The sequence below is a fragment of the Xiphophorus hellerii genome, chromosome 15 (genome assembly GCF_003331165.1).
Source record: "Xiphophorus hellerii strain 12219 chromosome 15, Xiphophorus_hellerii-4.1, whole genome shotgun sequence".
NCBI classification, from domain to species: Eukaryota; Metazoa; Chordata; class Actinopteri; order Cyprinodontiformes; family Poeciliidae; genus Xiphophorus; species Xiphophorus hellerii.
The window spans coordinates 1,351,587-1,474,025 of NC_045686.1; the positions used below are offsets into that span (position 1 = coordinate 1,351,587).

At 35.8% G+C, this 122,439-nt stretch overlaps 3 protein-coding genes across 15 annotated transcripts; 2 read left to right on the top strand and 1 right to left on the bottom strand.

Moving 5' to 3' along the window:
- Positions 1–9,541: 9,541 nt before the first annotated feature.
- Positions 9,542–12,409, bottom strand: LOC116734202 (toll-like receptor 5). Its single transcript, XM_032585438.1, has 2 exons — positions 12,232–12,409; positions 9,542–11,398 (listed from the first exon to the last, which is right to left on the bottom strand). Exons 1-2 carry the CDS (start codon positions 12,283–12,285, stop codon positions 9,617–9,619), a joined length of 1,836 nt encoding a protein of 611 aa, XP_032441329.1. The 5' UTR covers positions 12,286–12,409; the 3' UTR covers positions 9,542–9,616.
- Positions 12,410–15,803: 3,394 nt separating this feature from the next.
- Positions 15,804–51,173, top strand: LOC116734201 (dystrobrevin beta-like). 6 transcript variants are annotated; one of them, XM_032585434.1, is made up of 23 exons: positions 15,804–16,041; positions 23,689–23,749; positions 24,424–24,566; positions 29,131–29,198; positions 29,323–29,403; positions 29,518–29,731; positions 29,980–30,065; positions 31,193–31,347; positions 31,476–31,575; positions 32,472–32,638; positions 33,483–33,607; positions 35,061–35,132; positions 35,978–36,055; positions 38,004–38,091; positions 38,185–38,264; positions 41,583–41,696; positions 43,157–43,253; positions 43,482–43,502; positions 44,496–44,649; positions 44,848–44,937; positions 45,059–45,106; positions 47,033–47,060; positions 47,454–51,173. In XM_032585434.1, exons 4-22 carry the CDS (start codon positions 29,132–29,134, stop codon positions 47,038–47,040), a joined length of 1,845 nt encoding a protein of 614 aa, XP_032441325.1. In that variant the 5' UTR covers positions 15,804–16,041; positions 23,689–23,749; positions 24,424–24,566; position 29,131; the 3' UTR covers positions 47,041–47,060; positions 47,454–51,173. The 6 variants fall into 6 exon arrangements, with proteins under 6 accessions (XP_032441325.1, XP_032441322.1, XP_032441327.1 ...); XM_032585435.1 differs by lacking the exon at positions 15,804–16,041 and adding an exon at positions 20,517–20,643; XM_032585431.1 differs by lacking the exon at positions 24,424–24,566.
- A 4,088-nt stretch (positions 51,174–55,261) lies between these two features.
- Positions 55,262–121,448, top strand: LOC116733992 (DNA (cytosine-5)-methyltransferase 3A-like). 8 transcript variants are annotated; one of them, XM_032585048.1, is made up of 24 exons: positions 55,262–57,739; positions 63,660–63,878; positions 70,735–70,842; positions 81,099–81,222; positions 82,741–82,778; positions 82,875–82,991; positions 96,048–96,251; positions 103,341–103,499; positions 103,598–103,705; positions 104,747–104,894; positions 105,506–105,649; positions 105,786–105,830; positions 106,107–106,186; positions 107,701–107,813; positions 109,246–109,429; positions 110,901–110,985; positions 111,818–111,963; positions 113,098–113,188; positions 113,261–113,409; positions 113,863–113,948; positions 114,049–114,121; positions 114,287–114,405; positions 115,301–115,369; positions 116,972–121,448. In XM_032585048.1, exons 2-24 carry the CDS (start codon positions 63,810–63,812, stop codon positions 117,111–117,113), a joined length of 2,601 nt encoding a protein of 866 aa, XP_032440939.1. In that variant the 5' UTR covers positions 55,262–57,739; positions 63,660–63,809; the 3' UTR covers positions 117,114–121,448. The 8 variants fall into 8 exon arrangements, with proteins under 8 accessions (XP_032440939.1, XP_032440941.1, XP_032440945.1 ...); XM_032585050.1 differs by having other exon boundaries at positions 114,052–114,121; XM_032585049.1 differs by lacking the exon at positions 55,262–57,739 and adding an exon at positions 57,746–58,391.
- The last annotated feature ends 991 nt before the right edge of the window (positions 121,449–122,439 follow it).

Genomic DNA, 122,439 nt, shown 5'->3' on the forward strand with positions numbered 1-122,439 from the left:
TACCAAGATATAAGAAATGTCATTCAAACTTGCCTTGTTTTACTTTTTACTTGTACTTTTCATTACATTACTTGAGTACATCCATTTTTACAGTAATTTCCATACTTAAGTACAAGAAGTTTCAGATACTTTAAGACTTTTACTCAAGTAACATTTCAGTCAGTGACTTCGACTTTTACCAAAGTCGTATTTTGGAGAGGTACTTGTACTTTTACTTGACTCTGAGATTCCAGTACTTTATACAACACTGGTCTTTGGACTAAACTGTTACTCGTGTTAGCCACGTTAGCACCAAGTACAGCTAGTCAGTCAACCATCGCTGTGTTCAGGGAAGCGCTGATTAATAATCGAGAAATAAATATCAAGCCTGGAAACTTGATATCGTAACAGACTGAATGTTATGTTTTTAACTAATCTTTGCTCGTCTTGCGGTGCGCAGGCGGTTGCCACGGTAACAGGTGTGCTTAAACTACAGAGAGAGAGAGTAAAAAGGTAGGAGTGGTTTTGAGTTGATCACCTGTTCGGGTTATTTTACCTTTGTTTACCTTTGCTGTGGCTCATTACAGCCGCTGTAGTTTCTAAACGTTGGACTAATTACCTCGTTCATTTGTGAGTTTACGTCATTCACAACAAACATCAAATAGAACAAATATATTTCATAAAATTTTAACAAACAAATGGCTTCTACCGCGGTAATTATGTGAAATTAAATTAATTATGTCCCAGCTTCAGAAGATTTGCCTTTACCTTTACAGAGCTCTTTGGTTCCTCCTATCAGTCTGTAGCTTCTCATATTGAGGTCAAAGTTCAGATCTACCATAACTGACTGACACCTGCTGGCCTCAGGTTTGCAACCAGCTTGTGACTGAGAAACCAGTAACCTCCTCCCAGATGATGACATGAACTTGTTAGTTCCTCTGTCCATGTAGCAGCTGATATATTGTGAAAATCCGGTAGAAATGATGCACTAATCGAGTCATGTTTACATAGAAACAACGGTGCTGGAGGCTTTGTTTGTGAGACTTGCGGTCACGTGGGTCGGTTGTGGGCGGAGCTTGGTAAGGTCCATTGGTTTTAGCTGTTAAGTTGTCAACATAATGCGCTAAATCCTAAAAGTAGGCATGATCTAACAATAATTAATAATTAAAACAATAATTACTTGCAGCCAGCCCCGGCCCCAGACGACTTTAACATGGGGATGGGGATGGGGAGGGGGGGCAAAATGAATCTACATAGCAATAATAATATTACTCAAGTAAAAGAAAAAGGTACAGTGGAGTACTACAATGGAGGAGTGGAGGTACATTTCTGACACGACTGCAAGGTGGGCAAGTAACTTCTTATAAAATGATGCCAAAACTGTTCTGCAATCATCTGACTGCGCTTCCAGTGTTTACTGGTTAACAGCAGCCGTTGGGTTGCGTTCTTGTCCAGTTACGTCACACGAACCGCCGTCTTTTCTAGTAGAGTATTTTTGGTTGATTTAACACTTTAAAATATTCAATAGCTAAGTAGAGACCAAATAGAGTAAGCACATTTACAGTTTGACCTCAGAAAATATTTTTTCTACCATTTAAAAGAACCTTAAAGATACACTTTAAATATTTTTAAAAATATATAATAGCTAAAACCCCTCCCGACCCCACAAAGGACAAGGGTGTTAGAAAATGGATGGATCTATGGATAATAGCTAAATTTAGCAAAAGGGATAGTATAATCACCCTCAGCACTGGCTTGCCACAGGGCCGCGTGCTATTATATATATATATATATATATATATATATATATATATATATATACAGTATATGCTGTGTATATATATATATATATATATATATATATATATATATATATATATATATATATATATATATATATATATACAGTACAGACCAAAAGTTTGGACACACAGGTGTGTCCAAACTTTTGGTCTGTACTGTATATAATACTGCCCCTTTCTAAGGGGCTTAGTTGTGTTCAGAAGTTTTATCTTCTCAAGTGTTTAGACTGATCATCTGCTTACATGGTAAGGAATAAGGAATAATTTGAAGAAGAAGCTGGCTGGTAGTGCTGCACGGGTTTGTTTATTGTAGTGTTTTTAATTTCTCCATTTCGTGGGATTAAATACACAAGGGGTAATCAGGGAACAAGACACAGCTGGGAGGAATCAAGGGCAGACGAGACAACATAGGAACTAAGTTGACACAGAAAACCAAACCCTCACACAATAGGAATAATTTGAAGAAGAAGCTGGCTGGTAGTGCTGCACAGGTTTGTTTATTATCTTTTTATTGCCTCCATTTCATGCTCCTCCTTCTTCACGCGGTAAACCATCAAGTTCCTTACAACAAGCTGCATCCACAAGGGGATCTCATCCAGCACGCGATAGGAAAAAGTGTTAAACTGAAATCCTGACATTTGAGCACGTGCTTCCTAGACAGAGGAGAAAAACAAAGCATCACATGTGTCAGTAGGGAGAGACAGTGCAAGGGAATCATTCTGTGTTTGGGGAATACTTTAAAAAATACTAAATTTTACCCTGTTATGAATTCAGGTAACATAAGCTGTGGGTTATGTCAACACACTGTAGATTCAGCTGTGAAGATGTCACGTTTTTTTTAAACAAATCATATCAGAATATAATAGTTACAGTGAAGTAAATATGATTATTAGTAATCAATGAAGAGACAAATTGCAAAAGTTTTATATTCATAAATGAAGTAAAATCCTATGATTTAACAGCTTGTAAAACTTTTGTCAGCAGCACTAACTTGAAGACTTTCTGTATAACTTGCAGTCTCAGATCATTGTAGAGGAATCCAGTTTATCTTTCCAGCATGGATTCAGTTCATTAACATTAGCAATCATAACTCTTAACAGAGGTCTTGTAATTCAGCCATTTTGTTGCAAATTTCATGGGGTCTCATGTATAAAGTGTGCATATGCACAAATAATGTGCGGCACCATATTATACGCACAAGTCAGCATGTATAAAAATTAATTGGAGTGAATGTTTGCATAAATATACGCAAACTTTTACCTGCCGTGAATATATTAAAGACTCCAAAAAGCTGTGTCTTTTGACAAAAAACTAATAATAAGAAATCCTGCGATTTCAACAGGCTTCGCTGCTCGGTCCTAAGTAGGATGGATGCTTTTGGAGACTGTCTGTGACCTGATTTCGATCACACTTGGTTTCACCGGTGAAGGAAAGCGGCAAGCTTGAGGTACACTGGTTAATTTCAATTATAGACCTGCTGAAGATCCCTGATGAAGAAATGTACCCAGTCATCTGCTTTAGTCCCCTCCATACATCGATACCATTTGTTTAAAAAAGACAAATATAAAGGGATGGTGTCAAAATAAGAGGAATATCTGGCAAGTGTATTGAATTCCAATTAGGATTGTACTGTTTATACTTTACCGAAGTACATTGCTCATGTGGATGTGGAGTCGTGTCCAGATGTGACCCAGGGCCGGCCAACAAGTCTTTGATGTCATAGATCAATTGCTCCATTTGTACTCGGACAAATGATCTGCTCACGCCAATTAAATCTGTCCTCTTGCCATGATCATGCTCATCCTTCTCGATGTAACAGATGAGCAGCCCCAGACAGTGTCGCAAAGCCGTGTGCATCTGTTTCAGGTGATCCTCAACATTCTCTGCAGTGGCAACGGCTCGCACGGATATATCCATAGGCACCAGGGAAGTCTCCTCTAAAGGATTTTCATGCAGAGTTGGATTCTCTTTAATCTAATGAAAAAAAAAAAAAAACAGACATTAGCCGTGTCCAAATTCAAGGTCTGCATCCTTCGAAGAACCAAATCTACGTAGGACGGGTCTTTCAAAGGCTGTGCATAAACTACGATTGGACGAGAAAAGCTGTGAATAGCATAACTCATGTTGTCTACGGCGTGAAGCAAGGAGCAGCAAAGGAAAAAAACAGAGATGAAGTTTGTTTTTTAGCCATGTATTACTAATGATTTCTGTATTATTCTTCACCTTTGTATAAAGGCTGTTTTCCATAGTAAAAATGAAATCTGTTAGTTTAACTCTAAGATGTTCAAACATGTACAGCACATTTCATTTACAGATTGAATACTCTCCAGCTGTCAGAAAAGACATTACAGTTAAATAAAACTATTATGTTTTAAGGCTTAACTTTAATCAGTCAAACCGATTTGCTCATAAATAAATTACTTTGGTAAACCAACCACTAATTATACTGCTAGACTGACTAAATAATATCGATGTTTAACTTCCACTTATTGGAGAAAGCTAGTTTCCGGGAAAGCAGGAGTTTTTAAAACGATTTGCCGGGAGACAGGCGGTAACCGAACCAGGAGCGCATGACCGGCTGGAGGTCTGGCTGTTAATGCAGCGGGAGGAGACAGCTCCGAAAATATCGGAGGAATATTGCAATTACGTGATGTATTGATGAACCGAGCAAATATGTCTATTGACCCACTATTCATATTTGGGGAAAAGAAGGACGCATTTGGAGGACCCTTCAAATGCTTGTCGCCTTGTCGCCGCGCTATGACGTAACCAGACGACAAATCCGGCTGGTTAGGAAGGACGCTGCCCCTGAATCTGGACGCGGCTATTGTCTTCATTTCCATGATAAATGTATTATTTAAAACATATAATTGTTTTGTTTTAAATAATGTAATATTTTGTATACTGTATATATGTATAATTATATAGTTTTAAATGATGTATTATTTTGGTTTAACTGTAAACACAATGTGGAAATAAAGCTGACGGTATTGCCTGATTGATCAAAAGGATTTCTGGTAATGAATGAACCCCCCCCTCCCCAAATGCAGGAAAATTGTTTCAGGTCAGGGACAAACCGCATATAACGTTATATGTTATAAATAACAATTAGCTAACTGTGCTATAACTGATAATTAACCCATTAGCCAGATATCTATAATACCAATGAAAAACCATGAGAGAGAGAAGGAGAGAGCGGCGGAAACTCACGAATTCCGTTTTCAATATGTAGCTTTGTCTTAGCACTATCTTGGCCACATATAACGCTTTCCCGATCTTTTCCGTAAATTCGAAAAATTTGCCTTGTTCTTCGACGTTCAAAGCCATTATTTGCACTCAGTCCCGGTGGATAAAGCCAGCGATGAAAACAGAGCAAAGGAGGAACGAAGTCGATCACGAAAGAAAAAAACTACCGAAAAAACCAAAAAACAAACACACATACAGAATGTGCGCTGTTGAACCTGAGCGAAAGGAACAGCTTATGTAACGGGGAGTTACTTACCGTTTGTTTCTTATTGCCATGGCAACCCAGAAGTTGGAAAGCCGCGGTTTTCTTGTGACCCTACGCGCGTAAGGTCCTGCCCCCTGCTGGCTGACTGGCATTGTTTTTAGCTGTTAACGTAACGCGCTAAATCTTAAATGTGCGCCTGATATAATAATAATAATAATAATAATAATAATAATAATAATAATAATAATAATAATAATAATAATAATCATTACTTGCAGCTCTACAGTAATGCAACTATTACATAAAATAAGAAAAAGGAAGTGCTATCCAGCTCTGTGGAGTCCTTGTTCATCTCTTCAATATGAGCCTGCACCTCCAGAGGGTAACTGTAATGTGGAAAGCATGCTGCGTTGTTCCGGTGCCGAAGACGTAGCGTCCTGTGGCTCCAAGGTCTACAGGCCTGTGGAGCTGAGCTCCCACATCATGAAGTCCCTGGAGAGACTTGTCCTGGAACATCGCTGGCCCCTGGTCCAACCACAATTGAACCCTTTACAGTTTGCCTACCAGCCCAAACTTGGAGTTGAGGATATCTTCCTGCTCAACCGTGTCTACGCTCACCTGGACCAGCTGGCGAGCTCTGTGAGAAGAATGATATGTTTTGAGCTTTCCAGTGCATTCAACACCATCTGCCCGGCTCTACTGGGTGAGAAACTGACGGCGATGCAAGTGGATCCCCTCTTTGTGTCCTGGATAGTGGACTATCTAACTGGCAGATCGCAGTTCGTGCTCCTGCGTCACTGTGTGTCAGACTGTTGTCAGCAACACTAGGGCTCCACAAGAAACTGTCAGAGAGAAGGATCCTGTCCATGAAGCAGGACATCTTGGACAACAAGTCTGATTCACTTCATGAAGTGCTGGCCGGATACAGGAGCACCTTCAGCCAGAGACTCGTTGGACCAAAGTCCACCTCAGAAAATCATTTCTGCCTGTAGCTATTAGACTTTACAATGCCCAAGTATGAGTAAATTAAATCTAATTTCCTCTGCACTCCTTTATAGATTAGTTATAGATTAACATATTTGCATGTCCTTCCTTTTTATTTATATTCAGTCATATTGAATTACTTACATCACCCTTGGGTATGTAAGTACTAATAATGTATGTAATGTACTAATCAACTAATAAGCAATTTCCCCTTGGGGTTCAATAAAGTCTATTCTATTTTGAATCACTCAAGCATAAAAGTGCTCCCAATTTTTTTGGAAAGCTGTTTAACCCACATGCAGAATTGAACCAAGACCACAGGATAAAGGTAATGAGTTTATTGCTGAAAGTACAAGAAGGAAAATGTTGGAATTCAGGAAACATGGATGGGAACTGGATCAGTGGCTTCTGGAAGGAAGACAGTCTAAGATTTGAAGATCTTCATTTAAGTTTTTTTGAATGTTTTTTAAATGATTAATCTTACGTTCTGCTGAAGAAGTAGGAATCTTCAAAGGAGGCGGCAGGTTCTGCTGATTGGTTGGATTGATTGTTGATGAGGTGAGACAGAAGATCTGTAAATTTAAATAAAACATCCAAGGGTAGGTGGTCTGAAGCAATTCTAGTGGCTCATTTAGTGATTTCTGTTTGAATTTCAACCTTCCCTGTAATGCAGCAACATTACTCATTTGTATTCCCTCTACATATCCATAAATTATGAGATGAATTTTAGACCAGCCTGCAGTGTAAGGAGGACTGGGCTTGTTTTGCACAGTCAGAAATCAATGAAAACAAAACAAAACATATTTTCAACACATAAACACCACCTCAATCTGCTCCACTTCATGGTGATTGTTGGGGAAATGTTCCTCAAACGTGTTTTTAGGTTGTGGGGGAGCAGAGGAGGACGGCGATGGAGGATGGAGAGGGGGATGGACAGATGTGGGGATTCGAAGACAATCAGGAAGTGAGGGACTAACGGCGCAGGAGGTGGAGACTGAGCCTGTTTCCATGGTAACCGGCTGGTGCAGGGTGCTGGAACGTGGATGGGGATGATGTGGGGGTTTTGTGTGTCAATATATATGTGGTTCACTGGTGCTCACGTTTTCCCGGCAGATCATTTTATTTCAGCTTACTGTGGGTTTGGTTGCTCTTTTTCATGTGTTATAAGCAAAACAATTTAAATCCATCTTCTAGGATCCACTTATGAACACTTAAACTGAAGTTTAAGCATTAACTAAGGGATAAAAGCAGCAAAAAATGCAACAAAAATATTAGACTGAAGCATTGCTCCTGCAGGGAATTAATTAAACCTAAAAGTTTGATGTTTTCCTGAATTTGTTAGGTTCTTTTTGCTTTAAGCACAAAAATATATAAAGTTAAATGATTTTTCTATGGTGGAAGTTTGTTTAATTTCTTATTTCCTTTTTTGTTTTGGATTAATTTCATCTTTATTTTAATCTGTAATTATTTTAATCTTACTTTATATATATCTGCACGTGCTGGCATGTATTTTAAAGATTCAGAAGAAGTAAAAGAAATATTTTAGGTTTTAAAATAATTTAATTAGTAAATGTCTTATACTTTTACAGAACTTATACATATAGAAAGCATGTAACCTACATAATTCAATCTAATAATAAAAAAAACTGAAGACTAATTCTAGTTGGATAAATTATTTTAAAATGTTTTCATCTGTTTAATATGGATTCACAAATTCTAAATAAAATAATGCGTTTTCTTCACTTAAGGCTGTTTATTTAAAAGGATAAAATACAAAATTGCCATAAATACAGTTTGTCTTCTTGGAAATCTGATAACTCATATTTCTCTTCATAATGATTTTTTCCCTCTTTTTAAAGGTGTATTAAACATTTTCTTACATGAAAAGTTTATTTTAGTTAATACTGACTGAAACAAATTCTATCAAAGGTAAGAAAATAACTGGGCCTCTCGCTCCCCCTACTGGCCATATCGTGTAAATACATATAAACATTTCCTGGTTCACACATTTTAGCCAGAACTAAAATAATTTTGCTCCATTTTAAATTCCAGAACTCCAACGATACTTAAAACAGACTGTTTTAAGTATTTACCTGCTGACATATTTCTTCTGTTTTTCGTTATTTTGCGGCCCTTACATGATTCAGATTAGCATAGCAGAAGTGTGGGGGGAAACCAGAGAAGTTAAGTATTGTATGTAAAATACATTTTTGCACAGTAAAAGGGGGTGAGAGTATTCCTTCAACATGTTTTTACTTTTGAGGAGCATCCGGGGAGTAATGTAGATATCCAACAGTCTGCAGAGCAGATTTTACAATTCTCTAAAGTGAACGCCTGTTTGCAGCAGTGCAGCTGGAAAATTAGAGAAAGCAGTGTTTAAAGAAGAGCAGTTTTATATATGAAATAGCAAAATACTATATAGAAAAATGTATCAATATTCTTTCTGTAAATGTTTATGTTTTTCTTTGTTTTAAAACCTAAGAACAGAAATAAATTGGGGATGTTTTTAAAATCCTTAAGCCGCCTTTTCACAAAAGATTAAATATATGAGGCTGAAAAGGGCTTTTTGGGTTGTAAAGGTTGCACACGGACCCCAGAAAATAAATAATTAAACATCATCCTCCTGGACTTAGGGATCATGTTTAATTAATCAACTTACGATTAATTGTTGAATAATAATTTATTGGATTCAAATCTGTTCCAATCGTTTAACTATTAACGTTCGCTTGGAAAGCGAAAAGAAGACCAAAAGAAGACCCTCTTTTGGTGTTGCAGTTTGTCCTCCATCTTGCAGAGGGCGCTGCTGGTCATCCTTGATACCAGCGGCATTGATACAAAAACAAAGATGGCGGAGTGACAGCAGAAAGGAAAAGAGGAAGAGTTGAAACAGAGTTCGGTGTTGGAAGAAAAATGCACTTTATGCGGTTCTGTTTTGAAATATAAACACTGAACAAGCTACTGTACAAAAGGTGAGGTTGTGATGAAATGAAAAATTGTTACATGATAGAGAAAAAACATACAATAAACAAGGTTGATTTTGATGACTGATGGAGCGAATTTTTAACCGTCCTTCAAAAGCAACTATAGTCAGTACTTTTGTATAAATGTATCTGTTCATGGGTCATTAAGTGTTTCACATTTTATTCTTTTCAACTTTTATTTTTCTATTCAGCAACCTAAGAGGTTCCTGTTTGTTACATTTGAAGAATAATAACGTGAGACCCACACTTTTCTGTTTATTCAGACAATATTTAATACAGCTGACACAAATTAATGTTAAAATGTAATTTGTTGTTTTTTTAATTCAGCATTTGATTAATTTTTTCCCTTTATGTTATGGAAAAACAGTCGTCCCTCTTCATAAAAGAGAAAACTAATTTTTAAGAAAATGAAATAATCGTTAAATATGTCGATTTTGGATTAATTCATTCATTATCTTTTTGGTAGCTCTCAATGCCAGCTGACCATTGTAATCTAACAGCGGTATGTTATAGAAACCAGCCGGAAATTCACACCTGAACTCCTCTATTGGGCTCAAAAACGTTATGTTTGTCTGTTTCATCCACATCAAGAAGCTCTGCAGATCATTATTGCAGTAAAATCTGTTCTTGGACAGGTCTAGGAAGCTGAGGGAGCTGAAAGCGATTGGATCTGGGGAGGCAATAAAGTTGTCGGAGAGATAGAGGGATTTCAGACTTTTAGGTAGAACATCAGATTGGAGATATGTGAGGGTGTTGGATGAGAGGTCCATCGTTACAACTGAGGCAAGGCCCTTAAAGATGCCTTGAGGAAGAGATCGCAGACCGTTGGAGCTCAAGTTGAGACTGGTCACATTTTGAAATTTGTCGAACAGATCTAGGCATTTGCCCTGACTCCAGATAGACTGCAAAGAGCTGCTGTGCAGATCCAGAACTTTAACGTTAAATGGAGCGACGCGCCTGCTGAGGATGCACCACTTAATTGTGTTGCCCCCATAAAGAAGCAGTTTGAGGCATTTCATCTGATCCAGAAATGAATAAATCTGCGTTATTCTGTTGTTCTGAATGCTTAGAGAGGAAACGTTATGGGCAAACCGAGTGATGGTGTTCACCGATGAGGATGTCAGCTTATTGCTGTTCAGATTAAGGTTTTCTAAATTTGGTAAAGCTGCAGTAAAACCTAATTCCTGCAAGGAATTATCTGTTAAATTTAGGAATCTCAGGTTTGGAAGTTCGCTAAATGAGCCGTAACCCAAAACGCCGATGTGATTGTGAGATAAATCTAAAATTTCCAGATTAGTCAGAGAGGCAAAGGTGTGAGAAAAGATTTCCCCAAGCAGATTGTGTGACAAGTTGAGCATTTTTAAATTACCCTGAAGGCCTTCAAAGGCCATTCTGTGTATCTGATTCACTTTGTTTTGAGAAAGATCAATACTATTGACTTCTGTGAGTGGAGTGAAAACTCTCTGACGCAATGAAAATATTCTGTTCTTGGACAAATCCAGAAAGCGGACTGAGCTGTTTTTCAAGCCTTCAAAAAAGTCAAGGTCTGGATCTGGGAGATTATCGAAAGAGAATCCTTTTCCTATGTGTCCAGAGACTTTAAGTTGGGATATGTTTGTTCCACTAATGGCTCTGAAAAATAGACTTAATTTATCCACGCTGAGTCCACTGTAGGACAAATCGAGAGTCTGGAAAGATACTCCACTGAACGGATTCCCACATTTCTGCCAGTCGAAACTCTTATTCAACATGTTCCTCAGGTAGACACTTAGTCTCTTAATATGGTTCCCGTAGAGATTTAGAGTCTGCAAAGATGACAGTGGTGCTAGATAATTTCCTGTCAGAATGGAATCGTTTAGCGAACAGTAATCCAACTGGAGCTTCTGGAGATTGGACAAACCAGCAAAGGCCAGCGGTTCCAGTTGAAGACGAGGGTTTAACCCGAGCACCAGCCTCCGAAGGCGACTCTGCTTGAGGAAGGCATTGCTCCGGATGACAAGCGGCACTTTCTGGTTCCCAAGGTCCAGTTCCTGCAGGTTCTCCAAGCCGGACATTGAGGTGGCGTTGATTTCACCGATCCGATTGTTCTCCAGGAACAAGTGGGTGATGTGAGGTGGAAGAGGAGGAACCGAGTGGAGGTTTTTAAACCCACAGAGGGCAACCGAGCCTTTAATGAGGCATGATGGGAAGCAACCTGGCATCTGCAAGTAAATATTCAGAAAACAAATTACATTGTGAATCTCTGGTACTATTAAGATATATATATATATATGTATCTCAAAGGTGACCTATTAGGCTTCCTTGAAGAAGTTAGGATACAAAACATGTTCATGACAGTTTTTTGGACAAAATTATTCTTCCATAATGAGTTCTGCCCATTTTGAGCTTCTTTCACAATGAGTTGTGTTGTCACTCTAAATTCCAATAAGCCACTACTGGCCACAACGTCCTTCTCAATGTTCACACTCACACGTGAAAATGGCTGCAAACAGATGCACAGTTATGCAAGAAGTAGAACCTCCTGTATAATCAACGAGAATGCATCAAGTGGTTTCTGGATGGTAAGCCAACAACAAAACACGTGTCTTTTCCAGCAGCCATTGTAGAATGAATACATTTGTAAAACCAGCTGATAAAATGTGCTGGAGTTCAGTTTGGTTGCTAGGTAACGGCAGAGTCCATTGATTGGCTCAGCGACTCGTTTTCCAGAACCCCCAAAAATGTAACTTATTTCCAAAAAATGACAATAGGTCAATGCCTGGTTGTTTTTTTAAAAGTGTTTGCACTGTTTTTAGAAGCAGTTGAGATCCAAATTAAAGTATAAAAATGTGCAAAATGTGAATTTTGCGTAATAGATCCCCGTTAATAGTTCTAACTCATTCTTAATCCACTTTAAAAATTGTGTAAGAAGAAAAGACACAGATTAATATATGAGGAACATGAAAGACAGTATACTTTATCATAAAGATTTTAAACATACTAAAGAAAATGCAAGATCTATGAAACTTAAATTCTTCAGTACAGATGTCCATACCTGTAGGAAAACACCAACCACAACCAGCTGAAGACCAAGTGTCCACATCATCATACTGCTTCTTCTTCTCCCAGACTTAAAAATAACCTCATCAAAGTGGTGCTCTGTGTTTGATGCAGAGCCTCCAGTGGGCAGGCTTTTTATTTGTGATTGTTTACGTCAGAGTTCCTGTTGAGCAGGATTTCCCCCTTTTTCAGTGTCCAGGTTTACAAGAGGCAGGGAAGTACCTTTGCATGTTTACAGCTCTCTGCTGGTTTGCACTGTCAGGGTTAGGGTGACATGCTGCATTGCACAATTGTTTGCGAAAGTCTTAGTTGCGTAAAATAAATTTTTGATAGTGCATCATGTCCTATCTGTTTTTAAGACCAGATGATATGACTCTAAATCAAACTGTTTGGTATCGAAATGTTTAAAGAGGAAATATGTAGTGGAGAAAAAGAGAATAGTTTATATTAACTAAAAGGGAAGCTCAATTTTATTCCCTGATGAATAACATGCATGCAGGGACACATTACAAACATTGAGGAGTCCAATTACAGAGAGGAGGTGGAACACCTGGTGCAGTGGTGCAGAGAAAATAACCTCTGCACCAACGTGAGGAAGACAAAGGGAATTTCAAAAAGGACAAGGATCCTCTTCATCCCCTGTACATCGGAAGAGCAGCTGTGGAGGTGGTCTCCAGCTACAGGTATCTGGCTGTGCAGAAATCCAGTGAGCTCACCTGGAGTGCCAACACCTTGCATCTGGTCAGGAAGGCCCACCAGCGTCTCTACTTCCTCAGGAAGCTGGGGAGAACTGGACTTGGGACCTCAGTCCCGAGGAGCTTCTGTCGCCGTGTGGTGGAGAGCATTCTCTGCACCTGCATCACCATGTGGCACGGGAGCTGCACTGCTGCTGAGAGGACGGCTCTGCACAGAGGACTGTGGGGAGCAGCCTTTCTTCCACCTTGAACCTCTACACAGCACGATGCAGGAGGAGGGTGCTCCTCATCATGAAGGACTCCACCCATCCTGCACACAGACTGTTCCAGCCGCTCCCCTCAGGCAGGAGGCTTAGGAGCATATACGTATATATAGCATATATATACATAGGAGCTGTTTTAAATCAGTATTTCCTTAATATTGGTGAAAAAGTATTTGTTCCACCACTAGATTATTTTATAACAAGACATTTTTGTCATGTTATATTAAAACAAGCTCCTATTTCTTGCTGAAAAATCAACGGTAAGTTACCCTAGTTTTGCCTTATTTCAAGTTTACTAAGATATTTGCGCTAGAAACTAAAAAAAAATACTTAAGTAAGATATTATGTTTTTGAAGTGTACACATGTTCAAGGTCTTGATGTAACCCAAGATGAAAATGAGCTTTAGACCTTTGAATTCAGCAATAATGAGGAACACAGACATAAATAACAAAGAAGTGGTCACAGCACAAACGGAAATGAAACCCCAGGATTGTCACATATATTACGTAATTTTCTGATCCATGTTCAGTTATTAGAAATGTAGGAAATACACTAGGCTTTTCCAAAATAGTTGGCAAATAATTTACAGGAAAATAAATAAATCAGTCAGGGATTACCTAACCAATTAATGTTAAAGGCAGCCAGTGAAATAGCCTTTATTAACTTTCTATTGTAAGTACAAAAGTATCCAGGTAATTGGGACTAAATATATTTCCTTCTGAATGTTTAAGAGTATGTTTTTGTGAGTTTTTTAAAAGTTTTTTTTACCACCGACATGCTAAATTTCACAACTTCCAGGAAACAAACAGAGAGAGAAAGAAAAAACCTGATAAATGCTGCATGACTTTTCTGCCTGCGGCCATGTTTCATGGTAATAATTTAATGCTGCTGCTGTAATTTAACAATATTGCACCACTTTAACTGTTTGCAAAGAAATCTTAACAAATGGGTGATTATGTTTTATAAGTGCAACAAATTAAATGTTGGTCTTTCCGTCCCTCTACGGAGTCTGTGGAGGTACTTCAGACATGTCTGCTAGAGCAAATGATAACTCTGGGGAAAAAACACAATCGCCGCCGCAGTTTATTTTATTGCCAATTTAGGAAATTAATTGTTGCCCCTCTTGTTAACTATTACAAAGCAGTATGAAACATTTAGGAAAACCATTGAAGTCTCTGTTTTTCTAATATAAATCACTTTTCTGGCTCAACCAAAGAATTTCAGCTGTTACTAAAATGTGTTATGATATGAAACATAACTTAAAAGAAATTTGACTTCACAATTTGACTTTTTGAATTTGGCTTCTGTCTCTTTAAGACGCTTCTGCTCTTTCCAACACTCTGCCTTCAATATGTCATCCCAACAATTCTGCTCATTATGTGAAGTAGTTTCTAGAAGTTTATGAGTTCCACCAGGTTTTTGCTAATTGCTGCTGCCACTAGTCTAGAGGAACTGCGAGGGGATGGGCAGAAAATGATAGCGCTCCTGCATTAGCTGCTTTGCAAACACCCTTTGATCGCAGGTCAAGTAGCATTGCCTCTAGGTATTTCTGCTTCTCAAGCTATATTTTCTTTCTGTAATTTAGAAATGATCTTGTATTTCTCAAATAGTTCCACAGAAAACATATAGGTGGGTGTACACTATAAAAAAATATGTAAATTTTTGTTGTTTATGTAACTTTTTTTCCAGATAAATATAAAAATCAAAATCAACATGTGACAATTTCTTAATAAAGAACTTTACATGTAAAGTTGCAGTATGTAACTTTTATTTAAATTTTTTTTACACATTTGTCAAAACTGTCACTATGTTGTGACAGTATAGCACAAAATAGATAATTTGCTTAAAAAATTGCCACCTTGCTCTCTGCTCTCTTTTCCCCACCAGCAAAGCCTGTTGTGAATGCGATGGCTAGTAGCATAGCCACTGGTGAAAGTGAATAAACAGCTTTCCTGTAATTGTAAGTTGTTTCTCCACTATTAGCAGATTTAGTAGCAAGTACATGAGCATGACTGATAGTGCTGAGGCCCTCCTCCTGCCTCTGATTGCTTTGGTTGGCAGGTGCATTTCTTCAGACTGCAATAGTAGCTCAGGGAGGAGGTGGAGGATCTCGATCTTTTCACAGATTATCTGTCTCATAATATACTTTCATGTCAAAGCTAACTCTTTTAACAAATATAATATTTTTAAAATAAAACTTATACAGAAAAATATAAGTGGGGTTCCACTTTATTGAAGAAATTTTTTTAATTTTTATTGTTTAACTGCAATTATATAACTTTCTTTCCCCGATACAATATAAACGAGATCCAACATCAACATGTGACATTTTCTTTATATTTAATGAGGTGTACGAATTTTTTACAACCAATTTTGGGTCCTGCAAACAAATTCAGCTTGGGGCCCCAGAAAACTTTGGACCGGCCCTGCATTTAGTTCATCTTCTTGATTTGAAGTAAAAACAGACATAATACGTTTATCTTTTTTCCCCAAATGAAACTGGCACTTGTAATTTTAGCCGTGTGGGTTGGTTTTGAGCGAATGAGTCGTGTAAAAAAAGGGGGAGGAAGCAGGACGAACCAGAGAGGAGTGACTTTCTTTCAAAAATAGTTCACTTCATCGCAGCAGCAGCAGCAGCAACCGGTGAAGTAGCTGCTGCGGGCGGGTGTGCAGGGTGACAAACATGGCTCTTTCCGGAAATAAATAACGGGACTGGTGAAAGATAACATCCTAACTCAGGTGGAGGTCACAAAAAAGCGAAGGGGGAGTGAAGAAACTTGAAGTCGGTGTCACACGGGTTTCTGTGTTGATGTATTTGGACGGAATACCTGCCGAAAATAGTCCCGGTGAGTAAATCTCGTCTTATGTAGCATACTGAAAACACACAACGTGGTTTAGAAATTCAACTGGACGTTTTAGTTACGTGAAAGGTTTCTTTATAAATGCTAAAAAGTACAAAAGTTTAGGAGTGAGAGGCTCCTAAAAGCGCATTCATTCGGGGGAACAAGGTGAACAGGGAGTTAAACTTTCCTGCAATATGGCCGCTCATATGTCACAAAGCTGCCCCGAAAGTTGGCAGAACTTAAGAGAAATTCAGGATCATTTATATTTTATAATGATTGTTGTTGTTGGAAGCGATGATGGACACTTAAAAACCGTTAGATGAGATTTTTTTTAATAGAAAGGGCTGTCTTTCCCTGCCATGACTAAGACATGCCCACTTTTCAAATCAAAACGGCAATTGGTGTTCAGTTCCTCATCGGTGGGAGGAACATTACTCCATTCAAAAATCTGGTAATTGCTCGTTTTCCTACCTTTTCTTCAAAACATGCTAACTCCGGGCCTCAACTTTAAGGGTTATTAAAGTCATCAGTGTTCAATATTAAATTCGGCTTACCAATTTATGTGTATAAGTGTTAGCCTTTTTTTCTGAACAGAAGCATTTACAGTAGCTGTGCCCAAAGTAGGTGTCGAGGGTCAAAAAGCAACCACCTCTTCAGGAATCAAATAAATAAACAGGAGAATTGTGAAAATATGAAAACACTTTTGTAGGTACACTTTATGGAATTAGATTGTGACCTTAAAAACTAAATTTATTCCTTAGGATATTTTAGTCAACATAGGTAGAATAGATTAATTCTCATGTTAACACAAACTTTGGACTTTACTATATATAATCTGCAACTGAAATCAAGACCAGTGGTCAGTGAATGCAGATGCTATAAATACATTGTTCCAATAGATTTATTCATTCATTTTCTTATTTTATTAATTTACATAAGAGCCAAAAGTAAACTCAGTCGGGGCAAATTATAAAGGAAGAAAGCAAAAAGATTTAAAAGGATACAAAAGGTTAATTTAAAATTTGGCTGTTTCACTCCGACTTCATTGCTTATCACATTAGCCTTGTAATTTGCTTATTGTTTGTATTTTTTCCTTTTAGTTTTGATCTACCTGTAAAACAATTATGATTACAAAAACGTGAAGGCAGCCTTTTTATGAACTGGAAATTGGAGATTTGTGGTGGGTGGTAAAAAAAAAAAAGTGCTTGAAAATTTAAATAAAAATGTAAATGTTCTGATTTAAAAAAGCATCAACTATTAAGCAGAATAACAGCTTTCACCAAGTTATAACAATGGAAAGCACAGATTAGTTTACAAGAACTGATAAAATTGGGACCTTTTTTGCCTACTGGGGACATATTTTGTGCTTCAGGCGAGGGAAGGTATGTTTACACTTAAAACAGGGAGAAATGAAAAGGCAAACAAGAATTAGCCATCTGCCATTTTTTCTAGCATCCACCACCCTTCACCTAATAAGCGGGTAGATCTGCAAAAGAATCTGGTATGTCTTTTCAAAAGCTTTTTCCTTATAACCTTTTCTTTAAACCCATATGGAAAGACTTGTTGTTGGTTTACTGCACGGCTGAACTGTGCGACTATCTTCGCTGTGGGTGGGGAGATAATAGCAGAGAGGATGAAACCTATGATTAGTCTGGTTTATATAATTCCCCAGGAATCAGATTATAGTGAAATTAAAGCGTTCTTCGTTTTGTATGTAGGAGTAATTGCTGTAAAGTTCACAGAGCTCTTCAACCAATTGCTGTTTAACACGAGCGGATCTGAGTTAATACACAACGTAGCTCGCAGTATTGCCGCGACGTAGAGAAGAATGACTTGTTCCTTGTTCATTCACCGATGCTTGGGAGAATATTTGCATAACAGCTTGTTTGAATTCCTGTCCAGGTGATTCTGAGGTCATTGACACTGCGGTATGTTTGCACAAAAAGTCAAGTGAATTTGTACATGCTGTGCCAAAATAAAAAATGCACTGCAGTTTTCTATGCAACACAAGACACAACTTTCACTTCCTATCTTTTGTCTCTTGCATGCTCATCCTGTTTCTCGCGCTTATGCTTCCTTCCGGTTTCTTTAATTCACCACAGTTTCTGTTACATCTTATCCTGCAGAGTTTCTTTGTGTGCATCCTTGCGATTATTGTTCCTGTAAATAAATTTAAAAGTTGCTTTGTCAATTTAGATATCTGAAAATGTAAATGTACAAACGCAGAGCCTAATAATAGGATATGCATGCTATAATTAAATGTAGCATTGAATGTCCTAGCTCAAAATGGCAAACAATGCGAAGGCCTGTGTTGGTGGGGCAAGTTGGTTCTGGTACAAGTGAGACAATGAAATATGATCTATGAAAGGCTCCCAGTCAGCTTAAACTGGTCTTAATGTCAGATTAAACTCAGTAAACATAATATAATTTGATAATAATAAACCTTTTGTGATGTGGAGATTGTGTTTGAACCATCATCATCTTGGAGTTGTTCATCAAGATAACCGTTTGTTTTAGCCAAATCCAAATCCACATTAGATTACCATGATGAAATTTGTTAATTTGATCCTCAATGAGTTTTTTTGGTGGAACTGTCTCTCTGTATATTCAGTCTTTTTAGAGCTATTAAATTATCTGCTACATAATGTTTGCCAGAAATTGGTAAGCAAATGTGAAAACCTTCTCTCAGCTGTAAAAAAATAAAAAAAGTAAAAAATTAAATTAAAAAATCAGTTAAATGTTGTTGAAGCCTTCAATAATTACCTTTTCACAATAATTCATTTATTTATTTTAATATTTGGATTTTCTAAAGCTATTCCAGTTTGATAATAAATAGGACTATCCAAAAAGTAAATTATTTTAATTAATAAAATTTTCTGTTTTGTTTTTTTTTAAAGTATTTTTCTTTTCTTTATTCTGTTTTTTTGTATTGGCAACATGTTACTAACCCCAAAAAATAACCTCTGCTTTCAGTAAATAAATAAATGTTAATAGAGTTGCAATAATCCAGGATTTAAGAAAGTAGGAACCTTAATTTGGAAATAACAAAAATTAATGGAGAATTTACAGGAATTTATTGAAATTAATGGAAACTTATTTGAATATTTTTAAAATGTTGATGATTGGCCAATAATTTTAATAATCCACCATTAATGTGTTTTCCAGTGTTTTTGCAAATTAAATGTGCTCCCCTAAAGCAAACTCATATTAATTCCAAAAGATGAACCTCAAACCTTTTCTATTTGTCTTAAATGTGACATTATGTGTCCTTGAACCGGTTAGGATACAGAACATGTTCATTACATTTTTTGTGTAAAATCATTCTTACATGATGAGATTTTAGTCTGGTCTGGTTTTGAGCACCTTTCTGAATGAAATGTTTTAGGGCTCTTGTCACTTTAAATCATAATGAGCTGCTGCAGCTCATTAGGATCCCAACATTGAGTTGGGATGCCCCCCCAACTCAATGTTCACACTCGCACGTTAAAATGGCTGCAAAGACATGTGCAATTATACAGCTGTATATCTTTGAAAAGCATTAGTACAGCCGCCTGCACAACCAACAAGAATGCAACGAGTGGTTTCTGGATAATAAGTCAGCAAGAAAACACTTGTCCTTTCCAGCAGCCATTGTACAGCACATACAGCAGCGAGACCAGCTGGCCAGATATGCTGGAGTTCGGCTTGGGTTGCTAGGTAACAGCACAGTGTTTGTTGATTGGCTCAGCGGTTTGTTTTCCAGATACCAAAAAGCATTAACTTATTGCCTAAAAATACCTGGGTTGTTGTTTTTTAAAGTGCTTGGGCTGTTGAAACGCAACTGGAAGTATAAAAATATGTAAAATCTGACTTTTGCATAATAATTTTTCTATTATGCAAAATAAGCCAGCTGACCAAACGTGTTGGAGCTCGTCTTGGGTTGCTAGGTGACGGGCTGGGCCGGGCTGGGGTTGTTTGGTAACGGTTGCTGCCTGCTGATTTGTGGCATTGCATTTGGAAGGTTTTTGAACCGCTCATTTTCCAGACACTAAAAAATATGAACTTATTGGCAACAAAACAGCATGTTTTTATTGTTTTTGGGGGTTTTTTAAGTGTTGACCTGATTTAGAAGCTGTAGAGACCCAAATGGAAGTACAAAAACATGCTAAAAGTGAAGTCAGCATAACAGGCCCTTTTTAACTCTTGTCTCCCAGCACCCTGTAGTAAAACCACCATTGATTCAGTCAGCACCTCTTCCCCATTTCCTGAAATCGTAACCTTTTTAAACGTTAATGTAGAAAATTGTTGCAAGCTTTCCAGAGGTCTTTGCGGTTGTTCGGAGGGTAAATGGTGCTCAGAGGTGCTTTAGAAATGCTGTCGTCTACAGTTGCTGCACAGAGTAATGTAAATTTAAAACACACTCGCTCAGTGCTCGGGGTCCTGTCAGTGCAGAGACAACGATGGACAGCTGCGAGGGGTAATTTGGTCATGTGGTCTTCAAGTTGTGTATAGTAAACACCCTCTTACCCCTCTTTAGTTCCCCTTCGTCTGATAGACGCCCTTTTCCCTGCCTTATTGCTGCTTCTTTACTTCGACAAATTAAGTTTTAAGCTGTTTCTGAACACGGTAAGTCCAGTTTTGCTGGGTTTTTGGTTTTTTTTTTGCTTGCAGTCAAAGCTGTAGTGTGTTTGTTTTTAGCTTGAGAGTAGCTGGGATTTAACAGCTGCTCTACTTGTTAGCAAAAACAGAGAGAAAACCTTTGGTAAGTATAGTTTGTGTTTGTTTTCAGGTCCATTTGTCTTGTGCAGGTGTGCAGGTTTGCATATACAACCACTGGGGAGAGTGTGTGTGGTGGCTGTTATTAAACAGGTGCACTGGTTGGGTGGTCTCCTCTGATATGATGCTCACTGTTTTAAATATGTTTTTATATATATATGCCACTATTATATGCTTTTATTGTTGAATATTTGCTTTTATTTGATACACAATAAATGATGCTTTTATTTGATTTATTTGATTCTGGTGTATCAAAATGTTCTTTTTACATTTTAAAATTTGTAAAAAGAACAAATTTTAAAATGTAAACTGTGCATTTAAAGAGCCCTAGGCAGGAAAACAAACACATTCACAATCATTTATTTTAGTTGTGTAACTCACAGCTGGAGCTCTTGGGCGTACTTAAAATATTGAATTATGACAATTAAAGCAGTTCTGAAAAGAGTTCAATCAGTTCATTGTTGTTGCTTGATTGTAGCTGTACAGTACACAGGGCTTCATGACTGCTGTTGTTTTTAAATAGTTTAATGAGTTGAAGTTAACATAGTAAAAATAATTTGCACAACTTAACTTTTGGGACTTTTGGAGTTTTTGATGAAAAAGTATTTGACCGCTTATAGATTACCTTTATTTTTGCTTTTTAGTCGGATTACTACTTCGGATCAGCAAATATATTTTAATATTAGACAGATATAACTTGAGAAAACACAAAAAACTGTTTGCAATTAAATCCCAACTCGCACCTAAGCACTGCTACATTACAGCAGCGCCCCCACAGGATAGGAGGGGAAGCGATTTTCCATAGGGTTTGGTTCGTTTGACATGTTGCAGTGTGAAAGCGAACCACACCAGCTGAAAATGTAACAAATGTTACAATTTTAATCCCCAGTTGAACCAAGTGAACCGGGCTTTCAGGTGTGAAAACACCCTAAATGTTCTGTTGTGCTTGCTTAATAAGCTTTATAGGTTTTTTGGCAGGAATGTGATGCCAAAGCTCTAGACTTAAATGCAATTGAGATGTACTGTGACTTTGAACACACCATTAATGCTTGATAATTCTCTTGTGTGGGTCAATTCTGCTTAGAAAATGTATCCAAAGTGATATAAAAGATGCTTCATGTATTTGTTGCAAGAGAGGAACGATGAGTTATTAGATTTAGGGTGTTAAGTTTTCACATAAGTCTGGTCCTTCCTTTTAAAATCTGAAAAACTCAGAGAAAACAGTACATTTGTGTCACTCTCCACTCAAATTATGTACAGTACGCAGTACAAAATAGCAAAAATAAGCATGGCTCTTACCCCTGGAGATGTTTACACTTCAGTTCAGTGTCGACATTATCATCATCTGCGGCTGTTGAGGTTCGGATGCCGACAGGAACATAATTTCTAGAAGCTAGCAAACCATTTTTTATTCACTTTCATCTGTTCAAACTTCCAATCCCCATTGTTGTCTGATACAAGATGTATTGGAGGGTTTGTGTTTCTGTGAGAAGTTTTTTTTCTTGTTGGTGTTTGGCAACTGCTCTATATTTACTTCCTTTTCTTATTTCCTACCGACGTCTCAGTAGGTAAAACAAAACCACTTGGCAGTTTCTATTGTTTTGAACATAAAAAAGCATTTACCATCAATGCAAATTGCACATGCCTTCCTTGCTAAATCTTCTATTTATTTGAAGCTAATGACTGCACAGGATATCCACACAACCTTAAAAAGTCTTAATTTGATGCATTTCAAATTAAGGCCTTAAAATGTCTTACTCTTTAAATGAAATTAAGTGGGACTTAAATGCGTTCATAACAAGTCTTGAATTTTGTCGTGGCAGGACTCCCTAATCTTGTATATTAGTAGTTTTATACTTTATCCTAGCTATACCTTAGCTATATCCTCGCTATACCCTTGGTACATAGCAAGGGCAAAGATATCCATCTATCAAGCTAGCTAGCTATCTAGCAGACTAGCTGGCATAGTGTAGTTAGCTGGCAAAGGGCAAGCTAACTACCCAAACGCAGCTACGTAGTTAGCTTTAGCCTTGCTAGCTGCCTAGCATGAATTGGAAAGGGTTACTACCTACTCTTACTAGCTTTGGATATGGTATCCAGTTAGCCAGGATTGCTGGCTAGCTGGTAGTTAGCCAGCAATCCTGCGGTAGCTGGCTAACTACCTAACCAGGAACATAATTGTTAGATGCTAGCAAACAATTTTTTATAAATTTTTGTTTGTTAAAACTTGAAATCCCCCTTGTGGCCTGATAGAAGATGTATTGGAGTTACCATAGGCTAACTTTTCATAGGTACCCTATGGTAGTTAGCCAGCTCCCATAGGATAGCTAGCTTGCTTTACCCTTGCTAACTACCTAGCAAGTATAAAGCTAGCTAGCTATTGGCTCACTTCTATTGCCAACCCATGAGATATATTTATTTGTGATTATCTTTTGTACATTTGTTGCAATGCAAGTCTTAAATTTCATTCATAATGGTCTTAAAAAGTTTTAAATTTGAGTTAATAGAACCTGCAGAAACCCTGCTGTAAATAATCCCACATTTACTGTGACTCCAGAGAAATAAAAAGTCTTTTCAGAGTGTATTTGGAGTAAATTCTGTTCCAACATGAGGATTCAATCAAATTTTATTACCAACCACAAAAGAAATTCTAACATTTTTTTGGGTCAGTGTTGGGGAGATGAATTTTAGAAAGTCAGCAGAGATTAAATGTCCAAAATGTTAATACCCCCTTAAAGTATTCTTTTTAACTCCAAGTGATGATGATGAGGAGGTTCTGCTCTAACAATCTGAAGTGTATTTCCTGTCAGCTGTGTTTGTCTGTGTCCCCGAATGACCTTTGACATTACTATCCACATGCTAAGAAGACATTTTTCTTCCCTCTGTGTCTACTAGACGTCCTGCATTGAAGACCCCCCTCTCCCTCTGGTCCTGTTTGACCTCCTGACACTGAGAGGTATGACCACACGCACAAATTTAGTGCAAAATTTAACCAATGTTGAACTGTTCTCGTGTTTTTAAAATCAGCAAATGTCGGCCATGTTAAAACACCGCTGTGCAATGCAGGTGTGAGTCACCGTCTACACAAGCTCTGAAAGGCAACACATGCAGTCTGCAGAGAGGGTTCATACAGGTCCTTGAAATCCTTGGAAATGTACTTGTATTAAATGCTTTCAAGGTTTGGAAAGTGCTTGATTTCTGTATAAATTCTTTGAAAGTTTTTAATATTCAAACTGCATAGTTTAGTGATAAAGTTAAATCGAGCATCTAATTAAAATCTTAAATTTGGAAAACATTTGAAACCAGATATTTTCATACTCTTATTCTTTTTCTTTCTGATGTTATATCAGACAAAATTTTCTTATTTTAGGTTAGTTAGAATTTCAAAAATTATTTCTATTTGCTAAATGCCAGAAAATGTGGTAAGAAAATTGCAGCTCTTTATGTCTGGTGAAGATCTGTTTGAGATTCGCCAAGGATCCGATTCCAGTATTGATTGGAAAAATGGTCGCCAAGCCGTTTCCATTCCTCTGATGTAGTTGTGAGAGAGTAATTGTATCTTCAGTGATTTAAAGCTTCACAGCTAAAACAGGAAACTGATCTCACAGACCAAATGTTCTCCCATGTCAGCTTTACTCACCCTCAGACAGACATGGACAGGCAGACTGGGAGTAGTTATCACCAAGATGGAAATAACAACTTGCACATCGTGGGAGACCAGTGCGGTAACTGGTGAGCTGCTGGGAGAAGTCACTGCCCTATTTTTAACTCCAGTAAGAAAAGATTATGAATGAGATCATGAAGCATGTTTCTCATGTTCATTCACCTATTTAATTGACTTTTGGATTATGAAATGTTAGAAGATATTTGTAGCTTGAATTGAAAAATTGTATAGAAAACAACTAAAATATATTTTTAATGGATACTTAAGTTAAAATTTGAAAAGGACGACAATGTAACCTTCAAAAAGCAGCCATGTTCTTTGAGTCACATGTTTTATATTAGGGTGTCCAAACTAAATAAAAAGAAAACTAAAATCAAGCAATTAGTTGTATAATGTTTTAGTTTATTGTTTGTTTTTTATAAGGAAAGGATGTTATTCATCATAAATCCAAAACGTAAGAAGGATTAAAAGAAAGGCAACGAATTTATTCTCGGTTATAAGAACAAGATTTGGGTTTCTCTCTTTCAAAATGCTTTAGGAAATTAAATAAAAGCTTAGTCAGCTTTTCAGTAAAAGTCTCTGAATAGTTGAAAAATACATTGTTTTCTACTTGACTTATTTTACATTGTGAGAAAATTATGTTTATTTAAACATTTTCATATTTATATAAAAAGTCTCTATTTGCATTAACCACCTGAGCTGGACAGGATAAATTTGTATCATTCTTGAATTTGCACAAACTCAGTCTGAGGGCCACTAATGGCAAAAGTAAACTGTTTGTGTCCAGTATGTGTGGGATCTGCAAAGATGTTACCTGCACTGTTTTTAGGCATTTGATATTCTTTGTAATTGTTTAGTGAATTGTAAAGAATTTACATAATTCCTCACCGTGCTGAATAAACTTTAAAAACCAGATAGTAGGGCTGAAATGATTAATCGTGATTAATCAATTGTTGACATAATTGTCAACTAATTTAGTTATTGATTAATTGTTTACCAGAGTATACACACTTAAAAAAGGCTATTTGCAGCAAGAACAACATGTTCAGAGGAGTAATTGACCCAAAACTGTACAGAAATATACAACTAGCATCTAAGATCAAATAAAAAATAAAAACTTTGCGCATATATTCTGTACAAAACTCAAGTGGCATAGTTTTTATTTTTGTTTAAATTCTGTTAAGCAAAACATATTCAACAGATTAGTATTCTATTGATCTTAAGTCAATCAGAAGAGGATGAGCTTTAAACATGTTGATGTTGGAATAATTTTTTTTTTTTGCTGCAGACGCATCTTTTGCTACAAATGACCAAACTGAAGGAATTGCTTGAATATTGCATTTAGGCAATAAATTATTTATTTTTTTATATAAAAAGGGAATAGAATTGTTTATTTGCATTTTGAAAAATCTAGACACTGCCTATTTTTTATGCAATTAATCATCAAAAATAATTGATTAATGAATAACTAAAATAATAATATGTGCAGCTCTGTTTTAGAAGATTAAATTCTACAATTTACAAGTAAATTTGAGTATTTTATCTGTTGTATTGCAACTGCTTTCTGATCAGAACAGCTTGTTCCAGCTGCTCAGAACTGGAGAAGCTGAAGGTTTCATTTTCCAAAATGCTTTCCAAAGCCACTGACTCCTCTTTGGCATCCCACATTCTACAAATGTGTTTCATATGTATCTGTTTTATTTCCACAGTGTAATTGAGCAGAGAAAAACAATGTTTGGTTCAACTTAGCTACATTTACTGTCTTGTCAGGAGACTTCACATAGTTATAATGTTACAGGGAGAAGCCTAACGGTTGTTGATGGCACAAAGCCACTGGTATTTAGTGGGAAACCTCACCAGAAACATGCTCAGACACAGCAGTTGTTTTCTTTCCAAAGTGTTTATGTTCCTTTCTGTTCAAAATTTCAACCATTAGAACTTATTTCTAATCTGTATGCATTGCAATGACACACCTAATGTCCCAAACAAAACCTTACCAAAACTGAATGATCTGCTACTTTTAGCTCTGTTGGCTAAACTAGCGCAACATGTGTTTGAAAATCCGGCTGATAATATCTTGTTTTGAGTGAAATTTTCTTATCCTTTCACATCCTGTCTGGCTTTAAGACAAATAGAAAAAGTTTCATGCAAAAAAAATACTTTTTTTTTTTAATGGCATATTTATAGGGCAAAAACAAAAATCTCTTTCTAAAACTCCATAAACGACCAGTTTTTAAGAATATCTGTACAGTAAGTTACTGTGAGTGTAAATACCTTCAGAGTAAGTTTTCTTTTGCTTTATTTTGTTTATTAATTGACAAAAACCTCTCTAATTCAACCTGTGCAAAAAACACCATCAACAGTCGCTCTTGTGATGCCATCTATAGCAATTAATCGGTTATTCTGCCAATTAATCAGTTTAAAAATGTTTAATAAATTCTGCAAATTTTTCATTTAACAACTTGAGCTTATTTTATAACATATTAGAAATACAGAAAAATACAAATAAATGATTCAAATCCTTTTGAATCATTTCAAAAGGATTTGAAATGATTCAGATATTAGCATTAATATTATTAAAATGTTTAATTAGAAAATAAACATTTTATTTTCTAAAATCCATAATAAAGCTTTCCTTTAGTGAACGCTTGATCACTTCGGCTTGACTGAACGTCAGTACAGTGTAGGATTGATTTGTTGATTACTTTTTGGATTAACCAATTAATAACTGGATATCGAAAGGTGCTTGATATGAGATTTTATTTTCAGAATTTGAACTGGCTGAAGTTAAAACTGTGCCACTTGAGGGTAAAACATATTTACAGACAAATGTTTTTTTATGTCTTAAATGCAAAATCTATCTGTATTTTTGAACAGTTTTGGCTTGTTTTTTCAGCAAATGACTTTTTAAAAAAGTCTATATATGCTTATTAGCGACTAATCGATTACTAAATTACTTGACTATTATTTCAATAATCAATTAATCGTGATTAATTGCTACAGTTTCAGCCATTTTATTACAATATGCGAATAGATAGCGTTGTTTAGATTTTTTAGAATTTGTAGTTATTGTTACTTCTAAAACCTCTTAGTTGTTGTTGATTCATTTTTAATGTTTGTAAGGCTATTTTTAAAAAACATTTTAATAATTTAAGTTAAAAAATGTGAATTTCTTCTGTTGGTGCAGAACTGTTGTCAGGGATTAATCTAGATCTTCATAAATTACTGTAGTAAATAAAACCTGGACCTTTTGTGAGCGTTTACTAATTTTGGAAATCTGTTATCATGTAGATTAGAGTTGCTTAGTTTGTCACTGTTTAAATGAATAAATGGCTTATTCTTGACTAAACTTGACAATATTTTTAGTAACTGTTAAAAAAGTGATTTGTAACTGTGAGGAAGGGAAACGAGGAGTCTTTATTTTGTGTGGATGAAGGACAAAGTCTCCTGGGAAGCCTTCAAATCCTCTCAGGAATGTGTGTGAATGAGCTGGGGGGTTGACTTGTCACCACATTGTACAAAGAATGCAGATATTTGTCTGCAACTGTGTCGTCTTAGTTACATGTTGAGCTTTTTCTTTCCTCAATTTAGCATTTTTTATCGTTTTCTCTCTGCTTTCCTCGTTTTTCCTTCTTCTATCAGAACAGCAAACTAGTTTTCTTCTTCTGTTCTTGTTAATGTGTTTATTTACTCAGCACTTTGCTTTTTTTAATTGTTTCTCTTAAAATGAAAAAAATATTTACAGTGAAAGTTTTTCTTGTATTCTTCTATTATTTTTATTTGTTTAAACGAATCCATCCTCTTCAGTTTAAGAAGAAAACTATGTTGATGCAATCCTCTAACCAGTCTGCCCCAGTTAGACTGGTTATACTGGGGTAGCGCTGCCTGTACCAGTGTTTCCACTCAGTCCGGAAAAGTTTATAAAGTTGCAGTTTATAAATATTTAATTAAAATAATTTGAAGGGCTGGATAAGAATCGGACATTTAGTGCATATCTCATCCATCCATTTATTTATTCATTCATGTATTTATCATTTCATCTGTGCTTTTATTCATCCACATATTTTTTCTTCTGTTTATTCTTTCATTCATGTAGGCATTTATTCATTTATTAACCTAAGCATTCATTCATTCATTCATTCATTCATTCATTCATCAATTTATTCACCGGTATATGCATATGTTAATATATTTATTCAATTCTTCATGTATTTATCATCTGTGCATTCATTCATTTATGGATTAATTAATTAATTCATTCATTCATTCATTCATTCATTCATCTATGGATTTATTCATTCACCTATGTATTCACTTTTTCATTCACTTATTCATTCATTTGTCTATGTATTTATTTAATCATTCATCTATTCATTCCTTCATGTATTTATCAATTCATCTATATATTCATTCATCTATGAATTCATTAATTCACCTATTATTAATTTATTCATTAATGCATTTATTCATTCTTTAGTTTATTCATTCACTCAACTGTTTCATTCATCAATCGATATGTTCGTTCATTCATTCAGACATATCCTTCACCCTTTACGAACTGATTTTAAACATCTTAGTGTAAAACTAAAGGAGTTTGGCCTTCAGATTCTCCTCTGATGTGTGGAAGGTGATTGTTTTCTTTACTTTTCTGAACTGTTTTCCTGTTTCTGCAGGATGGTGATGGCGGAAGGAGGGAGAGCTGCTCCTAGAACAGAGGGGAGGCAGATATTAGTGGAGCTCGGTGAGAATAATTATCTGTATTACTTCTATTTCTATCTGTATTATTTCTATTTCTCCTTTGAAGGATGTTACGAAATAATTTTTGCCAGATGAATTAAAGGTTTTTGTTTCTGACTTTTCCGCAGGGGAACAGAACTTTGATTCCATTTGTCTCTCTACATATCGCACCGCCTGCAAGCTCAGATTTATTCAGAAAAGATGCAACTGTGAGCATCATCATGGCTGACAAGCCCTCAGTTACATTTTAAGACTTTCTTACAATCTAACACGTTTTAGAAGAGGAGAGGAAGCTAACTGATGTTGTGTCTTCCTCCTTCCAGTGCATCTGATCGACATTTACAACGTGATCGAGGCGGTGCGGGACGCTGGGCTCAACGCCGTAGAGCTCAACGCCGGGATCTCCGTTACCAGACTGGAGAACCTGGTTTCCTCCCTGTTCAACCAGCTCAGCAAACGCCTTCCCACCACGCACATCATCAACCCGCAGGAGAGCACCATCCTCCTCGTCGAATTCATACTGGCCGCCGTTGACTGGTAACCTGTTCACATACAGCAGCGTATTACTGGTACAATATTTACCAGTAATATGCTCAAAAATTCATATTTCCCATCAGCCACTTGAATTTCAACATTTTTTGTTCTTCTTCAAAAATGAAACACCTGGAAATATCTGTGCCACGTTAGGCTCTTGTGTCCACATGTGGGATATTTTGCTGAAATATTCATTTATCTGCTGCACTAATTTGCGAACGCTAAGTGTAAATGTGTTTTCATCGTTCTAGTGATCCAGAAAGCCGTCTGACAGTTCTCTCTGTTAAAGCGATGCTCTCTATTCTTTGTGGAGGGAAACTGGTGGACAAACTGCGATGTGAGTAGAAATTATTGTTTACTTTCTGCCCAAAGGGTTCAAATAACACTTAAAAATATTTTTTAATATACATTTTTGATTCTGTGTGTGACAATTTTCAGACATAATCACCCCATAGTTTTACTAATAAACTCATTTTACAGTGGTGGCGGTTTGGAGAAACCTAAATACACAAAAGGCAAATGTCTTTGATACTTGACAGCTGCAGTTCTTTCTCTCACTGTGTTTTTTTTAAACATCCAAAGCCTTAGAAATGCAATTATTTTTCATCTGTCTTTGAATTCTTTTAAATTGACATGATTTATTTTTTATTAATTTATTTTTTTGCTTTGAGCTATCTTTTTTCTACTTTAAACTGACAGATGGGTTCTAATTAAGTTATTTTTTAAATAAATAAGTCTGCCAGTAATTAAACTTGGGTGTAGCGAGTTGTTAATCTCAGTTAATTCATGACTTAAGGAGGGGGTTAAATAATTCTTTCTGGTTTTGATGTTTATTAACTCAAATCAGTTTAATCTGGAAGGCTTAAACGTGACAAAAATGATAATGCATGACTGACAGACATACAGAAGAGCATTAGGACCACTGGAAAAAAAAGAAATCAGACCTTTAATGTCAGAATTCGGACATTTATTTTAGAATTTAAATTTAATCTCAGAATTTAAACTTTAGTCTCAGAAATTGGATTTTAATCTCAGAATTTAGATTTTTTTTTAATTGTGGCATTTTTTCTTAGAATTTGAGATTAATCTCAGAATTCTGACTTTTATTCTCAGAATTAGAACTTTAATCTCTGAATTCAAGCTTTAATCTCTGAATTCAAGCTTTAATCTCTGAAGTAGGACTTTAACCTCAGAATTCAGACTTTTTTCCTCTGAATTCAAACTGTAATCTATGAATTCGTACTGTAATCTTTGAATTTGAACTGTAATCTCAGAATTCAGACATTAATCTCTGAATTCTGACATTTTTTTCTACAATGTTGCGTTTGATCTTCTGTTGTCAAACTCATTCTCTTACTTTAATTCTTAGGAAACAGGTCATAATCAGTTTTTTCCAGTGCCCCTAGTCCTCCATACAGACATCTGTAATTTTCGTAATAATATTCATCATGTTTCTGTCTGTAGATGTGTTTTCTCAGGTTTCTGACTCCAAGGGAGTCATGGTTCTGTCCAAGTTTGACAGTTTTCTAAGAGAGGCTCTCAAGCTGCCCACTGCTCTGCATGAAGGACCGTCCTTCGGATACACACACACTGTGGCTCGCTCCTGTTTCCCACAGCAGGTACACACACTTCACTCATCTGGGTTTTGTTACTCAGAGATTAGTTGGAGTTCCTAACAAAGAAAACAGAAACATGGAACAATGTTTGGTCATAAAATGTCTCAGCAGTTTTTCTTTTTTTTTTGTAGAAACGGGTGATGCTCAACATGTTCCTGGACATCGTAGCTGAGCCCCCGGAGTGTCTGGTCTGGCTGCCGCTGATGCACCGCATGGCCAACGTGGAGCACGGTACACACACCCTACACACACTTACTCAAAATCCTAGGATTAAATTGCAGGAATATTCATAGGATAGATTTTTACAAAAACACTCAAATAACCATATTGGCCCAACTATGGAGAGCTGCTTCATTCAAGATTAAATTGATAATTACTACATCAAATAAATAATTGTGCCACTAAAATAAAAACTAAATATTGAAAACATATTTTTTTAATGGGGAGCTGACTTTGTCAATCAGTTTAAATTTTTTATATATCTTTATTTCAAAATGTATTCATTTCAGGATTTATTTGTCTTTATTTATAACTTCATGTATTTGAACTTAAATAAATGTCATAAAAAGAGCCGGAAATGATCAACAGAGTAACCCTACAATGTATTGATGTTAAGTTAAGCAGAAATGACTGAGCTTTTCTCATTTTAATGTTGGAAGTATTTATTTTTTTATGCAGATCCTTTGTTACAAATGATCAGGTGTATATGTTATTGTATTTTAGGCAATAAAACGCTTATTTTCTTATCTCAAATAGGAATTTAATTGTTTATTTGCATTTCTTAATGTATTTTTAATATTGTATACAAAAGAGTTAAGTGGAAAACCTGAATGTGCCAATTGTTCGATTAATCATCAAATTAATCACTAAATTAATTGATAATAGCCCAATTTTTTGTGTGTGTGACTAAATAGGAAAAAATGTCAACTTAGCAGTTTATTGAATTTAAGGCATTTTGAACAAAGCCTTTCTATTGCTTAATTGTTTTTTTTATCTGAAATATTGTGCATATTAATCTTTAGAAAAATATACAGAATTTCATTAATTATTTTAGTTTTTTATCATATTTATTTTGGTTATGTTTGCTATAATTCTAAAAATAAGTGTTTGTTTTGTTTGTTTTTCAGTCTATCATCCGGTTTCCTGCTCCTATTGCCGTAGCAACGGGATCACTGGCTTCCGTTACCGCTGCCTCCGTTGCCGCGGTTACCAGCTGTGCCAGAACTGCTTCTGGCGTGGAAATGCCAGCGGCTCTCACAGCAACCAGCACCAGATGAAGGAGCACTCCTCCTGGGTGAGTCCTGCTGCGATTTCTTACGTGTGACACCAGGGGGCGCTCTCTGGAGAAAAACAACGCAGATTATTTAATTTCACTTCTTAAAAAAAGGCCGATTCAACTTTGAAATATTAAATGGTTGAAAGCAGGTCATCACCGGATGTGTTTATTTCCACTTTTTGTTGTTTTTTCCAGTTTATCCTGGAGATCCAGCAGATTGGAGAGTAAAATAATTTCAGCAGAGAAATAATGAATTTAAAGACACAGAAATGGGAGTTAAATTATTCATAACAAAGTCCTGACACATCGCATTAATGCCTCGGTTTCAGGGATAAACGTCTCAGCAGAGCAGCTTCCTGCCTGCAAACACTTTCTGCTAGTTATCCTCAGCAGATTTATGTTTAGTTTTCAGCCTGAATGAGGTTTTAGTTTATTTTATTATTTTTACCTCCTCCGTGTTTTTATTCTTTTTCTGTTTGATGTTCATGAAATAATTTCTTGCCTTTCAAATTCAGAAAAGTCGTATTAGAAGTTTTAGTAATCTAGAAATGAATGGAATCTGATTTAAACTATCCAGTATATCCATCCATCCATCCATCCATCCATCCATCCATCCATCCATCCATCCATCCATCCATCCATCCATCCATCCATCCATCCATCCATCCATCCATCCATCCATCCATCCACAGAATAAATGTGTTTTTAACATAAATTAGAAAATGCATAGACGTCTTTATTTTTGTTATAGTTCTACTAAATATGATATATCTAGAAATTTTCTAACTGATTGTGATAATTTTCAAAGGAAAGATGGCGGTGACATGTACCAAACAGTTTTTTCTTTCCGTTTTTTTTGCAGAAATCTCCTGCGAAGAAGTTTGGTCGCGCCCTGAGTCGGACGCTGGGCTGCGTGTCGTCAAGGGAACCGCCCCATCCGATTTACCCCGAGGAGCCTGAGCGGACCCTTAACCTCACCAACATCGTGTACGACCTCACAGCAGCGCCACACATCTCTATCGTAGACGCTAAGCAACAAGTGTTAAAAACTGCATTTACGTTGTGTTGCACTTAAAAGTTAGGAGCAGATCGTCTCTGTTTTGCAACAGTTGGACGACTGAAAAAGTGCAGTTATGGTGAACTTACTGAACACTAGCGCTGAGACAATTAATCAGGTTGGATCGTGATGGATCGATTATTGAAAAAATTGTCAACTAATTTGGTAATCAATTAATCGTTAAGTGAAGTATGCAGACTCAAGAAAAGGCCATTTGCTGAAAGAATGACATAGACAGAGCAGTTATTAAGCTAAAACTGGAAAAACAAATTTATACAGTCTTCATTTAAGATGAAATTTAAAACAACTTTGTCGATATGTTCTACCCAAAAGTAAAGTAGCATCGTTTTAGCTTCATCTGATTCAAATTCTGTGACAAAAATGTTCTATTAATAATTTTTTCATATCCAATTATTAATTGGTTTCTCAAGAAAAGTCAACAGATCGCCCCTGCACTGCATTGCACTTCAGATGCATCCTTTGCTACAAATCATCAAACATTCACTAAGGGAAAGCCATGATACTGCATTTTAGGCAATAAAATATTTATTTAAATAAAAAGTGTAAAAGAAATCTGAAGAATTTGCCAATTTTTTATCCAATTAATTATCAAATTGATAAAGTTATTGTTACTTGCAGCCCTTGTGAGCACATTATCCTCTCTTAGCATAATTATATTGAGTGCAGTTGGGCTTTTTCAAAATATTATTCATGTTATTTAAAAAGGTGTTGAATTTCTACGAACATTTTTCATTTTAGCTACATTTGATGTTGCTACGTTTACTTTTTGCAGAAGCCAGTAAAGCAGAGGGGTGACATTAGAAAATATTGGAGGAGTTATTTTATTTAAGAACAAAATAATTTGCTTTCTGGTTAATTTGTAGACTCCTGAGAAACATAAAACATATTGATATGCTAATAGGACATTTAGATAGTACTGAGAATCGCAGACCCTCCTCTCTGAGCAAAATGCTCTGGTCGCTCCGCCCTCTTGGTGGATCTTTGCTGTTTGATTGTCCAAACGGCTGCAGACTGGGTCGTTACCGACCTGCAGGCGTTATACTCAGGGAGCCATATATGTGAGTATAATAATTTTTGTGAAGTCTTACTTTTTTTATTGGTTTCTGCACAGATAATTTCCAACTTTGTGTGCATTTCCTTCCCCTCTTCCTTTCAGTTTTCTCTCCCTCTGTCGATCTTTGGCCTGTCTGTGTTTGCTCAGACTATATAACGATTCGCTGTTGCATGAATGCACTCAAAACCACGTGACTTTCAGTGTGGGTATGAGGGGGTGAGAGAATGTGTGTGTTTTCTGATAGGGAGGTCTATGCTTTTAAACTGCTGATGTCGAGGCCTTTATGGTTGTGCATGTTTGTTACTCAGCCCCTCCAGACCGATTGGGAACACCAATGAGGCCATGTTGCTGTCTTCAGCCGTACCAGAGTCGTCCAAAAGGTAAAGAGTGACACAAGAGTAGAGAAATATTAACTTCACTGTTTACTTTCTGTTTGGCTGTCATGGTTAAAACAGTCAAGCTTATATAGAAAAAAAATCCTTCATAATTCCTTTCATGTAGCTGCTTTTATTCAGTAACTGTTTTTTGTCTGTACCTGATAATCAATTCTTAAAATTAAATAATATTGGACATGTTTTGAAACTGATCAGTCCCTCCAGGAGTTGATCTTTTTCACTGATCAAAATCACTGATTTGTCGAGCTAATTTAGAAATTTCTGCATAGTATTTTGTAATATTTACACATATGTATGATGGTAAATGGGACTTTTTGTTTGATAACGGATTATTACTTGACACCAAGTAAAGCAGAGGAACCAGTGAAGTAGAAGTAAGTAATACTGCCACCAGCAGGTGGGAGTTAGCATCACATAAACACAATGTCTGACCATTTTGGTGGAAAATTTGCGGTAAACTCGCAATTTAAGCATTATCGTAAAAAGATGTGGGGATCTGTTGATGTTCCATAAACATGGAAAAAACAATATTATTATATATATAATAATATATATATAATATTATTTAAGTACACAACTGTTACTTTAAAGGTTTTATTTATGCATTCTTCTGGAGTCTAAAGGGCCACATAAGTTGCTATGGCGGGCCAGAAAATATTAGAAATGTTCTTTTAAAGAAAGTATTTAGAAAAAGTTCTATTTAACATGACGTAATCCATCTAATCTCTTAATTTTAATCTGTCATTCTTAGAATAAGAAGATCAAATCACTTAAAACTGTAAATGAACCAACTGGAGGGATTGTGACCGTCTGTTTCTCTTTCCACCCAGCTTGGCAGCAGCTCAGAGGATGAACGAGGAACACGCTCTGATTGCAGCGTATGTCAATCGACTGCAGAGCGGCCCCTGGTGAGAGAAGCACAAACACACCAGCGAGGGTTGGGACAGGAGTTTACCAGTAATCAATAACTGAAGTAAACGTTAGTTGCAGCCCTATTTATGTGTAACTTTTCAGCAACATGTAGGAGCTTGTTTTAAGTCAGTATTATTATTAATATTGATTTAAAAAGTTCTAGTTACAGCAGCAGATCATTTCACTTTTAACAAGACATTTGTCCCATCTTATAAGTGAAATAATCTCAGTGGAACTGGTATTATTTGCTCTAGAAACTAGATGTTTTTGCAGTGTGCAAATGATTATTCAGTGATATACAGCGATGGGTGAATTTTTCAGAAAGAAAATTATGAGTAAAAATGAGAATAAAATAATTTATATCCAACCTCTTTTACACTTACACCTCTATATAGCAGTCTTTCTGAAACTGCGGTCCTCGGCCGCCCCCTGGTGGTCAGCAAGGTACTGCATGTAAACGACCGTTTGTTTGCCGTGACGTCAGCTCAAAGTGCGACGCTACAGCTAGCTTACCGAAGGATTGTGTTTAAAAATAATAATGGATAAATGGTTTAAAATCAGATCACCCAGAAGAAAAGCTGAAGATACCGGTGGAAAGAAAACAACGTCAGGATTACAGAGGAAGCTAAGTTATAGCTGCTGAGAGTTTTGATGAGTCATTCACCAACGATTCGATTCTTTTGAACGGTCTCCAGTCTCAGTTAACGAGAACTGTTCTTTGATTTTACGACTTTGCTGGCGTATTGTGCTCTGCTCACACGTCGACAGCAGAAGATTTGTTTCTGACGAAGCAACTAAAGTTGAGTTTTATTGTGCTTGTAAAGTTACAAATGGCCCTGACATGTCATTAATGCACACAATAATTGGTCGTATACAACAATTTCTTTTTTTATTTCCACGTGTTTAACTCAAAACGCCCCGAGTCGACTTGTTTATGGCATTGTTGTGGCCAGCCTCAATTACAAAACAGCACAACCTTTCTTAAGGTGAACAGAGGACAACAATAAGTGAGCTAACAGACTTCAGCTCAACCACTTGCCTTCAATAGCCATTGTCATGCAGGTTTTAGATGTTTAATGATTGCATCGATTCATTTCAGTCAGGTGTGAAACAGCAGGAAATCACCTTAGGAACAGCTGCTATAGATGATCAAAACAGGCTAATGAAGCCTCAATATGAACGTCTTCATTTAGGCTAAATTTGGAATCGACAAATGGGCCTGAAAATATTCAAATCAGTTTTCTGGGTTAAACAGGGACAATGATTAAGTGCCCAAAAGTGTCAGGAAGTACTTCACCTACTTCCAAAGGGCAGGAAGAGGGATCAAAATTCAGAAACACGTTTATTTACCAACCAAAAAATTATTATTTTAACAATCGATTATTCGATTGATTGTTCCAACGATTAATCAGTAAAAAGGACCATTCTGCAAATTTTTCCATTTAGCCACTTACATTTTTTAAATACAATATGTGAAATACATTAACAAATGCAAAACAACATTTAATAATTCAATTCCTCTTTTAAATAAGATAATGCATAAATAATATATTATCTGCATCTGCAGGTAAAAATAATTCTGCTCTTTCTGCTTGTCCTAGCATCAATACAGAAGGGCTAATCTGCTGACATATTTTTCATTAACCAGTTTTAGTGAAAGGCACTTAATAGGATAACATTATTTGTGCAGAATTTGAATAGAGTGACGTTAAAACTGTGACACTTGAGGAGTTCTAGGTGGAAAATATTTACAGAAAAAATGTGTACAATTTAGGCTGAACCGTTTCTCTGATTGTGTTGTTCTTTCATCAGTTAGCCTTTTTTTTAGTCTCCAGTTAACAGTTAATTAATTACTAAATTAGTTGACGATTATGTCAATAATCGGTTCATTGTGATTAATCAGATTAATTGTTTGAGCCTAAGCCAAATGTTTGTGTGTTTCAGTGGCGTCGACAGTCCAGGCAGGCAGGATGAGGAGCACAAACTTATCGCTCGCTACACGTCTCGACTGGCAGAGACAGAAAGCACAGGAGTGAGTGAGAAATAACCGAATAACTAAAGCGGATCAATATAAAGTTTTAGTTTCTTTTTTATTAATGAGGAAAGTGATGTGTGTGTGTTTCAGATGATTCCGACAAGGAGCATCAACTTTGATGTGAACAAACAGAAGAGGGAGCTCATCGCTCAACTGGAGTGCAAAAACAGGTACAGACGGCATTACAGTTAAACTTTTGTCCCATTACAACCACAAAAACATCTACATCTAGTTCTGGTGTTATGTTAAAGCATATATTGTAAAGTGGAATTAAAAAGTTTAAAATTATATTACAAATAAAAGCCTAAAGTCTGGAATGCATTCAGTTACAGCCAAAATTATAAACACCTCTGTGCATGTAAATAGATTTTTATTCAGCTAATAGAATAGAATACAGTGATCCCTCGTTTATCGCGGGGGTTACGTTCCGAAAATGACCCGCGATAAGTGAAATCCGCGAAATAGAAAACTTTTTTTTTTTTTTTTTTTTTTTTACAATTAGCAACTATTACATGTATACAAATACAGTGACTCACGTGTAGGCCGTTTCACTGCTCTTCAGACTGGGGCGCTGCATCCTGACTGCGCTCTGCAGTGTTCTCTTCTTCTGAAGCCCGCGGTGCAGGTGTGTTTGTTCGGGAGAAGAACATAGTGATAGGCAGCTGTTGTCGCTCTTTTTTCTTCTTTGCAAAAAGATCCTTGTAGACCGACATGCCACCATCGATTATGTTGGAGAACTGTAATGAACGGCTCATCAAAGGGTCCCATTCCTCAGCTACTCGCTTAAGTTCAGTGGCCATTCGCACCATGGTTGCTAAGCGACCAAGCGTTAGTCCTTCCTCCTCATCTCTCGTGTCCTCTTCTCCCTCTTCTCTTTCATCGTCGCTTTGTGGCTTTGTCATTTCTGCCAGCTCTGCATCGGTCAGCGGCTGTGCGTCTCCATCAATCAGGGCGTTTATGTCATCCGGACTCATGTCATTAAAGCCGTCTCCTCCAATCTGTTTAGCCAGATTCACAGCTGTTTCTACGGCAGATTGGTGGACCTCGTCAAGCGAGCCTCCGGTTGCGTTTTGCACTGCCTCTAGCCATAGTTTTTTCCAGCAGGCCTTCAGAGTTTCCGTTTTCATTTCCTGAATGGCCCTCTGAATGTTTTGGAGACACAATGCGATGGTGTATCCACGCCAGTAGTCCTTCAGTGAGAAATCTTGATCCGAGTCCATAGCGTCAACAAGATGTTGCAGGGTGTTGCGCGTATAGAGAGCCTTGAAAGCACGGATGACTCCTTGGTCCATGGGCTGAATCAGGGATGTAGTGTTTGGCGGCAGAAATTCGATTTGCACACCATCATATGCCAAATCATTACCGTGACCTCCGGCGTTGTCAAGGAGCAGAAGCACTTTAAAGTCCAGTCCCTTTCCTCTCAAATAACACTTGACCTCCGGGATGAAACAGTTTTTGAACCAATCCAGATTGAGCGCTTTTGTCATCCAAGCCTTTGCATTGTACATCCAGTAAACAGGCAAATCATCCTTATTTTTGTTTTTCAGCGCCCTGGGATTTTTAGACCTGTAAATCAGCCCCGGTTTAATCATGAAACCTGCGGCATTTCCGCACATAGCCAGGGTCAAACGGTCTTTGTGAACTTTAAATCCTGGGGCTTTGGCTTCTTCCTGCATGATGAAGGTGCGGGAGGGCATTCGTTTCCAAAATAAGGCAGTCTCATCCATGTTAAAAACTTGTTCGGGCTTATATCCCCCCTCCTCAATGATCGCCTTGAATTTATTGTTCACGAAGGCTTCTGCCTCAGCGGTATCCGCAGACGCCATCTCACCGTGCAGACAAACATTTTTAAGTCCAAAGCGTTTCTTAAACTTTTCAAACCAGCCCTTGCTTGCATTAAATGCGCTTGGCACTTTGTCAGCAGCACTTGCTGAGGGCCCGGCATCCTCTCCCTCTTCCCCGTCACTGACAGCAAAGTTTTCATACAGCATTCTCGCTTTTGTGCAGATAACGTTTGTATCCAGGGTTATGTTTTTTTTCCTGCAGTCATTAATCCACAGAGCTAATGCCGTCTCCATCCGTACCATGGTCTTGTTGCGGACAGTTACAACCCTTTTTGCATTCGTATTAAAATTGACTGCTGCTGTCGTCCTTATGTTTTTTTCATCCTTCTTTATGTAACGAACGGAAGATTCATTGATTCCGTAATGGCGAGCAACGGCTGCATAGCTTTTACCTTCCCTTAGCATGTCCAGAAGTTTAACTTTATCTGAGATAGGTAGCATCTTCCGCCGTTTGGTCCCATCCGCAGGTGCTTTTGTCGGTCCAGGCCGTTTCGTCGACATTATGGGTTTAGGAGATGTTCGAAATTACAAGATAATTTTAACTTTGCCAAGCTGTTTTACGTACGTACACAACTGCACGAGACGACAAAATGATAGCACAATTCGTAGCATGTTTTGATACAAGAAGCGGGAGTGAGTTTTTAGCGAATCAGAATGCAGAGCACAATGCAAAAAAAAAAAAAAAAAAAAAATGCATTATGAAAATCCGCGAAATAGCGAATCCGCGATAAGTGAACCGCGAAGTGGCGAGGGATCACTGTATACTTTATTCATCCCCAGGCGGAAATTTATTAGCTGACAAGCTAATTCATAAAAAAAACAAGAAAAAAACCCCCAAATATAACCATAAGAGATTAAATTTATAAAATATACATATACCTAAGAGTGATTTAAGTAATTCAATATGACCGAATATAAATAAATAAAGTAAAATAACAAGATTGCACATGCAAAGATGTTATGAAATGAGTGCAGAAAAAATTAGATTAAGTTTCTCAGAGTTAAAAAGTTTGTTTCTGATGTAAAATGGATTATCACTTTGAGAAAATATAATTTAATTTCATGTGTACTGAGATATTTTCACTAGAAACTTTAAAAATCTGTTTTTGCAGTGCGCAGATACTCTTTCACATTTTATTGCATCCAGTCAGAAGAAACATGTTGATAAACGTAAAGAATTACTTTCAATCTGCCAGTTTTTGAGAAAAATAAAGCAACATTGTTTTGGTCTGAAAAGTATTATCTACCTATTATTACACTGCAAAAACACAAAATCTTACCAAATATTTTTGATCTAGTTTGTAGTGTAAATGTCTTTGCACACTTGAAATTAAACAAAACTAACTTACAAGTAACTTTTCATCAAGATCTAGAAGCTTGATTTAAGTAAATGATTTCATAATATTGAGGACAATGTACAAGCCATTTTTTCTATATTATAAAAGTAAGATTTTGTGATTTGCAGTGTATCATTCCCTCAAATGGGGATTTTTAATGTCTGGTCTGAAAAGTAAGCTCCCATACTTACAGAGTGTTTTAGTTTCTTAACGTTTTAAGTGGAATCTGTAAAAGTGGAGGAAACTGTGGAGGTGTGTGTTTGTGAAGCTGCCCGGTGCTGACCAGCGTGGTTTTCTCTTTTCCCAGAGAGATCTTGGCAGAAATCAAACGTCTCCGTGCCGAGCATGACGCAGCGTGTCAGCCGAGCCCAGAGCGGTGCAGCACCAACCCGGCTCTCCTCGCCGAGCTGCGGCAGCTCCGGTAACAAAAACGCACAAGCTTTTATTCATAAAACATTTGTTTTTTTTATTTTATCTGAACGTTTGGCTGAGATGTTTCCAAATCACCAAATTACAATTTTAATTTTGAGAATGACTTTTTTGATCAGATTTGGCAAATGTTTTGTTTATTTTTGTAGCCCAGAGGGAGAGTAGGTTGGGGCAGATGGCAAGGGCAGATGGTGGATTTTCCTAAAAAAGCACAAACAAAAAAACATGTTTCTACTTTTTGGTTAAAAAATAAATTAAGAAAGAAAAAATGCTGCTTGGTGGGTATTATTTTGGTAAATAAATTATAGTTAGCATCAGATAGAGGTACTTTAGCTTTTAAAATTAGCTTTTTTTTAAAATAAGTTTTTAAATTAGTAGTTTTTGCTAAAATGTGCTGTAAAGCTGCCACTAGGAGGCGCCAAATCCAAGTTTTAGTTTTTTTAAGTTGATATAAATTTTTTAAAGTTAGGATTGATACAATTGCATTATTTATATGTTATTTATAATTTTGTCCATTTTACTGTTCATTCTTTCACCAGGTTTTTAAAATACACTGAATACACTTTTTACTTTTCTACTTTTTGACTCAGATTAACGCTGCAGCTAATGATTATTTTAGTAATCGAATATTCTATTGATTATTCTGAAGAAAGGCTGATTTTTCATTTAAACCCCTATGTTTTTTAGGGGTTTAAATGAAAATATTGTATTTGTAATACAATATTACAAATACATTAAAATATGTAAATAAACATAAGAAACACATTTTATTGCCTAAAATGCAATAACATACCATTCTTTTAGAGAATTTGAACAGATGGAGCTAAAACTATGCGACTCGAGGAGTTTTGGGTAAAACCTATTTACAGACAAAGATGGGGTTTTTTTTTATCTTTAATGCAAAATTTATATATTTTTGTACCGTTGTGGCTTAATTACAGCATCAAATATGATTTTATTTTCAGCAAATGGCTTGTATACTCCAGTAAATGATTAATCAATTGCCTAAATTTGTTGTTGAATATTTCATTAACAGATTAATTGTTAAACCTGTTGCTCAGATTCTTGTTTTATTTTCTTTATTCATTCATTTACTCTTATTACTATAGGATTAAAAGCTAAGAAAGTTTTAAAAATGTGATTCTGCTGCTTAATTGTGGAAAAGTCTCTGCTTTGGCCTCCTAATTTTATTTTATTTTTTCGTGAAATACAGACAAATTTCATCTTCCAAAAGGTGTTTTTTAAAAAAAAAATTTATTCTTGTGACTTTTCTTGGTTTGCATCCATTAATTGATTTCATTAGACACTGAATTCTCATGTTGTAAGAATATTATGTTGAAAGGTGCAGCTTGTTTACTGTCTGTGTTTGGGTTTTTCCGGCCCTCAGTGACTCTTTGTGCTGGGATTATTTACTCCTGTGACAGTAATGAGCTGTTGCTTTGTGTGTCCCAGACAGAGGAAAGACGAACTGGAGCAGAGGATGTCGTCTCTGCAAGAGAGCAGGAGGGAGCTGATGGTGCAGCTGGAGGGGCTGATGAAGCTGCTCAAGGTGACACACAGTCTAAATAAAGACCTCATGATGCCTCCGCCATGTTGTAGAGGACAAAGTTTCCCTACTTCCTCGTAGTTCCTCATTCCTCCTTGGTGTAACACATTCCTAGCTTCTTTTTCCTCCTTTATAATTTCACTTTTTTGAGCTCTTGATTGTCTGACCTTTTCTTTTTCCGTCCCTTTTTCCTTCTATCTGTTTCTGGCGGCCATTGTTGTGGCCCTGTAGGATGAGGAACAGCGACAGGCAGTAAGTTTATGCCCTTTTGTGTGACAAACACTGAAGTAAAACTGGGATTCGCATCAGATAAATTCAAATAAGCTGTCTTTTTTGAGAAATACAGCTGCATCCCATCTTGGGTTGAAATGATTAATCATGATTAATCGATTATTAAAATAATCTTCAAACTAATTTTGTAATTGATTAATCATTAACTGGAGTTTACAGACTCGAAAAATGCAATTATCAAGCTAAAATTGTACAAAAAATACATACATACTGCATTTAAGATAAAAAAAACCTTTGGTCTTTCTTTGTGAAAAAGATCCATTAAACATATTTTCCTACGCAATTATTTTTGAAAAAAATATTTAGTTACTAATCGCTTATTTGAAAAGAAAAGCTGCTGGATTAGTTGCTCATTGCTTTTTTTGAAAAAATAAAAATTAACGTCTTTAGATTTATTGCTATTTGCTTTTTTGAAAAACCTAAAGTCACTAGATTTGTGTCTATTTAAAAAAAATATAAATAACAAATGTTGCTAGAGTTGTTACTAGTTTCTTATTGGAAAAAAAGCAGGTTTGTTGCTAGTGACTTTTAAAAAAAATGTTGCTCGATTTGTGTCTAGTTATTTTTTTTAATAATAAAAGAAAAGTTGTTAGATTTGTTGCCAGTTATTTTTTTGAGAAGAAAAAAAAGATGCCTTTATCCGGTGAAAATAGTTCAAATAGTTAGGATGTATTTTTTTCTTTCTTACCTTCTTATGGAAAGTTTCTGTTTATATCTGAAAAGAGATGGAAAGCCCATGTTTGGCCTCTTTTGCTTTTGCACAGGTTTGTGAAGCATTTTTGTTCTGTAGAAAAATACATAAAACTTCAGATGTCTCACAAACAAGATATTAAGATACATGAAAAAAAACTTATGAAAACCTGATATCATGATCATCCTCCATGTCCCTTATGGAGCTCCGTAGTTTTAAATGCAAAGTGTTGAGTGTTTTTTTGGATTGTTGATGTTTCGCAGGCGCAGGCGGCCGGTTCTTCTCACGCCTCGCCGTCTCGACCCAGCCCGTCCGCCATCCGCCCGGTCGGCGCTCCGTCTCCTCACGCTCACATGTACCTCCCTCAAGACTCCCTCGCCGGGGTCGGAGGTGACGTACAGGAGGCCTTTGCTCAAGGTGAGACTGGACTTTTTTACCAGAAAGTGAAATAAACTCCAAGAATTGTGCTTTACAACACGGTTTTTTTCTTTTTGTAAATAATAATATTAAGGAATTATTCATGTATCTATATCTTGCTGAAAAGTTACTTTTAAGTTAATTTTGTCTTATTTCCAGTGTGTGTATTTAGATGAATGAACATTTTGATGCTTTTAGGGCCGAGGAGGAACCTGAGGAACGACCTGCTGGTCGCCGCCGACTCCATCACCAACACCGTGTCGTCGCTGGTCAGAGAGCTGCACTCTGGTCCGTTACTCCGTTTATTCTGACTAAAACAACTGAACATTTAGTTTAGTTTTACACCAGTATGTCATAAAACCTTTTTCAGTTTCTCAGGTTTAACATCTGAACATTTTTCTCCAAACAGATGAAGGCCGAGAGGAAGAGGAGCGGTTGCTGAATGGGAAAGACAGAGGTAAGTTAATTATTTTAGTTATTTTTGTGTTTTCTTCTAAGGAAGACTGGAAAAAATATATATATTCGTACAGTATATATATTTTTATCTTTTTCTTAATTTTTTTCCTTCTTTAGTTCTTTTTCTTTTGCTACTATTTTCTTTTCTTGTGTTCTTTTTGTCTTCTGTTTTTCTTCCTTTTCTCTTTCTCTTTTGCTTTCTTTCTTCCCTTTTCCTTGTTTCTTCTTTATTTGTTTTGTTCTTTCCTTCCTTCTTTCTTTTCATTCTTTGACTTTTTTGTTTTTTTCCTTTTTATTCTTTTTCCTTTAATTTCTTGTTTTCTCTTTTTCTCTTCTTTTCATTCATCCATTCTTTTTCACCTTCCTACCTGAGTAGTTTAATTATATAGAAATTTAAGTGGTTCATTCTAAAAAGCTGTTATTTTTAGGTTTTTATAGCATCCAATCTGTCAGGAATCTTTTCGTATTTTATTTTTAGTAATTATTAGTTACTTTGGGGGGATTTTGAGTTCAGTAGCTCGTTGCAGAACTCCACTTTTATTATCCACCTCATTAAAAACACCTGTCTGGACGGGAACGACTTTGACATGATTATTCTCCAGACGCTCCAACAAGCTGAAGTCAACGGTTGCTTGTAAAAAATGATCAGGTTTATGTTTCTGAATCTAGCTGAAAGGAGGTAAATAGTTAATCTTGCAATGGGGGTAGACCAGTGAGACTTGAAGATCAAATTTCTCCGGCTCTGTTTTGCATATTTAAAACTGGTTTGTCTGCAGCTTCTCTGTGTGTAATGAGCTTCGTTAACATGCCTTCTCATTAGCCGACCCCCTGCAGAGAAGTGCCAGATCCGCTTCCTCGTCTGCTCTCTCGCCGTTCATCATGATGCTAACCTTTAGTTAGCGACCACAACCTGACTGCATGCTACAGGCATGCCTCAAACTGTTTTCATCCATTATTTTAGGACAAAAAAGATTAAAAAATAAATTAAAAAAACGATCCAAAACAACCAGAATAGCTGCTTCCTAAACACAATGACTGCAGAATTATTTTAATTCAGCCACATTGGAGGGTTTCCACATGTTCAACACTCTTCAGTTTGTAACGTAAACAGCCGAAGGAGAAGAAAGTCCGAAAATTATGAGGAAAAAAAGAAATTAAAACTTTATCCAGATATGATGTGACCAACTGAGTCGGTGATTCAAAAGATTTCCATATTTGTAAAGCCGATACCGGAGAATAACTTCATAAAATGCTCAATGTTGTACATTTTATTTAGTTTTTCTTAGAGAAATTCTCATAAAATCACTTAATTCCTTCTCTTAAAATTACGACTTTATTCTAATTTTATAAAAACTTTATTCTCATATCAACTTTATTATTGCACAATTTTATTCTCATATTATTTTGACTATTTTGCTAAAAAAAATTTATTTTTGTAATGTGACTTTATTCTCAGATTTTTCTTGACTTCATTCTTGTACAATTTTATTCTCATTAGTTTTTACATATTATGACTATTCTTGCATTTTTACAATTTTATTATAATCTTATTATAACTTTATCCTCGTAATATTATGACTTTATTATTGTATCAACTTTATTCTCATAATATTTCAACTTTATTTTTGTAATATTTTGACTTTATTCTGACATTATTACAACTTTTTTTATTTATTTTTTCCTTACTCTGATATTATGCCTTTAACCTCATATAATTTAAACTTTATTCTTGTACCACTTTATTCTCGTATTAGTTAAACTTTATTATTTAAAAGTTTTTCTTCTTAGTCTTTCTGTAATTCGCTGTCGATTTGGACACATCTCTTGGGGGCAAAATACGTTTTAATTTCTCTTATTGTTACAGTTTCTGTTGCTTTTTATTTCCAGGTTGCTCTGCTCTTTATTGAAAGTTTTATTTTCTGTTTAGCAGGTTAAAAAGCTGGCAGGGGGGAACAGTAAGTAAACTCACACAATCTTCTTTTTTTTAGACAATAAGTCTTAACCTCTTTCCAGAAAATACAAGTAATTTTAGCTCATTTTAGTTGTTTGACATGTTTTTGCACATTGTAAAGTTATAAGTTGAAACAATTTGAAGGTATTATTATTTAACTTCGCGGTTTTAATTAGAAAAAGCAGGAACAAAGTGAATTATTGGATGTTTTTCCTGATCCTGTGCAGGCCTTTCCAACCAGCTACTCTGGTTTTTACTGAGGGAAAAATTGAGAAAACAAAGAACAGAAATCTTTAAAAAACAAACTGATTATCTTTTATGGTTTGTAAACATTTAAAGTGCAATTTTGCATTTTTAAAGTTCGATTTTGTGTAACCTAGTGATAATTTCTCCTCAGACGAACCGGTGTTTCATTACGGCCAAAGACGACGTTAAAGGTCAGCAGTGGGAGGAGTCGATCTTCTACGGCAATCAACCAATCACGATGCTGGACACCAAACGACCGCCGCGGGTCTCTACTGATGTATAGTTGTGATTTTTGTGTGTTTTTGATTTGATCTCGCTTGATCCAATGGGGAATCTGAAACCTACTGATGAGTACTGTAGCATGTTTATTTGGAGGAGGAAGAAGGTGGAGGAAGTGAGACGGAGGATGCATCTGGGAAGGATTTTATTATAGATTAGAGAGTTGATGATGAAGAAAACTGGAGGAAAAAATGAAAGTTGAAGAAGTGAAAGGTGAGCTGATAAAGTTTGAGCACTGTGTGCTTCGTATTTATTGCTTTGATTTGTTTTTTTGCCTTGTATTCATTCAGTTTGAGAGCTTTATGTGTATATGAGAGTAGTCAGATCCTGCTGAGACGTTTAAGCTTTAGGGGACTAAATCCCACCAAGTTCCCACATATTGTTGAGATAAATGTACAAATATGTAGACGATGCAACTCTTCCCCAAACTGTCTGGGCAGAAACCAAATATTAGTGGTTCTAGCACTGTAAAAGTGAACTTTAAAGGTGACCTATTATGCTTCTTTGAACATGTCCATTTCATTTTTTTGCACAAAATTATTCTTAGATAATTTGTCTTGGTCAGCTCAGACTATTTTGAGCTCCTGTTTTAGGGCCTCCTGTTACTTTAAATCCAAATAAGCTGCTGCTGGCCACGCCCCCCAACTCAACGTTTACACTCGCACTTGAAAATGGCTGCAAACAGATGTGCAATTATACAATCATACATATTTGAACAGCAGACGTGGAGCCTTCTGCACAACCAACAAGAATGCAGCAAGTGATTTCTGTATGTCAAGTCAACAACAAAACACTTCCAGCAGCCGTTGTACAGCGCATGCAGCGGTAAAACCAGTTGGGTTGCTAGGTAACGGCGCAGTGTGACTCAGTAATCAGGATATTTTTGAAACGGCTCATTTTCCTGACACCAAAAAACATGAACTTATTTCCAAACAAACAGCTGGATGTTTTCTTTAAAACTCTTGTTGTTTTTAGAAGCAGTTCAGACCCAAATGGAAGAAAAAATGTGTATTTTGCGTAATAAGTCCCCTTTAATAAATCATGGCTGGTGATGTTTTCCACTTTTTAATGATTTTTGTCTGAAATAAATTGGGCTGGGCGATAAATCGATTGAGTTTTTGATTTTTGAAGATTTAATTTTAGACAAAAAATACATTTCACCTGTGCACTCGTTGGGTTTCCATATTTCAGAGTGATGTCATCACGCCCAGGGCGGCCATCTTGTTTGACAAGCTTGTTCTGCAGCTTGTATTTATTCTGATTTTGAATTCAGGACAACTCCACAATGGATTATTTAAGCCAGGCTAAGACTTTTTAAAAAAAATTAAATAATAAATTCGGAATTTTACCAGAACTGCAACCAAAAAAAAAAAAAAATTAAAGTATTTAAGTTTTTCTAACATTTTTGAGCGCTCAGTGTCAAATTATAAGCGATTGTGCAAACAACTGAGTCTATTTCAAAAACAACAACTGATAACTTAGCTCTTTTTCTCATTGAATCAATGTTTTTTTGCAGTTTTAAAATATTTTTTCTGGTAAAATTGCATATTTTTCCGGTAACATAACTACAAATTCTCATTTTCTGACCCTAATTCTCTATTGTATAACTCAGAGATCGTAGGACTGAATTAAAGCCACTTTTTGTAAATATTCAAAATCAAATCTGGTATGAAAAATTCAGAGATTTTATTCTTAATCCATATCGCCCAGTCCTAGAATCCATGTTTCAGATGGAGCCATGAGTGCAGCTTTACTGTGTATTCTGGTACTGCAGTCAAAGAGGAGCTATCTGATTACTGTGGTGTGTGGGTGTGTGTGGAGGTGTGTGTGTGTGTTTTATGTACATTATGTGTGTTTGTTTCCTCAACCGCCACATTCTGTAAAAGCAGCAAAATCTTTACCTTCTTAACTTGAAGAGTTGCAAAAGTATTCACACCTCTTAAACCTTAATCTGTAAGTCAGTTCGGATGGAAACTGTATTGACTTTGACTAGACCATTTTAGCACATACATTTGGTTCCAACCCATCCTATTGAGATTGGTTGTGTTTTTAGTATCGTTGTGCTGCAGTGACCTCTCCCTCAATCTCGTGTGTTTTACAGATTCATGATGCTGCCACCACCGTATTTCTGTCTGCACTGCAAAAACACAAAATCCTACCAAGTACTTTTGGTCTAGTTTCAACTCCAAATATCTTAGTAGACTTCAAATAAGACAAAACTAACTTACAAGGAACTTTTCAGCAAGATAAAGGAGCTTGTTTAAATAAATAATTCCTTAATATTGATGAAAACGTTCTAGTTTCAACGGGAAATTATTTAACTTGTAACATGTGGAAACTGGAACTAACACTTTTTCACCAATATGAAGGAATTATTTACTTAAAACAAGCTTATGTATCTTGTTGAAAAGTTACTTGTAAGTTAGTTTGTCTTATTTAAAGTGAACTAAGATATTTACACTAAATCTAGACCAAAAATACTTGGTAGGATTTTGTGTTTTTGCAGTGTGTTTTGATTTGTTTGTCTCAAACGGTTCGGTTTCAGTCAGAAACGTTTGAAGGAGTTTGGATACTTTTGTAAAACACTGTAATTATCTGGATTAGATGACTTCATCTTAATTAGGTTAGGACCCAAATTAAATCTAACAATCCCTCAAAATCACAATAATTTTATCCATTTCTGTTTTTCTTCTTGAATCAAGTCTTTTTGTAACTCTGAACTAATTCATTACACGGTCGACTGTATGTGAAGGGATTCTCTGATCTACAGCCAAAGCTTTTCTATTATTTGTTTTTGCATTAATTGTTCAGGTTTTGAAGCTTTCTCTGAATTCACACACATACCCTGATATAAAGAATATTAATTTATTACTGTTTCTTTTCATTTGACAGCAAGTCATTTTGGTTACATTGTAAATGCAATCTCAGCTCTTGTATTTGTACTTTAAGGGTTTGCTAAAACAAACATGAAGAATTATCATTTATTGAACAAATCTTAAATTATTTAGAAGTTGTAGTTAGGTGCGTTTAAATTTTTTATGACTAAAGCAGCAGTCTGACATCCTGTACTTGGTATCAATTCTGTAATTAATGTCTTTTAGCGTCTAGAAGCTACCTGGCTAAGCCAACTCCTTATGTTGCTGTCTTTGTTTTGCTTTATGTAAAATATAAATGACCGTTTTTATGAGTTTCAGCTCTGGCAATGAAGAACTACACCCATAATACCAAAAGTCAGCATGCAAAAAAAAAAAAAGCCAAAGATGTTTTGTTTCATTTCATTCAACACGTTTCAGAGCTTTAGAAGGTGAAATCCCAACAGCTTAAATTTCTGCATCGGTTTTTCGTCGGTTTTCACCGGCTGTTTTTGGTGCTTGCAACCTGGATCGCAGCGATTGACCGACTGTAGTATAAATGATTCTGCTGACGAACAAGCCCGTGTTTCTGCATGCATGTCCAACAGTGCCTGAGAGTCTGAGGACTGAGGCTTGCCCTGACATGAAACCGTAAACACCTCCAGCTCTGAACCTGCTGGAGCAGAGGAGATGAGTGTGCATCTGTGTTTCATCTGCAATAAATAATATTTATCGACAAACTTTGTGACTTGTGGTTTTGATTCAAGGCTGCGCAGCAACATGAAAACATCGGGTTTGTCATGAATCTCTTGTTTGGCAAAATACACGGCAATCAAGTTTTGGATTTTTGTTTTATTTTGTTGTGACTGAAGTTAAATAAAACATAACTTTTCTTGTTTTAGGTTGTTTAGAGTAACCAAAATTATTTCTATTTCTATTGCAGAAAACGTAATTTTTTGTTACTTACTTTGTATATTTAACAATTAATTTCAGCTTTAACATGATTTGTTTGTATTGTTTCAATGTATTAAATATTTATTATGAGTTATTGATCTGGGTAATAACTCATAAGTTGCTTATATTTTAAATGTTAAGCAACTTCACTGAAATTTGACCCTTTTTTTGGTTTAAATTATTTTGTGTTTCGACCAGTCATGCGCTCCAAAAACATAAAATCTTACCAAATTTTTTTGGTCTAGTTTTTAGTGCAAATATCTTAGTACACTTAAAATAAGACAAAACTAACTTACAAGTTACTTTTCAGCAAGATAGAGGAGCTTGTTTCAGGTCAATAATTTAATATTGATGAAAAAGTTCTGGTTCCATTGGCAGATTATTTCACTTGTATCAAGACATTTTTCCCATATTATATGTGGAACTAGTACTTTTTACCAATTTTCAAGAATTATCCACTCTAAACAAGCTCCTATATCTTGCTAAAATGTTATTTATAAGTTAGTTTTGTCTTAAGGTGTAGTAAGATATTTGCACTAGAAACTAGACCAAAAATACTTGGTAAGATTTTGTGTTTTTGCAGTGGCTGTACAGTGATTGTTCAGAGACATTTCAAAACAAAAATGTTTATATATTTTAATTTCCCTGCTCCTGCTGTGGAATTTGATCACAACACATTACTAATGATAGTAAAGTGTTGTAAATACTAAAATTGCTAGACAGAGTACTAAATAATACAATAGTTTTTCATGCAAAATGCCTAAAAGAAAAGGTTTTCTGCACACAAACTCCATAAAAACTCACATTTTTCACAGATACCAAGACGTTCACATTTGGTTTCTTCATTATTCTGGATTAGCGGTTCTCACGATTCCCCTGCGCTTCTTCCAGAGGTCAGTTGTGGGTTCTGAGGATGGGGAGGTGGGCCATTGTCTAAACAAAGCTTACTGAGGTTAGCCTGTTGTTGGTGACCTCCCTGTTAGCTATGTAAAACCCCCAACTCACCACCGCCAACACTAACGCACAGTGACATGGTGCCGTTATGACCCGGCGTAGTAAAGGTCACCCTTCTCTGCTTAGAGGTCAATCTGAGTTGAAGCTCTTCTAACGAGAAATAAAGAGACTTTTCTATAGTTCTGTTAGTTTGCTAAGATTTTGATTGCATGACTCATTCTTATACATTTCTTTACATTTTATTTGTAGTTTATTTAGTAGTAATTTTTAAAAAGCCAAACACTTTTTGTGCAAAAACACAAAATCTTACCAAGTTTTTTTGGTCTGGTTTTCAGTTCAAATATCTTAGTGCACTTGAAATAAGACAAAACTAACTATTTTAGCAAGATATAAGAGTTTGTTTACAAGCAAATAATTCCTTAATATTGATGGGAAAAGTACTAGTTCCACTGGCAGATAATTTTACTTAAGGGAAAATGTTTGGTGTTGTTGCGCAACACCCCCCCCCTCCTTTCTGTCTCTACTGTCTCACTCTCTACTTCCTCTTCTGAGAGGGGAGATGTGCTACCAGCTCTCCTTCTAACGGGTTAATTGAGTTTCCTAAATCTGCCGGGATTTACCCTGCCCAGAACTGAAGTAAACTCTGTTTAAGCTGGTTTCGAGAAACGATTCGCCTGGTTTTCTGACGGCCTACATCCAGGTGTCCCACCCTTCTTCCCCCTGTGAATTAGCCAGACTGAGCAGCCTACAGCCAACTAGTTTCACAGAGCACACCTGTTAACGGTCGCTCGTTCTCTATTTTACAACTTGCATTTCTTATTGAACCAGGTAGGTTTTAGTGACTCGGGTGAGTCCCAAGGATGACGTTTTAAATTTGGGCTACCAGCAACCTAAAAACATTTTAAACTTTTTCCTCTCCAGAATCAAACATCACAGCTATTTTACAACCATCAAAGAACTTTAAGGTGACTCATTAACTGAATGTCCACAACATCTTTTAGATTTTCTTTATGCTAAATATTTTATTAGTAAGGCAGTTTTGCAAGGGTCAGTACAGCTTAATTCAGTAGCAGAAATAATCAAATAAGTAAAATCAATCATCTAGTCTATCTTTCCCTACTGCTGATACTGAAAACTGAAAAAAGAGGGAACCTTTGAGAGAGACGGACGGAGTTTGGTGTTTCGAACCCCAGACCTGGCTTGATGATGAAGAAGGTGTTGCAGCAGGAGGAAGATGTTGATCAGCGAAGGCAGGGATCTCTGTAGGTCTGATGAGCTTCTTCTCCGCATGGATGGTGAGGTCACACAGGACTTGGTGCTGGCAGGAAGGGAAGCACCAGTTCTTCTTCTTTGTCTTTGCCTTTGTCTTCATCTTTGTCTTTGGGGTCTGAACCCAGCTGATGAGAGAAGTGCGATGTGAAGCCACAGGTTGTGGGCCTGACCGGTTGGTCTCCATGAGCGGGACAGTCTTCGGCTCTGTGGCTCCGGCTCTTCTTCAGCTGCAGAGTTCTTTGTCCATCTCTTGGCTCGAAGCTGCCCGGAGGATCCAACGAAAGGTTCCTCTTTTGCACCCACTTTTTATAGGGTTTATCCACCCTTTTGGTGCGTTTTCATTGGCTGTCTGCTTAGACAGATGATCTCATATCCATCACTGTCTTACAGACATTATGTCCTGATGTCTGTGCTAATGTCTCAGGGTTGCTCAACCTCCTATGTCCATTGTCTGCACAACCTTTTACCTAAATAAGGCGTTGATCATCTCTGCTCTCCTGTTAGTTCCCCTTTTTCCCTTCCTTTCACCTTTCACCTACCATCTACCTCCAACATATCAGTGATGTTTAATTGCATTTACACCTTTTACACCATTTCAAGTTCAATGTCAAAATCACATTTATATCACATTTATTTTCTTTAGCTTCTCTGATTTAGCATTCATTTATAATTTTATAACCATAACTTATATCACATTTATTTTCTTCAGCTTCTCTGATTTATCATTCATTTATGATTTTATAACCATAACTTATTAATTAGACTTATTATAATCTTAATGTGAGTTATTAGATGTTTTTCTGAAATGAAACCAAGAATAATCCATGATTCTAATTATTTGATACCAAAGTTACAGTTACTTGTTTTTCTTATAAGTGTTCCCACAAATGTACGTGTAAATATTATTACAAGTAAACCAATATTAATATAAGTATTTTACTTTGAATCTTATCAAATTACTCAAAATGTTTTAGATTCCATTCTTTCAAACTTTCATGCTTTAAAATAAGGAATAGTCTCAGCTATTTTTATAAATCTGCAGGCTGGAAACTTCCTCTTTTTCCAGGAAACCTGCTTTTCCTGTTTAATGACTCTCTCTGACTGACTATGATTTCTTATGATTAGATAGAAAAAAGTAGAATTAAAGCAAAGTTTGCTTTAGACAAAAACAACACACACAACCAGATTTATTTTATTGACACCTAAGTCTACTGTTGGGCCTAGATGTTACTTGAGTGATTCATTTTAAAGATAACTTTATTTATTATTACTGTTAAACTAAAATCTCCAGCATGGGGAAGTGGGATGAGCTCGGATTTTCTTGACATTGGTTATAAATAAAATAATCTGCCAATAGAATTAGTTCTTTTTCATCAATTTTAAGGAATTAATTACTTAAAACAAGGTCCTTTATCTTGCTGAAAAGTTACTTTTAAGTTAGTTTTTCCTTATTTTAAGTGTGCAAAGATATTTGCACTACAAACTAGAACAAAAATACTTGGTAAGATTTTGTGTTTTTGCAGTTAACACACAATATTTAAGAATTTAGGACTGAAACGAATCAGACTTTTCCACATTAAAGCAGCAAAACCAAATTTCTTAGCCTTTATTCGTATCACAATAAGCATAAGTAAACAAACAAAACAAACATGTGAGTTAGGGCTGAAACAATTAATCATGATTAATCAATTATTGAAATAATTGTTAGCTAATTTAGTAACTGACTAAAAAAAACTTCATATTCAGAGTGGTAATCAAGCCAAACCTGAACAAAGATGTATGCATTTTGCATTCAAGATTAAATTAAAAGGTTTTTTGTTGCTTCAGATGTGTCCTTTACTAACAAGCATACACTAAGGAAAGGCAGTGATATTGCATTTTAGGCAATAAAATGTTTTTAAAAAACCATTTGCATCTTTTAATGTATTTCTATATGGTATTAAAAGAAGGCTTAAATAACAAAATCCACATAATATGTCATTTTTTTTGCATCTTTAACAGTAAAAACACACAACAGTATACAAGATACTGAGGAATTTATATACAATTTCACAATTTTAAAACTTGCAGTCATGTGGAAGTGTACTTAAAATATGAGGGTATGGCAAAAAAAACAAAACAAAGAAAAACAACAAAAATACAATATTTTCTTTAACTCAATAGTTTAGAAAAATACAAATGATCTAAATTAGTCAAGAGCTTTAAAATCTGGTTATTCAAAACTTGAATGCAGCATAACTGCACTCAAACAAAGACTTTTCTGATCTTATCTCACAGATGCCTATAAATGAGGAGGCTGCAAAAAGAATCATGATAAATTAAACAGCTCATAAAAGAAAGTGTCTTTATAGACGAAGCTGTAATTGTAAAAAAAAATGAAAATGCTGTAAATTAATAAAATTACACTCGTAAAACCATGTAATGATAATATTTGATCTTGAAAGCACCCATTTAATGTTATTGTAGTCATAAATACTAAAACTGGAGGAGATAAAGTAGCTTACTGCTACTTAATATCAACAACTCCTTGTGTGGTTTTACATGTTGTCTAATGTAAAGGCAGGTCTTGATATAAACTCCTGCTGCAGACTCTTTTCAAAAACAATTACAATGCATTTCTTTAAATGCAAATAAACTGATTATATTTTCTCCTCTTCCATTTTAAAATTATACCTCCTTACAGAAGATGCTAAATACAGAAGCGGTGCTGGGCTGTTTGGTGCCTGGGGCCAACATGCTCCACCGTGACATAATTTTGATTCCTATAAAACATCATAGAAATTAAAAAAAATATTTTATTTGAAAAAATAATTTGCCAGGCTGTCGGAGGTAAAACAAATGCAAAAATAAATACTGTTGAAAATAAATGCTATTAAAATTAAACTGACCAGTCATCAAATATTTATGTAATTATATATACTAGAGCTGCATTTTGATCAAGCCACAATTTTTATTGCGCAACTGTGAGTTAATATATACATTTTTTCTTTTAATAAGATAGTTTACACTATTGCACTTCAAGAAACAAATTAATTTGCACAATTGTTAAAAGCATCTCACCCTTCATAAAATAATTACTTTTCAAACAAGAAATAGGTTACAGATTTGTAGAAACTGTTTCCTAATGTGGCAACTCATGATGCCCTAAAGGAGAAGCCGCCCTGGGCAGTTCCCCATTATATGGCAAGCTGTTAGTATCAATAATAACATAAACTTAATTTATTCCTCTTTACTAGGAGGATTTTTTTAATCTACAAGATGCATCCCTGTAGCATGATAAGTCAAGATAATAATAAACAACAAAAAAAGAAAATACAGAAGAGGAAATAAAAATACCAAACAATTTTGACTTTTGAAGCCCAGAAATGTTCATGTTTTTTTCTAGTAAATTTTCAACTTTTCAAACTCAAATATGTCCGAGTTTTTTCCCCTTGAAAATATCTGAGATTATTCTAAAATTTTCAATTTTTTTTTCTAGAAATCTTTTTACTTTTCACACTCAGATAGTTCCTATTTTTTCCAAAAGATCACAAAATTAGATTTTTTTTGCCAGCAATTTTTTGATTTTACAAACTCAGAAATGTCCTTGGTTTTCCTAGAAAATTTCTGAGCTTAATCTAAACATTTTTGAGTTTTCTGGAAGAAATTTACTCTTTCTTTTTACCTACAATGGCCCTAATTCAGACCTGAGTCATGTCGAACCAAAAAATAAAAACGAGTTGGGCACAAACAGTTCATTAAAACAGAGGCACTATTGTACATTTATAGCAAATAGAAATGAACTGTGTTAAAAAAGAAATATTTGTGTCGAATTTTATATTTCAAGAACATTTTAATTTGTTCGTTAAAAAAACATTTAAAGGGCAGCCACACTTTGAACACCCCTGATTTAGAACAAGGTAACAATCTACATCTCATTATTTATCCTTACGGCTTGCCATACTGCGGCTCGCGAAAGCCAGGGAGTGCGCGCGAGAAGACGCGGCGGCGCGCGCGCGAGAGCGAGGAGGGGGGAGAAGAGAGTGAGAGTGGGGGAGAGAGAAAGAGTGAACGACAGGGAAGCGTGGGAGAGAGAGCCACGACCGTGTGGGGCGACTGCGTGGGCGGCTGAGGGACGGAGGACACGGTAAATATAAAACATTACATTTTCAGCCCGTCACAAGTTAGCAACGGCCGACTCCTAACGTAATAGCTCGCGCGCTCCGGAGCCGAACCGTTGGTTAGCAGATGATGTGAAGACGGGGAGATTCGTACACAGGGCGAGTGAACTTGAAGAGGTTTTTTTTTTCTTTACGATGAGAGCAGCATCGAAGCAACCGGGCGATCTCGTTGCTGACGTTAAAGATGTCCGGTGCGCAGCCCCTCTGTCCCTCCGCCTCTTCGTGTAACGTAAAACCGGAGCGCTCCGTCCTCCGCGGCCAACAGATGCAGACAGACACATCAGCGCGAGGAACTGTGCACGGAAGCTAGCGGGGAGTACCGGGAGCGCGCCTGTCCGGGGTTAACGGGTGCATTCGGTGTGAAACGCGGCCCCCGTGTGTGTGTGCGTACCTGACCTACTAATGGTGATCGTCTCTACTCACTAAGACACGTGTCTGTGACCGGCTGCCCGCCCTGCGCACAGCCCCGCCGGGATTAGACCCGTTTTTAAAAGGCTGTCCGGTAAAGGCCGCCTGAGGTCGCTCCCAATATTAATTGTCATAAAGCTGTCCGCTCGTCAAGGTAACAGAAACTACTATCACCGTACTTCCACAGTGGACTTTTAAAATAAAAGCCAAGTGAGTTTACCAAGTTTTCTACAGCAATACTCAGTTGAATTTCTTCTGTGTTCTTAGTTTATTACGTGTGTTTATATGTGTAGCAACCAGAGTTGGGTCGTAACTAGTTACATTTACTCAATTACATTCACTTGAGTAACTTTTTTGGAAAAAAAAGGCATTTAGGAATATTTGTAACATGCTGAGTGATTTTACTTTTACTTGAGTAATTTCATTATTACATATCGCTACTCTTGAGTAATATATATATATATATATATATATATATATATATATATATATATATATACCTCCCACATTAAATGCAGTACAAAAGTTTTCCTTGTTACAAAATTGATAATATAAGTTGCCGTCTTTATATCAGTTTCCTCTGGCATTACTTTCAGATCAAATTCTGGATTTTTGCCAGCAAACTCCACCTTTTGTATGTTTTAAAAATGTTGTTTGGTAGAGCTGTGCAATTTGCATTTCAGTCTTAATTTTGACTCAGCATCCAAGATCGCAGTCAGAAAATTGCCCTTGCATTTCTGCATGGAAACAGTGCAATGCAAAGAGAACAACCCAAAAAAAACAACAACAACATTTTGTTTTACAGTTATACTTTTATTTTGACAAATAAATGCAATGTGTGTCCAAACCTAATCAGTAATGTGATTTCAATGTCTGCAGCATTTTTAATCATCTATTTACCTGAAAACATTTCTGTATTTCTCATTTATTATAAAGTTTTATCGGTAATAAATGTTTGTGTGTATCTGGAATTTGTATAAAAAATATATACATTTTGCATTTAGGATAAAGTAACAAAAAACTTTCTAAATATGTTCTACTCAAAACTCAAGTGACTTAGATGTAGCTTCACATTTTTCAACTTCTCTAAAAAAATCTTCTGTTATTTACCTTTTGCTATCCAATTATTAATCTGTTAATTGGAAAAGTAGTCAACATATTAGCCCTTGATGATACTGATAAGTCAAGCAGGAAGGGCTCAGCTTTTCACATTTTGATGTTATAAGTATTTTATTTTTTTTAGCTAGAAATGCATCATTTGCTACTAATGATCAGGCATTTACTAAAGGAATGCCACGTTGCTGCATTTTAGGCAATAAAATGGTTATTTTTCTTATTTATAAAAGGAATTTAACTATTTGCTTTTTTAAAAAACACATTTCTAATATATCAAAAGGGTTTAAATGAAAAATCTGCAGAATGCCATTTTTAAAAATCTGATTAATCGCCAAAGTTATCAACAGATTAATCGATTACTAAAATTATATAATCTACCTCAGATTAGGTTTCAATTCATCAGATTAATTTATGTGTTTTATATTTTAAAGTTTATGTCAGTCTTTGATTCTTTCATGTTGTGAATCACTCACTTTTATAAAGTAAATGGGGCCCAAGATTATCTCTGGCCCCCAATTTAGCCCTCTTTAAAACCTCCTGGATATGCCCCTGCTCAGCAGTCGTAAGGAGGCATTTAATATAAACAATACTATTAAACTGAGGCATTGATGCACTTTTAAACATTTTCAATAAATTATAACTCACTTAATCATTCTCATTAGTAAATGTCATCATTAATTCAAAGCGCCACAATCTGTCCGGCTCGGATACGGCGCAATGAAGTGTGTAGTGATGTGAAGTCATTTAATTTTAGCAGGAAGGTAATTTACCTTAGCACGATTTGTTTTGATTGTTTCAATGTAATGACTATTTATTATTCTTGCTAGGCTTGTCACAATAACAAATTTTGCTGGATGATCAACTCTATCAGAAATTATTGCAAATTTTCAGCTCAGTTCACATAGTATATTAGCAATAATAGCATATTAATGCAAGTACATCCTCTCAAAGATCAAAAAATGCCAATTTCAAAAGAATATTTAACACTGGAACTGGAAAACATTTTAGATATCCAAAATAAACAAACAAAACAACCGAAATAACAATAATTAAAATGGATTATAAAGTCTCAGTAATCAAAATTTTATTTAAAAAGCAATAATAATTCAGTTTAGGCAGGGAAAACAGGCAAAAGTGGCAGGTAATGCAAACTAACTACTTTGTACTTTGTGTCAAGTCTCCAATGACTGTAGTCCAAATGGAAATGATTGCGCTCATTTTAATTTATAATGTGATTATAAATGACTTATTGATCTGTGTAGTTGAAATAAAAGTTGACTAATGTTTTGTATGTTAAATATTATTGAAATTGGGGGATGTTTTTTGGTAATTTCTCTTTTGTTGTCAGACCAGTCAGGTGTGTATATGGTGTGTTTGAGAGATTTCAAAACACAAAATGTTGTAATATTTTAGTAGAATACTATCACAAGACATTAATAACAGCAATACATTTTGTATGTGTGAACCTTTTTGTTGTAAATGAAATAATCTGCCAATGGAACTATTACTTTTTCATCAATATTAAGCAAATATTTACTAAAAACAAGCTCTTATATCTTGCTGAAAAGTTCCTTTTAAGTTAGTTTTGTCTGATTTCAAGTGGACTAAGATACTTGCACTAGAAACTAGGCTCAAAAATACTTGGTAAAATTCAGTTTTGTAGTTTGTTTTTATCTTCAAAGTTGTCCTGAAAAAGTTTGAAAACGTACCTCAAAAATGCTTGAAAAGTGCTTGAATTTTACTTTGGAAAAAGTGTACAAACCCTCAAAAGAGATTATCATGTAACTGTACTGGAAGTTTAGGAGATTTCTGCTTTTATTGTGAAAGACAAGAGACTTTCCTGTTTTGTCCCTCCCCGACTGTCACCACCTTTACATACCACTGAAGGTTTTCCTCTGCGCAAATATTTCTCCTCCCACCAGCGAGCGCAGGCTTCTGCCTGGGCCTCTGACTAAGGTCTAATTTAAGCCACTGCCGTCATGAAAGCTTGGAACAATTTAAATCAGTGAATAGTAACTTGCTCTGAAGGCACAAGGTGTGTGCCTGTGACCTAAATACTCCAAACTTGGAGGAGTTGCTTTGGCCAGCTGCCTGGAGCTCGTACAGGGAGCTCCGGGAGTGTTGGGATGGATAATGTACAATCTTTCTGTGGAAAGTTTCCACCCTCCTGTCTTTTTGTTGGCAGCTCTAGCTTGTCTTTACAGTAGGGGGATGTAAGGCCATACTGTAAAATACAACATGAGCACAGCCAGACTCGTTGCTCTGGGTTTCTGTTAGGAACAGATAAACAGCACATTTTACTCCCGCTTTGAGTTTATTTATACGTTCATCATCATGTGGCACCTTTAATACTCGGTTTTAATGTAGATATTTGGGGAATAAGCTCATTATAAATGTCTCACTTTAAGCTGCAGCAGCGTAAAATTTTAACATTTTGGAAGGATGACTTTCATAAATCTGATAAAAAGTGAATTTCACAGAGTGGATATTCACTCATTTTATGTTTCCAGTATGTAATCTGTTTTACTAATGCAGTTCTGATCTTGGTCTTTCAGTTGAATGTTAAAGATGTTTTGTTTGGACTGTTCTCCACCCTGCCGGGTACAACCTGGTCTGGACTTTCATCCATCCGTCTGTTTATCCATCCATGTATCCAACGATGTTCGTTCATCCATCCATCTATCCATCCATCCATCTATTCAAATATCTGTTCGTCCATTTAAATATCTGTCCAACTATCCATCCGTTCACCCATCCATTCAAATGTCTGTCCACCTGTTCATCCAGCCATTCAAATATCCTTTTGTCCATTCGTTCATTCATCGATCCATATTTTTGAACATATATCAAAAATATATGTTCTTTCTTCCAATTATCTATCGATCCATCTATTCATCCATCCAGTCGTCCATCCATCCGTTCTTCCATCAATCCATTCAAATATATGTTCAGACATCCATCTATTCAAATATCTGCCCGTTCATTCGTCCGCCCATCCATCCATCTGTTCATCCAGCCATCCATCCAACCAAATATTCAAACTCAAAAATACTTTATTGATGCCAAATGGAAATTAAATAAAATAATAATTAATTAATTTGTCAAACCATCCATCTAAATATCCGTATGCCCGCCCACCCCTCCCTCCATCCATCCATCCATCCATCCATCCATCCATCCATCCATCCATCCATCCATCCATCCATCCATCCATCCAAATATGTTCATTCATTTGTCCAAATATATGTTCAACCATCCACACATCCGTCCATTCATCAAATATCTGCTCATATATACATCCATTCATCTGCTCATCCACCCATCCTTTCATCCATCCACCCATTTAAATATCCGTCCAACCATCCAAATAAATATCTGTCCATCAGTTCATTTATCCAAGTATCTGTTCATCCTTTCATCCATTCGAATGTCTGCTCATGTATACATCCATCCATACATAGATACAGTTCAATGTCATTTCTATCTTCATACTTTTACATGTTTAAAAAGAGTAATGAAATATCTGGATCATTTGGATCTGGGACAGTGTGTAATTTCCACACGATAAACGTGAAGGAACCCAGTTTCTTTCCCCTCAGCCAAATATGAAGTCAGATGGCGGTACAGATAACCAAGCAGAAGATAAACTCATTTTTTCCCACTTTTTGAGAGTTTTCAGACTCTAAAAGAAGCAGGATTGCTGGTTTTTGTTTTTACAGACATGGCTGATTTGGAATAAGGCTGCAGGTGAAACGGCTGATAAAAATACCTTAAATGGCTCCTGCCAGCCAAAAGTCTGTCAAAAACACATGTCAGTGAGTCTGTTTCAGGCACAAATCAGATTAACTTTAAAAACAACCAAAGCTGCTCTTTCATCCCCTTCTAATTTTCATCTCTTCATTCACAAACATCCAAAAGCAAAAGTCAAAATCATTCACTTGTTTTCAGATATAAGGAGGAGACTTTTATTTTTTTGGTAACTGAACACCCATGGGTTCTTACTGCTGTTTTGCCCAGTAAATGAGAGTTTTTCAGAGCCACATCAGTCTCTGACAGTTGTGATGACAGCTACTCTCACTATTAGTTTCTCTAGAGAACACCTGTGGGTGTTTTTGCCATTTTCAGCAGAGAATTTGGATGTTTCTCTTTGCTCCTGTCCATCAACTGCAATTCACAGAGACAAATACAGTATGTAACTGATGCACAGACGTGTCTTCCAGGATTTGGCATCTGTGTTTGCTTGTGTGCATCGGAGGGAATTGTGGCTTGAACTACTCATGAAAGAAAACAGTGATAAGCTTGAATGGAGAATGACACTTTACTCACATTACCTTGTTTGTTTTTTCTTTTTTTCTCCTCTAGGAGAGGGTAAGGCCAGAAAGAAAGAGAGACCTTCACCCCACCGACAGATTGAATGAAGCTGCACCTGGAGTTTCTGAGGACCCTCTCCATGTTCTGATCTGCTCGGTGTTTCTTCTTAAGAAAGTTGGTGTCACAGAGCCGCTTCCTGCCATGCCGTCCAACAGTCCTGCCGCCGCCGAGCCGCCTCAGACGCCAGAGAATGACACTTCCAACGACTTGGTGAGACTAGCATGCTGCTCTTATTAAGCTAAAGGGGCAAAAAGATGCTCTGTGACGCTTTGTCTGCCAAATGGTGGCGTATTTTTTATGAAAACTACTTGAATTTTAGTTAATGATTGTAATGGTGAGATTAAGGCTGATCAATAAATCAGTTTGATTGATTGAATTTTTAGTTTTTGGAAAATATGGATTTTTTTCCCACCAACACACTCTTTGGGTTTCCATAGTTCAGCGTGATGTCATCGCGCCCAAGGCAGCCATCTTGTTTGACAAGTGTTTTTTGCAGCTTCTGCTTATTTGATCAGATCTATGATGGAATATCAAGGCCAGCCTACAAATCTTTTTAATTAAAAGGAAGTAGTAATATTAGGAGAATAAAGTAGTAATTTTATGAGAACAGTACAACAGAGTATTAAGGCCATTCAAATAAAAATAAAAAAATACGAGGATAAAATTGGGCGAAAATAAAGTTGAAATAATATGAGAATAAAGTAATAATATTATGAAAATAGAGTTGTAACAACCCTTTTTTTCTCATAATACAACTACAGATAATAATTAATAGAAAGACTTCAATTTTTAACACGTTAAAATTATTATGAGTAGTATGGAAGCTTTTTTCTCATTAGAACAACTTTTTTTTCGTAATTTTAAGACGTTTTTCCTGGTAAAATTATGTCTTTTTGCAGCTTATACTATGACTATATTCTTCTGAATAATAAAATCTTGTTGCCTGACTCTAATACTCCTCCATTCAGCTCAGAGAAGAGATGACTGAAATAAAAGCCACTATTTAAATATATGTATATTTTTAGAAAAGAAAGCAAGAAAAAAATGGATTAAAGTCCAAAAGTAGATCTAGTATGAAAAAAATCTAACTTTATCTTTAAGCCATATTACCCAGCCCTAACTATTTCCAACCTCATGATAATGTTGCACCTTGTTCTAATGCTGTACCATTATTTTCAATGCTTCTTTTCTTATATTTTGCGGTGCAGGACTTCTGCTGTTATTTTTGCAGCTTTGGTTAATGTTACACTGGCCGCCTCTCTTACTACAGCTGTCATTAACACCGCTGCTCTCCGTTAAGGATCTTGTTTCAGCCAAGAAACACAAAAGAGCCTGGCAGGCAAATGAGAGTTTGTAATAATTAAACCTAGAGTTATTTATTTACATTCTCTGCAGACCGTTTTGGTTTCCACATGTTGTAGACATGAGGAACTTTAGGTTTTTTTCCCTCTTTCTTTTACACATATGAGCACGTAAATGTTAGCAAGCAGTCTGACAGGTGAAAAATGGTTTCTTTCACTTGCACCCCCGAAGCTCTGGGCGGTCCTCGTAAATCAGGGAGAAGTTTGAAGTTCATTCTATACAACAACCACATAAAGAGCCATCTCTCTCTCTTACGTCCATGTTCTCACGCTGGCCGAGCGCCAAAGCAAAGTTTCCCTTATAGAGCTGTTTCTTTTAAACTTCCTGAGATCTCTAACAAAGACTCAAGGAAAGCCCAGAGAAAAACCACGGGAAGCTGCTACGATAGTGATGTGTTAAATTTATGAAGATCCACATCTTACTCCGATGGTGACATAAAAAACATCTTTGTGGGATCAGAAAATAATAATTTTGCTTCTGTTTAAGTTACTTTAATCTTGTATTTAGTGTTTGGTTTAAAGTATACTGCAAAAAACAAAAGCTTATCAAGTATTCTAGTGTAAATAAATATCTTAGTAAACTTGAAATAAGACAAAATTAACTTGTAAGATAAAGCAGCTTGTTTTAAGTCACTAATTTTTTTATATTAATGAAAAAGTACTACCTCCACTGGCAGATTATTTCACTTAAAACAAGATATTTTCCCATGTTACAAGTGAAATAATCTGCCAGTCCATCCAGTACTTTTTAATCAATATTAAGGAATTATTTACTTTAAACAAGCTCCTATTTCTTGCTGAAAACATTCTTTCCACATAACTTACTACTTGTAAGATAGTTTTGTCTTACTAGATATTTCCTCTAGAAATTAGATAAGATTTTGAATTTTTGCAGTGTACAGCTAAAAGAACATTTATTTGCTTTCCTAAATTAAGTAATTTGTAGTTAATAATGTTTAAACTTAGTAATCATAGTATTTTCAGCTTGGATTAATTAATAAATCCCAGGAAAGCTTAAACCTTTCCAATTTATCATTGCTATATGTTTTCTGTCTGGCCGCCAGCCCTAGTAATCGTATATATTACAAGCTACTAACAGACTTTGATGGCTGTCAGAAGACTTGCCTTCAGGGTTGCAATTATATGTAACTGATCATGTGGAAAAACATTCTTCATCCTGTCTCCAAATCCTTAAAGCTGCAATCTGGAATATTGCATCTATTCTGTTGTGTAAAGATTCAGGGGTTGCTTTGTAGCCAAAATCTACATCAATTGTGTTAGTATTTTATCCTAATGATTGATTCATAAGGCTGTGATGTACTGGAACAGTAGATTCTTGGTAAAACACAAAGAGAATCCAGATGAGAATGGAGGTGTAGGAAACAAGGCCACAGGAAAGACAAGAGAGAGATTGATCGGAGGAGAAGGAGGTTGGGGAAAGAGGAAAGAGGACAGGCTGTCTGCTGCTGATGGGATCCTCCTCTGCCTCCTCTGGTTTGCAGTCTGGTTGCCTAGAAACTGCCTAAAATAACCTGCCGGGAGACAGAAATAGACCAAAGATATACAGCCAGAATGGTCATTGTTGGTTTCTCAGCCTGTTGGCATACTTTTTAGAGCCTTAGCTGGAGGTTTTTCAGTTTTTTTCTCTGCAAGCTTATATTTGACTTGATTTGATAACATTTTTCAGCACAACATTGTGCTGCATATTGCTAAAATGTGAGTAAATATGCCATTGAGTGTGCATCGTGACACTGGCATATGCACGGCACCAGGCAGACAGGCATAAAGCCATTAGTCGTTTTAGCCGGTTGCTAAGCTGGTTGTCAGCGAAGTGACATCACATTGTTTAGTCAGCACCGCGACCCTGCCGGAGACAGTTGCTAAGCAGTTTCTGCACCGTAGCAACCACACCATTGTCACCATATGATACCCTTTGTCCAGAGGCTTTATTGAGAGGTCTGTAGAAAAATACTCCAGAATTATAGTACCAAAACTGTCTGACATACACTGTATTTTAAGGCATTTTCTCTGCAGTTTAATTTTAAAAAATACAGCTACCATTTTTCACTGTAAATAGAAAATAAATAGTTTGCAGTTAATCTGTAAAAACCTTATAAATAAGAAATAAAGGCTTATGCACTACCAGTTTCTTGCCAAATCTGTTTATCTACATATTTCATCCAAAGTAACTTAATATTAAATGTTTAATTTTGCAACTGAAGGTGAAAGTTAGATGAGGGCAGGTTTGGTTCACTATTTGGCAGGAAACAAGTCGGTTTTGTCTCTTTCTCTGCCTTAATTAATATATTAATAAACCCTTATTAATCAAAATATTTATTTACAAATTGTAATTGATGTTTTTATTTAGCTGCTCTATATGTTTGAAACAGTTGTGGGACGAACTCAATAGATTTGTTGATAAGCAAACTCCTTTCAGCACAATTAGTCTTCTAATTGTGTTCCATCAGAACGTTTTTGAAGCAACACCCAGTGGACCAAGAGATCGGCTTTGTTGTCCATTGTTGTTGTTTGTGGATACTGCTTGTGCGTCAGATTTATGGCCGTACCAAACACGCACAATTTCAAAGGTTTCACTCTGATTTAAATAAAAAAATACAAAACAAAAATGTAATTATTAGCATACTTGTAAAATGAATGGTTAAACTTTTTTTTAAATAAACAAAGTGGATATGTGGTGCTCAATTTTCATATTTGTGGCCACAGATTATTTAAACTTATCACAGCAAAGGGAGTGTATGCACGACAGGATGCAGCAAGACTGAAAATGATGTAGAAAGTATGCCGGGCCAGTCGGTGGCGCTGTGGTGCTGACCGAGAACGACACAAAAAACACAAAACGCTGCCATGTTTATTTGTGAGAGTGACGTTCATGTGGAATAGAGAGAGAGACGGAGTTTTGATTTCAGCTCACGTGTACACAAGAACAGAAAACCGGTATTTTGAAATATATCCACTCTGAAACCCGGTTTAAAAAATGATCGTTTCTGCTCTCAAATCCGTGTGGAAGCACAGCCTTAACTACCAAAAACATTTGTGGATTCACCTAAAATCGCCTGTATGCGGATGGGGCCTTAAACACAAACCTTCATTCTTCATAATTTTCCAGTTTGTTGCTAAATCTGCTCTTATTCTTCACATTTAGGGCCGCCTTTTCCACCTCAGCGCTGGAGCCAGCTAATGTTTTTCTCTGGTCCTTTCATATAGTCTGTGCCTGAGGCAGAGATGTATATAACGAGCTGTCAAATCTATATGAAAATCTGCAATAAAATCCACTGCAGAAGCCAAACTCCTGTTGGCCTAAAACACTCACATAAGTGGCACACATCATCTCCAGCCTGATGGCATTTAATTACAGTTTGACTGTTTAACTTAAGGTACAGCAGGTGCAGCTTGTTTTATTTGGCTCTTTTTCTTGTTCTCTTGGGTCTGGTAAAAACATTACTCACACTCCTACTCCTACTGAACCAGGAGGATGAAAGACAGAACATGTGGACTAACTTGGATTTTGTTTTAGTTATGCACTAAAATCACTTTTTCTTGAGGGAAACCAGTTTTACGGCACTAAAGAAGAAGGCTTTGTTGGCTGTGACTGTAAAAGTGGAAATATTTTTCTACAATTAAGTAGGTGACAAACAATCAGTGACAGAGTTTTAGCGAAACTCATTTTGGAAATCATAGGAGATTATTAAAACCACTACCATGCAAATGGTTTGAAAATAGAGATACAAATCTTTCAGTGTCGTGATTCGACTTCGATTCACAAACCAAATTTTTCACTGAAACAGTTTAGAGATTCTGTTTATGTTCTAAGTGACAATAGGAAAAGACACTGTAAACAAATATGTTTATTTAAAACAATTCTATAAGGTTCCACACTATATCAGAACAGTTTATATTAAAACAAAAAAATAAGTTTGTGCATAAAATTTTGCAACTTGAATTATCAGTGTACAGCTTAGCTGTGTGGCTTTGTCTTAAATAAAAGATATCAAAGAGTTATTCAAAATATATACAGTGGCTGAGTGGACACATAATATGATATAGTGTATACTCGTAAAGACGTTCGACTTAAAAATAGATTTTTGCGCATTTTGAATTGATTCTTTGTAGAATCTATTTTTTCTGCACCTCTACTGATCACTATTTCTAATTATTATTTAATACTACCAAGAGAATAAAATACTGTGAAGCAACAACTACTGTTTTTTTTTCCAAGTAATGTTAGCAATGATTTCAGGAAGTCCTAATTTAGTCTTCTTCAGAGTCACGCCAGTACATGTCCTACTTCACCTGAATCACTAGTTTTCTGTTTGTTTTCCAACCATTAAAGAAACTATTAAAACCTAAGTCATTATTTCTTCTGCTCCATCACGTCTGTGTCTTTGTATTTCGTCATCTTCCAAAGCCAGTAGTTGAGCATTTTTCCATCTGTTTTCAGTTAATCATGTCTGACTCTCCCAGTTTATAATCTGATGTCAATTTTTATTTTAATGCTTGGGGTTACAGTGACAGAACATACAACATAATCGGGTCACACCTTTTTTGTATTATCTGTTTTATAAGCTAAAATGGCTTATCCCCAAGTGACATCAATGTTGTCAAAATCAAGTTTCTTTATTTTGGATTGGACTGAAATGAGAGTTCTTACAAAACAACATCTCTGAGAATTTGGGCCAGAAGTAGATTATTCTGTCAGCATTTCCTCAAGCTAATTACAGATCTTTTTAACCTTTTCTAATTCAATAACATTTTTATTAGTATTTATCTTGAAACAAGTGGTTGTGCTTTGATACCAACTCTAATAAAATGCTTCCTGTCTTCTTAACTAAAATCAGACTAAACAAAATCAATTCATTCTCATGTAGATATATTGCAAAAAGATTTTCATGGCTACAATTGAATAGAAATAGCCTTTATTGTTGCAAAATTTAATGGTAGTATTGTGATAACAATAAAAGTGACAATAGGAGCTATTTATTACTTATTTTTTAGATAACTGTATGACTGACTGCATGACACAACTATTATAGCCAAACACACAAAAATAATACTCTTGTAAAACCCATTCAATGCTATTCTTTAGGACAAAAATCACATAAAGAAATGGGATTTGTATCAGAAAACTCCACACAGTTACTGCATTTAACCATATTTTCAAATTTATTTATATTTGTTGATGCTGTCATTGAACAATAAAGACAATACTGACAGTTTTAGGGTTTTTTAAACATCATTAATTTGAATTTAATTTCACAATAATAAATCGAAATCTTATCATAAGAAATGTATCACCATAAATGATAAACGATACGACATGACGTGATTTTTGTTCGGGTTTTCTTGGAAAATGAAGTTCAAAATGTGTTTTTTTACCTAAATAAACTTTGATTTTCAGTCTCCAGATGTAAAATTCACAGCTTTTTCCTTTCGACTGTTTCCATTGTTTGTTTCAGTGAGTTCAATCTAACCATATACTTCAATTCTTTTATTTTTCAAATGCCGAAGAGTCATAAAATGTCTACATTTTTGCTTTACTTGCTCTATTTTCCAATTTGCTGCCCCCTGAGAGTGTTTTGGCTTTGAATGGTTGTTGTTTCAATGCGGTCTCTCTGAAGACAGCAGTTACGAATTCATATAAAGTCCCTTCTTTGCATGTGATGTGGGCTCTCTCTGTGTCTGCACAGAGTGAAGACAGAGCAGATCAGGACAGTCCGGAGGAAGGAACGCCAGCAAGTCCGCACAACAAGCGCAGAGTCGGCCGGCCCAGCAGGAAACGCAAGCAGCTGCTTCCTGTGAGTAAACATGGTCACTGTTTTCAGCTGTGGCAGCATGATGGATTACTTTTTCATTTTTTAAAATTCTTTAACCAATGTGCATAAATCCTAAATGCACAGGAATCCAGACTCACACTTTCAGTCTTCATTAATTGTGTTTGACAGCTGCAATCTCCTCACTAGGGATTGTGCACATTGCTTTTTTTGCATTTTTGTCATCAGTTTATCTAAGAACGGGGATTCCCCTGTGCATTGACTGGTTTCAGTTGCACACAGTATATGAACTCTTTATGCACATGTAACTACAACACTGTGGCATCGTCATTAGCATTATAATCAGCAAGGCTCCAACTGTCACATTTTCCACTTGCCCACTTAAAGCCACAGTAAAACTGAAGTTAAAAGCATCTTGGGAAGCTGACATGTGATAAATATGCAAATCAGGCGTTAAAAAGCTGACATTAAATGCTTTGTGATGTTGAAGCCTAGAGAGGAGAGCGAGTTAAAGGCACAGTAATCTTTTTGTCAGTCAAGTTTCAAGCACTAATTAGCATGCTAATTTTAATTAAACTCAGCTAACTCTCTAAATCGTGCTTTATTTTGAATGATTAAACATACTTATTGATTTACAAAAGCAAACAGCTTTAGTTTTTGGGTAACTGAACTATCAACTCTGGGAAATTTCACATTCAATTTTCAGAGGAGTAAAGTAAATTTACTTGAGTACAAAGTAAATTTGTACTCGAGTAAAATTAACTTTTACTCGAGTACAAGTAAAATGTACTTTTACTTGTACTTTTTACTGCCCCTTTAATGCTTAAAGGGGCAGTATTATGTAAAAAAAAAGAACTTTGTGAGCTTAACATTGTGTTATAATGTTATAACCTTGTCAAAAACATACCTGGAGTGTTGCCTAGTTTCTTTCATGCATGTTTAAGAAATACTTTAATCTCAATGACAACCATTCAGCGGTGCAAAACACCTACAGTATATGGACCTAGCCCCGCCTTCAAGACATAGCTCCTCCTTGGAGCTGCAGTTTCCAAGGGTAAGAGGTCCCGCCTCACAGAGCAGCCTTCCCACAGGACTCCCCCGCTCAGCTCCTTCAGACTAGCCACTAGCACTTAGCAAACACCTGGTGGAACTGTCCATCTGCTGAGCTCATTATAGGAGCTACTTCCCAGTGCAACACTGGTAAAAATGTTGTTAGAGTTAACAGAGGAAATGTTGTGATGACGTCCTGAAGGCGGCGTTTCAGAAAGAGCAGGAGGTTTTAAAGAGACAGAGGCCCAATTTCAGGGCATTAAATTATGGAGTCAAATTTTTCTGAGTCATATTTAATATATATAGCAACAACTAAAAGTAATATAGTTACTTGATTGTGCCATAAAATGTCACTATGTGCCTGGAAATACATAATACTGCCCCTTCATTTACAGTTCTTGAGAATTTGTACCGTACTTGAGTAGTATTTTTTTAAAACTCAATGCTTTCACTCACTACCTCTCCGTAAAGGTGCTACTCATTACTTCTGTTGGCTGTTTTTTGTGTCAGTTTTGTTCCATTGTCAATCAATCAATAAATCAATCAAGTTTAATTGTACAGCACATTTTAGCAATGCGCCAGTTCAAAATGCTTTACATTGTGAACACATAAAAAGTGTCGTCACACTGTAAAATTTCACACTACACCCCAACATGGTAGGTGGCAAAATGCAGCTTTAAACCAGTTGGGAGGAGAAGAAGAAGAATTTATTTTGTCCTCTTAGTGTGATCTTATTGAAAGAGCAGAGTCTTTCCTGATAAATCTTTATTATTTTAACATGGACTCGTCTCGTTTTAGGCTTAAATTGACCATTAAATAACTATTGATGGATTTCTACCAAATACACTATAATTGTTTTATTTAAAGTGTTACAAACTTTATTTTCAATGCAGCAAACCGGTACAAATATTAGAAATAACAACTGAAAATCCCAATGTGAAACACGTCTCACAAAGATCAGCTTTAGAGCTCTTTAATTGGTTATTTAATATGACACTTTATCAAACATTTTTCCAAGGTTTATCCTTGAAGTGGTGGTCATATAAAGCAGGGGTCACAAACTTTTTGTAACTGAGATCTACTTCTACCAGTTTACTTTTAATTATATCACTTAATTTATCTAAGTGTATTTTTTATTCATATTTAATATTTCTCACAATTATCAACAATGATAATGTATCTAGAAAATAGATGAATATTAATGTGCAACTCTTTATTTCAACTGTATTATTATTTGTGAGAAATCATGAACTATGTCGCTTCATTTTTAAATACCTTATCAGTTATACAGTAATATACTAAAGAAAAATCTCCTTTTCAGAGTTTTTACATAGATCTGATCACATGTTGTTCTAATGACCAAATTTGCAGCATTTTAAACAAAATCATAACATAACAAAATCATCACAACATCACCATCATTTGCACCTCACCTCTTCACATTCACTATGAAAAGTAAGTTTTCTTTTTTTCTGCTGTTTGTTTGGAACAACAACCTGTTCAGCTGCTCACAGTTGCTGCATGTTTGCTTTGTCTTCTTCTTCTTATTTTATGGAGGTTGGCAGTACACTAATTGGTGAATTACTGCCACCTACTGACCAGGAGTAAGACAGAAGTGTTTTACATGGATCTCAACTTCAAATTGTGAAGTATTTTCAATGTAGAAATATTTTTTTGAAAGTGGTTTTACTTGAGTAATAATTGGCAGAAGTACTTTTTCTTTTCATTAAGTAATACTAAGTCACTGTGTTCGGTTCTAGCTGTTCAACAGACTGTCCTAAGTTTTTTTTGATACGCATTTATAAGAAAATGCGTATCAAAAAACCGCATTTTTTGCGTTTTTTTTTGTTGCAAAATAATCTAGTTTTGTATTGCAATAGGAGTTTTAGAACAAATTGAAAATACCTAAGCATATTATGAAACTGTTTCCATTTTAGCTTATCAAAGCTATTGTTTTTTAAGCGAACCACTGATCCACAACAAGAGAAAATATGCAGCAGTGATAAACCTTCAACGACTAATCCAGGAAGTTACAGAAAAAAATAGAACGATGCTAAAATGCTGCAGGCCTCGCTTGTCTCAGCTAAGGTCGGTGTTCATGATTCGACAATAAGAAAGGGAGGATAAGCAAAAATGGAAGAGTTCAGGAGCAAACAAAGAAAAACTGCTGATCAAAAATAACAGAAAGGCTTTTCTCACATTTTCCAAAACCCATCCACAAGACTTTTCTGAAAATATTCTGTGGACTAATGAGTCAAACTTTTTGGACAGTGTGCTCTGTGTTAGAAAATCCTGGAGAGAAATGTCTTTTCTACAGAGTGGCCTATTCAAAGTTTGAACTAAGATGCTCCTGAACAGCCCACTAGCTTTTTTTCTTTAATAAATGAAATCATAATTTGAAAACTGTAATAATACTTTATCCAATACCCAGAAATAAGTAACTCTGAATCAACTAGGCTTTCATGCCTCTGGTAAGGCACAGACCCACCAGTGGATGGGAAAGTTTGTTTAGCACGTTAACTCTTTCGAAAAAGCCAAAAAACCTCAAGCAAGTGTAAAAACATTTTTCCAAAATGGACAAATTTATTTTGGATTTTAATGTTTTCATCAACTTTTTCTTCAATTTGCATTAATAAATTGTTGATGGAAACACGGCTACTGTGAGATATGTGGTTGGGATTCATAACATATCAGCATCAGCATTGGTTTCTGCTGTTTTATTAACATATCTGTATCTGCAAGTAAAACTGGGTCGATGTTAAGAACCAATGTTTATTTAAATTTTGTTGCCACTTGTATTTTTACTGGTGAATGCTTTCATGTTCCTAAAACAAAAGCTTAAAAAAAATAACACATAATGACCCAGATTAGTGTTTAAATAGGTTAGGAGTCACTACAATCGCATGTGCTCACTCATAAGCTATTATTTGTGCATTTTGTGCCAATTATATAACGTTATATTAGATTATCTTGATATAGTTTGGTTATTAACTATCAACCTTCCAGTCACTAATTGTGAAACATGTTTCAGAGTTGTATTCTTGTTATGTCTATGTTTGTTGTGTTTATTCAGTCGCTCTGTTTTCGGCAGTTCCTCTCGTCTGTATTTCTGTCTCTTTGTGGCTTTGAGTTGACCAACTTGTTCAGCAGAAGCTGCATGTCAGCGTAGATCAAACAATCCCAGACAGAAGGAACGAACACCACCACAAAAGAGCGTGTGTGTTTTTCCAAAAATGTGTGTGTGTGTGTGTGTGTGTGTGTGTGTGTGTGGGAGAGAGGGCAGGTTTGATCATGCTTTGATGTCTGAGCCCTGACAAGGCGGGCAGGATTAATGTGAGTCTTGTCACACATGCACGCGCACACACACACACATAGCACGAAAAGGACTGCAGTTAAAACAAACGTGAGAAATAAGTCTTCACATCTTGACCAGTACCTTTCCACTGGCACTCTCTGTAATAACACCATCAATCATAGAGGTAAATAGCACTTGTACAAGCAGAATTATGTATACAAGTTTTTAGTGTTTCTTTTTTTCTGCCTTTTTGTCTGCAACTATGTGTATGTATGCATATATATGAAACACTTTTGTGGTTTTTACTTCAGAAAGGTTTAAAATACAGTAATAATCAACTGCCATATAACTTTTATAGTGATTTTAATATAAAACTTTCACAGTTAGGTCTTTAAAACATGGGTAGAGTAGCCACAAAATGTACTCAAGGAAGAATAACACTACTTCTGTCTTATAAAGATTGAAACATTGGAGGTGAATTGTGACCTTATAAAACATGACAATGTCAGTTTTTAAAAGAAATCATAGATGACACCTACCAGAGTAAAATCGTAAGGAAAACATTTATTTTGAATGTTTTTTTAATACTACAGTGATGATATTTTACCTTATTTTTCTGCATGTTTTCATTACTGTTTCAGATGTTTTTCATTTTAAACAATATTTACATAAATTGTAGGAATCAAGAAGTCCATCTGACTGGCCAAATATTTTATGGGCATGCAAATGTGAAATTTAATTTAAGTAGGGCTGGGTGAATTTTTGTTGTTTGAAGATGTACATTTTTTTTCACCAATGCACTCTTTGGGTTAGTGTAGAGTGATGTCAGCACGCCATCTTGTTTGACAAGCATTTTTACAAAATATAAGGGTTAGGCTAAGTTTTTTTGGTTTTTTTACGAGAATAAAGTCATAATGTTACAAATATACAGTCGTATTAATATGAGAATAATGTCACAAGGTTATAAAATTGAAATAATACGAGAATAAGTCTTAATATTATAAGAATAAAGTTAGAATAAAGTAGAAGTTTTATGACAACTCCAACATAAAAAATAATTAAAAAATTATTACCCAAGCTTTTTTCAAATTAAAACTGCTATTTTCTTGTAATTCTAAGATGTGTTTCCGGTAAAATTATGTCTTTTGTCTGTGAATATTATGATTATGTTCTCGTAATTAAACAAAACGTCTCATAGCCTGGGAGTAATACTTTGGGGTTCAACTCATAGAAGGAATGATTGCTATTATCAGTTATTTGTAATTAATTTTTAGGGAAAAAAGCAATAAAAAAATTATCAAATTTTTTTTCTGTGCAAAATCAAATTAGCCTCTCTAAAACTGTCTTTAGGTGAGTGTGTGTTCTTGATTTCTTGTCCTGTGTTGCTCTGTGATGAAGTGTTGACGGATGGGTGGATTTTGGCCTGTTTTCCTCTTTAGTAATGAAGGTGGTGTACAGTAATCCCACATTATTAGGTCAATATAAATCGATTTGAAGCTAAAACAGTAACAGCAACACTTCTGCCTCACATCTTCCAATTGTAAAGATGCAGTTTCATTTTAGCAGTTTTTATGAGAATGTGCTTCATGGTGCAATTGGAGTTAGTACTGTTGTAAAAAGAGGAATTTGTCATTTAGCCTAAATCAGATGTCTTTAAAGCCTGAGTCATGCAGAACACCCCCTCTGAACGCCATCTAAAGAATTGTTCAGTTGCTTGTTATGTGACTATTTAGGAGCTCAGACACATTTTCCTAAAGTCAGAAACTATGAAGCATCTGAAGACAGAACATTTCTGTAGTAATTATTGTACGAATGTGTCAGTAGTAGTAATTAGACGTTCCACTTGTCTATTGAGCCAACATATCATAATTATTATCCAACAGGCAGTCAGGAACTAACTCTGAGACAAGCCTCGCTTCTTATAGATTAAACAAGTAGTAAAGAATGCAGTGGTTACATAGTAACTTGGAGATCTATGTACTTAAATTTAGAGAATTCAGCCGGTTGTTATGCCATTTTCTTGGTCTTTGAACCAGTTGAATATATTTGGAAGATGACCAAGCTAGAGCTTGATGTTAAACATAAATATGATTGAATTATTTGCATCAATCAAAACAAGTACATTTCCAAAAACTATTACCAGCGTTTAATGACCGTAAAGAGGACAATTAAGGAAGTCAATCTTTATTTTTTGCCGTTTGGGAATAGCCTTTGAAACATTTTTCAAGTCATCTTCCTGTCTGTACTGTAAATGGTCTAAGAAACTTCCCCAGTGGTTTTAGTATTTCAGACTTTGTGGCTACATCCATTTTTAAAGTCCAGCCCATAATTAATGTAACAGTAATGTCTAGTACAACTCCACCAATCTGTCCCTTAGTAGAGATAATTATCTGCACATTTTAAATGTATAATTTAAAAATATTTTTTTAATGGTTTGGTTAATAAACTTAAAAAATAAACAAACAGTTGCATTAGCTTGTAAAAAAAAAAGCAGCTGATAGCTGATTTAGCTCATGTAGCTTTTAGTAATAATAAATTTTTATAAGAATTAAACAAACAAGACGGGATCTAATACTTAAAAAGTGAAACATAACATTAAATTGGATTATTACTGAGTTGTGGGAAAACAGATAAAAAGTTGGTTTCTTTTTACATAAAATTTAATAATTTTAAAGTTGAGTTAAACACCCCTAAAAATATTAAAGAAAAGCAACCCTTTGATAATTTTTGTCAGTGAAGAAATAAAACATATTTATATTTTAAAGGAGTAATCTGTTATCTAATCTAATTGATTTCTTGACTAAAATGGTCATGGAAAGATTAATTTTGTGTTGACTGAACCAGCTTTGTGTCGGTTTGGTTGTATGTGTTGGGCCATTATTCTGTGTAAAAACAAATTTTAAAATTTTCTGGTTGAAGCTACCAAGTTTTCATTTAACATATTCTGACATTTTGAAGTGTTGTATGACACCATGCACTCTAACAAGCTTCTTAGAGTTTTTGGAAGTAAAGCAGCATCACAGGTCTTCCAGCATACTTAGCAGTTTGTGTGAGGTTTTATTTTATTTTACACCAGATGCAGAGTTTGTGTGTTGGCGAAAAACATTTAACAAATCACACGTTTAAGCTTGTTTTGCCCCTCAATTAATTGGCTGCTGCAGAGGTAGCTCCTAATGGTTGCTATGGAGATCTGATGTCACCAAGATGTCAGTATTTTTATTTGCTTCAAAGTTTCATTTTACCTCTCTTTCCAACCACCTCTCTGTGTTTTGTGGCAAGAAAAACATGGCCGCTCATCTAAGTTTGTTTATTGCAGTTCTATTCATTTCACCAACACATCTAACTTAAAAACCATTTTCTCTTTTATTCTATTTTGAAGAGTGGCGACGTCATATTTCTGCACAAATGAAACAGGAAGTTATTCAGTACTAATCTAAAGTTCATAGAGTTTCTAGGTAGTAAAAAATGTAAGTTATATTTATTTTGTAGTAATTGTTTTGTAGAAATCCTCCTCTCCCTGAGAGATTATGCTGCTCCAATTAAAGGTTTATTTTAATCCTTTTTGATGACATTTTCTGCCATTTGTGGTGATATATACATTTCAACAAGACACCTCTTTAATCTTTAGCAGTTACTTTTAATTAAAATGACTGAAATACCTCTGTTTATCATAGTCATAATGGCCACAACATATTTTGGCTCGTTTTTACGTCTTTATGTTGTGGTTTTTGCAACCATGTGTACAACAATTAACCCCTCAGTTGCTGATTTATCACTTTATTTTCAGTTCACTGTTGTTTTATTGTTTGCTACATCTTGCTCTGTGCTCTGCCTCCCATTGGGTATAATCAGAGTTTAATTCAACCTAATACTGCCTGTCGTTTTCATGCTTCATTGTATGAAGAGTTCAAGTTAGTGTCTGTCAGCGGTGAAAAAGAGTTGGTACTTTCCACCCTGTCTGTGACTCTACAGCAGACAGCTTTAGATTCTGAGAAAAGAGGAAGTGAAGGTCATTGATGAGGTATTTAATACTGAAACAAGAGAAATAACTTTATTTTCCAATGGAAATATGTGATCTGATGAACCAGAGCTTTCATTGTGGTGAATGCTTGCTCATTTCTGTCTCAACCATCATACCTAAGCTGCATTAAGCAATATTCTGCAGTAGTTTCGTTAAATCAAATGATTCCCAGACACTGTAGTCTGCTGACACATTCGGGTAATAGTTTTAGTTCACCTTTGCAAAAACGAAGCGCAACTTGTGCACCTGCAGCAGTCAGCTCACGCATTTTGACTGTGCACTTCCTGTTCAGCACTAAGTGGCACATAGCACATGCGAAGTGGCTGAAGATCGTCGAGTTCGTGTAAAGTAAAACAAATCCAGATATTTTTCTCAGGAGTTTTGTGGACCAAACCAGAGCTGAAATGAGTTTACATTCGTCACATGGCCAAAAAGATGACTGCAAGCCCAGATTCCTCTGTTTCTGCTGAGTAAGTAGTGAGTTGTTTGCCTAAAAGTTAGTTGTAGACACTTTTACAGTGATGTCTTAAATTGCTTAATGCAGCTTTAAAATAATTTTGGTGCTAAAACCATACTAATGCCACGTGCTCGTGTCTAGGCCACGTGGTTGTACTTCATATGCAGAAGATAGACAATGCTTCACTCATTTGGTTTACTCATTCCAGGCTTGTTTTCTGCATACATTTTTAATCATCTAAGCTAATTGTATTTGTTTTACATAGCAAGTTTTTACTTATTTCAGCCACGTGGTTGGATTTGTTTGATTTATGTAGTTTTTAAATTTTTATCTGAAAGCTAAAGCTCTGTTTCGGGTTTCTCCATTATCATTTTATCTGTTTATTTCTATTTTGCGGCTTCTAAACTGTTATTTTGAGTTATTGTACCTTTGTTAGTGTATTTGAATTTTGAACATTTTTTTTGTCATAACATAGCCAGAGTTCTGACTTGCTGTCTGTCAGGAAGAATAAAACTAATTGGGTGTACCAGAGACATAAAAATTCCCTGCCGCCTTTTAGTACTGGATCCTGCATTAACTTTTACAGCTGACACAGCAGAAAATAAGTGGCCCAATACTGTCTGTTAGTATTAGATATACCTGAATCAGTGATGCAAAATAAGTTTGGATTTATGCGGGATAATTTAGGGTTTGAAAATGAAATGTACCTTCACAACTAACATGTTTCTGTTTGAATATCAGAGTGAAAAGTGTGCTGGTGTGGTTCAGTCTGTCCTGAGGCTCTTTCGGTCACCTTTCCTGTTCTCTCAATTTTACAGGCATCCTCAGCTGTTCATTACAGCCTTTGCATGCTTGTTAGCACAAGCTGATGTTGCTGTGGCCTTTGAGCTTCACATTCGTCCCTGTTTTCCTCTCTTTTAACTTCCCACCCATAAAACTTGTTAGCAGCACACACATATAAAACCCCTGCTGGTTTTGTTTTAGAACTTAAACAGAGAAAGTTTAGCAACATTGATGAATAGGTCTAATTAAGATAGCTTGGGTTTACTAGTCAGGTATTTTCCAGCTTTTTTTTTAACTTAATGATTCTAACTTTTTAAACCAAATAATTTTTTATCTTCTCAGCAGTTTGTATAAATGATCAAACCCCCTCAGATGTACTTGTTAATTATCAACACTGGTAATAACTTCAACACTACCCACTTCTTATCCAGTACACTGTGTGCTTGTGCTAATGGGAGCCCTGCTGGAAATACCTGCTCAGTGTTGCTCTAATGAGGTTAGACTAATTGGTATGTGCAGGTATTGCAGTAGCTCTTTCTCTCTAGTTTATTTGATTGTATAAAACCTGCACATGTGCATGTATGATTTTTGTAAATGCGTGCCCATTAAATTGTCTAGACACGGGTAGAGAGGCAATTTTGTCTGACCTAAACTTTGCGCTGTCTGATTCTCAGGAGATGGCGACCTCTGACCCCTGTGCAAATGCCCCCCCCACTCCGCCAGAGGAGCCAGAGCCAAACCCTTCCTCACAGAAGAAACGAAGGCGCCGAAAACTAGACCAATCTGAAAGGAATAAAGGTATATTTATATTTTATAGTGATTCAGAGTCAAAATATTTACTTTTTCTGCAGTTTTATGGTTTTTGCTTTTTTGTGAAGATAGTTTTAATGTAATTCAATTTAAATTACTTATAGAGATAGCTTAGGTAAATACAAATGCAGGACAGGGGAAAAAAGATTATCCAAACCAACCCACACTCTATGTGAATCAGTAAGTGCTCTATAAACTGGTTGTTCCACCTTTACTGACAACAACTTTCATCAGCGTTTACGGTAACTAGCAATTACTCTTTTATCACGGTGGAGGAATTTAGGTCCACTCTCCTTTTTCAACCATTTTGGAGGGATTTCAAGTGAGAACACCCTGTTTAAGATCATGTCAGAACATCACCATCGAGTTGAAGGTGTGCTGTGGATCATTATCCTGCTGCAAAGCCCAATCAAACCCGAGTTTATTGCTGCTAGACCCAGAGAACATGAAATGACCCGAGAAGGCGTCTGCACAGTAACTTCTCCTGTGGCATTCTGACTGAAATAGAAATAAATACCTTGTTTCAAAAACTGATTCTTAATCTATGAGTAAAGGCAATCAGTAATGAGTAGTAGAACAAGTCTGTTTTGCCACTCACAAAATGGCCTCCTCATGGCGTTTTCTGTAAACGACCTCATTGAAGTCCGAAACACCGTACAAAACCGTGTTAACCGTTTACGAGCGCCATCAGTTCACTGCAGTGGACTATGCCAGTGGAAAAAGCTGTTTAATATTTTAGAATGAAGCAACCTTTAAAAGTATTTTGCATCCAGAGCTACAGTACATGTGCCTTAACTTCAATGAAAACTCCGGTAAACGGGGTAAAATTTACATTTTGCATGTTTTTGTACTTCCATTTGGCCGAAGTGACATTTTTTGACAATAAATTTAAATTTTTTGGTGTCTGGAAAATGAGCTGTTTCAAAAACCTTCAGAATGCAATGTCACAAATCATCAAGCACTGCCCCTCAACGTTTGATAAGTGGTTTTACCACTGTATTTTCTAGAAAAAGCAAGTGTTTCGTTGACTTATCATTCAGAAACCATTTGTTGTGCAGGAGGTGTTACTTCTGCTTTTCAAAGATGCACAGTGTTGTAATTGCAAATCTTTTTGCAGACATTTTCATCTGTGAGTGTGAACTTTGAGCTGGGGGCGTGGCTAGCAGCAGCTTATTTGGATTTAAAGTGGCAGAGGCCCTAAAACAGCTCATTCTGAAAAGAGCTCAAAATAAGCAGAACTGAGCAGACTAGAACTCATTATCTAGGCATTATTTTGTGCAAAAAATGTCATGATCTTGTTTTGTATCGCCCATAAACCAATTCTAACCTGTTCAAGGAATCATAACAAGCAACCTTTAAGAAGTACTTAACACTGGTACGTTTCAAGTCCCTGTGATTTTAAATATAGCAGCTTTGACAGAGTGATGAAAACCATGACTTTCTGTCCTTATGAAACTTCTTGTTAAAAGTTGACTAACAGCCCATTAACTTTTTCCTTTGCTGCAGACGAACCAGATGAGAGAAACTGTGACTCCCCGAGAGAGGTGAAAAAACTAGTAGCTGCAACACATTTGCTTATTTCTTATTTTTACATGTAAAAACGAGTCTGACGGCTGTGGTGTTTGTTTGTGGGTCCACAGGGAGAGACAGGGAGGCTCCGGAGGAGGCCGGTACCCAGAGTGACTTTCCAGGCTGGGGATCCGTACTACATCAGCAGGAGGCAGAAAGAAGAATGGCTCAGCCGCTGGAAGATGGAGGTGGGAGACAAACAAGTCCATGTCTGTGTGAAGATTTTGTAAAAAAAAAAAAAGTATTCATCCTGCTCGAACCATTTCAGATTTTGCCACTTTACAAAAATAAATTTCAATGTATTTTTATAAATAAGGTGCTTCTAGAAAGTATTGACTTCGGTGGGCTGAATACAAACTGCAGACCACATGTTGCCATGTATCATTTTCCTTCGACTTTGTTTTGATCTATCAAATAAAAACATAGTACTTCTGCAGTGTTTTGTATACCTACTCTGGAGTATTTAGCAGAGTAGACAAAAATACAGTCTGATTTTACAGGATATGATCGCATCGGATATTGGCTGTGTTTTTTTTTTTTTGTTTTTGTTTTTTTGCATTGCTGAGTGGCTGAGTGAAAGGGAAATCCCTCAGCTGTAAATAAATAAACTGCATGCCAGGCAGTATCACAATGAGTGTAATTATAATTCAGTTTGTGCTAACTCTGCGTTATGTTTACTTTAGAAATAAAACAAGAGAACAAACTTAAATCTTCAATATTTTTGTGTTTTTTTTTTTATAAACTTCTGTAGTTAGCCACTTAATTTTATTGCCCTGCCTCTGCTCCAACCACCTTAAAACTATGCTGTCCCTTTCTGCTGCTACTCTTATTCCGTTTTCACAGCTGCACCATCTGGCATCCACCTGTAAGCGCAGAGTCTTTAAGTCTCTAAGGGAGAGGTATAAAATCCCTACCCGCTGCTTTGTTCTGAATATATTAATTTCTTGTGGAGCAACAAGGTCAGGGCCTAGATTTACATCATAAATGATGCAAATAGACTGCCTACACATAATTTGCTCCACACGTTTGCTCTATTTCTACAGATCTGAAACAGAGGGCATCAGACAGACTTTAAGTTAAAAAAAGCCATCAGAGTCTCCTTTCAATACAGTAAAGAGAAAGTGACATTAAAGCAACTGTGATTAATGGTACAGATAAACTCAGAAATAAGGCGGTCTGTCTTCAATGTGCTGCCTAAACCTACAACCATATGAAATTTGCTCTTTTGACTCCACACTCCATTTTAATATGTATATTTTTTATTAGATTTATTTTTTGCAGATTCTATAGGCATTCTTTAATCTAAAATGTATCTTTTCATGAGGTGAATGCATACACTTTCAAATAAATTATATCATTACAGGATGTTCTGCAATTTTGCGGCAACAAAAAACATTTAACATACTTGCTAATTTGTTTCTGAGGAGTCTTCCTTCCTCCACCTCAAATACATAAATACAAACAGCTTTGTAATTTATTTATTTAATTAACAAGACATTTAGTCTTTTTGGTAAGTGTCTTATTATTACTGCTGAGGAGCTAGATTACTGTTAGCTAGCTTCCAGTTTTGATATGCCTTGTTGATAATTGAGTTTGACACATGTTTTAAGGTCCATTTAATTGTGTTTGGACAGGATCCTGTGCTTTACTCAGGTCACTTCATTAAGTATCTGTGGAGTGACTCTATGTAGAGTTTACAGGATTAGTGTTACAATATTTTGAATGATTAGTTCAATTATTTAGAACAATGTGAAAATAAGGTATTTTTATTAACAGTCTTATTTCTAGACTATTCTTTTTATTTTCTGTATTCATGTAAATTGTTCCATTTGTGTGGAAACTTTATTTTTATCAACATCTAATTGAGAAGTTTGGTTGTTTACTCTGAAGTAAAATTGGCTTCACTGTCAAAGCATACCGTCATGTCATTTGAAAGTTGCAATATTGCTTTAAGAAAACTTCTCTAAACTGCTATTTTTACTCCTAAAACTGCTGACTATGCTAAAACATTGTTAGATTTTTGTTGGCAATTTTTGATTTCTGCTATTTAATAAGTTCTTTGTTCATGGCCAAGTTAAATTTTTATTTTTAATGCCTGCTCTTTTGTCCAAGGTGGGACAGTTTTATAGCAGATGGTGCGATTTTAACTAGTCTCTTCAAATTAGAGAAGCAAAACATAGATATAAAAGATCATGTTTTCAAACCTTCAGTTTATGTTACAAGTTTAAAATGATAAATTTCTAGATAATAAAATAATAACAAATAACTCTGATCACTTGGTCTCTCATCACTTCATAAATTTGGGAAGTTTTCCAAATATTGCTTCTTATTTAGTGTACAGTTTCTGAGTCTCCTACAAAAACAGTCCCATGGAAAGAGATTTACCCTCTTACATTTTACCCTCTTATTCTTTGTTTTTTTCTGACACCCAAAATGAAAGGATTTGAGGTGACCTAGTCAAAGTCTGAATTGAAATCTTTATAATAAACTTAAACAGGCAATTCATTCTCAAAGATATGGTTGAATTAAAACTGATTTGCAAATGAAAGTAGGCCAAAACCCCTGCACTATTATTTAAGAGATTCATTACCAGTTATTGCAAAGGTTGTTGTTTCCAGAGGTGGCAGAGTTATTAAGTTTAAGAACAAATAAATTTTTCATGTTGTTTTTGGTTAGCTTTTCTCCCTCAATAATGTCCTACAGGAAAGTGATAAATTCAAAATTAAACTTGACATAATGGCTCAACTATTAAAACTAAAATAAGAATATGCAAACTGGAAGCAAAAGCATCTGAGACAAATCAGTTAAGTTTATTTATATGGAGAAAAATTACAATAAAGGTCATATCAAGGCAGTTTGAAAGACCGTTTAATCCAGTTTATTTCCAGATATGTAGATCTCAACAAACTGTACCACAAAACAACCAAACGTTTTACTAGAAAGATCTGTTTTTAACAAAAATTGAAAGGTTTCTCTTGCATACATTTGTTAAAGCTTGAAATCTGTCACCACTGTACTCAAAGCGTGTTTTATTAACAGAGGAAACATTGGAGAAGTTTGTGTATGGGAGGAAATGTCAGCAGATGTAAGAATGCGAGTATATATTGGTGGCTTCAGCGGAAAAAAGAGAGTTCCTGAAAGAGGCTGTATGGGTGTGTGGTTATAAGGGGGGTAGAGAAAGTCATTGAGGCAGATTGAGACTCAAAGATATGAAAGTGTGTGAGAGGAAGAGATGGAGACTGACTACTGAGACTGAAACCACAAATGTTTTTGCTGTTTCCTCTGTCTCTTGTTTGACCCTGTCCTCCTTCTGGAAGGGCAAAACACCATAAAGACCCTGCAGTATTAGTTGCACTTATTGCACTTAGAAATAGCAGTCTAAAACACATAACTCTCTAAAGCTAGTGGGATGTACATATGGAAAAACAGACTCTAGTGGGTTAAATTGACACCAGCTGGTGTTCAAATCACATACTGTTAAGAGCTCATGTGACAGATGGAGCGAGAGAAAGAAAGAAAGAAAGAAAGAAAGAAAGAAAGAAAGAAAGAAAGAAAGAAAGAAAGAAAGAAAGAAAGAAAGAAAGAAAGAAAGAAAGAAAGAAAGAGAAAAGTAGAGCATGTGGGACTTCCTGTCAATGCCATGTTTGCCTCTCTGTGACTCATCATCAGAGCTGTGAACGAAATCCAAGAAGCACCGCTGCAAAGTTACCCATTTTCTTAATAGAAGAATATTAAAGCAGTGATGGTGTTTTTGAAAAACTGATGCAGTTACGATGCCTGATTAGGTTTCCTCAACAATAGGAAATGAGGCAATAATAAAATTATTGTTAAAGGGGACCTATTATGTAAAATACACATTTTGCATGTTTTTATACATCCATTATGGTCTCTACTGCTTCTAAAAACAGATCAAGCTGTTAAAACGTATTGTCAAAACTTATTATTTTGGCAATAAGTTCATGTTTTTTGGTGTCTGGAAAACTAGCTGTTTCGAAAACCTTCAGAACCCCACCGAAGCCTAGGCTGTTACCTAGCAACCACAGCTGAGCTCCAGCACATTTGGTCAGCTGGTTTTACTGATGTAGAATGGCTACTGAAAAAGACGTGTTTTATTGTTGACTTACCATTCAGAAACCCCTTGCTGCATTGTTGTTGGTTGTACAAGAGGCTCCACTTCTGCTTCTCAAAGATGTATGGTTGTATAATTGCACATCTGTTTGCAGTAATTTTCATGTGTGAGTGTAAACGTTGAGTGGGAGGGCGTGTGGACAGAAGTAGCTCTGAAAGGAGCTCCAAATTGGTAGATCTGACCAAACTAAAATCTAATCATCTAAGAATGATTTTGTGCAAAACTTTAATGAGCATGTTTGGCATAACCCATAGTCCTAATCTGTTCAAAGAAGCAAAATAGGTAATTCATTTCTCATTGACTTTTTCTGTGAACTTTTGTGGCTGAATATCTTGGCAGGCAAATACAGTAGTTAATTTGTAGCCATTGCCATGGTACAGTTCAAGGCACAACTAAGATGTCTCTTGGACATCTTTGCGCTTTTTTCTGGAAGACAACATGGCGCTCAACTCACTGCTGTCGTACCTCCTAGAGAAGTCTTGTGTGTATTTAAAACACCAGAATACACTGATTAGTTTGGGTTTTTGTTTTTAAGTCATGGTTTGATTAGTGGGAAAAATTGGGATTCCTGTTTATCTAAAATATTATTTTAATACCCTGAGAAAGACTTTAGAGAGGGCTTACAGGGCCAGCAGCCCATGGTCAAAAGTTTTGGGGGGATGCCCCCTCGAAAAATAGTTTTTGTGTATGCTGTGCATGTTTTACTATCATTGTACCTTATATTCCGGCTATGGGCTCATTTATGGTATTTCTTTTTTAATATTATTGAACTTTTATTAATTTAAACTACATGTACATCAATTTGTTCTGCAAATCTGTATGCAGGTTTTGTAATTTGCATGAGTTTTTTTGTTGTTTTTTGCAGTAGGGCACCAAAACTAGCTTCAGCCCAGGGGCCCTTATTCTTCTAAATCCAGCCCTGGTAGTCATAAAAAAATTTAAAATATATAGCCAGTATACGAATTTCTTTGACTTTATTACTGAGAACTCTGAGTTTTACCTGGAATATTTTCTTGTTAGCTTAGGGCTTAAACTTAAACTGCAGCTCAGAAAAGGAAAAGCTTAAGCAAAGCGTCTGGTGGTTAAGTCCCAAAAATGTTACTATGAGTAATCCTTAAGTACTCACACACATGAATAGAAGCTGAATGATGGACTTAATATAGAAGGCACAAAGAAAACAAGGAAAAGAGATAAGAAAAGAATAAAAGCATGAACATAGAGATATGTAGGAAATAATTAATGAAATGTTAGCTGTTTAGAAGTGACAAACTGAGGTAGTGAAAGATGGCATCCAAACGGAAAGAATATGTGTGTACTTTTGACTGAAGAGAGGAAAGCGGTGAAACTAACTAACGCAGAGGTTAACGTGTTCCAGATTTCTACCGGCATGTGGTGATTTGCTCGGTCCGGTTGTTAACATCCCCCATGAATATCTTAAATTAATCTGTAAACCAATTTCTGTTAGAAGAAAATTGGCAACATCTGTTCAAAAATGGCGAAAATCAGATATTTATATGTACTATAATAAAAAAAAATCATGTTTTCTCTTCATCAGACGTTAAATCCGACTTAACTTCTCTTGATTTACCTCAGTGAAGATTACCAAAGTTATTTTTTAAAGTTTTTTTTCTTTTACTTTTTTTACTCTAAGAAGTTTTCTTTCTAATTTCACAATAGCCGTGTTTCCATCAAATAAGAAATGCAATTAAAATCACACATGAATGAGTTTGTTCACGCAATAAATCATTAAAAACATGGTGGCGACCAATGTAAACACTAAACATGAGATGTATTTATATTTTAGCCATGGCAAAGCTTGAAATTATTAATTGGATTAATCATGATGAATCGATTATTTAATCGTCAACTAATTTAGTAATCGATTGATTGCTAACTGGATACAGACTTTAAAAACATAAATTTTTGTTTAAGATCAAATAAAAAACCCTTTGTAAATATGTTCTTCTCTAAACTTCAGTGGCAAAGTTTTAGCTTTACCCAGTTCTAATTCTTTGGAAAAAAAATCTTCTTTTAATCACCTTTTGATATTTGATATGCAATTATTAACTGGTTAATCAAAAAATGATCAACAGGTTAGCACTGTGCTGTATTGACATTAAATCACTCAGAAAGGTCAGAGCTTTTCTCATTTTGATGTTAGATGTATTTTTTTTTAGCTGCAGATGCATCCTTTGAAGGAATACTGTGTTATTGCATTTTAGGCAATAACACAATTTTTTGTAAAAGAATTGAATTGTTGATTTGAATTTCTTTATGTATTTCTCATATTGCATTAAAAATGTAATAAAAAAAACTGACTGTGCCAATTTCTTTTTTAATTAATTAATCATCAAAAATAACCGAAAAGATACTCGACAACTAAAATAATTGTTAGTTGCAGCCCAGTATAAAAGCATGCCAAAAAAAGTGTTTAAACTGCAGATTTTGTGAAACACACCAATTTTGATATGGCTGAAAAACCACCTAAATCTAGTGCAAAAATATTTTATTAAAAAAAAAAGTTGTGTTTTCTTAAAGAATTGTTTTTTGTTATCTTATTGTAAATTGAAATGCCGTGTTTGTCATTATGGGCAAACGCGTGAAGTGTAAGCTTAGCGGGACCACAGAGCATGTTTTTGCTTCAACTCATTTACAAACTGTAATTTGTCTTTTAATGTTGGAGTAATGGCTTCTTCCTCTCTGAGTGGCCTTTCAGTCCAGGTTGGCTCGGTTTCAACAACTTCAACCAGCATCTTCTCAGGCACTTTGATAAGCCAGAAATGTTAAGGTTTTCTTCCTGACATCTTGGCTGATTATTTTTTGCTTTTTCCGTGGCGTCACACAAGAAAGCCACATGTTTGAGCTTAAAAAGCCATGACACCACATTTCTTTAGAAGAATAGTCATCTTATTGTATGTGTATTATTCTGGTATTAAGCAAACAGAAATAATTATTTCTTAAAACAGGAAAGGAAAACAAACAGGGGAATGTGTCTTTTTATTTAAAAAAAATCTACTTTCAACTGTATGTATGAGTGTTTTAGGTCTTGCCTGAACAAATCCTGCAGCCTTATCAACTCTAAAGTTTACCTAACCTTTGACTTTAGTTTGCACACACTTAAACACACACACAAACACTAACCTTAATTTGCATGTGAATGTCATCACTCCTAAAGCCTTCAGGCTACCACGCGCAAAAACTCCCCACCACCTCTCAGTGCCTGTGCATTGTTGTCGTTCACGTTAACATCTGTTGGAGAACGGAGCGAGTAAGTCACACCGGCCAATCAGGAGAGAGGAAGGAGAGCTTGGGGCGAATGTAGCCGAGGGAACGCGCAGAACAGAAAGAGTAGGAGGTTGGAGTAGGTGAGTCAGAGACAGACGAAGAAAATGACAGACAGGAAACGATCAAGGGAGGAAGGGTTACACTTGGCGAGCTATCATGTCCGACTTGTAAGTGGCTTCTCCTTATCTTTTTTGTTTCTTTATGAGGGTGTGTTGCAGATTAAGCACAGAATTGTCTGGAAGTGACAAAAGCTGGTTTGTCGCAAAGTTCTCACATGGGAACCTTGGATTCAGATTTGCTTCAAGAGAGAAAATTGGTGAATTTATTATTTCTTTAAAGCTTTAAAGTTAAAGAATTTTCTAATTTTCCTATTTATGCTGCTGAGGGATTTATGCCAATTTTTCTCAGCTTTATTAACTTATTATCTACTAAATATATTTTTAAAGTGATGTTCTGCTTGCATTTCCTGTGTAAATAAGAAGAAAAGAGATGAACATTATTTTTAAAAATATAAATTTCTTCAAGAATGAATACATCTATCTTAAATCTTTGGACTGCATAGATGTAGATGTTGATTAAACAATTTATTTTATTAGTTTGACTGCGAACACAGAGTTTCCTCTGAGTTTTCTGCAGCATGTGAAGCTGCTTGCAGATTGTGGCCCTGTCGAGCAATAAATTATTGGAAAACACTGAGTCACAAAAGCATGATTAGGCAGAGTTTCTTTAAACCTGTTTCTTTAAATTCTTCAATGTGGGAATTTAATATTTGTCATTGCAATATGATTAGAATATAATAGAAAGTCACTGAACAATTACAAATAAAAAACAGTTTATAGATCTTGCTAATTTATTTTCTTTTCATTAAAAACCAGAGTGACTCTGAAAGGGACTTTGCTGATATTTTTATTGAAGGGTTCTTTTGTTGAGCAATGTTGAGTTCATCTGGAGGTCGGGGTCAGTCACGCTTGTAAATGTGATGGACTTTAAGAGATGGCTCATTGGTTAGGCCATAAGGTCAGGGATCAGAGGTCAAGGGGGTGGCACTAAGAGTGAAAACACTGACCGGTCCAAAGGGTTTGTCAGAGTTCAAAGTTGTAACTCACAACTGTGTAATCAGTTGTAATTCTCATTCTTCAAGCTTTGATTTGGCAGTAGAAGAACTTATTGGTCCTAATGGATATGCTCCATTTGATTTCTGGACACAAATGTTTGTAGTTTGATTCCCTATGTCCAGTTCTTAAGAGCTACTTTTCTGCAAACTTTTAGATGTATCTCTTGTCCAACACACCAAATGGCTGATTTCTCTTATCAGCAGGAAGGGACGCAACTAAAACCTGTTCTCCAGAACTGGGCGCTCTTATTTCCTAAGAATAGTCCAGTTAAGCACCCTCACACCATGCCAATAAGATCACATTATTGTAGTTTGTGCAGAATGAGGTTCCAGATTGTCTGGCTGAATCGCTCAAAAATTGGAGCATCAGTTGTTCTTTGTGATCCCAAATCCCAAGAGCATCAGAAGCAAGCTGAAAATATTGATTTATCCAGCAGAACAAAAAGAGGTCATTGTCTTTCTGTTCATCTCAGCTGGTGCTTAAGGAACCCTTTGGGTTTTTGTGCAGGATTGATTTATGGCTTCTTAATTGCACAATTCAGGTTGCATCTTGCCAGTGGAGAAATGATTCTATCTATGACTCGTATGCACGTTTTTATGCACTAACTCTGAATGCTTTTGCATAATAATGCACTTTAGATGCTAAAAAAATTGTGCAACATTACATAAATCTGTCTTTTTTAACAAATCTTATTTTTGCATCCAATCTAGTCAAGTTTATTTGTCTAGCACATTTCAGCAACAAGGCAGTTCAAATGTTTTAAAACATTATAGTAACAAATCATGAAACAAGCAATAAACATTACATTTTGTCAAATGCCGTCATTAAAATCTTTTACATCTGATACATTGATCAATGTTATCATGAATCAAAAGCAACTTAACAGGTGGGTTCCATCGTTTGCTTGGCAAAAGTGAAGTCTTAACAAAACAGTAAAAGCTTGTGTTTTCCGTTTTACTTGGATGGGATTTAATTCGCAGGTCCAATATCAAACTTTAAGACAAAATTAAAAGTGTTACGTTAGACTTCTGATAAATTTTTTCATGCAGCCGTTCTAACCTAGTTCTATGGTTAAAAGGTTATTTAAAATCTTAGAAAGATATCACTTGTATTTTGCAAGATTTCTTTCCTAGATGGTGTTATGAAAATTAACATTCAGCAAAGTGTTCAAAGTGTTTTGTAAATGCTGATAAAATATGCATTAGTCATAGACTATTATAGACACATTAGACATATATGGATGCCATGAAATTAATATAAAGTTTTAAAATGTGATATTTGTTTTTTAATTGTATTTTCAAGTTTTTGATAACATGTTTTAAAAACAAGATCAATGTTTTTAATGCACTTATTGAAGCAAATCTCCCATTATCTGATTGGGGTTCCCAAACTTTTGCATGTCATGACCTCCCAAACATCATTAGCTTCTGGTCAGGGATTCCCTTTTACAAAGCCATAAAATATGTAAAAACAAAAAAAACAACAAACAACTGATTTTAGATATCTTTCCCTCACTTTTAGTCATTGTTCAATAATTATTACAATTGTTTCTCAAAAATGCTGCCTTCAAGAGCAAAGAGGCGTAATAAATTTGAAAATCAGCCAATGAGAAAATAGGATTTAATTTATTTTAACTTATATTTCATGACATCTAGAAAACATATTAGATTTTCTTTTGATAAAAATGTATAATTAAAAAATTTATTAGTTTTTTGTTTTTTTTTCTTCATTTTCCCTCGAACTCTCTGAGGCCCACCTATTGCCACCTGGTGGCCCACACAGGGGGCCTCGACCCCCACTTTGTAAAACACTACTCTCGGACGAAGAAAGTGTTTGGATAGATGAAGCCGACTCAGAAAATGAAGAAGATGAGCTCACATTCGCCCTTCATCTGTGACTCATTTTTCTGGTGGCTTGTTCAGGCAGCTGATGTTGCTAGGCAACAAAGATGTTGTCTTCCAAAGAGGGCGATTCAGGTTGATTTATTGTAGTAACTAACACAAGTTAATACAACCCAAATACTGACCTGACTGAACAATGATCGAGGTTCTTTCTTAGCAAGAACAGCAAATTGTCCTTAGATAAATGAGTCATTAAAAACAAAACAAAAAGTAGTTTTAGAAATTCCAATAGACATATTGAAAAGAACTGTGCCAACATATGGAGATGTGCTTGCTGTGGGTATTTAAATGTGCATGACTGTGCATGTAAACGGGCAGATTGGTATTTTATGAGGTCAGAGGTCAACAGAAGCAGGGAGAAATGACCTCCTCACCTCAGAGTCAAACTGAGGCGATCCACGATGCATCCCTGAAACTCTCACTTTTACGATTTATTGCCTTGCTTCCTCTCCAGAGTGATGCAGTAAAGTTTTTGTTTCTTCAGCTTCTTTCACACATTCACGGTTACATTACAACTTCCAGCTCAGCTGGAGTACAAACCGCATAGTTCTGTTCAGTAGGGAAGGAAAAACTTTTAAAAACCAATAAAACCTCGGGCGGAGTCATTGAATCTTACATCTGGACCACAGTGGGATTCTTACAGTGTAGTAGCGGATGAAATCATCAAGCTTTCTCGCCGTTTCTGTTTATTTAACTGAGCTCAACATTTGGTTATGGCAGCATGTTGTTTTCATATAACATCTTTCTAAGATGGACAGACATTTGTAATAAATTTACTAAAATTAGTAGTTGCATTTCATATTAACAGTTCTGTTCTGATGGACATTGATCTGTAAAACTGGGTATGAGAGCCATTTTTTGTATACTTATGAGAAAAAAGTCATGTTATTGTGAGAATAAAGTTATAATATTAGTAGAAGGTGAATGTCTCTACTAAAAATTTCAATATTTGAGAATAATCTTGTCCGTAGACCTAATCTAACCTGTTCATAACTTTTAGGTCTGTTACAATAAAAAATTTTGCTGGATGATAAATAGTACCAAAAGTTATTGCAATAAACAATAATATTGTTTTGAGACCATTTTCAAGTACTATAATGGTAATGGTATAGTAATGCAAGAACATATTCTCAAATATTTAGAAGATTTAATTTCTAGTGAATATTTAATACTGGAACTGAAAGACATTTTAAATATCCAGCATGAATAAAGAAAACAACAAATAAAATGAATTACGAAGTCTCTGTAAACAAAGTTGTCCTTCAAAAAATTAGCTAGTTGAGACCAAAACACCAGACTGAAGACTTTTGTTTTTGGTAGAAAGAGAGAAACAAATGAGTCAATCTCTAAAACACTCAATCAGATCACAGGTTAATGTTTCCATTAGCTCCTTAATCCAACTTTAAAGTGGTGGATTATGCCCCTAAAATAAGACAACAAAACAGTAATATAATGTTACCATGGGGTTTTTTTTCACAGTGTTTGGAGTTTAAATGCTAGACTTTCACTTTAACTGATTTATTTGGAATTTGTATATTTTGAAATTATTTAGTAGATCCAGGTTTGGAAGCTACCTTTCATATCTCCCGTGTTTCTGTTTCACAGAAAGCTACACTTTCTCTCCCTCTGCTGTATTATCCAGATTTATCATATAATCCTATTTACTGACAGACTCTTTGTCTTCCCTCCCTCCTTCCTCTCCCCGAGATGAACCCGTTGAACTGTATTGCCACCGCACCCGTTTTCTCTGTGCTCACTTCCTGTTTGGTGGAACAATTAAAGGACTGTTCCTGCAACTCGGGTCTCAAAGGTCTTGATCTGGAGCAGCCATCAGATCAGCTGGAAAAAGGCCACAAAAAGCACAACTTTGGGGAAAAAAGAGATGTTAGATTAGACAAGCTGGAGTAAAACATGATGTTATGGTCATGTATCAAGAACAGCACAGTTTGTAGTTAGTTATGGCAGCATGTTTATTTTCTGGAAATAAGGCTTAAAAGTACATGTTTATCAAACAACATTGGTTAAACATTTATATTTAAAATTTTCTGGATAGACAATATTGCATTATTCATTTCTAAAAATGAAAACATGCTATTATTCTAGTTTTGTATCGCAAACCTGTTGCTAATGCATTAGCTATCATTTCAATTCAATCTCCTGGAATTGTTGACTGTTAATACTTAGTTGAGGCTTTGGCTTTGGATGTTGTGCAGCTGGAATAACTTTTGCTCTTAGTTTTTTTTTTTACTTTCGGATGCTTGTTATGAGGCAACAAGTATTGTTTTTACAACTTACCTAAACTACGACCCAAAATCCAAAAGGATGCAGAGCAGGACCAAAGAGCATCTCTTTGTTTTATCATAATAGCCAAGAATCATATCCCCTACTTCAACATTTTTTCTTTCTAACGATACAGCCAGAGGTTTAAGCAGCAAAAACAAAAGAGATGAATTAGCAGTGCTTGCCATCTACAGTACATGTTATTGTGAATTATCGTCTTTGTAACCAGCAAATTTATGTTATAAAGCCATGACAAGAGTCTTCAGTCAGAAGCTTTTTCTTCAGATTTATTACTGACTGCTACTGGAGATCTTTCCCACCCAAACCGTCACCATCCACAAAGATTCTTTAATGATACTTGGATGATTTAATTTCTGTTTAGGTTAAATAAAGTATTTCTGAATTATGTTTCTAATATAAGCACAAAATGTATAAATTCCACGGTAAAGAAAATGCATTTCATATTTATTGTCGTCATCAGAAATGAGTTTTAAAGTCTAACGAGAGAGAAATGTTTCTGTTCTTTTCCCGCAGGCAGAGCAGCGGGCGTACAGAGAGGCGGAGATTAACATGATGGATGACCTATTAGAGACCGGCTTTCAAAAAGAGGAGGATCCAGCCAGCCCGACCCCGCCCCCTTCACAACAACACACAGATCCGGCCTCTCCAACGGTTGCCGTGACGCCAGATCCCGTTGCTAGGGGAGACCAGGCTATACCCAGCGAGATTGAGTACCAGGTGCATGAAATAACAAAATATTTGAGGTGGAGTATTTGGGCCATATTAGGAAGAATAAATACATAAAAATATTAAAATTACAAGAATATAGTCTTAATAGAGAACAGATAATAAACTCGTACAAGGTTAAAGTGGAAATATTACGAAAATAAAAGGATAGTATTATGAGAATAAAATTGTACGAGAATAAAGTCGCAATAATATGAGAATAAAGTCGTAATATTACAAGAATAAAGTCTTAAAAATATAAGAAGTCATAATATTACAAGAATAAAGTCGTAATAATATAAGAATAAAGTCATAATATTGCAAGAATAAAGTTGTAATATAAGAATAAAGTCATAGTATTACAAAAATAAAGTCGTAATAAGATTAAAGTCATAATATGAGAATAAAATCGCAATAATATGAGGATCAAGTCATAATAGTACGAGAACTAGAAAATTCCTGAAGAAATTTAACCGGGGCCTGCCAAAGTGTGCCCGTCGGTTTGGACCCACCGTTCTGATGCTACAAATTAGCATCAATGCTAAAGAAAGCTGCAATCATATGAGGACAATGACAAGAATGTTGACTAACATGTACTTGCACCATTCAGTATGATAAAGTGAGTGTATCAGCTAAAATTAGCAAAAATGCTAATGTTAGCATCATTGCTGTCACTAGCATGTGGGACATCACTAGGATGTTCTCTATAATGGACTTACTCCATTCAGTATACTAAACATGGCTAATAAGTCAAATAAATAGCTAATAGCTTATTGAAGCTAAAATGCTAATGCGCAAGGCAGTTCCCAACCTCAGAGAAAAAGATAATGCAGAATAATATTATTGCACCGCCTGCGGCGGTGCACTAACCTCAGGGGCATGTTGAGGCTTTTATTTTGAAATTTTTGTTAAGCTTAATTTCAAAGGTCCAAACTAATCCCATGTCTAATAGTCATTGGGTTAAATCAGTTATTTATTGCTCAAAAGTGCAATTACCTAATGTAAGATTTCTCAAGGCTTTTATTTTGAAATTTTTGTTAAGCTTCCTTTCCAAGGTGCAAACTAATACCATGTATAACAGTGATTGGATAAAATCAGTTATATAATGCTCACAAGAACAATTATCTGATGTAAAAATTGTCAAGGCTTTTATTTTGAAATTTTTGTTAAGCTTCATTCAAAGGGCCAAACTATTCCCATGTGTATCAGTGCTTTGGATAAAAAAGTCACATAAAGCCAAAAAGAGCAATTACATAATGTAAAAATATTCAAGGCTTTTATTTTGAAATTTTCATTAAGCTTAATTTTAAATTGCCACACTAATCCCATGTGTAACAATTGCTGGGTTAAATCAGTTATATAATGCTCAAAAGAGCAATTTTCTGATGCAAAAATTGTCAAGGCTTTTATTTTGAAATTTTCATTAAGCTTTATTTTAAATTGCCACATTAAATCCATGTGTAACAATGGTTGGGTAAAATCAGTTATAAAAAGCCCAAAACACAAGTAGTTCTAAAGGCCAGCTCAGTCCTCCTCTGTAGTAACTAACAGTTCGACCATGTTGTAGTTCTGACATTCAGCTCAGACCTCTTTTATAGGCACTCAGTGTCCGCCATGTTGTAGTTCTAACCTTCAGTCATTGTAGTTCTAAAGAGCAGCTCAGCTGTCATGTGAGTGAGACAGAGAGGGAGAGACAGAATTCTAACTGTTTGAAGCAGTTAGTTCTTCTGAACAAAGCAGGCTGAACATATCTTTCTCTAAATGCTGTCAATAGCATGTGGGATATCATTAGAATGTTGTCTGTAATTGACTTACTCCACTCAGTATATTAAACATGGCTAATAAGTAAGAAAATAGCTAATAGCTTATTTAAGGTAAAAGGCTAATGCTAATGAACTGCCTTGCTGCGCAAGGCAGTTCCCTAACCTGAGAGAAAAATATAATGCATGCCTACGGCGGTGCATTAACATGAGGGGGATATTGAGGCTTTTATTTTGAAAAAATACATAAGCTTCATATTAAATGATCACACTAATTAAAATGTCTAACAGTGTTTGGGTTAAATCCATTATTTACTGGCCAAAACAGCCTGCAGCTCTAAATGGCAGCTCAGCCCTCTGTTTTAACTGAGTATTGATTAGAACTACAGTGATGCGTATTTGTAGTTCTAACCAGCAGCCAATCCCCTCCTGTGTTCCATTGCTATGGTTATCAATCCTCTGCTAACTGTCATGTGTGTGTGAGAGAGAAAGGTGGAAAAATATTTCTATCTTTGTGAGACACCCCATTGGTTTATATGGAAAAAGCAGCCTGAACAACTCCTTGCCGTTCAGGAACCGAGAGACGTATTGGAAAACCGTTTGAAGCATATGAGAGGGCTATTTGTCTTCTCCCATAGTACCGCGATTCATATTTGTAGCACACTCACAGTAATTGCAGTGATGAGAAAAAAATGGTGCATGCAGAGCACAGAAATTTTTCAGAAATACATGGAAGTGAATCTGGGAGATCGTCAGTTATCCTGGCGCATGATTTCGCTCTGAAGCACCTTGACAGAAAACCGTAAGCCCTAGAGAAATTTCGAAAACATTTTACCGGAGCAGGCAGGCGTATCGATGTCATGACCGAGTTTGATACCAATTGGGTGATATTTGTGGGCATGAGGGCGATTTCAAAATCATTTTGGGGTCAAAAATTCTCTTCATTTCTCACTCTAAAAAAGCGGCAGTTGGTGTCAGTTAGGCTCTGCATTTCGGCAGTTGGAAATTTGGCTCGTTTGACGCTTTTTACGTCGCCATTGTAAGTCCGATTCCTTATAAAAATAATAGCTCCCTTCTCGGCATCGAGCCGCACGTTTTGATACCACTTTTGTGGGGGTGCACGCAGCGGTACGAGCCGCATTAACGGTGATGGAAGAAAAACTAGAAAATTCCTGAAGAAATTTAACCGGGGCCTGCCAAAGTGTGCCCGTCGGTTTGGACCCAGCGTTCTGATGCTAGAAATTAGCATCAATGCTAAAGAAAGCTGCAATCATATGAGGAGAATCACAAGAATGTTTACTAACATGTACTTGCACCAATCAGTATGATAAAGTGAGTGTATCAGCTAAAATTAGCAAAAATGCTAATGTTAGCATGATTGCTGTCACTAGCATGTGGGACATCACTAGGATGTTCTCTATAATGGACTTACTCTATTCAGTATACTAAACATGGCTAAACAGTCAAATAAATAGCTAATAGCTTATATAAGCTAAAATGCTAATGCTAATCGACTGCCTTGCTGCGCAAGGCAGTTCCCTAACCTGAGAGAAAAAGATAATGCAGAATAATATTATTGCACCGCCTGCGGCGGTGCACTAACCTCAGGGGCATATTGAGGCTTTTATTTTGAAATTTGCAGTAAGCTTCATATTATATGCCCACAGTATTCCATTGTGTAACAGTGCTTTGGATACAAAAGTCACATAAAGCCAAAAAGACTAATTACATGATGTAAAAATGGACAAGGCTTTTATTTTGAAATTTTTGTTAAGCTTCATTTCAAAGGGCCAAACTAATCCCATGTGTAACAGTGCTTTGGATGAAAAAGTCAACAAAAGCCAAAAAGAGCAATTACATGATGTAAAAATTGTCAAGGCTTTTATTTTGAAATTTTTGTTAAACTTCATTTCAAAGGGCCAGACAAATCCCATGTATAACACTCAATGGATTAAATCAGCTATATAATGCTCAAAAGACTAATTACATGATGTAAAACTTCTCAAGGCTTTTATTTTGAAATTTTTCTTAAGCTTCATTTCAAAGGGCCAAATTAATCCCATGTCTAATAGTCATTTGGTTAAATCAGTTATATAAAGCTCAAAAGAGCAAATACCTGATGTAAAAATTTTCAAGGCTTTTATTTTGAAATTTTCAGTGAGCTTAATTTTAAATTGCCACACTAAATCCATGTGTAACAATGGTTGGATAAAATCAGTTATAAAAAGCCCAAAACACAAGTAGTTCTAAAGGCCAGCTCAGTCCTCCTCTGTAGTAACTAACAGTTCCACCATGTTTGTAGTTCTGACATTAGAAGGGCATTAGAATGTTGTCTGTAATTGACTTACTCCACTCAGTATATTAAACATGGCTAATAAGTAAGAAAATAGCTAATAGCTTATTTAAGGTAAAAGGCTAATGCTAATGAACTGCCTTGCTGCGCAAGGCAGTTCCCTAACCTGAGAGAAAAATATAATGCATGCTAATATTATTGCACCGCCTACGGCGGTGCATTAACATGAGGGGGATATTGAGGCTTTTATTTTGAAAAAATACATGAGCTTCATATTAACGGTGATGGAAGAAAAATAAATCTATAAAGATATAAATAAAGAGACATTCTATTGGGTGTAGAATAATAGGTGCCTGCCCATAGCAATGCATAAGGAGAGCAGTACTGACTTGCTTCGCAAGTCAGTACTGCTCTCCTTATGCATTGCTATGGGCAGGCCCCAATAAAGATGTAATTGTATGACTTTATTTCTGTAATATTATGACTGTCTTGTAAATATTTTGACTTTATTCTCAGTTTTATGACTTTATTCTCATAATTATTTTTTTTTCTTAGAATGCCCCTAATACTCCATCGTACAGACAAACACAAAAAATAAATGTTTATTTTGTAATCAATTAATGATTTGATTAACAGTTTTACTTAATGTAAAATTGTTCCAACTTTTGTAGCTGTGATCAGAAAATGTTTGTAGGACCTGAAAGAATGTGGAGACTCCTACCTGGAGGGGTGCGATTTCTCTAGGAGGTGTAAAGGGGACGAAGGTCAGAGATTTCCTGAGGCGGAGGAGCAGGAAAGGACTTGCAGCTGAATAAAACAGTCTTCTGGTTAAGCTGGTACTTTACAACCAGCCTGAGCTAATAGATGAGAGTAGGAGTTGTTTTTGCCAGATTTTAGTGTGGGTGAAAATCGTGGTGCAGTGTTTTGGTCACGCTTTAGTGTTTTCAGAACTTTTCTAGCCACCATTACTGCGGACCAAGTGGGAGGTGGTGACTATGTGGATGAGTAATATGTTCTTTGGCATCTCTGTGGTTGTTTTTTTTCTTTTTTTTATGGTTGTTTTTGGCTCCAACGCCAAAGAGTTAATTAGATTTGTCTTTTCTCATCCATTTATGGGAAAACCTAAACCAACTTTATTGCAATGTAGTGCAGAACGCGCAAAATACATGGTTTTTAATTGTCCATAGTTTTCATTGTTTACAAACTAAAATCTGAAAAGTGTGGCATGCATTTGAATTCACCCCCTTTATTCAAGTTATATCTGAATGAACAATTGTGTCATGTGCAGGTTGTTTTAAATGTAGAGAAAACAAAATTTCAGTTTTTTACTGCTTCAGGAATTGTGAGAACGACACTGAGTATCTATGATATTAATTTATAATAAATTTACTTCTAAGGACCATATTCAGTATGTCGTAAAAAATATTTTAGAATTTCACTACAGGAGAAATAAGTCCTGCTTCTCCTTTTGTGTGAAACAGAAATTGGTGGAAACAACTTGTCTGCTTATTGTAAACATTGATGGATGTAGTTTACATTGCCTTTGCATGCTAGGTAGTGTATACCATCAGGATTTATTACCAGCAGTGGTCCTCTTACGTATCATTGTGTACTTTATTCTAAAATTAACTTGACGTCTTTATGTGTACTACAGATCAGTTGTTGGTATGTGTTTATTTGTAACACGTATATATCTAGTCTCTTAGTCAGGAAACATAGAAGTTACAGTCTTAGGTCTATGGATGCTCTGCAGTTTGTTGTCCCTAAAATACAAACTCAACCAGGCAAGAAAGCTTTTCTCACACCTGGAAAAACTTACAACCCAAGCTTCAACTTTCTAACCCTTTATGTGTTTGTTTCTGTTGTAACTATGCTGCTGCTGCTGCTGCTGCTGTCCTGGCTGGATCTCCCCAGTGAAAGAGATCTCTGATCTCAATGGGACTAAACTGGTTAAATAAATAAACAGAACTTTTTCTGCAATCATGCAAAATGCTTTGTATGACAGAAATCCAATCCCACACTATTTGCGTTTCCATTACAAATGTCCATAAAACCTTTTTGATTTTCTGCTAATGTGGAAAAAAAACACAATTTCACTATTGTGGTGTTCCCATTTAAGGAGACCTATTATGCAAAATTAACTTTTTGCACGCTTTTGTCCCTCCATTTGGGTCTTAACTGCTTCTAAAACAACCTAAACTCTTAAAAACACCCATCAATTCATTTAGGAAAATAAGTTAATGTTTGTTGGTGTCTGGAAAATTATCCGTTTAAAGAAATTCCCAATTTTTGAGTCAAGATCAGCGGCATTGCGCCATTAACCAAATAAAGTTGGTATGGTATGGTATGGTATTAACCAGCTGGTTTTGCCTCTGTATGCACTGTACAATGGCTACTGGAAAAGACAAGTGTTTTGCTGTTGACTTACCATCCAGAAACCACTCGCTACATTTTTTTTGTTGTACACGAGGCTCAACTAATACTTTTCAAAGATGTGCAATTGTATAATTGTGCATCTTTTTGCAGCCATTTTGACGTGCGAGTAAAAAGCTGCAGTTTATTTTGATTTAAAGTGATATGAGACCCTAAAACAGCTCCTTCTGAAAGTAACCAGACTAAAATTTCATTATCTAAGAATTATTTTGTTCATAGGTGTTAGTTTACATGTTTTGTATAGCCCATAGATCTATCCAAACCTGTTCAAGGAAGCATAATGGGTCACCTTAAAAAAAATCACAAATGGGGGTGTGCCGTGGTGGCGTAGCGGTTAGCGCGACCCACATTTGGAGGCCTTGAGTCCTCGACGCGGCTGTCGCAGGTTCGACTCCCGGACCCGACGATATTTGCCGCATGTCTTCCCCCCTCTCCTTCCCTGTTTCCTGTTAGCCTACTATTGTATAAGGGACACTAGAGCCCACAAAAAGACCCCCTGGAGGGGTAAAAAAAAAAAATCACAAATGTATCTAAGATGTAAAAAACATACCAGTTCCTATAAAAACAAAAAATGTTTTTCATGCTGACTTTGGTGACTCCTGTGTGACTCCTCAGGACGGGCGAGGTTTTGGCATTGGAACGTTAGTGTTTGGGAAGCTGCGAGGTTTCTCCTGGTGGCCCGGCCGGATCGTTTCCTGGTGGATGAGCGGCCGGAGTCGAGCTGCAGACGGGACTCGCTGGGTCATGTGGTTCGGTGATGGAAAATTCTCCGTTGTGAGTATTTTTCAAAACTAGAATAAAAAGTCAAACTTTTGGTTATAAACAAATAAAAAAAACTTGATATCCTGACCTCTTTCTAACTTGTTTTGCAGGTTTGTGTGGAGAAGCTGATGCCTCTGAGCTCCTTCTCGTCGGCTTTCCACCAGCCAACGTACAACAAGCAGTCCATGTACCGGAAGGCCATTTTTGAGGCTCTGCAGGTAGCAAACCCACTGTTCACTCTGTGTTCCCAACATTACAGCGTGTGAGTCATAGTTTACTGACCTGTAGCATGTGGGCTTTATTCCTGTTGGCCTCTATGATTACACAGAGAAAAAAACTGTGTAAACGTGCAGCCTAATATCTTATGCAACTTGATCTACCAATTTATGCCAAATGTAGTTATTATTGTTGCATCTGTGGAGGTGTGTTTTCCTGTTTTGCCCACATTCAGTGGTAACATCTGAGTCAGGTAATGTATAATTTAGTGGGTGTGTTTTGCAAGTGATGCAGAACTTCTTTCATTCTTTTGTACTCTTAGCAAGAGCAATGAGAAATACAATATTCTAAGGCTGCACCTAACAATAACGATTAATTGATTAATTGTCAAAATAATCCAATTAATCGTATAGAAAAATTAGCACATTCTGGAAATTTTTTATTTAAATGTTTTTATATAAGATTAAAAACACATTAAAATGCAAATATGCCATTCAGTTCCTGTTTAAAATAAGGAAATAGTTATTTTCTTGACCAAAACGCAATAACAAAGCATTTCTTTGGTCTGTGCTTGACCACGTTTAGCAAAGGATGCATCTGCAGCTAATAAAAACCCTTCTAACATCAAAATGCGATACATTTTTTTCTTTTAATAATTGGACAGCAAAAGGTGATTAATAGAAAACTTTTTTCACAGAATTTGAACCAGGTGAAACTAAAATTGCGCCACTTTATCATATTTACAATTTTCTTTTATTTCATCTTTAGTACAAAATGTATATGTATTGTTGTACAGTTTCGGCTTAATTATTGCTCTGAATATGTTGTTTGTTCACCAAGTCGCAATCTTTTTTATTTGAGTCTGTATACTCCATTTAGCGCTTAATCGATTCCTGAATTAGTTTATGGTTATTTCAATAATTGATTAATCACGATTAATTTGATTAATCAATACTATTCTTGTTTATGTAATTTCCTATTACTGTGAGGCTAAAGATTCTGCAAGAAATAAACATCAGCTCTGTGTGATTGATTGTGCTCAGGTTGCAAGTGTGCGAGCGGGGAGACCAGTTTCCTCCTGTGATGCGAGCGACGAGGCTGAAGGCGTGGAACTTCAGACCAGACAGATGATTGAGTGGGCCATGACCGGCTTCCTGCCCAATGGGCCACAGTCGCTGGATCCTCCAGAAGGTGACCAGCTGCTGCTCATGACAAGCACCTTCAACCTGCGTTGTTCGATAATCAATGAGGAAGAAGTGTCAGTTTTTCCCAAGAGTTTTTACCCATTATTTGACTTTAACTGGCATGTGATAAATGTAAAAATTGTTAATTTGAAATATCTCGCGTGAGAACAATCAGCAGTGGTGTTCCTCAGGTGTTCTCTCCCCACTCCTCTTCTCTAGAGAGAAAAAAGTGCTTGTTCTATTGGCAGATAAATTAACTTATAACATGGGAAAAATGTCTTGTTATAAGTTAAATTATCTGGCAATGAAACTGGAACTTTTTCATCAATATTAAGGAATTATTGACTCAAAACAAGTCTCTATAGCTTCCTAAAAAGTTGCTTGTCAGTTAGTTTGTTTTATTTCAAGTTTACTAAGATATTTGCGCTAGAAACTAGACCAAAATTACTTGGTAAGATTTGTGTTTCTGTTTTTTCTGTTTTAAGTGAAAAAATCTGCTAGTGGAAATAGTGCTTTCTGTACTAGTTTCTGGTCTGTTTGATGCTACATGAACATTATTAGAAAATGCTTGTAGGAGGTACTAGAAATCCTGGTAAACGTATGTGTTTTCTCCCACAGAGGAGCAAAATCAGTTTAAGGAAGGATACCTAGAGATGATGCCAGAGCCGGAGGCAGCGTATACACCACCACCTGCAAAGAAACCGCGCAAAAACTCAGCAGAGAAAGCAAAAATCAGAGAGGTGATTGACGAAGGGACCAGAGGTAAAGCCTGCAAACACATTTCATCGTAAATTGCTCCTTCTAGATATTATATCATATTTGTCCCCATGTGTAAAAGTAAAAAAAAGAAAGAGGTTGTCGTTTAACTTTTATCTGCATTATTTTATGTGTTTTCCAGAGAGACTCATACAGGAAATCAAAAAGAAAACAAGGAATATAGACGGTAAGAACCCCCTAAAATTAGCTAAATGAGATACATTTGTAGTAAAAATATGTTTTAGTTTCATTCAAGTTGCTTTGTTACTAAAGATTTCCAACAGCAGCTTTTACAACCTGATTTACAGCTGCTATAATCCTCATCAAGCTGTCATTTCTGGATAATTATTTCCTCCTTCTATAAATATGTGACCTTTTTCTTGTCTTTATTATGACCCAATGAGTCCTTTGTTAGTTTTCAGAGACAACTCAACCATTGTGTTGGTTTTCTGTGTTTGTCCAGATATCTGCATCTCTTGCGGAAGCCTCAATTTCTCTCTGGAGCATCCTCTCTTCCTGGGAGCAATGTGCCAGGGCTGCAAAGTAAAAACAACAACTCTTCTTTCTCACATAAGATGCTATTTTGAAGTTTATTTAACAGATATATATTGCAGTGATTTATTTAACCTTAACTGGGTTCTGACTGAGTCTTGTGAAGTCAGAAAAGTTTGGCTCTGATCTGGAAAAGTATGAAGGACAAAAACTGAGAGCAGAAAGAAAAGTATTTGACATGGATCATTTTAAGCTACAGGGTTTTATTGATCTTAATCAGAATTTTAATTGGATGTTTTTCTATTTTGAATGCCATGCAAAGAATTATAGGTATTAAATATTTAAAAATTTACAGTTTTGCATTTGAAATCTACAGGTTTTTTTTGCATCTCTACGCTTCACTACTTATCCTGCTGTCTGGTTTTTGCAGGTTCTTTGTCAAAATTATAAAATTATTTAAGGTGGTTTAACTTGAAAATGAAAGTCCACCTGCTGCCTTGAAAATGCAACTAAAGTCAACAAGAAAATTCTTTTGGTTTTAACTCAGAATTTAAATTTCATGAAGTCGATTTAACAATAAGAGACAAGTTATCTAAACATTGTTTTTTAAGTTCATTAATTTTGAATTGTGAGTTTTAACTTAATGCTGCCATTTAAACCAAATAATTATTTCACAATATGCAAGTTAAAAAAAACTGCCCTCACCTGGTTAAAGAGCCACATTTCTCTATTATTTACTCAAAATATCAAGTTAAAATAACAGATTATTTTACTTTAGAACAATTTAAATTCTTGTTTCAAATTGCATGAACAAAATTTCTGATCTGATGATACATTTTATTAAATTCAGCTCAAAAACATTTAGTGTTAACAGGACATAAAAATAAACCCTTGCCTTAATAAAACACAAGATTCAGATCAATGTAACACACTTCCACCTCAGGATATAAAAACATGCCGCTAAGCATTCTGGGAAATAGATCCCACTTCTGTTTTTTTCTTCTTTCGGTTTTTTTAAGTGCTAAGCTAAAAACTTTTGTTTATTCAACTCTTGGAGGTTTGACAAAATTAGTAAAAAGTTAACACAACTTACTGCTGTAAGTTTATCTTTCACAAACTCACACATTTATGTTCAAAATCTAAAACTGGCTTAATTTATTTGACTTAAAGAGTAGCAGATAGAGGTCCTGTGGTGGCACAGGGATTAAGCAGAACCCACATAAGGAGGCCTTAGTCCTTGACACGACCATCGCAGGTTCGATTCCCGGCTTGGTGACCTTTGCCGCATATCTTCCCTCTCTCTCTCATTTCCCTATTCTCCTGTCATAGCACTTTGAAATAAAGGCCACTAGAGCCAAAAACATCTTTGAAAAATAAAAAATAAAGAGTAGAAGATAGTAGACACAACTATATGGGGCTCAAATGTTTTACACTGTACTTCTCATGTTTGCATTTTCCTCATCAAAGTTAATTAGATCGACAAATAGTGATCAATTTTAGCTAGTGGCTGCTTTTGGAAATGGAAATAGTTGCTCTCCTGTCCTGATTCTGTTTTTCCTGCGCAGAACTCGTTCCTCGAATGCGCCTACCAGTATGACGACGACGGCTACCAGTCCTACTGCACCATCTGCTGTGGAGGGAGGGAAGTGCTCATGTGTGGAAACAACAACTGCTGCAGGTCAGCAACAGAGCAGTTCTGCGCTGACATGCAGCAGCTGCTTCTTGTGGCCAGGACATGGTTTTAGATTTCACTTTTACGGACAGAATTTATGCATGAATGTCAGGATCTGATTTGTGGCTGTCTTTATGTGGAACTGGGTCAGCCAGCTCATGAGGAACAGATTTATTTACACGAATATGGAGTACACAGTTGATTTTAGCGTGTTTGTGCTGAACTTTCACAGCAGAAATCAGAAGTAACAATAATAAAACTTAACTCACTGATGTGTAGTGCATGGTAAACTACTCTGTAAAATGTTTGAAGGTGAAAATAAAAGTTAACCTGCTGCCTTTAAAATACAAAAAGTCAATTATGTTTTAGTTTTATGTTGGTTTTAACAACAAGACCAATTTATCTAATCTTGAATTCTGAGATGTTATGATTTAATTCTTTAATTTAAGCCAAATAATTGTTTCACATTATGCCAGGATTCCCATATAGTTGAACCAGGATACATTTCTGTATTATTTTCACTCATTATCAATTTAAAATAACTACTGGTACTTATTTTAAGTTAGAAGAATTAAAATTCTTGATTCATCTTGCAGGAACAAAATGTCTGATTATGCATTTTACTAAACATCACACTGAATTCTGCTCAGAAATACTTATTTTGAACACAGTTTCTATACTGTTTGAAAATATTGTTCTCAACTATTGTGAACTGACAGCTAAAAAAAAGTTAAATAAAAAAATTATTCATAAATGAATGAATTTATGCTGCAACACAAGATTCAGAAACATGCTGCTAATCAATCTGGGAAATAATTCCAACTAGAGCTGAATCTAATGGTTGTTTTAGGTATTGATTAATCTTTTGATTATTCTGATGATTAATTGATTAATTGGATAAAAAAATTGGCACAGTAATCTTCTTTAAACAATATTAGAAAAACATTAAAAGATGCAAGAAAATAAACATTTCATTGATTAAATTGAAACAACATGGCATTCCTTTAGTGAACGCAAAGGAAGAAAAAATACTTCTCACATCAAAATGTGAAAAGCTCAACCCTCTCTGGCCGAGTTAGCATCAATACAGTGTAGAGCTGATTTGTTAATATCAAAAGTTGATTAATACAAGTTTTTTATTTCACAGAGTTTCAAACCAGTTGAAGGTAAACTATGCCGTTTGAGCTATGGATATTTACAAAGTTTTTTTATTTTATCTTAAATGCAAAATGCATATATTTTTCGTGCAGTTTTGGATTAATTTCTGCTCTGAATGTGTTGTTCCTTCAGCAAATGGCCTTTTTTAGAGTTTGAATATTCCAGTTAACGATTAATCAAATTAGTTGACGATTATTTCAATAATCAGTTTATCACGATTAATCTGTGAAGACATTATCCTCATGATGAGTTGTGTGTGTGTGTGCTTATGTGTGTATAGGTGTTTCTGTGTGGAATGTGTAGATCTTCTGGTCGGCACCGGCTCAGCGGCAGCAGCAATCAAAGAGGACCCTTGGAACTGCTACATGTGCGGACCCAAGAGTATGTACGGGTTACTACGGCGACGGGACGACTGGCCCATCAGGCTACAGCACTTCTTCGCCAACAATCATGAGCAGGAGTTTGTAAGTCTTGTTCTGCGTTAACTTAAAGCACATCAGTTATTAATGGTTTCTGTGAAAATTTCTAGATATAATCTGAGATTATGCCAGTTGCAGTAGATGGTGGAGCTGCGACACATTCATTGATTGGTAGTCAAACAGGCTGCAACTAATCATTATTTTAAAATGATTTTAGATTGATTTAATAATCAATTATGTTAACTATTCTATCAATTGACAATTAATCGGGAAAAAAATGCTACATTCTGAAGATTTTTTATTTAACCACTTAAGCTTACTTTATACTATATTAAAAATACATAAAGAAGGCAAAGGAACAAATAATTCAATAAATTTTTAAATAAGAAAATAAACATTTTATTGACTAAAATGCAGCATCCATCTAGAGAATTTGAACCAGGTGAAAAACTATACCATTTGAAGAGTTTTGGCTAAAACATTTACAGACCAAGCTGTTTTTATCTTAAATGCTAAACATACGTATGACAGAGGTGTGTCAGCGGACTGGCAGGCTCGGTTAGATGACCTGAGGGCCTCAGTTTGGGTGCATTGATCATGTGTTGCAGTGCTGGTCTGACACCCGACGTCAATAAACAACGTATTCGCCCACAGCCACAATCTTGCCATCCAAGAGACGCAGAGTAGGAAGGCAATGGCGAGTAGCTTGATTTTCCCATAACTTCTGGACTATGGGGACAATGATGGGAAGCCCTCGCCCATCATTGAGATAGATTGTTCTGAAGGCGTTGTCGTCTTGGCCTAACACAGAGGTCCACACGATCTTGTGCTCCCGTTCCAGGGTTCTGGACGTGGAAGCCACAATACACGGCAGGTCTTCTCGGCCATTGACGCAGAATATTGCCGTTACTTCACTGTAGTGAGGGTGTATATTCTATATATGCTGTGTGCTCATCATAAATCATTAAACACAATCATCTTTAATTTAATTCTTCAAACATTATCTTTTTTAAATAATCATCTAAGCTTCATTTATTAACTTTAAATTCATCATTTTAGTCATACCATGATCCACATAGCATTAAATCAAACACATGATTACTCATTTTATAATCATCAGTAAATCAAAATACAAGATTACTTATGTCTCTCAGGTTCTCATGATCTGTTTTTTGCGTGCAATAACCAGGAAAGATCTCACCAATTCATGCCAGTTTTCACAACAATATATTTTGTAGAGTTTTTGGCTTAATTTCCTTTTGTAACACTCTATGTAAACAATTAATTGATTACTTAATTAGTTGACAATTATTTGAATGAATCTGTTAATTGTTTCAGCCCTAAAGAATTCAGTATTCATCTCTCAAAGCGCATAAAGTCTAAGTGTTTTATATTTAACACCAAATAGAGCATTTTTAAAGGGTTGAACATAGTTAAACTAAAAATAAAATTCATTTGTTCCCACACTTTTATATGACTGTCTAATTCTCTCTTCTTCCTGCTACCTGTCTTACAGGAACCTGCCAAATTGTACCCTCCAGTTGCAGCAGAGAAGAGGAAACCAATCAGAGTCCTCTCCCTGTTTGACGGCATTGCCACAGGTTTGCATATATAAAGCTGCAAAAACCCTAACATGTAGTTTCTAGACTATAAGTCGCTCCAAAGTAAAAAGGTGCGTTCACACCAGCCATGTTTAGTCCACTTTAACAAAAATCTAGTTCTAGTTGGGGAGTTGTGAATGCATAATTGACCAAATAAGCGAACTTTGGTCCTCCTAAAAACCTTGGTCTCTGTTCGCTTAAAGTGAACTCTGGTGCAGTTTGAATGCATATGTGAATGCCAAGCGGACCAGGACCGCTCCAAAAGCAGGAAGGGGACTACAATGCAAGCATTCTGAGTAAATACAACCAAAACAGATGCAAACGTCTAATGCTAGCAAGAGAAATGGTTGTGCTCTCTTACCAACAACCAAAGAGAAATACTACAGCTGGTAAAATCTGACGTTATTCCATTTTTGTTTACATCTTGTGAAGAAGGAAGTTGTGAGGAAGACACATGTTTTTGTGTTGTTTCTTCCTGTGGTTCTTGGTGCAGCGCCACCACAGGCGAGGAGGGAAATTTTAATTAATTTGATTGGTTTGACTCAATGCAGTGTGAAAGAGAACAGCAGCAGTTGATAATGTAAAAAATGTAGCAATTTTGATTCCCAGTCAAACCAGTGTATCTGACTACCAGGTGTGAAAACACTTGTCAGAAAAAGCATCATGAAGGGTAAAAAGAACATACAAGTCGGTCCGGAGAACCAGTTGCACGACCAAACAAACTGCGACTTGTAGTCTGAAAAATACAGTGGTTTTGGACTGATGCTGATAATTTTCTGTAGTTGTGTCAAAGCATTGCATCTGTTTTTCTGCTCTCCTGTGTTCTGCCCAGGCCTGCTGGTGCTGAAAGATTTAGGCATCCAGGTGGACAAGTACGTCGCATCGGAAGTGTGTGAAGACTCCATCACTGTCGGAATGGTTCGGCACCAGGGACGCATCATGTACGTTGGGGATGTACGCAATGTAACCCGCAAGCATGTAAGTGAAGGATTTTCACCTTTGATTTAGGGCTGAAGCGATTAATCAGATTAATCATGATGAATTGATTATTGAAATGATCATGAAGAAACCGATTAATCATTAACTGAATTATACAGACTTAAAAAGGACATTTGCTGAACAAGCAACATAAACAGAGAAATAATTAAGCCAAAAAATATAGAGTGGCATAGTTTTAGCTTCACCTTTTTCAAATTCTGTGAAAAATTGTCTATTAATTACCTTTTTCTATCCAATTATTAATTGGTTGATTGAAGAAATAGTCAACAATTTAGTCCTACACTGTGTTGTCGTTAGAAGTATTTGTTTTGCTGCAAATGATCTGAGTTCAGTAAAGGAATGCCATGTGATCGCATTTCTGGCAATAAAATTCATTTTTTTTATTTAAAAATCGAATTGAATACTTTAATTCCGTTCAATTCAAAAATACTTTATTTATCCCAAAGGGAAATTTAATTAATTTATTTACGTTTTTTCAAAATTTTCTTAAAATATTCTTAAAATTGTATAAAAAAGGCTTCAGTGAAAATCTGCCAAATATGCTATTGTTTTATCCGATGAATCGATAGCAACTAAAATAATCATTTGTTGCACTTGTAATCAGTTTCATCTTGATATAGTATCAATTATTGAAGTAATCATCAACTAATTTATAAATAGATAATCATTAACTGGAGTACATAGGTTCAACAAAAGGCAATTCAGAGCAGTAATTAAGCTAGAAATACACAAAAGATATACATTTTAAGATTAATTAAAAATAAAACTTTGTTAATCTGTTCTACCAAAAACTCAGTGCGTAGTTTTAGCTTCACTTGGTTCAAATTCTGTGAAAAAAAAATTCTATCAATTACCTTTTGCTATGCAATTTATTGATGTAAAGTCTGAGAAGTGAGGTGATTATTTGCATTTTTAATGTATTTCTAATATTGTAGAAAAAGGCTTAAATGAAAAATCTGCAGAATGTGACCTTTTTTTTTTCTTTTTTTACAGATTAATTGATTAATTGCCATGATAGATTAATCAATAAATAAAGTAGTTGTTGCAGTTGTCAGTTGTTTGATGAATCCATGTTAAGGTAGAAGTAATCATCGCTCTGTTTTCCTCTGTCAGATCGAAGAGTGGGGACCGTTTGACCTCGTAATCGGAGGAAGTCCTTGTAACGACCTCTCCATAGTCAATCCTGCGAGGAAAGGCCTTTTTGGTAGGTTGAGCCACATTTGAGTTTGACTTGAGAAATTAAACATTGATTTAATCCCTTAATCCTCTGCTGCAGAGGGCACTGGGCGGCTGTTTTTTGAGTTTTACCGTCTGCTCCACGAGGCGCGGCCCAAACCGGGTGACGAGCGGCCGTTCTTCTGGCTCTTTGAGAACGTGGTCGCCATGGGAGTCAGCGACAAACGCGACATCTCACGCTTTTTAGAGGTATAGCATCCTCGTCTAGGTGTCCTTCATTCCTTTCTTCTTTATTTGCTCTTTTTCTTCTTTCCTTCTTTTCCTTCTTTAGATAATTTCTTCCGGGTTTCCTTCCTTTCATAAGGTTTTTCTTCCTTCTTTCCTTCATGTCGGTTTCCTTTATTCTTTCTTTCCTTTCTTCCTACTTTCTTTCATTTTTTCCTTCCTTCCTGCTTTTATTTCTTCCTTCATCCTTCCTTTCTTCTTTCTTTCTTTTTCTTTCCTTCCTTCCTTCCATCCTTTCTATGACTGAATTTACTTTTTAGTGTTTAAATCTTATTTTTTTGTCCATTTCCTGTCGTTCTGATCAGACTGATTTTAACCTCGTCAGACAAAAACATTTTTACTAAATAAAGTTAAAAAGTGATCAGTTAGTCCTGCTGTCCGCCGCGTTTCCTGACATTACTTCCTGTTTCCTCTCAGTGTAACCCGGTGATGATCGACGCCAAGGAAGTCTCTGCTGCCCACCGTGCTCGCTATTTCTGGGGAAACCTGCCCGGCATGTCCAGGTGATGCAGCTCAACTCTTATTACTTTTATTTATTGGTTATTCATTTAGTGGTCTCTTAATTTAAATTACACTTTTCTTTCTCCGTCTTTTTATATAAAGTAGACCTCTGACGCCGATGGCAAACGACAAACTGGACCTTCAAGAGTGCCTGGAGCACGGCCGCACAGCTAAGGTTTGTGCTTGCATGTTTATATTTCTATGCTTTTTACTCATCCTTAGCATTTTTTGCAACTTGTATAGACTGCAGTGTAGCGTAAAGAGACAGTCTATAAATAATCTTATTAATGTGATTAAAAAAGGATTCATGTGTCTGTTTGTTTCTGGATGCAAATTTCAGTTTGAGAAGTTGCGTACCATAACAACACGCTCCAACTCAGTGAAGCAGGGGAAAGACGAGCATTTCCCCGTCTTCATGGACAACAAGGAGGACATCCTCTGGTGCACAGAAATGGAAAGGTATGTTGGTGTTTACAACCCCAAACCTCACAAGGTATGGCGTGTCCGGAAATTTATTTTATTCAGTTCGAACTCCATTAAGTTAATTTACAAAGCACCTATTCATTACAAATGTCGACTCAATGCACTTTACCAAAAAAAAAGAAAAACTCTTGACTCTACGCTAGCCCTGAAATCTCGCTCTAATTATGTTAGCATGAGTTACATACCAGTACATCTCTCACAATTTCATAGTGATTCTAGTCACTTCTCTGTATGTGCTGTAACATGTCCTTCACAAATCCTTGTACACAATCATTTCTTATTTTAATTCATCATTGAATCAGTTATTAACTCAGATACATGCTTATTTTTTATATAATCCCCATTAAATCAACGTCAATTGCTAATTTATTATTATTTTACATTAATCACATGATTAATCGTTAATGCATACACATTATCACTCGTTATATTTTATAATCATCAGTAAATCAAAATACAGGGTTACTTATGGCTCCCAGGATTTCATGATCTGTTTTCTGCAACGACCTGGATAGATCTCACGTTTCCACGCCAGTTTTCACAACAAGAGGCAGAACAGAAAGTGGAAAATGAAAAGAGGAGGAATGTCTTGTAGGGATGAAAATAGCTTTTTAAAGTCATTTAAAGACAGTAGGTTTAAGCTGTATTTATATAAAAAATAAAATAAATAATAGATATTTTGTTGTTTAACTAGATTTTGAATTATAAAACAGATAAATTGTAGCACTTGTGATGTGTCTGATCAGATGCAGTCAGTAATCGCTCCACAAAAAGGAGATCAAATTTAACATTAAAATGTCATGTTTTTTTATTTCTGTGGTTTGCCTGCTGCATTTTTAAACCCACTTAACACAAAGTTCATGTCGTTCAGCGGTGAGGATGGAGAGAAAGAAGAGAAGAAGAAAGAGACAGAATCAGGACAGACAGGGGAAGGCAGCAGGTTGGTCTAATAAAAGGTGGAAGTGCAGGAAAAGCCACTTAATCCCAAGCTATTCATTTTAAATATTATTTATTATTAATTTGTTTAAAGCTATTAAATTGATGTGACTTCATGTGCAAAGTGCAAAGAGACAACATGTAACAGTTTACTATTTACATTCTTCCATGTTGTTGTTCAGATCTCATAGTTTCATATTTCCGCAACAGAAAATGACTGTATGTATTCAGTCCTGCTTCTCTTATATTATTACTAAACTGATTTTTATTAGTTTTTGATTGAATTGATCACCTGCAACAATACAATTAAAACATGAAATAAAAGTCTGGTACTTTATAATTCAATGTCTAAATCATATTTTCACCTATGATGTGACAACATACACCTCAGAAACTACGAAGTTTTGTTTGTTTTAAGAATTTTAATTTCTTTCCCAAAAGCTAAAAATAAACTGAGTTGCCACTTTGTACTTTGACAATTTTTACTGGTGTATTGCAAAATTGTACAAAAAACTTTCATTTTAATTCCATTTTTAGATAAAAAACATCAAGTTTTTACAACAAGGAGAAACTTATCTCTTCAATTCTATATATTAGCACATAAAAACAGCAAACAGTATTCTTTCAAACTGCATTGATATTAATTTGAACACTATATAAAAGTTGTAACTTTGTCTGAATCTTTCAAGGTTATCAAGAACCACTGTGATGGAGCTATGCGTAGTTTATTTATTTATTATAAACATTTTCACATTCACAATTCAAACACCAATATATGTATTTAGATGTGTTTGAATAAGAGGAAGGAAGAAGTATAAACTTATATGATCCTGTTTTTTATGTCTTATTTTATACATTCTTTATTTAAAGAAAATACATATATATATAAAATAAAGAAAACAAAAAAAAGTTGATGCCTTAACTAATAAATAGTATGTTGTGACAAAATCTGAGATTTTATTTTTTAACCATATCGCCCAGTGTTAGTTGCAATGAAGATAAAACAAAACTGAATTTAACCCAAAAATTTTACTCAAGTAAGAGTAAAATATAGCCGTCGAAGTAATTACTCAGGTAAGAGTAAAAAAGTATTTGGTAATAATGCAAATTAGTAGCATTTGATCAAATGATCAAAACAATCATTTGATATTAAAAATCACATTATCAGACAGATGTTATGTGGAAATATTGGTATTTTAAAGATCAAAATGAAAATAATTCATACAAATACTATAATTACAAAATAACAAAATCAGACAAAAGGAACATTTTTCCAAATCTTTTACTGAACTTATGAGACTTGAACAAAAACTGCAGGTGTGTGTCTGTGTCTGGTGAATCTTTGTGTAAAACATGTCTGTGTTTCATTCAGAGGGCAGAAAATTCAGACATTTTACTCAAGTAAGAGTAGCAACACTTCGTAATAAAATTACTCAAGTAAAAGTAAAACGTAGTAAAAATACTCCTAAAAGTAATAATAATAATTTAAAAAAAGTTACTCGAATAAATGTAACTAGGGACTACCCAACTCTGAAAACAGGTAGTTAAGAGTTTTGTTTCAGTTTGTCACATGTGTTAAACTTTTCAAACGGCCTGATTGTTTCAGGGTGTTCGGTTTTCCCGTCCACTACACCGACGTGTCCAACATGAGTCGTCTGGCGAGGCAAAGGCTGCTGGGTCGTTCCTGGAGCGTCCCCGTCATCCGGCACCTCTTCGCCCCGCTCAAGGAGTACTTCGCCTGCAATTAATTACAAACCAACTCTCTCTCTCTCTTACACACACAAAGAGACACACATGCTGGTAACTACAAACAGAATACAGTTAGTACATGAAGGTTGGCTGATGCAGAAGGACAGACTGGACAAACACACATAAATCCTCACAAGTAATGTCAAAGGACTGCTCCCCCAGATCCTGTGTAGACCACTGGCTGACCTTAGTTCCCTGGTGCTACCCTGCTGATTTATACACACAAACACACAGCTGCAGGGTTTCTGTACTGTAACTCATATACATATACTTCCTGTCCAACCTTGAAACTGATGTCTTCTGGCTTTACTGCGCCGCAATAGCTGGGGTTAACCTCCAGGGGGCGCAAAAGTAACAAAGATGCCCCGGCTTTCAGTTTTTAATATCTCTTAATGCATAAACACACCAATGACTCCTTCTGCTGTAATATTTAACTGTATTAACGCTTAGTAACAGTGGAATGAACACAAATACATAAAAAAAAACACACACAACAGTTAATCCTCGTGGTGCTAGTCTGGTGGTGATGGAGTCCAAACGGTGCCACTTAAACTCAACACTTCTACAGTTTTTGGTGCTCTTGGAGGCTCAACAGTCTCTGTTTTTTAGTTGTTGTTGTTGTTGTTTTAGTCACTGAATTGTTTTTATTTCCCTGAGTTAAACTAAACATGTTCATTTAGCAGAAAAAAAAACAAAAAAAAGGTGTGAACTGTAAACATTGGGACCATACATAGTGACTTTGTGTATGAAAAAAGTGGGAATAAAATTTCTTTGAGGCAGAGCTTCTCTGATTCTACAAAAAAATCTCCTTGAGTTAATTTATACCAGAAAAATTTGTTTTATGGTCTTCTGTTGGAGGACCATAAAGCAAATTAACATCTTCCTAAAATTCAAAACATTAGGTAGAAGATAAACTGTTCGTTCATGCACGCACTCAAAAAACTAAACTTGATCTTTTTCATGTTTTTGTATTGCTAATATAATAAGTAGATACTCTGGAACCACCTGTGATGGAGTCAGGGCCAGGGTGAAGAATAAATAAATAAAATAAAATATTGAGAATAAAGTAATAAACTCATGAGAATAAAGTTGTAATATGAAAAAAATTTGCTCTTTTAAGCGTCTTGCAAAATTACAAGACATTTTTTGTTTTAAAAGTAAGGAGATATTTATACAACGTTATTCTGGTAATTTTATGACTTTATTTATGTATTACTTTGATTTTCTTCTGGTGATATTACTACTTTTAAAATTTTAAGACTTTACTCTGGTAATTTTACGACATTATTCTGGTAATCTTATCACTTTATTCTTGTAATATTCTGACTTTGTTCTTATTTTGCTGCAACTTTATTCTGGTCATTTTATTTTTTATTTATTTTTATTAGCCTGGCCCTGTACTTTGTCTTAATCACCAGAATAATGGATAGAATATTGTTACTAAAATACTCATTGGTGCATTGCTAACTGGCCCATAGTTTTGCAGTGAACAGTTCTGTTAGCAAGTATGTTTGTGTAATTCTCCAACCAGCGCCATTAAATGAGGTTTAAAGTCATCAATTTCTCCTTTCAGAACAGCTCTGCCTCCAAGAGATTTTAAACTGAAACAGTAAAGGACTTTAGGATTCAGTATTGTTACTGCAGCAGCGTTTAGATTACCCTCCCGTTATGGTGCAGCTTCTCTCGTGCCTCAACTCCAGTCGTTGCTCATTTTTCTTTCTGTCTGGTGAAAAAGTCATCGAGTTATCCAGGAGTTGTGCTCACAGAGATCCACTTTGTGCTTTAGTTACGACACAGCAGCATCCACGGAAATCAGAGCCCGACTTTTACTCTAGACACTATGCTGGTTTTCTACTTCCTGTGACTGAAACGGATAACCCTGTGTAAATAAAACACCTCTGTTGGGTGTTTGTTCTTCCTTATATTCGAAACACAATGGAATAATCCCAGTTTCTTTCTGTTTTAACTCTGAGATTAACAGATCCGTGAATTGATGGGTGGATTATTTACACAGGGGTGTCTTCGGAGAAAACCTTTCAGTCTGGTGCTTGTGGTCGGCAGTCGACCCTCTTTTCCAGGAAGCCTTCCAGTCCGCTGAACCTTGTTCAGATACCAGCTAACAACTGAACTCATGCAGTCTTTTCGCGGACGCACACGTACACAAACTACATGCACAGCCTCTCAAGTCAACCAGCAGGCTCGACGTCTTTTCCATCGTGTTTACTCTCCGTTTATACAACCAACCTTCAGGTGCTTTTTAAACTCTTTAAGCTCTTTTTTACAGTGCGCTCACTTTCTGCAGGTCAAAAACAACACACAATCATCTGCCGGACACACAGTGGCCGGCTTTTCTGCTTCTTGTAAACAAAAAACAAACACATGCATACTGTGCTCTTTGCTGGTCGCCTGTTTTACGGTCAGGCTTCCCAGGCGCTGCAGGGTGATTCTCCGCATCGCTCGGTGCTCCCACCCCTTCCCCTCCCATCGCCGTCCCCCGCCCCCCAGGTGCTGCATGTCAGTCAGTGTAATCTCTGATTCCATGTTAGATTAGGGAGTATAATTATAATAATAATATGATAATAATAATTACAATAATAATCTGTTATTGTGTGTGTGTACTGTTCCAGGTTGGTGCTCAGTTCAGTTCAGTCTCGGCCTACAGATTTAGGGGAGAGAGGCTAGAGAAAGCATATTTACAGTTAGTATAGTGACTTGTGCTATTGTACTCGAGAATGCCAGGACAAATAGTGGGAAAGATGAGCTGTGCAAAAGTCTCAGACCAGAAATGAGTTGAAACAAGCAAAAGAAATAAAATCAGAAGTCAACCATGTGAAACAAGTGCTTTCCTGTCTCATGAAAAGTTTAAGGGTGTTTCCTCACCTGAAAGTCCAATAGACTGTTTGATTGGGGACCAAAATTGCAACATTTGTTACATTTTTAGTTGATGCGGTTCGCTTTCACTAGTTAAAAAATCTGTTCCCCTCCTCGCCTGTAGTGGCGCTACACCAAGAACAACTGAAGGAAACAGCACAAAATACCTCTGAAGAAGACACTGAGAGCAGCTTTCTTTTTCGTAAAATGCAATCTAAATTGGAGTAGCGTATAAGACCACGACGCTTTTACTCAGCTAGTGCTAGACAAATGTTTGTTTCAGTTGTATTTACCCAGAATTCCCTGCGCTGTAGTTCACTTCCTGCTTTTGGAACTGTCTCCAGTCCACTTGGCTTTCAAACTGCACCAGAGTTCACTTCAACCAAACCGAGACCGGTTTTAGGCAGACAAAAGTTTGTTTATTTTGGTCCGGTTTCACATTCACATCTCCCCAAACGAACCGGACTTTCTAGGCAAACGAACTGGAGTTCAATTAAAGCAGACTAAATAGGACTGGCATAAATGCACCCTATTACAAAAATAAATAAATCTTATTTAAGTTGCAATTAACTGAATTAAGAGTTAATTCCAACTCTTATTTAAGTTGGAATAAGAAGTGTTTATGGCATCACTTAATTTTTTAGAACAATTTAAGAGTATACTAAAATTTTAATCCCAAAAAACATAATTACTTTCTGTTTGTAGTTGAATTAAGTAAACACTTCAAAATAGGCCAATTAGAAAATGACATATTGAACAAACATTGAACTGTTTTTATGTATTTTTAAAGTACCTTGCCGTACTTTACTGCAGCTCACAGGAAAGGAGTCGTCAATCAGAAGCAGACTTGGAATAATGTGAAAGATAACACTTTATTTTAGACTCAGGAAGCACAAATATGTCAACAATTTATTCATCTAACCTTAAGAGCTATCATGATTATTTTCATATTTTTTCTAATATGTCATAATTGTATTAAATGAAAGGACAAATAAAATTTTAGGTTGCTATCCATTCATCAAATTTAAAGTAAAAAAAAAAATACTATCACTTAACATCAAATTTAGAGTGATTACTGTGTTTTTCAGTCATTGTCAAGTCCTCTAGTTATCAAGAATTTCTATTATTTAACTTTAACAATTTTGTTTGCAAAAAAAGGAGTTAATTGTATATAAATTCTGCCTTGTGTTCTCAGTGTAGAGAAATGTAACTTTAAAAATAAGGCTTTTCTTTCTTTTTTTATTATTATTAGTTTTTGCTGTTGACCATGTGATAATTTCTTGTAGCTTCATTTGTTAAGGATAATTGAAACCACATGCTGATGATTAAAAGGAATATCTAAAATCTTAAGAAGTAAAATAGTAGTTAAATCTTTCTTTAACATCCTTTTTGACAAATAAATAAGTTTTCCACGTAATGAGATGCAACGAAAACCGAAAAGCACATTCTGGTTCGCTAAAAAACCCCCCCAAAAAAAGTTTCAACACATTTCTGTCTGAGAGCACAGGACGGTAAAAGTGATTAGGAACCCAGTCGCTCTTTCTAAACGATGGGTGACGCGGTGATGATGTTTCTGTTCGCCTATCGACAGCTTTTAGGCTGAGTGATGCGCTGTTTTCAACACATACACTTTGCAAACAAACACATTAGAAACACTTTGTTCAACAGAGCGACGTTCGCTCAGACACATGCAACACCTACAAATACAACGCTGCGGCGCATGCAGACACTCATCTCATGGACTAAATGAAAGATGAGGAGCTTTTAGGAAAAGGAAGACCTGTTGGTGTTTCAAAAGGTGCTAAAATTTTATCAGAAAAATATATTGTTAGGAGTAAAATCAAATTGGTCTTTACTATGACTGTATTTAAGTTGTAGTTGTAGAAAGACACTATTATGATTTTACTCTTGTATGAATATAAACTAATTAAAAAGGAATTTTAACTTTGTACTTGAACTATGTAAAATATATGTGAATAAAAAAAACGATTGTTTCTGTGATTCTGTGTAACCAACCTGTGTGCTTATTTAATTTCATCTTTTTATATCACTTTCTGTTTAAGCCTCAATTGATGTTTTGTAAACTCATTAAGAGCAGGTTTTTAAATACTGCTAGTTATGATTGTGCGATAAAATTAGTTTAAACTCTCAAAAATGTCAATCTTAGTTTTGAGAGAATTATTCTCCTCTAATTTTATGGTCAAATACTCAGTATTTTCACTGTATTATAGTAAAATAAACAAGAATGTTTGAAACCTGCAGCCGTGTTGATGAGAAAGTTGAAGTATTGTCTCTAATTTATCTATTGTTCAACAAGTATAGTTGAATCAGTAATATTAAATTAGACAAGCTTTTCCTATTTAAGGTCAGTAAGAATTACAAAATTTTATATTATTTATATTTGCTAAATTCCCTTAAACATAGAAATTAGCTAATACTTTACTTTTTGTTGTA

Coding starts and splice junctions, on each gene's coding strand:
- LOC116734202 (XM_032585438.1), bottom strand. CDS start 12,285: ATGATGATGTGGACACTTGGTCTTCAGCTGGTTGTGGTTGGTGTTTTC. Junction 11,399..12,231: donor TGGTTGGTGTTTTCCTACAG/GTATGGACATCT, acceptor ATTTACTTGCAG/ATGCCAGGTTGCTTCCCATC.
- LOC116734201 (XM_032585434.1), top strand. CDS start 29,132: ATGGTGATGGCGGAAGGAGGGAGAGCTGCTCCTAGAACAGAGGGGAGG. Junction 38,265..41,582: donor CAACTGGAGTGCAAAAACAG/GTACAGACGGCA, acceptor CTCTTTTCCCAG/AGAGATCTTGGCAGAAATCA. Junction 44,938..45,058: donor GGTCAGAGAGCTGCACTCTG/GTCCGTTACTCC, acceptor TTCTCCAAACAG/ATGAAGGCCGAGAGGAAGAG.
- LOC116733992 (XM_032585048.1), top strand. CDS start 63,810: ATGCCGTCCAACAGTCCTGCCGCCGCCGAGCCGCCTCAGACGCCAGAG. Junction 70,843..81,098: donor AACGCAAGCAGCTGCTTCCT/GTGAGTAAACAT, acceptor TCTGATTCTCAG/GAGATGGCGACCTCTGACCC. Junction 82,992..96,047: donor TCAGCCGCTGGAAGATGGAG/GTGGGAGACAAA, acceptor CTTTTCCCGCAG/GCAGAGCAGCGGGCGTACAG.